Here is a 142,772-nt window from a genome sequence, read left to right as displayed (position 1 = left end):
CCGCATGGGGTCCCTGTGCCACCCGCGAGAGTGGCAGTGCTCAGTCCACGAGAAATTGGGGAAGCTGCGCTTGGAAAAGTGTATCCTGTATTATATTTTTATCTGTAAGTTATCAAACACCAGAGACAGCAAATCTGTGATAGCCTTCAACCGCTCTTGCCAAACTCAACCCATCAATCAAATGCTGAACAACAGATAGGACAAGAACGCTTGCCGTGTGGCGTTCTGCAGCTGTCCAACTGCCAGAAAATGACACATGGGAGCTTTTTATAACTCTAGAGCCCTAGAAAGTTGTATTTGAAAAAAAAAAAAGAGGGAAAAAAGCCTTAATTCTTCCTCCTCAGGCTGCTTGAGGCAAAGGCCCAGCTGCCCCCACTGTGTAGGCTCTGCCTCAAGGGCTGGAAGAGGGGGCTGATGGGAAGTAAAGAGGTAGGCTGCTGAGGGGACTGACAGGGTCCTCCAGAGCCACAAGAAAGTAAAAACAAAAAGGGCAAGGAGGGGCCAGAGACACTTGGTGACGGCTGGGTGACCCAGGTTCCCTTCAGGACTAAAGGACTTGCCCCCAGCTGTGAGGCGTGCTGGCCACTGACCAGAGAGCCCTCCGCTGTTGCCATTGGGAGGCAAGGCTGAGAAGAACTTTAGCTGAGAAGAACCTCCTGCCGAGGCCATTTCCCATGACTGGCCTACACCAGAGTCTAACGACCAGTCGGTCGGTCCACTTGTCCGCTTGAGGCAATTCTGAATGGCCGGCCTCGCTCAGGGCTCCCGTGGGTCAGCTGAGGCCTTCCCTGAATCACAGCCCAGCTTCTCCCTCTGTGCAGTCCTGCAGCATTCCTGTCCCTTCCACCACGCTCTCCTCAGGAGTGCTCCCTGATAAACTCCCTGATAAAGGCCCTGGGAAACCCCGCCTGTGACATAGCCTTTGTGGGGGGGAGTGGGAACGTGGGGCCAGCAGTGAGGTGTCATATGCTTTCCTCCGTATGCTTTTCTTGTATTGCTTGTGTGTATGTGTGTTTCTACCATGTGCTTATGTTATCTATTTAAAACTTAATTTAAATTTTTTGAGACGTAAATGTAATCTATCAGTCTTTTAAGGAGTCCCTGGGTGGCACAAACGGCTATGCGCTCGGCCGCTGACCAGAAGGTTGGTGGTTCAAACCCTCCCCCCGGGGGTGCCTCGGAAGAAGGTCCTGGTGACCTGCTTCTGGAAGCCCCAGCCATGGAAACCCTATGGGGCACAACCCCACTCTAGACACATGGGGTCGCCATGGATCAGAATCGACTCAGCAGCAACTGGCTTGGGTTTTCGTTTTTAATCAGTCCATAATGAATAGAACACTATCGTCAAAAACGTAACAAAATAAAACTAGTAAGGACAAATGCTGTGCAAGGGAAAAAGGGTTATGGCCCGACCATGGGCGGCAGGGCCAAATCTTCACGATGGAATCTAGGTCTGCAGCCTGTGATCCCAGGAAAAGGGGCTTGGCAGACACAACGGCAATGAAGTGGACATTTTGCTGTAAAATGTAAATGGGACATGATGAAACCTGATTAAAAATAAAAATGGGAGGGAGGAAGATGCCCTTTAATAGTTCTGTAGAAAATTGACCAAGGGTTTATTTAAGCTCAGTGGTGTTTGCTTTGGAAAGTCTGTCCTTGATGAAAATTCAACAGTGTTGGTATAATTCAGATTAAAATGAGTGTTTATACTGTAAATGTCCTCAAGGCCCAAACTTTCTGTACCATTACAATAAGCTGGCCTTTCCTACATAATGTAGGAGGGAGGTTAGCTGAGGACATCAGCATAGAAATTCCAGAAGAGAAACAAGACGGGAAGTCTTCTGGAGGAAACGGAAGTGAAGACATGAGCAGGGCCTTGAGGTGGAGAAAGGGGAGAGGGGACCTCAGAGGAAAGATCGAGGGCCCCAGAGAAGGTCTGGGAGAGGGATTGGTAGTTCCATGAGCCACGTGTGAGGAGAACTGATGGCTTGGCTTAGAGAGAAGAGAAAATGGGGCAGGGGAGAAAGGGTGGGGATCCTGGCCAGGACTAACAATTGGAACCCCTGTCTGAAATACCTTCAAGGAGTGGGTTTTTTTTCCTAACTGAGATAAAACTCGCATACTATAAAATTCACCCTTTAAAAGTGTACAGTGCAATGGTTTTAAATATATTCACGGGCTGTGCAAATCGCTATTATCTAAGTCCAAAACATTTTCATCACCCCAAAAAGAAACCCCGTACCTATTAGCAGTCACTCCTCGTTTTTCCCCTTCCCCCAGGCCTTGGCAACCACTAATCTACTTTTTGTCTCTATGGATTTGCCTCTTCTATTCTGGAGATTTCATATAAATGGAATCATGTAATATGTGGTCCTTTTCGACTGGCTTCTTTCACTCAGCATAGTGTTTCCAAGGTTCATCCATGTCGTAGCATGTATCAGTACTTTATTTCTCTTTATGGCCAAATAATATTCCCTGTAGGGTCACTGGAAAACCTGGTGGCATAGTGGTTAAGTGCTACGGCTGCTAACCAAAGGGTCGGCTGTTCAAATCTGCCAGGCGCTCCTTGGAAACTCTGTGGGGCAGTTCTACTCTGTCCTATAGGGTCGCTATGAGTCGGAATAGACTCGACAGCACTGGGTTTGATTTTTTTTAATAGGATCACTATGAGTGGAATCGACTCAATGGCAATGAGTTTGTTTTTTTTTTTTGGCATGGATATAAAACTCTGTTGTGATCGAGTTGATTCCAACTCGTGGAGACCCCATGTGTTAGAATAGAATTGGTCCATAGGGCTTTCTTCCTTTCTTTCTTTTTTGGTGAAAATATACAAAAAAAAAAAAAGCCATACACCCATTCAACAGTTTTTACATGTACCGTTCACTGACAATGGTTGCGTACGTCACATTGTATCACCATTCTCCGTGTCTCTGTCCATATTGTTTCACCACCATTAACTTAGCCTCTCTGGCCCTTAAAGTTCTCATCTGTGTTTTACAGTTGTTAGGTGCCGTCGAGTCGGTTCCAACTTATAGCCACCCTAGGTACAACAGAACGAAACACCACCTGGTCCTGCACCATCCTTGCAATAGTTGCTACGTTTGAGCCCATTGTTGCAGCCACTGGGTCAAACCATCTTGTCGAGTCTTCCCCTTTTTCACAACCTTCTACTGTTGTCCATTTAATCTCATATAGATAGTTCTTTAAAAGAGCAATATGCTCAAGGCAAACGTTATTAAATGAGCTAAATTGTTGTCTAGTTTAAAGATGACTTTATGGGATAACTTTGATTCAAGCCTTAAAATTTGTTTCCAGGCAATAGATTCAGGGATCCCTCCAGTCTCAATGGATCCAGTAAGTCTGGTTTCCAATACGAATTTGAAGTTACGTTCTGTATTTTTTCCTCCTTTTAATCAGGATCCATCTATTGAATCCTTGATCGAAACGTTTAGTAATGGCAGCTGGGCACCATCCATTTCTTCTGGTCTCTGGGCAAAGGAGTTAGTCATTCATCCATATGGTTTTCTTGGCTGTAATCTTTACAGAAGCAGGTTTTTAGGCCTTACTTTTGCAGCCCGGAGGGCTGGGTTCAAACTGCCAACCTCTAAGTTCATAGCAGAGTGCAAACCATTCGTGCTATCGAGGACCATGTATGGATATACCACATTTTTTAATCATTTCACCAATTGATGAACATTTGGGTTGTTTCCATTTTTTGTTATCATAAGTAATGCTGCTACGAATATTCATGTGTAAGTTTTTTTGTAGACTGACTGGAGTCCCTACCCTCTCCCCTAACCCGTTTTCTCTTCTCTCTGGATATATCTGTAGATGCAGAATTGCTTGGTCATATACCAAAAAAAAAAAAAAACCCCAAACCCATTGCCACTGAGTCAGTTCCAGCTACTAGTAACCCTATAGGACAGAGCAGAACTGCCCCATAGGGTTTCTGAGGAGCAGCTGATGGATTCAAACTGCCATCTTTTGGTTAACAGCTGAACTCTGAACCACTGTGCCACCAAGGCTCCACTGGGTCATAGGGTAATCCTGTATTTAACTTTTTGAGGAACTACCAAGCTGTTTTCTACAGCAGCTGCACCATTTTACATTCCCACCACAATGTATGGGGGTTCCTATCTCTCCACATCCATCTTTTTTCATTATGGCCAACCCAGTGGGTGTGAGGAGCCCCTGGGTGGCACGAACGATGAACACACTTGGCTGCTAACCAAAAGGTTGGAAGTTCACGTTCACCCAGAGGTGCCTCGGAAGAAAGTCTTGGCAATCTACTTCCAAATATCAGCCATTGCAAACCCCATGGGGCGCAGCTCCACTCTGACACACGTAAGGTCACCATGAGCTAGAGTCGACTTGAGGGCAACTGGTCACTGGTTCTGTCTTTGTGGAAAGTTTCGTGTTGGCAGATCCACAATTCTCACATCTTGTTAATGCTAGTCCCCTTGCAGCAATTTACTTCCCCCCCAAAAAAATCAGCCATTGAAAACCCCCTGGAGCACCGCTCTACTCCAACACACATGGGGTCACCATGAGTTAAAATCGACTCGACCGCGGCTGGTAGCGGCGTGAAGCGGCATCTCACTGCGCTTTGACTCACCTTTCCCTAACGACTAACGACGTTAAGCATCTCTGTGTGCACTTATTGGCCATAGGGAGTTGGATTTTATCCTGGAGGCAATAGGAGGACTTCAAACATGTTGAGGCAAAGGAGTGATCAAACCCAATCATTTTTTAGGAAGTCCCTCTTTCAATTTCAGGGGCAATTTTTCAGGTGAGCTGAGACGAAAGCCGGGATGAAGCAGAGAGAGTGACAACCGTGAGGACATCCAGGCTCTGCGAGATGAGTGCAGCAGGATCACTACGATCTGGAGGGTGGTTACCAAGGAGCTGAGAACGCCTGTTTGATTGAGTTCCATGGTGTCTGTGACTGTTCTCTGAATTCCTCCCTTAGCCCCTGTCTGAGTTATCTAGAGTGGCTCTAACAGAAATACCACACGTGGGTGGCTTTAACAAACGGAAATTTCCTTTCTCACTGTTTAGGAGCCAGAGGTTCTGAATTCAGGGCACTGGCCCTAGGGGAAGGCTGTCTCTCTGTGTTGGCTCTAGGGGAAGGTCCTTGCCGCTTTCCAGCTTCTGTTTCTTGGTTCCTTGGAGCTGTCATGTGGCTTGGTGTCTATCTTCCCTCATCTCTGCTTGCTTGCCTGGTTGTTTGCTCAACCTGCTCTTTTATATCTCAAAAGGGATTGACTTTAGACACACCCTACGGTAATACTGCCTCATTAATATAACAAAGAAAACCCATCCCCAAATGGGATTATAACCACAGGTATACCTGTTGCCATCTAGTCGATTCCAACTCATAGCGAGCCTATAGGGCAGAGTAGAACTGACCCAAAGGGTTTCCAAGGCTATAATCTTTACAAAAGCAGACTGTCACATCATTCTTCCTCAGAGCGGCTGGTGGCTTGGAACCACCAACCTTTCGGTTAGCAGCCGGGTGCTTAACCACTGCACCACCAGAGCTCCTGGGGTTCGGATTTACAACACATTATTAGGGGACTGAATTCAATCTGTAACAGCCTCCAGTCTCCTTCATTCACGTAACAAAAATGTATTGTGTGTCTTGCTATGAGCCCAGCATGTTCTAAGAACTTGGGATGTACCCATGAATCAGTGACAAAGATCCCTGCGCTGTGGAGTTTGTATTTCAGTGGGGGAGGGAGAGTTACCTGTATTGCCAAATACCTAGATAGCGATCGCTGAGGAGCAGGACTGGTCTGAGCACCCTCAGATCTTGCCTCATTTGACCTCACAATGCCCTGACTCTATAAAACCTGTGATGCTTACAGCGATGCCCCTTAGGGAGAGATGTTGGCGCAGAGGCAAGAAGCTGTGGACATGCGCTAACCCCAGGCCCTACGGGCTGTTTCACCCTTGAAGCATTTGTTTCACAGGTATTTAAGACAAAGCTGGGTCTTTGGTGGACCTCGGTGTCAGCTCGAGGGCTTTTCTCCACTCTCCTCAGCAATTCAGCTCCAGCCCACCCTTCCACACTCACCACCACCACCAAAGCCCTGAATGTCCCAGGCCCATCCTCCTTATGTCTTCATAATAATAATAACAAACACTTATATGGCACTTACCAAGTACTAGGCACTCTAAGAGCTTTACGATATTTATCCATTTAACCCTCACAACACATCCATGAGGTAAATACAATTATTATTCCGTTGTACAGATGGGGAAACAGCTCAAAAAACGTGTAACTGGCAGAGCTGGGACTAAGGAATACTCCTGACCCAAACCAGCAGTCTCTCAGAGAGGAGTTTTCCTTCCATTTGCAGAGATGTTTTCGCAGCTCTTGTAGATAGCTGGTCTACCTTGAACCCAGCTCTGGCTCCAACATTGGCCAGAGCTTCAGACTGACGTATTGGAAGACAACTGAATCAGGGGTTGTGGGGTTAAGAATGACTTTACCCAAAGAATTTGGTCTTTGTCCCTGGTTTCTGGGAGGTAAGCTCTCAAGCCTTGGAATTTCCTAAATAATTGCATAAGTGAGTCTTTGCTTTCATGGCGGGCTTCGAACAACACCTGATAGCTTATGTTAGCAAGCTGAGTCATAACGGGGGCTGGTTGTGCCAGAAGGACTCACCGGGTAATGTCAGCCCAACCTCCAGGGAGATGAGGGGGCTAGAGACTGAATCCAATTATATCGCTAATGATTCAATCAATCGTGCCTATGACTGACACTGAAGCTCAGGTGAGCTTCCCTGGTTGAGAATACTTTGATGTGGTGGGAGGTGACACATTCTGGCTCCATAGGGAGAAGACACAGAAGCTCTGCATTTGGGACTCTCCCAGACCCCGCCTGGTGTGTCTCTTCTTTTGTATCCTTTTTGCTACCATAATACTGTAAGAGTAAATATGATGCTTTCCTCGGTTCCGAGAGTGGTTCTAGCAAACTAGCAAACCCGAAGGGGTAGTGGGAACCCCTGAATTTGGAGCCAGTTGGCCAGAAGTGCTGGTGGCCTGGGAATCCCTGAAATTGGGGCCAGTATCTGAAGTGAGGGCAGTTTTCTGGAGGACCAGGCCCTCGATTTGTGAAGTCTGACCTAACTCCCGGTAGTGAGGGTCAGAAGAACTGAATTGCAACAGAGAAGTAATCAGATTTTGGTCCTAGCTCCATTGCTAACAGGTTGTGTGCCTTTGGGCAGGAACCTACCATTTCCTGGATTCCAGTGCCTCATTTGGTAAGAAGGGAGCTGTGTGAGGTGGCCACTCAGGCTCCTTCTAGCTCTAGGAGGTGACAAGCTGTGACAAGGATCTGGGAGGCAGGTGGTAGGGGGCTCACTGCGTTTCTGGATGAGCTGGGACCTGACTCTTTGGGGGTGGGGTGAGCAGAGACCTTGGCATACCCAGTCGCATATTCCAGTCCCCAGACAAGCAGAGAGATGACAATATCAGGTAGAATTATGGAAAATGACTATTTTTGTAGGTCAAAAATGGTCGAATATGCCCAAGAGAATTGAAAGCAGAGACTCAAATGGATACTTGCCCACCAGTGTTCATCACAGTCTTATTCACAATAGCCAAAAAGTGGAAACAACCCAAGTATCTATCAACAGATGAATGGATAAACCGGATGTGACATAGAACCACTTGGTACAGTATTATTCAGCCGTAAAAAAAAAATGAAATCCTGATACATGCTATGACATACATGAACCTTGGAAACATGCTGAGTGAAATAAGACAGACACAAAAGGACAACTACCATACGATTCCACTTACAGGAAGTATCTAGAATAGGCAAATGCAGAGACAGAGTGTACATTAGTGATTACCAGGAGCTGGGGGGCGGTGGGGGGAGAGAATGGAGTGTTACTGCTTAAACAAACAAAGAAACAAACAAAAAACCCAGAAGTTATAAAGGTTACATTTGACCACACTAAAAAAAAAATTTGGTAGGGGAAAAATTGTCGAACATCATCAATTTCGTAGGATTCCCCCAAGGCTAACAGCAGCTGCCACAGCTCGTGGCTTTGCGGGCACCAAGCACAGAGCTAAGCATCCTAGACACAGAAGCTCACTTCTGCCCACACAAGCCCACGAGGCAGGCTTTAGAAAGCCTCTCTGGCACGTGGGGAAGCTGAGAAGTGGGTCAGGAAGGGGCCCGATGAGTTCCTCAGGAGCACACAGAAGACAGGAAGTGGATGTGGTACGCCTTGAACCTGATCTGCAGGATTCCAGAACCCACACTCCTAACCAGTGGGATGCCTTGCCACGAGACCTCGAGCTGGGACTTAGTCTGAACGGCTTCCTCCCGACAGGCACGAGGCGGAGGTCCTTGCCTGTCTCTCTCCCTCTCCTGAAAGGAACACGACCTTGTGAACACCTCACAAACCCACAGATCTCGGCGCCAGCACCCACTTGTGACTTTGAGGAGATGCTTTGGCAGTTTGCACATCTGTAGCGAGCTCCTTCTATGTGCCAGGATGCAGACAAACAGAGATGTCCTGGTCTCTGCCTTCCAGGAACCCGTAATAATAAAAGCGAGAACAGCGGTTTTAAAAATTTGCCAATAATTCTGGGGATTGAGAAAGAGACTCACTTTGCAGCTTTCCCCAGAGGACTAGCCTTTGTTCTGGGGCTCAGTTTTGGGTGGGACCTTTGCCTGTTGACTACCATGTTGGATTAATGCCCTGTCTCCAAAGAACCAGCAGCACCAACAAAGGAACCCTGGGGGGCAACAAGCTCAAAACATGGTCAGCCTCTTTCCCCAAGAAAAACTCATTTCCAGTGGGTTCAATAACTCAGCTTGGGCCCAGTGCTTTGTTGGGATGCCCATCCCAGACTGGGAGAAGCTCTCTCAAATCCCACACTGATTCAAGACTTCCTGTTGGAAGTTCAAGCCAGCAGTAACTTGGGGACAGAGTTATGCTTTCTTCCCGAGCTGGCTGATCTGAACCTTCTCCACACCTTTCCCATCCAGCATGTCCTCTCAGCATCCCAAGAACCTATAGGAGTTGAAGTGCCAGGAGCTGGCATGCTCTTTAAAATTGCCATTGTCTGAGGCATTCCCAAATATCACACCACCACTTCAAAGTTACCTCATACAGAAGGACTCTTGTTTATGTCAACAAAGAAACATGTGGGTCAAATTAGAGATAAGCTGTACCTTGAGGAGAGTGTTCCAAGTTGGATCCTGGAGGCTGGATGTGAAGTAGGGTGTGTTAGCAGAGGCGGCAGGTTCTAGAACTGCATGGCACCTGCATTTCCTGGCTTTGCCTCAAATTTGAGTGCCTCCTCTCTTGGGTCCATGCCTATATATGCCTAAAGGAGTCCTCGACATCTGCCTCCCACTCATCTGACCAACCACACTCTGGGAAGAGTGTCAGTGCTTGGGCCCAACCCTGGTGCAATTAGGGTGCTGTTCCTCATTAGTCGGGAAGAAGCCGGTCCAGCTCCCTACAGTCATGTATGAATCAAGGGATGAGCCAAGGGGCAGCCTGAGTCAAGTCTGCCTCTTAGGAATGAATGCAGTGAGCAAAAATGTGAGCACCACAGGGAACTGACTTTCCAGGGCCTGTAGGAGCCTGAAAAGTACAGGGTAGGGAAGAGTCAGGAGCTCTGCCATGTGCTATCTGGATGAGCAAGACAATTTTATTGACTTCTTAGGACCTCAGTTTCCTCCTCTAAAAAATGTAGGTAAAAATATCACAATGACTTGAAGCTGCATGAAAGCAGAGACCTTGTATGTCTGGTCTGTTCTTATAGCCCACTGTCTAGATAGTTTTAGACACATAATTGGCATTGTGCCAATACTCATTGAGTGAACAAAAGAATGCTACTTTTCCTCGCAGGGTTAGTGTGACAATAAAATGAGACAACCCATCTAAATCTCTTAGCCCAGCACCTGGCACATGGTAGGGACTCATTAGATGTTAAAAAGCAGTTGCCACCAAATTGATTCCAACTCATGGGGACCCAATGTGTGTTAGAGTAGAAGTGTGCTGTTTAGGATTTTTGGTGGATGATTTTTCAGTAATTGATGGCCAGGCCTTTCTTCCAAGGTGCCTCTGGGTGGACTCAAACCTCCAATCTTTCTGTTAGTTGTCGAGTACATTAACGTTTGCACCACTCCAGGACTCCCATTAGATGTTAGCACCTAGCAAAGAGAACTTTTCATCTGTATCCATCATAACAAGGTCTAACGTTCCAGGCCATGAGCTTGTTCTAAGAGGACAAGTCATTTGCTGGCAACCAGCCACAGAATATAAACTGTCTCACCCCAGGCCACTGCCAGATAGTGTAGGCAAGGCTGCGGGAGCTGGAAAAATCAAAAGGCAGTCAATTTCAGTTCAAAGTACGCTTCCTGTCTTAGTCTAGAACTAGGGTGTGGGAGGCCCTCCTCCTTTGCTTCTTTCCCTCCGCTGGACAAAGTCCTTTCATGCTGTCTTTGATCAGCTGCTCGGCTCTGGATGTTCCTGCGCTCAGAGCCAGCTGCATACACCCTGGGGGAGGCCAGCTTTCCCTGGAGCCCTGCAGGTACAGGACCCCTGCATTGCCTTTTTGGAATCGTCTCACTCCTGGTCAGCCTGCCCTCCACTGAGCAAGCCCAGTTCTGAGAGAGACCATGAGGCCAGCCTGACCTTGAGGTTTGTCTTTGAAATCTCCACCCAAGGAGGGCCCCAGGAAAGCCAGTGCTGACTCACCCTCCACAGGAAGTCAGGTCACCTTTGAAGTAGACTCCTGATTATTTGCCTAGGACTACTATAAAAATGGAAACCCTGGTGGCATAGAGGTTAAGAGCTACGGCTGCTAACGGAAAGGTCAGCAGTTCAAATCTACCATATGCTCTTTGGAAACCCTGTGGGGCAGTTCTACTCTGTCCTCTAGGGCTGCTATGGGTTGGAATCTACTCCACAGCAACGGACCATAACAAAGTACCACAAACTTCATGGCTTATCACAACCGAAATTTCTTCTCTCGCAGTTCTGGAGGCTTTCATTGTTGTGAGGTGCCGTCGAGTTTTTCTGACTCACAGCGACCCTCTGCACAACAGAACTAAACACTGCCCGGTCCTGCGCCATCATTAAAATCGTTATTATGCTTGAGCTCATTGTTGCAGCCACTGTGTCAATCCACCTCGTTGAGGGCCTTCTTCTTCTCCGCTGACCCTGTACTCTGCCAAGCATGATGTCCTTCTCCAGGGACCGATCCCTCCTGACAACATGCCCAAAGTACGTAACATGCAGTCTCACCATCCTTGCTTCTAAGGAGCATTCTGGTTGTACTTTTCTAAGACAGATTTGTTCGTTCTTTCGGCAGTCCATGGTATATTCAATATTCTTCACCAACACCACAATTCAAAGGCGTCAATTCTTCAGTCTTCCTTATTCACTGACCAGCTTTCCCATGCATATGATGTGATTGAAAATACCATGGCTTGGGTCAGGCGCACCTTAGTCTTCAAGGTGACATCTTTGTTCTTCAACACTTTAAAAAGGTCCTTTGCAGCAGATTTACCCAATGCAATGCGTCTTTTGATTTCTTGACTGATGCTTCCATGGCTGTTGATTGTGGATCCAAGTAAAATGAAATCCTTGACAACTTCAATTATTTCTCCGTTTATCATGATGTTGCTCGTTGGTCCAGTTGTGAGGATTTTTGTTTTCTTTATGTTGAGGTACAATCCATACTGAAGGCTGTGGTCTTTGATCTTCATCAGTAAGTGCTTCAAGTCCTCTTCACTTTCAGCAAGCAAGGTTGTGTCATCTGCATAACGCAGGTTGTTAATGAGTCTTCCTCCAATCCTGATGCCCTGTTCGTTCTTTATACAGTCCAGCTTCTCGGGTTATTTGCTCAGCATACAGATTGAATAGGTGTGGTAAAAGAATACAACCCTGACACACGCCTTTCCTGACTTTAAACCAGTCAGTATCCCCTTGTTCTGTCCGAACAGCTGCCTCTTGATTTATATACAGGTTCCTTATGAGCGCAATTAAGTGTTCTGGAATTCTCATTCTTTACAGTGTTATCCATAATTTGTTATGATCCACACAGTCGAATGCCTTTGCATAGTCAATAAAACACAGGTAAACATCCCTCTGCTATTCTCTGCTTTCAGCCAGGATCCATCTCACATCAGCAATGATATCCCTGGTTCCATGCCCTCTTCTGAAACCGGCCTCAATTTGTGGCAGTTCCCTGTTGATACACTGCTGCAGCCGTTTTTGAATAATCATCAGCAAAATTTTGCTTGCGTGTGATATTAATGATATTGTTCTGTAATTTTCACATTCGGTTGGATCACCTTTCTTGGGAATAGGCATAAATATGGATCTGTTCCAGTCAGTTGGCCAGGAAGCTGTCTCCCATATTTCTTGGCATAGACAAGTGAGCACCTCCAGCACTGCATCTGTTTGTTGAAACATCTCAATTGATATTCCATCAATTCCTGGAGCCTTGTTTCTCACCAATGCCTTTAGAGCAGCTTGGACTTCTTCCTTCACTACCATCGGTCCCTAATCATATGTCACCTCTTGAAATGGTTGAACATTGACTAATTCTTTTTGGTATAATGTCTCTGTGTATTCCTTCCGTCTTATTTGATGCTTCCTGCGTAGCTTAATATTTTCCCCATAGAATCCTTCCCTATTGCAACTCGAGGCTTGATTTTTTTTCTTCAGTTCTTTCAGCTTGAGGAAGGCTGAGCGTGTTCTTCCCTTTTGGTTTTCCATTTCCAGCTCTTTTCACGTGTCATTATAATACTTTACTTTGTATTCTGGAGACACCCTTCGAAATCTTCAGTTCTTTTACTTCATCAATTCTTCCTTTTGCTTTAGCTGCTCGACTTTCGAGAGCAAGTTTCAGAACCTCCCCTGACATCCATCTGACATCTGTCAGAGCAAGGCCAGGGGCCGGCTGTGGAACAGACCATCAATTGCTCATATGCAAGTTCAAGCTGAAACTGAAGAAAATCAGAGCAAGTACACGAGAGCCAAAATATGACCTTGAATATATCCCACCCAAATTTAGAGACCATCTGAAGAATAGATTTGACGCATTGAACACTAGTGACCAAAGACCAGACGAGTTGTAGAATGTCATCAAGGACATCATACATGAAGAAAGCAAGAGGTTCTGGAGGCTAGATGACTGAAATCAGTCTGTCAGTAGGGCCATGCTCCTTCTGAAGGCTCTAGGGAATCCTTCCTTGCCTCTCCTAGCTTCTGGTGGCTCCTTGGTGTTCCTTGGCTTATAACTGCACCACTCCAGTCTTTGCCTCCATCTTCACATGGCCGTCTTCCCTCTGTGTGTCTCCCTATGTACTCTGCTTTCCTTATAAAGACACCAGTTGTATTGGATAAGGGCCCACCCTCCTCCGATGACTTCGTCTTAACTAATTGTATCTGCAAAGACCTTTTTTCCAAGTAAGGTCATGTTCTGAAGTTCCAAGTGGGTATGAATTTTTGGATGACACTATTCATTCCACTACAGTGTCTTTACATCATGGTTTTTCTGTCACTTAGTTGATAAAGCCACAGAGGAAGCATTTTAAATGTGTATTAAGTGTAGGGGACCAGTTAAAGAAATTGCGACATGTATGTAAAATGGAATATTGGGAAGCTAATTAATTCAAATCATGTTTTAAAGACCAGATAGTGGCATGTCAAATTGCTGGGATGGTGTGAAGTATAAAAAGTAGGCTACAAGATAGCATGCTGTTGTTGTTAGGTACTGTCGAGTCAGTTCTGACTCATAGAGGCCCATGTACAACAAAACAAAACACTGTCCGGTCCTGCACCATCCTCACAATCGTTGTTATGCTTGAGCCCATTGTTGCAGCCACTGCATCAATCCATCCGGTTGAGGGTGTTCCTCTTTTTCTCTGACCCTCTACTTTACCAAACATGACATCCTTCTCCAGAGACCAGTCCCTCCTGATAATATGTCTAAAGTATGTGAGACATAGTCTCGCCAATCCTGTTTTCAAGGAGCACTCTGGCTGTACTTCCTCCAAGACAAATTTGTTCATTCTTTTGGCAGTCCATAGTATATTGAATATTCTTCTCCAACACTACAATTCAAAGGCATCAATTCTTCTTCAGTCTTCCTTATTCATTGTCCAGCTTTTGCATGTGCATGAGGAGATTAAAAACACCATGCTTGGGTCAGGCACACCTTAGTTTTCAAGGTGATAGCTTTGCTTTTTAACACTTTAAAGAGGTTTTTTTGTAGCAGATTTACCCAGTGCAACGCATCTTTTGATTTCTCGACTGCTGCTTCCACGGTTGTTGATTGTGGATCCAAGTAAAATGAAATCCTTGACAACTTCAGTCTTTTCTCCGTTTATCATAATATTGCTTATTGGTCCAGTTGTGAGGATTTTTGTTTTCTTTATGTTGAGGTGTAAGCCATAATGAAGACTGTAGCCTTTGATTTTCATCAGTAAGTGCTTCAAATCCTCTTTACTTTCCGCAAGTAAGGTTGTGTCATCTGCATAACACAGGTTGTTAATGAGTCTTCCTCCGATTCTGATGCCCCATTTTTCTTCACAGAGTGCAGCTTCTCTGATTATCTGTTTGGCATACAGATTGAATAAGTATGGTGAAAGGATACAATGCCGATGTGCACATTTCCTGACTGTAAACCACACAGTATCCCTTCATTCTGACCCTCTACTTTACCAAGGTAGGATCCCACTTCTGTAAATCTGTGTATTATATACTCAGAACACTATATTAAAAAATAAAAATACACCAAAATATGGGTTGCTACCCTTGCAAAACTTAGCATAGTGCCTTGCCTAAAATAAACATTTAGTAAATATTTACTGAATGTAGAATGAATACATAAATATTATCTATAATTAATTTTAAGTAGTTTGATTACAAATAATGTTCATTTACCTCCTCATACTCTTCCGATCATATATTAATTTTATTATTACTAGAAAGGCATTATTTTTAGAATAATGGTAAACAAAAACCTGTTGCCATCAAGTGGATTCTGACTCATAGAGACCCTGTAGGACAGCATAGAACTGCCCCATAGAGTTTCCAAGGGGTGGCTGGTGGATTCACACTGCCCACTTTTTGGTTAGCAGCTGTAGCTCTTAACCACTGTGCCACCAGGGCTCCAATGCAAAGTGGTAAGTCATATAACAAAAGATTAAAAAGTGGGGTAAGGGTGCCTTTTAACTCTATCCTAGCTGGATCACCAATTGTGGAAATATGAGCCTATGGGGAGTTCGACAGGGCTTATGGGAGTTCTTGCTTAGGGGCACTGAGCTTCTGTCTGCAGTGGTGAAAACCTCTTGGAAATGGATAGTGGTGACGGTGGCACAACACAGTGAAAGTAATTAATTTCACTTAACTGTACACTTCAAAATGGCTCATGTGGTAAAAATGTTCTGTTATACACATTTTACAACAATAAATTTTTTAAAAAGGAAGAGAAAGAAAGAAAGGGCCTAAAGAGCTCATATAAATGGGCTTGATTCAGCAGGCAAATTTAACTTATACTTGACACCAAAGAATCAACTGAGCAATTGTTCACATTCATTGACCACATTCTGTGTAGCCAACACATGCTAACTTGGGGAGGAGAAGAAAGATCACGGATCAAGTCCCAGAGCTCCAAGTGCTTATTATTTACGTAGGAAAAAAGACTAGGAGCAGCGGAACAGAGCACACAAGGAACAGAGGCCAGTGAAGAGAGAGGCCAAGTTGTATGGGGCGGACTGTAATGGTGACAGTGGTGAAGAATAAGGGGAAGCGCTGAGAACAGGTGTAGTCAGGAAAACTTCCTGGAGGAAAGCGTAGGACATGTGTGGACCAGGAAGAAAGTAAAATGTACAGAGCAGAGGTAGAACATTTCGGCAGAGCACAGAACCTGGTGCCTCTGGGGGCTTAGTCAGAGTCTGAGGAAGTGAAGGAAGAAGCATGGAGATGAACCTCCACGGTAACTGGACAGTGCCTGGCTTGCTGAGATCATCATTGCTTTAAATGTGATCTCTTTTCTCTCTGCTGGCTTTTATGATTTTTCTGTGATGTTCTGCAGTTCACTATGGGTTGTCTAAGTGTGAATTCATTTTTATGTACCTTGTCTAGGCTTCAGCATGCTTTTTCAAACTTAGAACTCATGTCTTTCTTCAATTCTGAAAAATTCGCAGTCGTTATTTCTTTGAATACCATGTCATCTCTCCCTCTTCTGCATTTTCTATTATCTTCTTCAGAACAGCTTAGTAAATGTACCTGGAGGTTTTTTTAAATTCATTCTCCAGATGTTGTTTAACTTCTCTTTCATATTTTCCATCTCTTAACTTCCTGGTGCTTCATTTTGAGAGATTTCTTCAGGTATATCTTCCACATCACTAAATCTAAAGTTGTGTTTAGTTAATACTTTTTAAATGACTGTATAAAGGTCAGCAGTTCAAATCTGCCAGGTGTTCCTTGGAAACTCTATGGGGCAGTTTTACTCTGTCCTATTTTTTTTTTTTATAGGGTCGCTATGAGTCGGAATTGACTCGACGGCAATGGCATATATATATATATATATATATATATATATATATATATATATATATATTATTTCTAGGATTTCTACTTAGTTCTTCTTGGAATCTGCTTTAAAAAAAATTAATTTCCTATTCTCGTTTTATAGATTTTACTCCTTTAACTCTTTATACATCTTAAACACAATTATTTTTTAAAGCCTCTTTTGTGTGATTCTGTTATTTCCATCATGTGTCAACCTGTGGGTTGCATTTCTTCATATTGGACTTTCTTCAATGTTCTATAATTTTTGTGTGTAAACTCATCTTCAGTGAGAATTAATCCTTTGGTGTGGTGAGGAGGGGGATGTTCCCACTGGTGCCCCAGATTTTGAAGACTCCCTCATAGCTGCCTTTACCTAAATCTTAAAGTTTTGCAGATTCTCAATTCATGTTTAAGTTTCTTTATCAGTGTCCATCTTGGGATTTCTACACCACATGAGTAGTGAAATGTTGGATCCCACGTGTGGATTCAGCTTGATTTCTATTTTCGTGTAAGTGACTTTTTCTATCCAAGGTCTGGAATATTTTTTCGGTTTTGAGCCATATGCCCTCTTCAAGTTTCCTGCTGTGCTCAGAACCAGAGGATTTATTCTTGTTGTTAATTTAAAACAAACAAACATCCTAAGGCATATACGTAACAGTCCTTAAGGTACTCAGCTCACCAGGGTAGATATAGAATTACCTATCCATTTCCCGACACCTGAAAAGTTACCCTTCTTGCTTTTAAGATCAACTATATATTTACATTACAAAAAAAGATATATATCCAGCATCTCTGTTCAGGAAAATTCATGGGTCAACGTTTGGTGACCTTGGGCAAGTTACTTCATCCTTGTAAGACTGAAGTGATTAAACAAGTTAATTCTATGAAAGTCCTTGGAATAGGGCCTGGTCCAGAGGTGGTCAACAGATATTATGGTAATTATTCCTCCTTCTGCTCAGTTCTCCTTGAACAGGCCTGGTCCATCACCGTTATATATAGCACATGTACTTTCTAATAATCACAACAATTTAAAAAACTTCAAACATTTAAATTCTTCTCCTCTCTCCACTTTTAGCAGCAAACTCAATATGGGAAGTTATTAGATAATCTTAAAAGAAATCGTCTTGTAATGAATTAAACTCATTACACTTGAATAGTCAATTCCTGCCAATGCACACTTATAATAATCACTTTAAAATAATTGCTTTGTGATTACTAAGTCCACTAATGATCTGTCAACAGTTATCTTCAAGAATAGTGTTGCCAAGTGGAAACCTCAGGCTCTGCTCAGCATGACCTGATACAGCCAATAAACAAGAGGTTGAAGTAGGAGAGAAGAATGGCACCTTCATTTCTTTGTGCAAGGTAAGGAACAATCAGGGTTGCTGCCTCCAAGACTGCCCACTGGCAGTTTGGGGAGGTGGGCTATTACAGACGGCAGACAAGGAAATGCAAACTCATCGTGAGTATTGAGGATTGACCTTCATGCAGGGGCTCAGAGCTTGGGGATGACTAGGCATTTTCTTTATACAAGGGTTTGATTCTTGGGTATAAAGGAAGAGGTGGATTTTCCTTCATGAGCATGTAAAGGCTCCAGCCAGAGGTGGGATGCTTATACGTATTTTTCACTTAATGAGCTGACAGGTCACTTGAAGTGTTACAACGGCATAGAAAACCTGCTAAAACCGGTTGAGGCCCACTATGGCTGTTCTATGGTTATCTTGTCAAGGACAGTTTCCGAAGAATATGCAGCCTATTCTGCTCATTGTAGGAGAATAAACCAGAGCAAATGTCTCTTAGAAGAGCGGGGCTCTGAGCCCGCCTGCCTCAAGAGTATCACAGAAGCTCCTGGTCAAGGATGCCCCAGGTTTTGAAAGGAATTTTTCAGTATTGTTCTAGAACATTCCTCTAGCAGAACAGGAGACAGTTATTAAAAAAGAGTGAAGGACTCAAGGTGTGCTGAACTTGGAAATCACTGAGACAATAGATGCAGAACAGTATGTACACACTGTGATCCTGACTGTACAGGGCTGTGAGAAACAAAGAAAGAGAGAAGTTGATTACGCATGGATAGAACACTTCTGGAAGGGTACACATGAAACTGCTAACGGGTTATGTAAAATGTTTTGAGCAAAAAAGTGACAAGTTCAGGTCTGTGTCAGCAGATTCACATGGCAGATTGAGTGGGCTGGGATGGGGAAAGTGGGAGCAATTGGGAGAGACTGAAGCCAGGAGAAAAACTCTGGTGGTGTAGTGGTTAAGAGTTCAGCTGCTAAGCAAAAGGTCGGCAGTTCGAATCAATCCACCAGGTGCTCCTTGGAAACCCTGAGGGGCAGTTCTACTCTATCTTAGAGGGTCATTATGAGTCAGAATCAATTCAGTAGCAAGAAGTTTGGGTTTTTTTTTTTTGTTTTTTTTTTTGGTAAGCATCTCCTGGCTTCATGGGCTATCAGAGCCTGTTCCTGTTCTGCCTTACTGCCTCAGGCCACCAGTCATCCACTATCAGCCTGTGTCATTGCCTGCAGAGCTCAGAGGTGGCCGCTGTCTGTGTGTGTGCACGGCAGGCGGGGGGTGGGGGGGGGGCAGGTGTCTCCACGAAGCTCTTGGTCCTGCTTCCCTGGGAGCTAAGAAGAGACAGGAAAATTACAAATGATAAAAGGGAGAAGGGAGCCAAGAATTCAGATATAACTCTACACAATCGCACACAGAGTTTGCAGGGAGTGCTTAAAATAGGTTTTTTAAATGAGTGAGACCATGGATGGGGAGTGAACAGGAGGATAAGGAGGCTCAGAAAGGTGGTCTATGAGTATCAGCTGAAGGGAAAAGCTGACGCTCTTGAGAACAGATCTTCAGCACCCCGTTCCGCGCCCCCCACCCCCACCCCACTACAAGTTACGTGGAGGCTGTACTGGAGCCTTTGGGGGTGGGAGACAGTGAGGGGCAGAGGACTCATTAAAAGGAACATAACTATATTTATGCTGGTATCCTCCGAGCCTTAATGTTTGTTGTTGTTAGGTGCCATCAAGTCGATTCCAACTCATAGCGACCCTATGCACAACAGAATGAAACACTGCCCGGTCCTGTGCCATCCTCATAATCATTGTTATGCTCGAGCCCATTGTTGCAGCCACTGTGTCAATCCATCTCATTGAGGGTCTTCCTCTTTTTCACCGACCCTCTACTTTACCAAGCATGATATCCTTGGTAATGGTCTCTCCTGATAACATGTCCAAAGTATATGAGGGGAAGTCTCACCATCCTTGCTTCTAAGGAACATTCTGGCTGTACTTCCTTCAAGACAGATTTGTTCATTCTTTCGGCAGTCCACGGTATATTCAATATTCTTTGGCAACACCATAATTCAAAGCCACCAATTCTTCGGTCTTCTTTATTCATTGTCCAGCTTTCTCATGCATATGAGGCAATTGAAAACACCATGAATTCGGTCAGGCACATCTTAGTTCTTAAAGTGACACCTTTGCTTAACACTTTAAAGAGGACTTTTGCAGCAGATTTGCCCAATGCAACAACACATCATTTGATTTCCTGACTGCTACTTCCCATGGGCATTGGTTGTGGATCCAAGTAGAATGGAATCCTTGACAACTTCAGTCTTTTCTCCATTTATCATGATGTTGTTTATTGGTCCACTCATGAGGATTTTTGTTTTCTTCATGTTGAGGTGTCATCCCTACAGAAGGCTGTGGTCTTTGATCTTCATCAGTAAGTGCTTCACGTCCTCTTCCCTTTCAGGAAGCAAAGTTGTGTCATCTATATAATGAAGGTTATTGACGAGTCTTCCTCCAATCTGATGCCCTGTTCTTCTTCATATAAAAAATAGTCCCTCTTATATCCTGCTCAAATACTGAACACATAAAGGGATGGACGAATGGATGAAGAGAAAGGGAGGAAAAGAGGGAGAGAGGGAGGAAGAGATGGACAGATGAGAGACTGCTTCTGTCTGGCTTTCAGAAGCAAAACTGAAACCAATGTTTTATGGCAATCAGATAGCTGAGGTGGACAGTTTTCAAAGACGGTCTCTGTGGTGTGATGGATTGTTCTTGTGTGGGATTTCTGGGCCATGGCCTTATAACTCCCACACAAGTAATTGGGAGGAACTGGGCAAATAAGGTAATTGTGGCCTACCAAGGGGATTGGTCAGTTTTGCTATCCCACGGGGCTTGAAATAAGCCATCCCAGAGATGATAAAGAGAGGATCCTACTACTACCAGGAAGAATAGTGAGTATTTTGGACCCAGGATCCCTGCGCTGAGGAACTCCTGGAACCAGAAGACAGAGAGTGAGCTGTAACACTGAAGATGGTAAGAAGTGGTAACAGAGAAATGGTGGCAGGAGAGACTGGCAGGAAAGACTGCCAGGAGACAGCCCAGTGGACTTCCAGGCCCGCAAATTGTGAAAGCTGAGTGCCTTTGGGCCAAGGCTTACTGGTAGAGTGGAGTGCCTCTGGGCACTTGTTGTTGTTGTTGTTAGTTGATGCCAAGTCGGTTCTGACTCATAGTGACCCTAGAATGAAGCACTGCCTGGTCCTGCACCATCCTCACAATCATTGTTATGCTTGAGCCCATTGTTGCAGCCACTGTGTCAATCCATCTTGTTCAGGGTCTTCCTATTTTTCTCTAACCCTCCACTTTACCAAGCATACTGTCGTTCTCTTGGTACTAATCCCTGCTGATAAAAAGCATATCCAAAATATGTGAGACGTAATCTTGCCATCCTTCTTCCAAGGAGCACTCTGGCTGTAATTTCCCCAAGACAGATTTGTTCATTCTTTTGGCAGTCCATAGTATATTCGATATTCTTTGCCAACACTGTAATTTGAAGGCATTAATTCTTCTTTGCTTCCTTATTCATTGTCCAGCTTTCGCATGCATATGAGGCAATTGAAAACACCATGGCTTGACTTAGGTGCACGTTAGTCTTCAGGGTGACATCTTTGCTTTTTGACACTTTAAAGAGGTCTTTTGCAGCAGATTTGCCTAATGCAATGAGTCGTTTGATTTCCTTTTTTTTTTTTTTGCTTTTCGACTTTTTTTTTTTATGTTTATACTGTAGATACATTTCTTTTTATTATTGTACTTTAGGTGAAGGTTTGCAGAACAGACTAGCTTCTCATTAAACAATTAGCACACGTATTGTTTTGTGACATTGGTTACCAACCCCATGACACACCAACACTCTCCCTTTTCTACCTTGGGTTCCCTATTACCAGCTTTCCTATCCCTTCCTGCCTTCTAATCCTTGCCCCTGGACTGGGGTGGCCCTTTAGTCTTGTTTTGTTTTATGGGCCTGTCTAATCTTTGGCTAAAGGGTGCATCTTAGGAGTGACTTCATTACTGAGTTAAAACGGTGTCCGGCAGCCATCCTTTCGGAGTTTCTCCAGTCCCTGTCAGGCCAGTAAGCCTCGTCTTTTTTTGTGAGTTAGAATTTTGTTCTACATTTTTCTCCAGCTTTGTCCAGGGCGCTCTGTTGTGATCCCTGACTCAGCAGTCAGTGATGGTAGCCGGGCACCTTCTAGTTGTACTGGGCTCAGTCTGGTGGAGGCTGTTCACTGGATTTCTTGACTGCTGCTTCCACGGATGTCGATTGCACATGTAAGTAAATGAAACCCTTGACAACTTCAGTCTTGTCTCTGTTTATCATGATGCTGCTTATTGGTCCAGTTGTGAAGATTTTTGTTTTCTTTATGTTGAGGTGTAATTCATACTGGAGGCCATAGTCTTTGATCTTCATCAGTAAGTGCTTCAAGCTCTCTTCACTTTCAGCAAGCAAGATTGTATCATCTGCATAACGCAGGTTGTTAATGAGTCTTCCTCCAAACCTGATGCCCTGTTCTTCTTCATATAGTCCAGCTTCTCAGGTTAATTGCTCAGCATACAGATTGAATTAGTACAGTAAAAGGATACAACCCTGACGCACACCTTTCCTGACTTTAAACCAATCAGTATCCCCTTGTTCTGTCCGAACAACCTCCTCTTGATCTATGTAAAGGTTCCTTATGAGCACAATTAAGTGTTCTGGAATTCCCATTCTTCCCAATGTTATCCATAGTTTGTTATGATCCACACAATCGAATGCCTTTGCATAATCAATAAAACACAGGTAAACATCCTTCTGGTATTTTCTGCTTTCAGCCAGGATCCATCTGACATCAGCAAAGATATCCCTGGTTCCACATCCTCTTCTGAATCTGGCTTGAATTTCTGGCATTCAGTTGGATCACCATTCTTTGTAACAGGCATAAATATGGATCTCTTCCAGTCAGTTAGCCGGGTAGCTGTCTTCCAAATTTCTTGGCATAGATGAGAGAGCACCTCCAGGGCTGCTTCAGTTTGTTGAAACACCTCAACTGGTATTCCATCAACTCCTGGAGCCTTGTTTTTCCCCAGTGCCTTCAGAGCAGCTTGGACTTCTTCCTTCAGTACCATCAGTTCCTGATCATGTGCCACCTCCTGAAATGGTTGAATGTTGACCAATTCTTTTTGGTATAGTGACCGTGTATTCTTCCATCTTGTTTTGATGCTTCCTGCGTTGTTCAATACTTTCCTCATAGAATCCTTCAATATTACAATTTGAAGCTTGAATTTTTTCTTCGGTTCTTTCAGCTTGAGAAATGCTGAGTGTGTTCTTCCCTTTTGGTCATTAAAAAGACACAGAAAAAAAATAAAGAAAAAACCAAACTGGATGTCAGAAGAGACTCTGAAACTTGCTCTTGAACATTGAGTAGCTAAGTAAACAGAAGAAATAATGAAATAAGAGAGCTGAACAGAAGAGTTCAAAGGGCAGCTCAAGAAGATAAAGTAAAGTATTATAATGACATGTGCAAAGACCTGGAGTCAGAAAACCAAAAGGGCATTTATTGGCAGGGGCTAAAAGAGCTTAGTAACACTTGCCTGAGCAGGACGGAGACCTACAGCCAGTGAGAGGTGCGCCAGGGTCACAGCTGAAAAGAGGCTGTCCCGATGGAAGAATTATAATTTGAGTGTTCCTGAGCTTCAATTGTAATCGTTACTTCCCTGGTAAACCCCATAGGTGTTAGTGTCGTCTGAGTTCTGGGTGGCCATCGCAATGAATTATGGAACCCAGTGGAGAAGTAGAGTGCCATGGGAGGGACGGGTGGCATCAGAATTAGTAAAGATGGCTGAAAGAGGAGGCACGTCTGACACCTGCCTCACGGGAATCAGCCTTGGGTTGTTGATCTTGATTCTCCTTCCCCCTTGTGGAGTTAGAGGAGGTCAGACACCACTTCCACACCATTTTTAGGGTCCTCGGTAATTCCACCTCCTGCTGTTCCTGCCCTTGTGGAATCCCTCCCTTTTCGTGTGGGAGGAGTCTAGTGACTTCCATCTAACGAGTAGAATCCAGGAAAAGTGATGAGATGTTACTTCTGTGATTCAATTACAAAAGACTCTGACTCCCATCTTCCTAGGCTCCCTCTATTGCACGCTTTAATGAAGCAAGGTGCCAAGTTGGAGAGGCCCATACAGCAAAGAACTGAGGGTGGCCTCTGGCCAAAAGCCAGGGAGAAACTGAAGACTTTAGTCCAATTCTACAGAAGGAACTGGATCCTGCCAACAACCACTTGGGCTTGGAAGTGGATCTTTCCCCAGTAGAGCCTTGACATGACCCTGCCACCATCTTGGTTGCAGTCTGGGTGAGACCTGAAGCAGAGGACCAGCTAAGCTGTGCCCGGATTCCTGATCCTAAGAAACCATGACATAACAAGTGTGTGGTGTTTTAAACTGCTAAATTTCGGGTTTATGGGTTACCCCATAAAATTTTTTTTTTTTTATGGGTTACCCAGCAATAGATAATTAATACAATGGCTGATTTTAAAAAAGAAGGAAATTCTGGCTACTAAACTTGGCACATAATGGCAGTGGCTAAGAGCCTGGGTTTTGGTACTAATTGGACTGGTTTGAACTTTGGACCCCCAACTTACTAGCTGTGAGGTTTGGGGCAAGATGATCAGTGCCTCCATTTCTAAACCTTTAAAGTGGGTGTGATAATTCTCTCCTTATAGTGATAATCCAAGGATTACATAAGGTGAGTATACAAAATAATTAGCCTGGCAACACGTAATAAACACTCAACAAAAAAATTCTAAAAAACTGCCTACCATAGAGTTGATTCCGACTCATGGAGCTGCGCCATGAGGTTTTCTTAGCTGCAAGCAGATCACCAGGCCTTTCTCCTGTAGTGCCACTGGGCGAATTCAAACTGCTTGGCTGCTAACTGAAAGACTGGAGGTGTGAGTCCACCCAGAGGTTCCTTGGAAGAAAGGCCTGGCAACCTACTTCCAGAAAGTGAATACCTTACAGAGCACAGCTTTACTCTGGCACACATGGGGTCTCCATGATTCGGTATTAATGGTAACTGTTTTTTTTTTTTTTTTTGGTTTAAGCAATGCCTAAGGTCAGCCTGAGGTGTGAGCAGGAGGGAAAGAGAGAGACTCTTAGAGGAAAACAGAGAGGGAGGTGGGAAGGGAGGAGAGAAAAATGTGACAACGGAGGGTAGAACATTGCCCCAGTGGTTTCTCTGCACTACGATAAACGTTTTTCCAAAAAGGGGAAAAATGTTGGTGGGTTATGAATTGAATTGTGTCTCCTAAATAAGGTATGTTGAAGCCCTAACCCCTAGTACCTGTGAATGTGACCGTGTTCTGAAACCGAGTCTTAACCACTGTGCTACTGGGAACTTAGCGGCCCTCAAGGCCCTGCTCAAATCTCAGGTTTCAGTGCTGTAGGGTAGGGTGGGGCTGGTCTGGCCCAGCCTCTGCAGTGGGTGGGGCTAGGTGGCATGAAGAGGCCCCTGTTATTGGGACAGCCAGGGTTACCTTGGCCCAGGGTCCAGCCCCTGCCGCTCCTGGCCTTCACCCCAGGTGGCACCTTGCCTCCTGGGTGGCGGCTGGCTCAGGTGTGTGGCCACTGCCCAGGCTGGTAAACACCCAGCCAGGCACTGATTGTCCCCGGCAGCCGTGGTGCCAGCTCAGGCCCAAACGGGTCTGAAGGTCAGAAAGCTTCCCAGGAGCCTTTTCTGGCAGAGGACGAGGAGTCCAGCTGTGAGCCTTCTGGGAAGGAAAGGAGGTGTGTGCATTTAGCCACTCTGAGGCCCCTGGACAGACCGTGCTCTGGAGGGGACAAGCCGTCCCCTGCCCAACCCCTACGAGCTCCTCGCTGGCAGGTGAGCAAATTGAGTTGTTTGTTTGTTTCGAAAATGAAGTGGGATAATCAATGGAAGTAGGAAAGACCATAGGCATAGGCGCCCAGTTGCAGTTGTATGAGGGAAAGCGGACCCAGGCATCTACTGATTGAGAAACAGCCCTGAGAGGGAACACAGCCTGAGCTTTCTCTCGGGATCGCGTCTCATCTTGCCTGCACCACACCCCTCAGGGCTCGGGATCGCGTCTCATCTTGCCTGCACCACACCCCTCAGGGCTCATCTCACGCTCTGTGAAGTGTTGTTCTTGTTAGCTGCTGTCTAGTGGATTCTGACCTCTGGGAAGCAAATTGCCAAGCCTGTCTTCTGAAGCGCCTCTGGGTGGGTTTGCGCCACGCAGGGACTTCTCTCTGTGATATAGGGGTCAAAGTTCCTCCCAGGTCCCTCTCCCAGGAAGGCTATGGGATCAGGTAAGATAACAAACAGGACTGGCTGCATAATTTGTGGGGTATAGTGCAAAATTGAAAACGCAGGGCTCCTTGTTAAAAAATTATTCAGACTTTCAAGAAGGTGACCACAGTGCTTTAAAACCAAGTGCAGGGCTCTGCTGAGCACGGAGACCTGAATGTCTGCATGGGTCCCACACCCATGCGGTGGGCCCTGATAATAAGTATGTGTGTAAACTGTGAAGTGCTAAACAAACTGTGATTGCTATGTGCCCATGGTTCAAAGAACAACTGGGGAACAGAAGTCACCTGTGAATGTGACCAGCCCCAGTCCCCTTGCCCCCTCCCTGTTCAGGGCCCATTTCAAAAGAACAGAAGAATTTTGTGCCTCAAATATCTTGGGACATAGATTTCTTGGATGTAGTGGTGGTGAGCTTTTATTTTCTATCTTGATTTAAACGTTAGGATGTTCACACAGTTGCCGGCTAACGAGAACAGGACTTGGAGTTCTGTACACATGATAGCTCTGACGTTTTCTGAAGATCACCAACTATGTTAGGGTCCTAGGGCTGCGGTAACCAAGGAGCACAAACCACATGGCTTACAAGAACTGAAATGTATTGTCGCACAGGTCTGGAGGCTCAGAGCCCAGATCAGGGCTGGTTGTGCGTTGAGTCACCTTCTGAGGTCTCTCAGGGAGAATCTGTTTCATGCCTCTGTCCTCACTCTGGTGACTGCCGGCGATCCTTGCTGTTCCCCGCCTTGTAGGTCACTCCAGTTTCTTCTTCTGTCATCACCAAACCCGAGTAGAACCGCCCCGTAGGGCTTCCAAGGCTGTAAGTCTTTACAGAAGCAGACTGCCACATCTTTCTCCCGCGGAGCGGCTGGTGGGTTTGAACCGCCAGCCTTTCAGTTACCAGCCGAGCGCTTAACCACTGGCCCTCTTCCCCCTGTGTGTCTCTTCTCTTTTGATAAGGACACCACTCACATCGGATGAGGGCCCACCCTATTCCAGTGTGACCTCTTGGTAACTGAGAATATCTTCAAAGACTCAGTTTCCAAACTCAGTCGCATTCACAGGCCCTAGGGGTTAGGGCTTCAGCATATCTTATTTGGGACACGGAATTCAATTCCTATCACCAACATGCTTTTTCGCCCTTTTGGAAGAATGTTTGTTGCAGTGCAGAGAAACCACCGGGGCAATGTTCAACCTTCCCTTGTCCCGTTTCTTTGTCCTCCCTTTCCGCCTCCCTCTCTATTTCCCATTAGGAGTCTCTCTCTCTCTCTTTCCCTCCTGCTCACACCTCAGGCTGACCTCAGGCATTGATTAAGCCAAAAAAAAAAAAAGAAGAACAGTTACCATTAACCCTGACTCGTGGTTACCCTACGTGTGTCAGAGTAGAGCTGAGCTCTGTAGGGTATTCAGTGGCTCACTTTCCAGAAGTAGATTGCCAGGCCTTTCTTCCAAGGAACCTCTGGATGGACTCAGACCTCCAATTTTTCAGTTAGCAGCTGAGACCGTTAACTGTTTGCCCTACCCGGGAACTCCAAAAACTGAAACCCATTGACGTCGAGTCAATTATGACTCATAGCCAGCTGGGAACTCCAGGCTTTGCTTTGTTGTTGCTGGGTGCCATGGAGTCAATTCCAACTCATAGCAACCCCACCTGACAGAGTAGAAGTGTCCCATAGGGTTTTCTAGGCCGAAATCATTATGGGAGCAGATTGCCAGGTCCTTTCCCCCTGCAGAGTGGCTGGGTGGGTTCGAACTACCAACTTTTTGGTTAGCTGCCGAGCTCTTAAACATTGAGCCACTAGCACTCCTTTATACATTCTTAACCTTGTGAGGAAAGCCAGTGTCTCATCGGGGGTCTTAAACTTTCTGTTCCACAAAAGCAAGCAATGGCCCACCTCCTTGGATATGCTCCCCCCTCCCTGCACCAGCCCAAATTGCCTTGAAAACCCCTGGGGGGAGCCTTGAACCTCTTGAAAGCCAGTAGGTAACTCCAACTGGCCCCAGCTTTCTGCCCCATGGCCAGGGATGGAAGGAGACAGTTGCTTTCAAGACATTCATTTTGCCCGTGGGAGACAGCTCTTGCCTCAGGAAGGGTGGCCTGGACCCTCCACCAATGGATAAACCAGCCCAGACCAGGCAGGGCCTGCCAGAGGCTCGGAGGAGGCCAAATCTAACCGCCCAGGCCTGCTGGCTCCACAGAGGGACACAGGGCCCCTGTTTACCTCAAAAAGCCCGGAGCCTCCCAGCTCAAAATCAGACATTCCATCTGCCCAATGGATGTCCTTTCTAAGCTCCTGGAGGAGGCTGCCTCCCCAAGGAAGGGGTCATTTCTGATGCCCTGAGGTCACCCCACTGCCAGTGCCACCTCAGAAAGACAAACATTCCCTTACTTACTGCCTTGAAGCAGGGTTAGGGCAGCGCAGAGGAACAGATGAGCCAGGGGGCCCTCAGGTTGGTGAAGGAGATAAGAGTGTTGTGCCCTGGGCCCCTGAGGCTATGCCAGGGCCCTCTCCCTGTGAGCAGGAGCCCAGGAAACCTCCCCTCACACCAATACGAGGTCGTGTTTGGGCCGTGGTGCTGAAGGGCACTTCAGCTGAGCCAGGCATGGGTGACACCTCAGAGCCTGGGCCGGCTCGGCTCACAGCCTCCCTGGGCGTCCTCCAGAGGCTGCAGGGCAGAGTGGCCTGGGCCTCAGAGGAATTCTTTCTTTCTCTTCACCTTGGGTTCCTCTTTCCTCACTGTTGGGCAGTGAAACCAAGGGTGGGGATTTGCCTCTGGGCCGAGGGAACCCCCAAAGGGGCCTGTGAGCTCCACTTGGGTCTCTTGGGTTGACAGCAGTCCTAGAGGGCCTGGCTGCTGAGAGGCCACGCTGCTGTTTAGACTGAGCACTAAGGAGGGAGTCTTTGCTTGGAGCCTCCCTCTGCCAGCTTCTTTTGGGGAAATAGTTCAGGCAGCTGATGCAGGAGTTGGGTGTCTGGGATCCTGGGTCTCAGTCTTTCTACCTCAACTTGCCTTCCCTTTGGAGTGAAGAAGGAAAGCCACATGTTCCAGTCGGGGGGGTGGTGGTCAGGGAGGCCTTCATGGAGGAGGTGGCCCTTGAGCTGCAAGTATGTTAAAAATCTCACACCATTACCTAATTATCTTACAAGAGAAGACGAGCTGGTGTGTATGGTTTTACGTGTTATAAAAATCAGGCTCTGTCAATTTGAAAATCACGTAGGGCCTTCCTAGCGCCCTCGTGTTACAAGTTCCTTCCACAGCACGGTTTCACAGTCAGCACATTCCTGTGAAGGGCCTGCAGGGCTTTAGAACCCTGGTGGCATGGGGGAGGGACTGGGGAAGCAGAGGCACGCACCCGGGGAAGCAGAGGCACGCACCCAGGGAAGCGGGAGGCAGCTCAAGGGATGCAGATAGGACTAGTTTGCTGAGCCAGGGGGAGGGTGGAGGGGTGTAGCCCCCACCCATGATGGCTGAACCCCAAAAGCTCACAGAGATTAGGGTGGGGTATGTATGGCCAACTGGTCTCATGGGAAACTCACCCCTCATCTCCACACCCAGCTCCAGCTGACTCTGCCTCAGTCACCTTCTCTTTTGGCTGAAGGTTACTGCCTAGCGCGGCTGTCCCCAGAGCTAGGAGCTCTGACCATCAATTATCTCAGCCTTTGATGAACTTAAAACTGGGAGCGCTAATTTGTTTTTATTCAGCAAGTATGTCTCCTACCATGGGGTCAGTGGTGGTTTAATGGTAGAGTTCTCACCTTCCAAGCGGGAGATCCGGGTTTGATTCCTGGCCCATGCGGGTCACGTGCAGTCACCACCCATCTGTCAGTGCAGGCTTGCACGTTGCTATGGTGCTGAACAGGTTTCAGTGGAGCTTCTAGACTAAGATTAGGAGGAAAGACCTGGAGATCCACTTCCAAAAATCTGCCTGTGAAAACCCTGTGGATCACAACGGTTCAATCCGAAACAAATCACAGGGATGGTGCAGGCCTGGGAAGTGTTTCACTCTGTTGTGCACCGGGTCACCATGAGTCAGGGGTGACTCAATGGCAGCTAAAACAATGACATGTTTCCTACCAGAGACAAACCCTTCAGCCCAAGCAGCATGGGTAGTGTCCTTACAAGGGCTGGGAGAAGCGTGGGAACCCCTGGTGCTGGGACCAGAGGGAATGAGGAAGGAAACCAGCTGGGTCAGGACCTTGATCCTCACCCAGCTCCTGTCCTGGAGTGGCAAGGGTCAGGGGCTGACCCGGGGAGCATCGCTCAACCCTACACGCTCAGTAATACAACCTGCGTGGATCAGGGCTTGTTCAGTGTGTGTGTCAGGGAAATCCTTGAAGGCTGAATTCTTGGGGAACACTTTATTCAGCCAGCCCCCAAGTATTTACTGAACGTGGTGACAAAATGGGCAAAAACCCCATCCCTCTCCCAAGCAACCCACCTTTCATTTCAGGCCCCTCAACAGCCCCCACACCCTTTAACCAAACCTAACTAGTTGCCGTGGGGTCAATTCTGACTCATGGTTGGTCTTATGTGTCAACTTGGCTAGGCTATTTAAAAAAAAAAAAAAAAAGTTGGCATCAAATCAATTCTGACTCATGGCGATCCCATGTGTGTCAGAGTAGAACTGTGCTCCAAGGGGTGATCAGTGGCTGATTTTTCAGAAGTAGATTGCCAGGCCTTTCTTCTGAGGCACCTCCGGATGGACTCCAGTCTTTTGACTAGCAAGTGAGCATGTTAATTATTGCACCACCCAGAGGCTTCCCCAAACCCTTTACTGCTGTCCAGGTAAGTAGATGAAGAAAACCCAATTTTCTACCCACAGCTAATGTCGGGGTTTCTGAGCCAAACGAATTCCTATTAAATCTCACCAATGGAATAAAAATCTTCCCAATGTTTTAATTTCATAAAACCCTGACACACAGGCTGGCTTTTTCAGGATGTAGATGTAAATCCACTCATGTAAGTGCTTCCATCCATAAAGGCATGTTTTGCACTCATCTGAGCAATAAGGGAATTCCTCTGTGGATTCTTGCATGCTGGCAGAAAGTCTTCTTTTCTGTGTCCAACAGCTTTTTAGGAAGTTAGCTTTAAACTTTAAAACGATTGTAAAGCTCTTTGTTTCTGGAGTAAGGAAGGCAGCTGCCCATGGACAGTTTCTTTTGCCTCCTGAGACAGCAGCACAGCAGCCTGGAACTTGCTTTCTACAGCGCTCTGTCCCTCCTTGGACCCAGTTCTGAGTCAAGGTCAAAGTCACTTGTGATCGGTTTACTTGGTGATATGGACTGAACTGTGTCCCCTCAAAATATGTGCTGTGAATCCTAACCTCTATACCTGTGGTTATAATCCCATTTGGGAAGGAGTAGCATTTGTTATGTTACGTTAATGAGGCAGGATTAGTACAAAGTGTATCTTGAGTCATTCTTTTTTGAGATATACTCAAACCCCAAAACCTGTTGCCCTCCAGTTGATTCCTACTCAAAGCAACCCTATAGGACAGACTAGAAACACCCCATAGGGTTTCCAAGGAGCAGCTGGTGGATTCGAACTGCCAACCTTTTGGTTAGTAGCCACGTTCTTAACCACTTTGTCACCAGCGCTCCTTCTGAGATATAAAAGAGATTAAATGGAAGCTAGCAAGCAGAGACGGGGGAAGAAAGATGCCATGTCATGTGAAGATTGCAAGAGACAAGGACCTTCCTCCAGAGCCAACAGACAGAAAGCCTTCCCCTAGAGCCAGCGCCCTGAATTTGGACTTCTAGCCTCCTAAACTGTGAGAAAATAAATTTCAGTTTGTTAAAGCCACCCACTTGTGGCATCTCTGTTACAGCAGCACTAGACAACTAAGACACTTGTCTTCCAAGTCAAGGGTGAGAAATCGAGAGTTTATAGTTTGGGGGTCAAAAAGAAGCCATCTCGACTTTCAATCTAAGATAAATAGACCCACTTAGGCAATGTTTGGAAAAACATTAGTATAGCTGATTTGTGTGATTTTTGGAGAAATATCACAGAAATATCCAAAACAAAGCAGCATGGATGGATGTCTAACATCTTTTGACGGGAGCAGTGTGGGGTCCCCCCAGGTTAGGAGTCCCACTTGCCTGTCCCCTTACATTAGCGGCCTTTACAGGGGACGTGTTTGTGAAGCTTTTCTCCATGACCCAGAGTCACTCAGTGGCACAAATGGTTAAGATGCTCAACTGATAACCCAAAGGTTGGAGGTTCAAGTCTACCCAGACGTGCCTCAAAAGAAAGGCCTGGCAATCTGCTTCCAGAAAAATCAGTCATTGAGTTTCCCCCTTCAGCCGAAGATTGGACAGGCCCATAAAACAAAACGAGACTAAAGGGGCACACCAGCCCTGGGGCAAGGACTAAAAGGAGGGGACAGGAAAGCCGGTAATAGGGAACCTAAGGTCGAGAAGGGAGCGTGTTGACATGTTGTGGGGTTGTTAAGCAGTGTCATGAAACAATATGTGTACTGTTTAATGAGAAACTAGTTGGTGCTGTAAACCTCCATCTAAAGGACAGTAGACTAAATACATAAAATCTGCCATTGAGACCCCTACAGAAGCACAGTTCTACTCTGACACACGTGGGGGGCACTAGGAGTTGGAAGGGACTTGATGGCAAATGTTTTTTTCCCTCCACGACTCATGGAGTCTCATGACACCCCAAGCAGGGCCCAGACGCTGGGCTGTCCTGGCAGGCACAGCCGTGCAGACCAAGGCGGCCCTCCTGTAATCCCATTGCCCCTAGCTGGGTGTTTGTCTACCTTGATCCCTCTCTGGGTTCTCTATATCCTTTTAAGGCTGTTGTCTCAGAAAAGGATGTTTGTCTGAAATCAGAATTTTTTTTTTAACTAACCTTGGTGAGAAACAGTTTAGAAATCATACTCTTAACCGCACTGCCAGAGCCAGGCTAGTTCAAATCCCAGCTCCACCTCTTACTTGCTGGCTGTGACACCTTAGCCATTGGAGTCCATTAGCCTCTCTGAGCCTCCACTTCCTCCTCCGTAAAAATGGGGGGAAAGAGGACAAGGACAGTAATGATCACATCAGGCCGCCCGAGGGTTCTGTGAGATGGTGCTGACAAAGTACTTGACATGGTGTTTTTGTTCTTATTATCCTAAAATGCTTTGTGAAAGAAAATGGACCCATTTTTCCCAAGTATGTTAGCTTTCATACAAAGAGAATTTATTGGTTCATATATTTAGAAAACGGAGCACTCAGCCCTGAATGTGTACACCAAAAACCAAAACCAAACCTATTGCCACTGAGTCGACACCAACTCATAGCGGCCCTATAGAACAGAGTAGAACTGTCCCATGGAGTTTCCAGTCCTGTAATCTTTACGGAAGCAGACTGCCACGTCTTTCTCTCAAGGAGCGCTTAACCACTGCACCACCAGGGATTCTTTGAATGTGTACACGACAGCCCTCAGCTACAGAGAGAAATGGCTCCCTTTGAGGAGTTCACCTAGCCTGCCCCAGCTGCTCCGAGCTCGCCTCACTTTGAGAGCCCTCGTCTTTCGATGAAATCACTGCCACCTGGCTGTTGTCAGCCCAGAAGTCTCTCCACCCGCAAAGACTTCTTAGGCGTCAGCGCATTTGATTACTTCCCTCCAGCGGGTAACGTTTCTGGGTAAGTTGACACATTTTTCTGGCGTAACCCTGATGCTCCAATTTTTTTAAAGAAACTAGTCTGGTAAATGCTGGCTTGGGAAGAACTTTCAGTGTCGCGGGGAACTGATGGTGGGTGAGACACAGAGTGCGGACCCCGTCAGTCAGGAGAGTGAATTAGTCTCCCGTTGCTACTGTAACAAATTGCCACCAATTTAGTGGCTTAAAGCAACACGAATGTATCGTCTCACAGTTCTGGAGGACCAAAACCAAAACGAATCCCTTGGCAGCGAGTCAATTCCGACCCACAGCCACCCTTTAGGATGGAGCAGAACTGCCCCATAGGATTTCCAAGGAGTGGCTGGTGTGTTCAAACTGCCAACCTTTTGGTTAGCAGCCAAGCACTTAACCACTGTGCACCTAGGGCTCCTTCTGGAGGACAGAAGTCCAAAACTCAGTTTCCCCTGGTGTGGGCAGGGCTGCGTTCCTTCTGGAGGCCCTGAGGGAGAATCTGGGTCCTTGCCTCTTTCGGCTTCCTGAGGCCGCCCACATTGAGGTCAGCCATGGATGGGGGGGGAGGGCAGTCAGCGACCCCAGAAAAGGCATGAAATGGCCACCGCAGAAAGCGAGGGGACACTGGCTGGAGACACAGAGCTGGCGCACTGGACTGACTGCAACAGGGGCCGAGAATGGGCTGTAGCACCTCTGTCCTCACTCAGGCAAGGAGACAGAGAACGGTCGCCAACATTCCTTCAATCCTGCCCCCAGTTGACAGAAAAGGAAGCCGGGGGGCGGGGAGGGCACACGGCAGTCACCAATTTGGAACAACAAACCTGGGCTGGGGGCACGACCTCAGACATTCAGTGAGCGTGATTTGAGTGTCTACCATGTGCACCACATACTGTGGCATCAGAAATGGGTGAAATGGCTGCTGATTCCCCGTTTGGGCTTGGGGGTGGGGTCTCCTGTGTGGTCTACCAAGGCACTCACGAGGGTGGTGCTCACGAGGTGGTAGTGTGACCGCCTGGTGCACTGGTCCTTCCCTGCTAGGCCGAGCCTCTTCATCTCTGTGCCCCAGGGCCTGGTGAGGTGCAGGTAGGTGGTGCTCAGGAAGGATTGGCTGGATAAAAAGAGTCGATTGGCAGGTAGAGGGCCCCCAGGACTTCATGGGGCTGGGCAGGGCATGTGGTCTATGCAGGGCTGGGGTGTTCAGGAGTCCTCTGGGTGAGGAACCGCAGGTGATGGGAGCTACAAGCGGGGCGGAGCAGGGACTGGTGGTGGGGCTGTCACCGAGGGCCGATCTAAGCTGAAAGCCTTCACTAACCAAGGCAGAAGGCTTGGGAAAAGAGAAGCCAGGAGGGAGAGAGCCTGGATTCTGGCAAGGCTCAGAGCCTAGCAGGAGAGGGGCTGTCGGGGAGACCTAGGGCTGTGTTGGCCTGAGAGCAAAGGCCGTGAGCCTGGAGGTGGAGCTTCCCTACCTGGGCAGCCACCAGGGGGGTCCTGGAGGGTCTGCTGGACATGGGAGGCCCATGCACGCCCACCAGAGCAGTTTGTACTCGTCAGCTATGCCCTGCCAAAGGCTGGAAAAGTTTCAGTTCTTTATAATCAAAGCACTTGGATTTGTGAACACAGGTCATTAAATGTCACATAACAGGATAGCAGGAACCTTAGAGAACAGGCATTCGTAATCCTTTGGGGGTTGGGCGGACGCTGTGGACCCTCCCCCTCCAAACTAAAACCAAACTATTGCCCTCAATTCTGACTCATGGCAACCCCCTGTGTTACAGAGTAGAACTGTTCCATAGGGTTTTCTTGGTGGTAATCTTTTTTTTTTTTAATCTTTAGGGAAACAGTTCGCCAGGCCTTTCTTCCACCCTCCCACAGACACATGCAAACACACACTCTGGCGCACAATTCCAGGAGATGTTTAGACTTCCTGAGGTTCCGTTTAAGAAGGGCTGATGGGAGAAGTGGCTCTTGCCTTCTAGGGAGCATCAGGGTCCCCTAGAGGGCTGGGAAAACAGCTGGCCTCCCCCCCTCCAAGGCTCTGCTTGGGTAGATCTGGGGCTGGGGCCTGAGAATCTGAATTCCACAGAAGCTCCTAGATGCTGCTGGTTTGCAGACCACCCTCTGAGAAACGTGGACCCACAAAAAGGGAGGAAACCCTTAGTTCAGGTCAGAAATTAGCTGTGTGGGCTCTGGGCCATCCAGGGGAATTCAATTCTGTGCTTCCCAGATGTCAGTCATTCACTTTGCACATTTACGACTTTTAACCTCTCCACATACCACCTGCACAGTTAATCTTTTCTACAGATTGGCCTTAAATTCTCTACTTTATCTACTTTCATCCTGAGCATTAATACCTGTGAAATCACCAGTTTCATGAACTAATTCCTTTTTCTAAAGCACATAAAATACGTAACTATCTTTTTTTAAATTTTGACTAAGGTCCTTCTAAGAATCAGCTCGTCACCACCAGCTCCAGTCCCATGGAGCTTGAAGGCGAACAGGGCGCTGACTATCCTCTGAGAGAGTTTCAAAAAAACACAGCTCCTCAGCTTCCCCACCATTACTCTTTGCTTTTTAAAAATACCTTCCTCTTGAATAACTCACTCACCCAAGCTAAAATAGACATCCTGGTCCTTCTGCTCCCGTTACCTCCATGGCCCTATTGCCTTCCAGCTCCCTCCGGCATTCCATTCTCCTTGGCAGTTCCCCATGGGAGTGCCTCTTAAAGTTCTAAAAAACAAAGTTATCGCTTTGATGACTAAGGTGCACCTTACCCAAGCCACGGTCTTTTCAATCACCTCATATGTATGCGAAGTCTGGATAATGAAAAAGAAAGAAGAGGAATTGATGCGTTCAAACTGCGGTATTGAATACACCACGGACTGCCAGAGGAATGAACAAATCAGTCTTAAAAGAAATGCAAACAGAATGCTCCTTAGAAGAGAGGATGGCAAGACTTTGGCACGCTTACTTTGGACACGTCACCAGGAAAGGCCAATGGCTAGAAAAGGATATCACGCTAGAGGGTCAGAGAAAATGAGGGAAACCCTGGATGACGTAGATTGGCACGATAGGCTCAACAATGGACTCAAACATACCAACAATCATGAAGATGGCGCAGGACCAGGCAACGTTCTCATAGATCGTTCTGCTGTGAGTCAGGGCCGACTCAAACGCAAACGCAACTGACAAGAACAGCTCGCCTTTCTGCTCCCCATCGAGGCCCAGACACATTCAGCTGGGGCTCGATCCTGCTGCACCCATGCCCCCATCTCCTCAACAAAACTTCAGGCACCAGGCTTGCCTCCCTCCTACCTAACGGCCTGTGAGGAGACTCACAGGATAATGTCAGGAGGCCTGCAACGGCCAGCTGAATGTTGCCTAGCATTGCACAGAGGAGAGAAGGTTCCAGAAGGGAAAGAGAGACCAGACGAGGAGCACGTTCATGTTTGGAATGATGAAGGATGTTAGGAAATTCTCTTCTGCTCCCCCGAGACCCCCGTGTGAGGGGCCACGTCTGTCTCATGACAGCGCTGGACACAGAGCTGTGGTCAGTGTGCAAGTGGCACGGCCGACCAGTTCAACCTCATGTCCTAACTCAGCTTATGGAAACTCAGAAACACCACGGTCATGGAAGCCCAGCTTAGGGGTCGTTGGGAAGTGATGCACAGAGAACCCCTGCAAGCTAGGCTAAGGAAAAAGCGTCTTTAAGAGACTATTAGAAAAATACACAGAACTGAAGGGCAGGACATAAAGCCGACCTGGAGGACTGGGGGCCACATCTTTGTCTCTTCTGTCTCGCCTCCTCCCTGTCCTCTCATTCTTCTGCTTTGTCCTCTCTGCCCACACCAGCTGTCCCTACTGCTGCCTCTCCAGCCCCCATGGCCCCCCGGCCCAGAGCCCCTCACTTCCCAGCCCATCCCCATCCAATCTCTCGTCTGTGGGAGAGAGAATCTGATTGGCTCAGCCCAGCCTCTGGTTGGTCCCTCCTGGGTCAAAGGTCCACTCTGCTCTGGTCAGCTGTGGCCAGCAGGCTGGCAGCTGTGACACTCAGGGTCCTCCGCCCTCCAGGAGTAAGTGTAGAGAGAACTTTCTAAGGAGGGGTTCAGGAACAGGAGGAGGATGGCTACCCCGTGGTCCAAATCCTAGTTCCCTAGCGCCATTTTTCAACATCTGGTTGGGACCAAGACTTCCCACCAGGGATGCAAGGACCCCCTTCGTCCCTTCACCAGTACGGGTCTTTTCATTTTCAGCAGTCTTTTCTACAGTCCCTTGAATAAGACAAACAAACGAAAAGCCGAACCAATTGCCATGAAGTCAGTTTCGACTCGCAGCAATCCCGCGTGTGCAGAGTGGAACTGCCCAATCGGGTTTTCAAGGCTGTGACCTTTCAGAGGCAGATCTCCAGGCCTTGCTTCTGAGGGGCTTCTGGGTGGGTTTGAACCGACAACCTTTTGTCTAGTAGCTAAGCGCTTACCCCAGGAACTCCTTCCTCTTGAATACAGGTTGATGCAATTCCTACACGCAAATGGCCCCACTGCTAAAACTCAACAAAGACCCAGTGTTGGGCATGCAGCTTCCTGCGTATAAAAATCCGTTAGTTTATGGAAATGACACTCCCCAGTTCTGTGTAGCGTCTGTTTCACATTGGCTGGGAGTTCTGAAATCCTGGCCCGTCTCCCTCTGGCTGGGACCAGCAGACTTTGGCCCGTGGGTGGGCGGGGGGAGCTTGCCAAAGGCGGAGGCTGCTGAGGCCGGGGCCTCAGCTGCCACCCTATACCACCACAGCAGGGAGACCTGAAAGAGGGTCAGACTCCCTGTAATTAGGTAAAAGTTCTCTTAGTAACGAGGGAGACGCGGCAGCAGCAAGCTTCCACTTCACTCTAAGAAAATAGGTTGAGCCCTCTCCGCCCCCATGAAGCTGTGACTGATGTGCCCAGAGGGGGTGTGACTCTCAGCACCCACCACCAGCCAGTCCCTGGAGACAAGGCATAGATTTCGCTCACTGGGACAGAGCTGAGGCAGAGGCTCTGACAGACCCTGGAAATCATTCTTTCAAACTCTATACCTGATTTTTCCATGGAGCATTATATAGTTTTATGGAAACCCTGGTGGTGTAGCGGTTAAGTGCTACAGCTGCTAGCCAAAAGGTCGGCAGTTCAAATCCACCAGGTGCTCTTTGGAAACTCTATGGGGCAGTTCTACCGTGTCCTACAGGGTCGCTATGAGTCGGAATCGTCTCGGCGGCATTGGGTTTGGTTTGGTACTATATACTTTTATAATCTTTGATTCTTTATGCCCAGAGCATTATATACTGTTACAATCTTTGATTCTTTATACGCCAAATGTAAGGACAATTTAAACAAGTGAATTAGTGGTAAAGAGTCAAAGAGCAGCCAGGGAGTAACATTAAACCATAATCTTGTTTAGCCCTTCAACCATTGCTGCACGGTTGAAAGAAGGTTCCAGAAAGGTAAGAGAGGCCAGAGGAGAGGTATGTTTGTATTTGGGATGAGAGGGATGCTTTCCCAAGGTCTGGAGCGAGGGGCCATGTCTGTCCCATGAGCCATGGCCTAGCGCAGTGTTGGACACAGAGCTGGCTCCATGCCCCAGTAGATGGAGCCCACCGAGGTCACAACTGACCAGTTCAACCTCATGCCGACCTCATTCCATGAGTGAGGTGTGTATCATTATTCTTCAGATGGAAAGCTGAGATTCGAGGGGGATGTCACTTGGTGATGACCTGAGTGTCTGCGCCCCTGCTACAGAGAGTCAAAAGTTGGGCATTCTTTTGTTCTTGGCCAAAAGGTTTTATGAACACAATCTAAACGTGGCCTCAACAGACACAAAGTGCTGATTGAAGCCAATCAACTGCCTAATGAAAACCAGAGAGAAGAGCTGTTGATCAACAGGTCTAAAACTAAGGTTGCCATTTTTGACAACCCTGTTTCCGGGGTTATAGATGCCATTTCCAGAGAATGGCCTGCCCAATTCAACTACCTTGGTGGGCAGTTCACAAGAAGTTTATCTTGGAGGGGACACCGGGAAGTGAGTAATGTTTCCTAAAGCAAGACATTCTATGGATGTTTTACTGTGGAGCTGCGGGGTGGGTTGGAAGCCAAAAGAATCTAGTCTCACCTACAAGGAATTTTCCAGACTACAGAGTTCAGGGCCTTGTCACACAGAATGGAACTTTGTGGTTCCGTCACCTATAATCTACCCATGGGCTAGAGTGGACTCAACACAGTTGTCTTTTCTTTATGAGGGATCAACTTGGCCCTATGGAGGGATACTGTCATGGGTTGAATTGTGTCCCAAAAAATATGTGTCAACTTGGGCAGGCCATGATTCCCAGTATTGTGTGATTGTCCTCCATTTTGTGATTGATGTCATTTTCCTGTGTGTCGTAAATCCTAATCTCTGTCTGTGGTTAACGAGGCAAGATTAGGTTATGTTAGAGAGGATTAGGGTGGGATGCAACACCCTTACTCAGGTCACAGCCTTGATCCTACCTAAGGGGAGTGTCCCTGGGGTGTGGCCTGCATCACCATTTATCTTACAAGAGATGAAAGGAGAGTGAAGGGAGCAGAGAGATGGGGACCTCATACAGCCCAAAAAGAAGCGCCAGGAGAGGAGCGAGTCCTTTGGACCTGGGGTCCCTGAGCTGAGAAGCTCCTAGACCAGGGAAGATTGATGACAAGGACCTTCCCCCAGATGTGACAGAGAGAGAAAGCCTTTTCCAGGAGCCAGCACCCTGAATTCAGAATTCTAGCCTCCTAGACTGTGAAGGAAGAACTCTCTGTTTGTCAAAGCCATCCACTTGTGGTATTTCTGTTATCGCAGTACTAGATAATGAAGACAGATACTATCCCCTCTCATTTTTCTTAAAAATCCAGCCCTTCTCAACCCCGTTGTTACTCAGAGTCAGCAGTTAACCGGCAATCCAGATGTACCACCTCGAAAAACTCAGCCTCCAAATAACCCCCACCAAGCATTAATCTAACTCTCCACTGAGGGGAAGAGGGGCATCCACCCTTCCTTCCAAAAACCTCCCCTGGATCAGGCAGAAGACATGGGCTGTGTCACTCTTTTGCTTGGTTGTGCTTTTGTGGAATGCCATCAGCCTTTGTTGAGGGAACCACAGAGAAAGGGTCTGAAGAAAACTGTTTCTAAGTGTGTGCAAATCTTGTAGTTCCCGGAGAAAGATCTCTCTACCAAAAGGAAAGAACTGGGGTCCCTGGGTACCTGGTTCAGCATCCTGGGACACTCTCTGTTATGGATTGTATTGTGTCCCCCTCAAAAGTTATGCTGAAGTCGTAACCCCTCTACCTGTAAATATGACTCTGTTTAGAAATAGGGGGTTTGTTTTGTTATGTTAATGAGGCCATACCAGAGTGGGGTGAATCCTAAACCTAACCCCTTCTGAGTGATGTCTTATAAAAAGAGCAGGATACACACACACACACACACACGCACTGGGAAGAGACCAAGTGAGAAGCTACCTACAAGCCAAGGAACTCCTGGGGCTACTGGCAAGGAAGGACCCTCCCCCCAGAGCCAATGCCCTGATTTGGACTTCTAGCCTCCAAAACTGTGAGACAGTAAATCCCTGTTCTTCAAAGCACCCACTTGTGGTATTTTTGTTACAGCAGCACTAGAAGATGAAGACACTCTCTAAAATGTACTCTGCTGAGACCCACTTCAGCCTTACTGAGTCCACATATCTGGGCATGGGGCCCAGAAATTCATATATTCAACAAGCTCTTAGAACTTTGAGGATCACTGCACTGCAGCCCCTTGGTGGGAATCCACCCTGGTTTAGGACCAGCGTGGCAATTTATCCCAGGGGGTGAGCGCTCAGCCTTTCCCACTGAGTGTGATGTCAGCTGTGGATTTTTAGTAGATGCCCTTTATCAGGTTGAGGAAGTCCTCTTCTATTCCTAGCCTGCTGAGTGTTTTTATCATGAAAGGGTGTTGAATCTTCTCAGGTGCTTTTTCAGTGTCTGTTGAGATAGTTGTGTGGTTGGTGCCCTTTATCCTATTGATCTGGGGCATTCCATTCATTGATTTTGAGGTGTTAAATGAAGTGTGCAGCCCTGGGACATTGTGTGCCGTCGAGCTGATTCCGACTCACAGCAACCCTGTATGACAGAGTAGAACTGCCCCATAGGGCTTCCTAGGCTGTGATCTTCATGGGAGCAAATCACCAGGTCTTTTCTCCTGTGGGGCCACTGGTGGGTTTGAACCACTGACCTTTTGGTTAACAGCTGAACACTTAACCATTACACCACCAGGGCTCCTTTGGGTGAATGTAATGAGACATAAAACAAATACGGTATCAGGAGGAAAGATGAAACCATCACAATTTATAGGAGATATAAGCCCAAAAGAACCGATTGAAACTATCGAGCTTACAGAATTCAGCTCAGGGCCAGAATAGGGTATGTTCACTATACATCAACCATGACATGTCAGAAAGTAGAGAGATTGCGGTCATAGCAGTAACAAAATCAGAACGTATAGGACAACCTTATCAATAAATAGATATGACACACAAAAAAGAAAAACTTGAGAGATGAAACAAGGCCCAAACCTCAACAAACAGGTTAGTAACCCTGAGAGGAGGACTCCCGGTGCTAAGGCGAAGGCCTCAGGTTTCCTGTCTGTTTGCGGCCTCGCTGTACTCTTGATCATGATGCATTTTCCTTCCAGCCTTCCTGTTTAAAGTTTTTACTGGGGATTGGTATTTGATTTTGCCAACGACCTAGTAATGTGCTATATGGTATTAAGGCTTCCTAGTGATTGTGAAATTGCCTCAGTTTTATTTAAATCACTCAGAGAACATTTTAATGAGGTAATTAAAACACCTATTTGACAGCATGTTCTTGTTTCTGTCTACCGCTTATTGAAAAGTCTCCATTTGGGGAGGTATAAACATAAAACAGCTTTTTCTCCCCCCACAGATTCTCCTAGTTTTCCTCTGTCCAGATTCCCCTTCCACTGGCTAGCAGGGCCCCCAGGGGCTTCTTGGCCAGATTCCATTACCGCCCTGTCTCCTTTGGCTTTTAGAACCGTTGCACTTCGTCTTTTTGTCCTATTCGTTTTCTCTCAAAAGATTTATCTATTTAACTTTTGAATAGGAGCCCTGGTGGCGCAGTGGTTAAGAGCTCAGCTGCTAACTAAAAGGTTGCCGGTTTGAATCCACCAGTTGCTCCTTGGAAACCCTATGGGACAGTTCTACTCTGTCCCATAGGGTTGCTATGAGTTGGCGGGGAGGGTCATATAACTCACAGCAACAACGCATGGTAGAACAAGGGCGGCTCCCAAGTCCGGAGCCTGGGTTCAAAGAAGAAGGATTTTCCCTCTGTCTTCTCCACGTTTTCCACCCACCCCACCTCGTGTCCTTGTAAAAGGCAGACATGTCCTCAAGGAGGGGCACACATACACCTGCCTGTACCTTTCCTGTCCTCCCTCCCTTCACCTGCCCTGCCCTTCCCCCATCATGGCTTCCATTGGCCTCAGACCCAGAGAAGACACTCCCCAGACCTGGCCAAAGCACGAGGCAGTGCTGGGCAGAGCTCGCACAGGTGACTCCCCATCACACACCTGCTAAGGATGCTGTGGTCCTGTTCCTCCAGTACTCCCTGGAGGCTGCTCTGCAGACAGCCGACATCCCATGGAAGCCTCTTAGAAATGCAGACTCTCGGGCCCCACTCCAGACCTCCTGAGCCAGGATCTGCATTTAACAAGAACCCAAGTGATTCTAGCACACTGAAGTCCGAGAAGCGCTGGCATGGGAGACAGCTCCCTCACCCTGTTCCCCCCACCCAGCAGCTGGCTTGGGTTGACACAGCTTGGGCCTGCAGCCAGCTCCCACCCTGCCCTCCTTGCCATCTTCTCCCCACATGTCCTGACCTCCCCCTCAGCCAATGACTCATGCGGAGAAGCTCCCTGGTCCTCAGCCCAGTGCCCGGAGGTCTACCAGCCACTCCTGGCTCATGTACCGAAGCCACATAGCCATGCCGAAGGAGCAGGACTAGGCCCTTGCTCCTGACTCTGACTCAGCTAGCCTGCCGTCTGCAAATATTCACAACAGCAGCTTTTGGCCACGTCATGCAGGTCTCAGGCCCCCCTCCAAATGAGTGAATCGTCACCACACCAGTCACGGGCTGTGTGACTTCAGGCAAGTTACTGGAGCTTTCGTAGCCAAAGCTTCCTCGAGGATAAAACGGGGACGGTTATCGTGTCTAACCCACCAAGAGGTCGTGAGGCTAAGGGCATCCATCTATCCGCCCACTGCTGTGAACAACATGTGCTTACGGAGTACCTGTGGGCGCCTGGCACTTTCTTGGCAGCAGCTAACAAAACAGAGCAGGGCTGCCCTCAAGGACCTTACTAAGGAGGGAATGTGGACAGACATGGAAATAGGAAGTATAGACAATGCCAGGAAGTGCTCGGTGAATATTTGCTGAGTGGATGAATGAATGAACACTGTGCAAATATGCCTCCACCATAAGTCACATTGCCTCCTCTGTGCACTCCCAGGTAGAAATTCTGAAGCCACACCTAGAACAGAAAGACACGGGCTGGACGTTCCCAGGGATCTGAGGAACCAGTAGAAGACTGGGGCTGGAGAGGGAGCTGCTGGGCTTTCCAGCAGGTAATGAGTAGAGAAGAACTGAAGCTGTTATAAAAATATCTCTGACTTAGGCAATAATTGAGGCAGAATCAGAGTTGTTTTTCAGATAGTTCCACAAATCTTCGTGTGTGTGTGTGTGTGTGCGTGTGTGTGTGTGGTCTTGTTCTTGTTAAGTGACTTCAAGTTGATTCCAATTCACAGGGACCCCATGGGGCAGAGCAGAACTGCCCCATAGGGTTTTCTTGGCTGTAACCTTTATGGGAGCAGAGGGAAGGGGTCTTTCTCCCGCAGAGCTGCTGGGTGGGTTCAAACCACCGGCCTTAATCAAGTGCTTAACTGTGGCATCACCAGGGCTCCTTTTGTGCATGGTCTTAAAGATGGTAAGATTTTGAAACACATTTTCTCAGGGTCCCAGACCTTCCTCATTTAAAAAAAAACACTAGGAGTAGCTGGAGGGCAGTCCCATGGATCACGACCACGCACACCCCACTGAGGGCTCCCTGAGCCTCCCTTGGACCACAGATTTTGAGAGCTAGAAGGAATTGTAAGAACACCCCCTCGGGCTTCATGGACAGGAAGCTGAGGTCCTGACCTGACCAATGTTAAGCTGGTGATGAAAGGCATCAGGACATGGAGATTCGGACCCAGGCCCCCTGACTCCCAGCCCAGCGCCCTTTGCGATGCATCGTACAGGCCCCCACGGGTTACAGCATGCACAGTAAAAGCCGGTGGTCAGCGCTGATACATCCAACAACGCGGCTAAACCCCAGCTGCATCGTGCTAAGTGAAAGGGAAAGAGGGCAGGGATAACCCAGTGGTAGAACTTCCACCTTCCGTGCGGGAGCACAGGGTTCAACGCCCGGCCAACGCACCTCATGTGCGGCCACCACCCATCCATCAGAGGAGGCTTGTGTGGTGCTATGATGCCGAACAGGTTTCAGTGGTGCTTCTACACAAAGACAGACTAGGAAGAAAGGCCTGGCAATCTACTTCTGAAAATTCCACCAATGAAAACTCTACGGATCAAAGGATCCAGTCCACAGCTGGTCATGGGGATGGCATGGGACCGGGCAGCATTTTGTTCTGTTGTGCATGGGCTCACCGTGAGTTGGCAGCTAGCACCAACAAAGTGAGAGGAACTAGACTGCAAAGGCTGTCCACTACACGGCTACATTCACAGGCCAGCCAGGGAAAGGCAAAGCAGAGGGAGTGAATACAGGGGCTGGGGCAAGGGAGGCGCTGACTCCGGCAGGGCACAAGGGAGCTTTTTGGGGCGATGAAACTGTTTTGTGTCTTGACCGTGGTGGTGATTACATGGGCTCTATTGTCAACACTCATAAAACAGTACACTTCAAAGGGTAAATCTTATTGTACATAAATTATATCTCAATTTTTAATGTAGCTTTAAATAACGATGATAATGATAATAATAATAACCTTGAATGCAAAAAAAAAAAAAAAGTCCGTGTTCAGGACCATGGTGTGGAGGTCTTTGAGATCCACCATCGTCAGGGTAGCAAGCATGCCCTACCGGTAACGGTCAATCTGGCTGCAAGCAAGGATTTCCGAATGCAAACTTTCCTCCTGGTGGTTCAATGTCCCCAAAGCCAGTGTGTTGTCACCCCCAACCTGGCTTCGGTACGATGTCACTGACTGGCAGTGGCATCGATCTGCCCAGTCCTTCTGGCTTACAACCAGCCAGTGGGACAGCTGGCTCCCTCATCCCCTCCTCCCACCATGAGTCACTGGCTCCTCCTGCCTTCCTCTTGCATCTGCCGCTCTCCTTGCCCTAGCCACCACCCTGGTCTAGGTGCTGGCCCGTCACCCCTGTGAAACACCTGCACTCAGAATGGTCTCTGGCCTTCTGGCCCTGGCACCCCCTGGCCAACCTGCCCAGAGCACCACTTGGAACCTGCCACCTCCACGTTCACAGTCTTCAAGGGTGTCCTGCCACCAATAGGACACGGAGAAAGACTGGCTCCAACACACTGCTAATTCCTACATCATCCCTCCCCCTCCCAGGGACCCTTGCCCACTGGCTGTTCCCAAATCCCACTCCAAGCTGAGAACAGCCTCAGTACAAGAGAAAGAAGGGAGAAGATATCAGGGTAGGTGGGAGCCACCGAATACTAAAATCTCAGTGGCCTCTCCAGCCTCTGTCTAAATGCCTGAGTGACAGGGAATTCCCTACCCTGTCTTTGGATGCTCTTAAATCCTAAACCTCTGCCTTATACTGAGCTCAATCCATCTACCTGTGGTCTTCCACCCACTCCTACCCTTGTCTCAAGAGAACAGATGTCTTGCCCTGCTGGCTCTCCTCTTCCAGCCTTCCATTACTTCCCCAAGGAACTGGGTTCCCACCAGAGTCCCCAGGACGGGGGATGGTTCGCTCATTTGGCCAGGATAGGAACCTCGCTCGCTCTCTCTCCTTCGATTGCATGGTCTAAGAACAATTCTGCTCATGCTGTAGCCACATCTCCTTGATGGCTCAGGTTGAAGTTACTGTGAGTGAGAGCCACCCTGTCCTGCACTCAGGCCATGGGTCCCTTGCCACATTTATAGGAGCATCGCCCTCACAGGGACCCCTAGAGAGGTGTCACATTCATTATCCAGCACCTTCATGTGACCCTTGGGTACCATGCTTTCTGCTCTGGCCATCTGAAATGGTACCATTACTCACCAAGGAGTATTATCAAGCTGATGGGACCACACTGATCCCAGAGTGAACACTCCAGCTTTTATGGATCAGGAGACGGAAGTCAGGACGAGGCAGGGTGTGCCAGGATCACGCAGCTGACCGTGGCCATGAAGGAGCTCTCTAGGCCCCCACCAGCTGCCCCAAGGCAGCCCCTTTCCTGAGCACGCCTTGCCCCTAAATACCTAATGCTTCGTTTCTTCTTGGCTGATCATGTATGGACAAGATTGTTAATAGAATATTCCCAAGCATGCAGGCAGGTAGAAAGGAAGTGATATTCCAAGGCAAACCTTCTGAATCCATGTCATAGAAAGCTGGGTCTAGGAATCAGACGGGTCTAGTCCCCAAATGCCCCCCTACCCAGAAAGCCTTAATTCTTCCTTTGGATGAGCAAGGACATTCTCTGCCTGTTATCCTCTTGACTGTTCTAATTGACCAACTGCCCTGAGGTCGATGGTGTGGGGCTGGACTGGGGTGGGGACAGAAGAAGGGGGTGGGGACCTCACCCATAGGGAACTCCAAAAATAGGGGCTTGGGGTATTGGGCAGCATGTCTGGCTGTAAGAAGAGGGGTGCAGTGGGAAGGGGCTGTCCTCCAGCTTAGCCCCCCATTCTCCCTATTTTATAAAAGGACGCAGACAAATGAGGTGGTTTGTAAGCTTTCCTGAGTCTCTGACCCCTTTAAGAACATGTCAGAAGCTTCAATTCTGTCACCCGGAAAAGTATGTATGCACATATACACACTGCTTTTGTGTACAGTTTATGTACCCCTGCGGCCTCCCCAGAATCCAAAGACCTCCCATCTTGAACCCTCAGATAGGCGGGAACCACCAGGAGCTCCTAGTTTGTCTGCTCTGTCTAGCATGCCATCCTCCCAGCTGATGACACCCACCAAGGATCTGTGCAGTCCCTCACCCCCCTGAGAGCCCCCACCATGAAAGAGATCCATGTTGGGAGGGAATTGGGGTTTCCCTGAGCAATCCTAGCTTATTCCTATTGTACCTCCTTTCCCTATGGAAAGTTTTCTGGTTCAAATGATATGTTATCTCATCACCCTAGAGAGAGGTAACCGTTCCATTCCCCCACCCACTGGGGTAGCTATGGGGCCAGGGGCTGTCTTAGTTTCCTGTGTTGCGGGCTACACATAGTGAGCGGCTTTAAAGGACAGAAGTTTTTCATCTCACGGTTCTGGAGAGCAGAAGTCCAGATCAGGGCATCGGCCATGTTGATTCCTTCTGGGAGCCCTAAGGGAGAGCCTATCCATGCAGCTTTCTCCTAGCTTTGATGGCTCCCAGCAGTCCTTGGCATTCCTTGCCTTGTCTCCATGTCTGTCCCTATTGGCCATTGACTGCCAGTTGTTCTTTCTTTGTCTATCTGTATCTGTTCTCCTCTTTTATAAGACACCCTTCAGATGGGATTAGGACCCACCTTACTCCAGTAGGAAACCCTGATGGTGTAGTGGTTAAGAGCTATGGCTGCTAACCAAAAGGTCGGCAGTTTGAATCCACTTGGAAACTCTCCTGGGGTACTTCTACTCTGTTCTGTAGGGTCGCTGTGAGTAGGAATTGTTGACGGCAGTGGGTTTCTTGTTTTTACTCCAGTATGACCTCATGTTACCCTAACTGGTAACATCTTGAAGACCGTATTTCCAAACAAGGTCACATTCACAGCTACTGGAGGTTAGGATTTCAAGATATCCTTTTTGAGGGGTGTGGGGTTACACAAAGGAGCCCGGGGAGCACAATTGTTAAGCACTTGGCTGCTAACCAAAAGGTCGGTGGTTCAAACCTACCAGTGAACCCATGGGAGAAAAGCCTAGCAATCTGCTCCTGTAAAGATTATAGCCCAGGAAACCCTATGCGGGCAGTTCTACTCTGTCATAGAGGGTCGCTATGACTCGAAATTGGCTCAACAGCACACAACAATAGGGGGACACAAGTCAACCCATAATGGGGACGTCGTTACCTCTACTGCTGCCATACAACATCCCATTGGAGAGACCACTAATCCAGCAGCCAGGCTTGGCCATCAGTTGACGGCAAGAAGTTTGTCCTTGCCAAGTTCAAGTTTTCCCATTTCTAAATTTCTGTTGTGGGACCTTTCGTTTGCTGGCAGCCCCTTTCCACTCTTCCCACGGCTCTTCCTCCAAGTGTTTGTACATCTACACTTCCCTTGTACTGGTTTCCTGGAGTACCCCTCACTATTTTTGCTGCTCTTTTTCTCTTGAATTATTCACAAAATGTTTACTTGAAAGCTACTTCTCTGAGCCACATTAAGCATTCTCCCCCCAAAACGCCTCCTACAAATATAATAAACAAACCTCAATTATAAAAATGACACATGAATGTGTTCAAATTGCAGTGGTTAAACAGTAATTTTCATTGACAAAGACGTGATTGCCAGAACCTGTAGATTCTTCCAGATTTCATCAAGTCAGAATGAGAGTTATCGTGAAGGGAGTACTTAGTCCAATGGCTCTAACCGAAAATTCTATTCCTTCTCTTCTAAGGCCCTCAAAGCCCGGCGAAGCTTGGGGAGGTTACCGACCTCCAGTCATTCTGTTGAGAAACAGTTGGACTGATTGCCATGGAGACCAAGGCATCTGAAGATCCAGAAAAGCCCTGGAAGAAATCAGTGCGCCATTCATGGGAAAATGATGAGCCAGTCAAGGAGAGACCTGAGCTACCCTGGGAAGAGGAGACACACCATGCTGACCAGGAGACCCCAGAACCCCACCGCCAAATCCCAATTCAGAGAAACTCCATCTTCAACCACGCCATCAGACACAGAAGCAAAACCAAGACCCGAGATAACTCCGAAAAGAACACTGGCCACCACCAGGCAGGTCAGTACCAGGGACAGCAGTCACGGCTGTGCCTTTAGGTCCTTTGGAGCCATCAGGGCTGAATATATCACACCAGCTACAGTTGAGTGGACTCCAGCTCATGTGTGTCAGAGTAAAACTGTGCACCATAGGGTTTTCAATGGCTGCCTTTTTGGAAGTAGATTGCCAAGCCTTTCTTCCAAGGCACCTCTAAGTGGACTCGAACCACGAACCTTTGGGTTAGCAGTCAAGCGTGTTAACCTTTTACACCACTCAGGGACTCCGTCAGGGCTAAAGGGTCCTAATTAAATGAAAGGAGAATAATAGGTGTTGAAGATTACCAAAAACCAAAACCCGTTGCCATCGAGTTGATTCCGACTCATAGTGACCCTACAGGACTGAGTGGAACTGCCCCATAGGGTTTCCAAAGAGCAGCTGGTGGATTCAAACTGCTGACCTTTTGGTTGGCAGCTGAGCTCTTAACCACTGCGCCACCAGGGCTCCTGAAAATTACCAAGGGCAGATCTAAAAAGGTAGAAATTTTTGAAGCCTTTTTCTAAGGAATTCAAATTCCCCCAAAACGATGACGTGGATGCTTCAGGAGAAAGCTCCATGTGGTCTCTCCTCCTCCAGCAGGATAGCTCAGGCTTACTCACATGGCAGCAGCCTTCTAAGGCAGCACGAGCCGAAGCTGCCAGGCCTCTTGAGGGCTCCTCTCAGAACTTGCACAATGTCACTTCTACCACATTTTATTGGTCAAAGCAGCTCACAGGGCCAGTACAGATGAACGGGGATGGGGACATTGACTCCACTACTTGATGCAAGTGGCTGCAAAGAATTTGTGGTTGTTCATTGTCAATCACAAATGCTAATAATTTTTTTTTCAAGTATTTTTTTTTATGGTGCTAAGCAAGAGAAACACAATGAAATACTGTAGTCATGGAAGCTGGGTGAATGGTACATTCTATTACTCACTTAACCTTTGTGTATATTTGAAATTTTTCATAAATTAAAAGTTGAACACACACACTTACACACACAAAAAGTTGTAGTACTTGACCTTGAGGAATTCACAATATTGCAGTCATGTACTACTACTGCATTAAGGAGCCCTAGTGACACAATGGTTGAGCACTCAGCTGCTAACCAAAAGGTTGGTTCAAATGCACCCAATTGCACCGTGGAAGAAAGACCTGGCGATATGCTCCTGTCTTTAAAGACTACAGCCTAGAAAATTCTATGGAGCAGTTCTACTCTGTCACATGGGGTCACTATGAGTCAGAATCGACTCCACAGCACCTAACATCAACAACACTATTGCTGCAAGCCACATGTCGAGGTTCACAACAGCAACAAAGACAAAGAGCTAGATCCTTCTGGTGGGGTTAGGGAAAACCTCCCCCAAAGGTGATGTTTTAGTTGAGTCTTAAAGGAAGGTAAAGACATGACCAGAGAGAAAACAGGAGCTAACTTGGCCGATCATTTCTAGGTACTCAGTGACATTTCATGGGTGTCCTTTGTTGTCGTTGTTGTTGTTAGGTGCCGTCGAGTCTATTCGGACTCATAGCAACCCTAGGTACAACAGAACGAGATGTCGCCCAGTCCTGCATCATCCTCACAGTTGTCACTATGTTTGAGCCCATTGTTGTAGCCACTGTGTCAATCCATTTCACTGAGGGCCTTTCTCTTTATTACTGACCCTCTACCAAGCATGATGTCCTTCTCCAGGGACTGGTCCCTTCTGATAACACATCCAAAGTACATGAGACGAAGTCTCGCCATCCTCACTTCTAAGGAACACGCTGGCTGTACTTCCTCCAAGACAGATTCGCTCGTTCTTCTGGTACTCCATGATATATTCAATATGGGTGTCCATACCATACCCATTTTACAGATTTTTTTTTAAAAAACTGAGGCCCACATATATTGCATCCCTTACCCCAGTTCACACAGCTGGTGAGTGATGCAACTTAGACTGGAGTTCAGAACCATTTAGTCCCAACGCCTGTGCAGATGGAGAAGAGATTAGGCCAGCACTGTCCGAAAGAAACACAACGCAGGCCACATACGTCACCTAAAATTTCCCAGGGGACACGTTAAAAACGTAAAAAGAGATGGGTAAAATGGATTTTCATAATGGATTTTATTTAGCCCAATACATTCAAAATGTAATCATTTCATCACACAATTAATAACATAAAATTATTAATGAGATATTCTACATTCTCTTTTTTTTTGTACTGTCTTTGAGATCTGTTGACTATTTTGTACTTACAGCCCATCTCAGTCTGAACTCTAAGCTTCCATCGGCAACCCTCGGTCTATATTTAAAAAAAAAAAAAAAATTTTTTTTTTTTTTTAGATTGCATAAAATATACGATCAGAAAAGTAGATTTACGTACCCAAATCGCTCCAAAGAGACTTAAAAGCTTTCCAATAACTGGATTGAGTGTCACTTTTTAAATTTAAATTAACCGAAGTTAAATAAAATGAAAAATTCCATTCCTCGGCCCCACCAGCCACGTTTCAAGTGCTCAACAGCTGCAGGAGGCTTCCATAACGGACAGCACGATATTCCCCAAAAACCAAACTCACGGCCGTCCAGTTGGTTCCGACTCACAGCAATCCCGCAGGACAGCGTAGAACTGCCCCCATAGGGTCTCCTAGGCTAATATCTTTCTGAAAGCAGACTACCACGTGCTTCTCCTGTGGAGCAGCTGGTAGGTTTGAACCGCCGACCTTTCAGCCAAGGCTTAACTACTGTGTCCCCAGGTCTCCTTAGCTCAGGGTTAGAGCGTTGTAAACTGAGGGAAAAGCAGGTGCAGCTGCCTGGGGTGGAGTGAGGGTTTGTGCTTTCTGGGCAATGAAAAGGTGGGCGTGGAGCTGTGTCAGGGATGAGGCTGTGGAGGCAATCAGCTGATAGGAAAGAGCTTATGGCCTCCCAGCGGAGCCGAGAATGCTTGATATCAGGGTAGACTAGAAGGGGGGTCACCTCACTTCCTGCCGACCCCAACAATGCCATTTATGTCCAGACCATAAATATTTCATCAGACTTACAACTTTAATTTTTTAACAGACTTCATTTTCTAGAGCAGTTTCAGGTTTACAGAAAATTGTGCAGAAAGTAGAAGTTCCCATACTCCCCTGCACATGGCACCTCCCATGGTTCACATCTTACATTGGGGTGGTAATTTGTTACAATGTTACAATCACTAATGAGGACTCCCTGGGTGGTGCAAACAGTTAACACGCTCAGCTGCTAACCAAAATGTTGGAGGTACAAATGCACCCATACTCATTTTACAGATTAAAAAAAAAAAAAAGACAACTGAGGTGCCTCGGAAGAAAGGCCTGGCCATCTACATCTGAAAAATCAGCCATTGAAAATCCCATGGAGCACACAGCTCTACTCTGACACACATGGGTTTGCCAGGAGTCAGAGGCGACTTGACGGCAACCTGTGTTTATTATCAATTAAAGTCCATAGTTTACATTAAAGATCATTCTTTGTGTCTTCCAGGACTAATGGGCTTTGACAACACATAATGTCACGTACCCACCATTACAGTATCACACAGAACAGCTTCACAGCCCTAAAAATGCCCTGTGGTCCACCTGTTCATCCTTCCTCCCTTCCGCTTGCCCCTGTCAACCGCTTACAATGCTATTTTAAAAGTGACTCCCTTGTTTCGCCTCCCTGGAGTGAACGCCCCAAGACTGCCCAACGGGTATTCATTCAAAGTCCAAGGAGAAAACGCTCGGCTCAGCTCTGCCTTGCTGTGTGCAAGAGAGGACGGGAGACGCAGACAACACGGGCCGCCTGGTCAGCAGGCTTCCTGGCTCAGCCCCTAGCAACAAAGAAAGCTCATGCCCTGGCCTCTGGATTTGTGTTTGGGGTCTGGGAGAAGGTGGAAGGCATTCCCATGTCATCTAATAGGGATCTGGAAATAAGGCAAAAAATTACGGGGTGCCCTCTCAAAGTTACACTGGAGATTGACCACCATCCCCACCTACCGGACCTGAGGTTCTAGGGGAGGGGAACCTTGACTTATTCACTATTAATAGGACCTGGACATCGTAAAGTTAGATGTTAAAGGACAGATAAGTTGCAAACAATTTGTCCAGCAGAAAAGATAGCGTCGGTGGGTAGGGTTTTCCTGCCCTCTAGGACATTACCCAGGTTTGTTTCTAAATTTGTCATCTTATTTCCAACATGCTCTGTTTCCCTCAGTGGTGCATGGATGGGAGCCCTGGTGGCACAGTGGTTAAGCGTTTGGCTGCTAACCAAAAGGTTGACAGTTCAAACCCACCAGCCGCACCTTGGAAGTCTTACGGGGCGGTTCTACTCCATCCTGTAGGGTCACTATGAGTCCGAATTGACTTGATAGCAATGGGTTTGGTTTTTTGTTTTGTTTTCATGTGTGTGTGTATGTGTATGTACACCAACGTGTACAAGTATGTGAAATTTCTCGTATCACAATTATGATTTCCATAGAAAATACCACCCCAAGTCACCAAATACAGCACAACCCCCCCCCCACAAAAAAAAAAAAAAACTAGTTACTGTCTAGTTGACTCGGACTCATGGTGACCTCACGTGCGTCAGAGTAGAACTGTGCGCCATAGAGTTTTCAGTGGCTGCTTTTTCCGAAGTAGGTCATCAGGTTTTTCTTCTGAGGTGCCTCTGGGTGGACTTGACCCACCAACCTTTAAATTAGCAGCCAAGCTCCTTAACCATTTGCACCACCCACGGACTCCAAATATAGCACAAAAAAAACGTTGCCATCAAGTTAATTCAGACTCATTCGACAGAGTAGAGCTGCCCCATGGGGTTTCCAAGAAGTGCCTGGTGGATTTTAACTGCCGACCTTTTTGGTTAGCAGTCAGGCTCTTAACTAGTGCACCACCAGGGCTCCTAAATATAGCACAAAACAAAACAAAAACAAACCCATTGCCCTTGAGTCGTTTCCAACTCATAGCGACCCTATAGGACAGAGTTGAACTGCCCCATAGGGTTTCCAAGGAGCGCCTGGTGGATTTGAGCTGCTGGCCTTTTTGGTTAGCAGCCGAGCTCTTAACCACTACGCCACCCAAAACCAAACCCAGTGCTGTCAAGTCGATTCCGACTCATAGTGACCCTATAGGATAGAGTACAACTGCCCCATAGAGCTTCCAAGCAGCACCTGGCAGATTCGAACTGCCAACCTTTTTGGTTAGCAGCCGTAGCACTTAACCACTATGCCACCAGGGTTTCCACTACGCCACCAGGGTTTCCAAATAGAGCACAAGGTGTGGCAAATTCTCCTTCGGGGACATGAGATAAGGGACATCCTCCTCAGTTCCCCCCTTTCCTTCCCAGGGCCACATCTATTACTGTCCCAGTCATAGACACTTGCCTGCAAAGGGGGAGATACAAATTTTCTAACTCACTGCATTTCTTCAACGTCACAGGTTCACTAGAAAATGGAAAATCTGCAAACGAGCCCCTGGCCTTGAAAGTCCCCCAGAGCAGAACGCCGCCCTGGAGGATACCAACGCAGACAGACCCGGCAGCCCAGAAAACGAGGTAAGAGACAGCAAATCAGGAGGGAGGGCCAGCTCCTGAAGAGACTAACAGGGGCCTGTGCTGCAAGTCCTGACGGGCCCACAAGGCTGTTTTGAGTTTTATTAAAAAAAACAAAAAAACTTAACTTTTAGTTGTTCGTATTAAAAAACAAGCAAAAAAACTCCACGATTTCTTTTTAAAAACGTAACATGTGTTCTAAAAAAATAAAGTCTGTTTAAACTTTAAATATAAGCAAATAACCGCTTCTTACTTTTCTGCTAGAAAAAAATGGAAATTTTAGACTTTACATGTAAGTGAGAAAAAGAAGAAATCCCTGTGACGCCACACCTGGAGATGAAATAATATATTGTCGTCATCAGTGGATTTCAAATCTACTTTTTCTATATGTTTTATGCATGTTTTCTTTTCATAAAATGGGATCTTACTGTATGTCCTGTCTTGAACCTACTTAACGTTGTTGTTGTTGTTGTCAAGTGCCATCGAGTTGATTCCGACTCATGGTGACCCCATGTGTTCAGAGCAGAACTGCCCGAGAGGGTTTCCTAGGCTGTAATCTTTACGGGATCCGAGCACCAGATTTTTTCTCCCACGGTTGGAACTGCTGACCTTTCAGTTAGCAGCCAAGCCCTTAACCACTGCACCACCAGGGCTCCTTAGTTGCTTAATAGTATTTCACGAGCACCTCTAGAGTAGAACTGCCACACAGGATTTTCAAGGAGTGGCTGGTGGATTCGAACTGCCAACCTTTTGGTTAGTAGCCATAGCTCTTAACCACTGTACCACCAGGGCTCCAAAATTTATCAATTTTTTTCTTTTATTTTTTGTGCTTTTTCATCCTATCTAAGAAATGTTTGCCTACTTCAAGGCCAGGAAAACACTCCCTATTTCCTTCTAAGAGCTTTATAGTCTCAGCTTTTGCGTTTAGGCCTACAACTTCTGTGGATAGCCAGTTGTTCAAATACCGTTACACTAAAAGTCTTCTGTTCCAGGGCTGCCAATCCTCCGTGGAACCCAGACTTCCTGGAGCCATTGAGGCTGATGAAGCCCTGAAACTATTGCCCTCAGCTGATCTTAAAAGTTAAACCTTAAACCAACTATCCCCTGATCTTAATAATAAGGTACACCTGCTTTCGGCATCGTGCTCTTTTAAAGAATTATCTATGTGACATGAGATCGAATGGACAGCGGCAACTCAAAAGGTTGAGTGGGAAGCTTAGAGGGCAGTGAGTTTAAGAGAAGGGTGGTGGAATAATGTGGAAAAAGATAGTGAGAATGGTAGTACAATGTGGAGAATGTAACCAATGTCACTGAATTATACATGCAGAAATTGTTGAAATGGTGTATCTTTGGCTGGGTATACTTTCACCAAAATAAAAAATAAATTTTTTTTAAAGGGCTTCTGTTCCCCACTGAATTACACGGGTGTTTTTGCTGAAAGCCACTGACTACAGCTATGTGGGTCTATTTCTGGACTTTCTCTTCTGTTTCATTGGTCTGTTTAATCTCTCCTGTGTCGATACCATATCGTCTGAAACGTAGCTTTATGGTGAGTCTCAAAATCTGGTAGTGTAAGCCCTCCTACCTTGTTCTTTTTTCAGATTGTCTTGGCTATTTTAAGCGCTTTGCATTTCCACACGCATTTTAGAATCTGCTTGTCAATTTCTACAAGGAAGGGTCTGCTAGGATTTCAACTGAGTTTGCAGTGTCACTATAGGTAAGCTCGGGGGTCACTGACATCTTAAAATAAACATACTCAATCTATGAGTATGTTATAAAAAAAAAAAGCTCTCCATTTATTTGGGAAATCTTTAAATATGTTCAGCAAGGTTTTGTAGTTTTTAGCAGAGCGATCTCACACATATGTTCATTAAGCGTATTCCCAAGTATTTCATAAGGGCGCTGCTATTTTGTATGGTGGAGCTTTATAATTTCAAGTTCCGATTGTTCCTGGCTAGTAGTACAGTATATAGAAACCACTCATTTCTGCATGTTGACCTGGTGTCCTGTGACCTTGGTAACTTCACTTATTAATTATCATAGATTGTTTATAGATCCCTTCAGAATTTCTAGGCACACTATCTGGGAACAAAGCAGTTTTATTTCTTCCTTTCTAATCTTCACACCTTCTGTTTTCTTTTCTGGCCTTATTGCATTGGCTAGGACTTCCATTACGATGTCGAGTAGAAGTGATAAGAGTGGGTTTCCTTGTCTTATTCCCTGGTCAAGGCTGCTTTGGTTGCAAAGATCAGAAGCCTATTCAAATTTGTCCAAGTAAAAGGGGGGTGGGGAGAGAGGTATTGTACGGCTGCTGGAATCCTAAAGGATCCAGGTATGAGAGACGAAGCCCAGCTTCACAGGAACGGAAAGCCCACCTCTCCTTTCTCACAGTCGTGGGCCCACTTCTCTTTGTTTCTGTCTGCGGACTGCTCTGTTCTCCTGACTTTCTCCTCGGACAACTTCTCATGACCCAAAATGGTATCCACAGCCTCCATGACCTTCCACCTTGACCCTCCATAGCTAATGGTGACTTCCTTTTGTGTAAATCGACAGGCCTTTCTTCCAAGGAGCCTCTGGGTGGACTCCAGCCTCCAGCTTTTCAGTTAGCACTCAAGTGCATTCACTGTTTGCATCACTCAGGGCCTCCTCTTTGAAGGTGTTGTTGTTAGGTGCTGTCCAGTCGGCTCCGTCTCATAGCGACCCTGTGGACAACAGAACAGAACACTGCCCGGTCCTGCGCCATCCTCGTGATTGCTGTTATGCTTGAGCCCATTGTTGCAGTCACTGGGTCAATCCATCTCATTGAGGGTCTTCCTCTTTTTTCCTGACCCTTTTCTCTACCAAGCATGACATCCTTCTTCAAAGATTGATCCCTCCTGATAACATGTCCAAAGTATATGAGATATGGTCTCATCATCTTTGCTTCTAAGGAGCATTCTGGTTGTGCTTCTTCCAAGACAGATTTGTTCATTCCTTTGGCAGTCCGTGATATATCCAGTATTCTTCTCCAACACCATAATTCAAAGGCATCAATTCTTCTTCTGTCTTCCTTATTCATTGTCCACCTTTCACATGAACGTGAGGCTGTTGAAAACACTATGCTTGGGTCAGGTGCACCTCAGTCTTTAAAGTGACACCTTTGCTTTTTAACTTTTTAATATCTTTGAAGATATTATCTGTTAAGTCATATCAGGTAGGGTGGGTTCTAGTTCTAACCCCTTCTGAAGCCTCTCAAAGCCCTCAGAAGGAACCGATACTGCTGAGGCCTTGATTGGACTTTCAGCCTCCAAGACTGAGAAATAAATTCCTGTTCTTCAAAGCACCCAGTTTGTGGTGTTTGGTTATGGCTTCCCTAGGAGACTCAGACCCTGGATGAAGTCTCCCTGTAGCCAGGGCAGGAAGGAGGGTCTCTGAGGGGTTGCCTCCTGCTGCCTTGTAGAGAGAACCCATGTTCCACCTCCCCCAGTAAGACAGGAGACCAAGCACCCTCAGCAATAAAAATGCAGACGAAGCATCAGAAAGTAATGTCCTCTTTGGGGTCCCTCCACTTGGACCCTAGCTGAGGCCTGGCACTGCCCACCCAGTCCTGTGAGCCGTCACCGAAGGACAGTCGAAGGCTCTCGGGCCACTTGGACATGGAGACTGAAGAAAGGTTTGAATTTCTATTTCTGAAATTTTTCTATTTTTACACTGTCTCAGAACAAATATAACTGACTTCTGCTTCACACCTTCTGCAGCTAATTTCATAGACTTTTGACAGTGATACCATATTTTCAGCAGTTAGAAGCTTTTCTTCTCCTTTGGGAATTGAAAGGGCATATTCCCCTGCCTTCCCACAATACCTTGTTGGCACGGGCTGGGGGCAGGTGGCCATTTCAGGTGTGGTACCTGAAACGGCTGTAGCCTTCAGCTCTGCCTCTCCTGGCCCAAGTCAGACCCGCTGGTCAGACCTCAGAGGCCCAGGGCACCGCGAGGAATTCAGATCTTATGGACAGAGGGCCTCTTGTACCTTTTGACTCCTATGACCTTTAAGATAATAATAAAGATAAAAGGCTTTAGTGGGCTGACTTGGAAACATGGCTCGTACCTTTACCTACTCAACAATTATGTCTTTAGTGTTCTAAACTGTTGACATCTTGTCCCCTGCCAAATTGTTCATTTAAGTTTATTTTGCCTTATTTTGGTTATTCTAGCCAATTTTATCTTTTTTCCTTTTCTATTTTAAGCTTTCATGCTTTGCCCTTTTATTTCCTCACTATTTTCCTTGTATTTTAATCACCTTTTAAAGGTTTTCCTACTGTTTTAGCTTTGTAATTATTACCTCTGTTAAAAACCAGAGCTTTTGGCTTTGTTGAAATGTTAAATCTTTTATTTGTCTTTATTTTGCTTTTATCTTAAAAAGTTGTTGAGTCCATTCCAACTCATAGCCATCCCATGTGTGTCAAGGTAGAACTGTGCTCCGTATGGTTTTCAATGGCTGATTTTTTTGGAAGTAGGTCACGAGGCCTTTCTTCTGAGACACCTCTGGGTGAACTTGAACCTCCAATCTTTCGGTTCATCTAGGGACTCCGGTTTTTATCTTACTATTTAAATTTCCAAGCTTCAAAACCTGCCCTGACCTCAGGAGGCCCAGGTCCACCCCCAGGCAAGAGAGCAGAGAGGTTCAGAGATGCCAGAAGTCATGCAGTTTCGGGTGAATGAATCCCTTATTCTCCCCGGGACTCAGTTACATCAGACTCAAAGGAGGAAAGCTGTGAGTAGGCCAGCAGAGAACGCACGCAAGCGCGGGCAGGTCCCACCACGCAAGCTCTGTAGGTGCAGCTGTGCTCAGGGGAGTGGCCGTGTCCTCAGTGCTGAGCCGGGGAACCAGTGAGTCAGCAACTTACTATCCAAGGGCGGGGGCGGAGGGGGGGAGTTATTTTTACTGTACTTATAACTTTTGAGATTTCTTTCAAAATGTGAAAAAAAAAAACTTTCTTTAAAAAGTGTCTTGCAGGGGAATAGACTGTGGGGGCTGGGTCCAGACTCCCTCGCTTGACCCTTCCTCCACTATCTACTAGCCGTGGCCTTAGGCAAGTCACTTAAAGTTCCTGCTCCTCAGTTTACTCATCTTCAATTGGGGACAATAACACTACCCAACTCGTAGAAGCATTAGGATGGAAAAAATAAGTTAGTATCTGTGAGCACTGAGACTAAGGACCGGTACTGTGACTGTGGAGCCCTGGTGGTACAGTGGTTAAGAGCTCTGGCTGCTAACTAAAAGGTCGGCAATTCAAATCCACCAGCTGCTCCTTGGAAACCCTATGGGCCAGTTCTAGCCTGTCCTATAGGTCGCTGAGTCGGGATCAACCCAGCCAGACCCAACAACAGCAGCAACACTGTTACTATATCTTGATGTGCTGAAAGCATTCCCACCCCAGGGCCTCTGCACTGGCTTCTCCCGATCCCACTGCTGTTGCTTGGATAGCTTCTATCAGGGCTTCAAACCAGTCTGCCCCTGTTCGAACCCCTGCTGAGAGTTTGCATTTCTAACAAGTTCCCAGGAAGTTATACGTAAGAGTCACCTGGGGATCCTGTTAAAATGTAGATTCTGGTTCAGTATATCCGGGGTGGAAATGCAAATTCTGAGCAGGGGACTTAGAAATGCAAATTCTCAGCAGAAGTTCGAACCTGAGAGAACTGGTTGGAAGTCCTGGTTTCTATTCATACTTCAGATCTCACTTAGCTTCTTCCAGGTAATCTTCCCTAACCCACCACCCCTCCCTTATGTCTCTCAGGAAGCCCCAGGATTCATTAGAAACCTCTCTTGAGCTCCCATGGCACCCCGTTATATCCCCATGATATAGACTGATTTATAATACCCAGGTGACTTACCTGTCTCTTCTATTAGACAATAACCGACTTGAGGATTAGACTAGTGTCGAGCCTAATAAAGCTGATGAATGAATGAATGCATGAATGAATGACCTGTATGCATGCCCCCTCTGCCATATAGTATAGAACAGCAAGTACCCATCTTTAAGAGTTTGATTCCAGGGCTCAACTCTAAGATGGCGCCATTCACACTGTAGTCTATGTAAAAGTCCCCTGGAGTTGGACAGTGCACAGCCTGAACTGCTGGACAGAGCAGCCCTGACCGCAAATGAACACTTGCCTCCATAGACATCCGTTCTGTTATCTACATAGCGACAGGAAGAATGCATAGTTTTTGTGGTTATCTGTTCTAAAACACAAATCATTACTTTTGGCAGATGCTTTCTTTTTTTTGTTGCCTGCAAACTTGAAAAATCGATTCATGTATGCAATCATACATTTAGCAAATATTTATTGAATACCACCATGATTGCAAGTTCTGGCTTCTATCAGAAAACGTCTTATTTGGGGATTTAAGGGGACACTTAGCCACCACTTCCGCTGGCACCTCCCTGGGAAGCCCCAGTGCCCAGAACCAATGTTCCCCGAGCCCAGTGATGAGAATTAGTTGTGACCCCTGATGGATTCTTGCTTGGAAATGTTTTCAGGCCCCAATATCCTCAGCCAGGCTCCAAGGAGGGAATCCGGGGCCTTGCCGGCATGTCCTGGAGCAAACCCATACCTACTTTTCTAAGGAAGGTCCTGGATCTAGGTAGATGACCTCTGGAACCCACTAAACACCCACCACATGGGGCGAAAGGAGGGTGCTGAGAATTTTTCCTTGAAGGACACATATCGGATGTTCGCTGGCTTTATTTTTACCCCGTACCAACAGCCATCTCCAACTCCGACTCATGGCGGCCCTATGTGTGTCAGACCAAGAACTGTGTTCCACAGGGTTTGCAATGGCTGCTTTGTCAGAAGTAGATCCAAGGAGCCTCTGGGTGGACTTGAACCACCACCCTTTTGGTTAGCAGCCGAGTGGGTTACCCATTTGTACCACTCAGGGACTGCTTTATTATTTTCTTAAAAATTTTATGTATTTATTATTTGTTTATTTTATCACCAGGCAGAGCGCCTACCTCCCCTTCCTTGCCTGGGCTGTGAGCCCCACCCTGACTCTCACACAGGCCTGGGCGAGGGTGCTTTGAAGGCCTGGCAGTCCATCCATTTTCCATAATCCGCGGTTCATCCCTGGGTTGCACCCTCCCCAGACTGTGTGCTCGCACCATGTCGCCACCACATACCTTCCCTTCCCCACCCCACTCCAGCAGCAAAGCCCCTGACAAGCTGCCTTTGATGTCGGCCCCTGGCTTACATGAAGAGACGCTACAAAAAAAAAAAAAAAACTCAAAATTCCCTGTTACCTCGTCACCAGCAATGCTATTGAGCATGTTATCCTTCACACAGACTGAGAATGCTTGGGAGAAAAGACTTGTTTCTCTCATGAGCAAGGAACTGCAATTCCATTGCATGTGAGGAGGGGGAGAAAGGAGGGAGCGATGTGGCTCTCAGCTCCCGGGGTCCCCAACTGCAGCTGGGCATGAGAGGAAGTGTCAAACTCCCAGCTTCCTCTTCCGCCCGACATGGGTAATCGCAGCTGTTGGCCTCCTGAATCCTGACATTGCCAGTCAGACAACTGTAAAACCTCCAAATTACGACCTTGACTCTGCAGTGTTGGATAATATCATGGTTTATATGGTTTATTTTGGCCAGGTTTAATTACTGCGCCGGGATCCAGGTCTTCCCAGGTTGCAACAACACGTGTCTGCAGAGAGAAAGCTGTCACGCCTCACACTGGGGAGAGATAAGAACCCGTGTGTGAGCAAGAGGAACGTGATGGCTGGAGTTGGGCTCAAAGTCAAATGACAGGTGACAGGTGGTTCATTCTACAAAGAAGTCCCTGGATAGTACGAACGGTGAATGTGCTTGGCTGCTAACTGAACATTTGGAGGTTCAGGTCCACTCAGAGGTATCTCAGAAGGAAGGCCTAGAGGTCTGCTTTCAAAAACTCAGCCATCGAAAACACTACTGGGCATAGCTCTACTGTGACAGGCACGGGGACACCATGAGTTGAAGCTGACTTGATGGCAATTGGTACTGTCATTCTACAGAAACAGTCTGTTTTATCTAAAATGGCCACAGGAAGTGCCTGGGACAATGCAAACATGGAAGGCCTTGTGCAGTTGGTCGGAGGGCAGCTCGTGGCTCCACCAGGGAGGGCTAAAGGGACAGCAGCTTTGGTGAAAAGGTTCCAATGTCTTTGGTCACTTTGGAGTATGCTTGGGCAGGCACTACATTCAGCAAATGGAGCAGTGGCATTGATTGTCTTCATAAGTTTTCTGCCAAAAAGCGGAAGGAGTGTGTGGTAAGAATCCTCCCAGACGGCCCCCAATGACCCCACCACTTGGTATCACTCCCACGTATAACCCTCTCCTGTTGAGCATGGGCTGGGCCTAGTGACCACATAGTGGATGTAATGGTGGGTGAATCAAAGGCATAGTTCTCTCCCTCTCTTGGATTACTTTCTCTGGGGAGCCGGCCGCCTTGTTGTGAGGACACTCAAGCAACCCAAAGAGAGGCCCACGTGGCAAGGAACTGAGGCCTCCTGCCCACAACCATGTAAATGAGCTTAGAAGTAGAACTTCCATCCCTGGCCAGTAGCTTGAGCTTCTGGCTCATGAGATTCCCTGGGCCAGAACCATCAGCCGCCTGACCTCTGGAAGTATGTACAAGAATAAATGCTACTGTAAACTGCCAAGTCTTGGGGTCATTTGTTATACAGCAAGAGATAACTAATACAGAATGGGAGGGAGACCCTTGGTGAGATGGAGTGACACTATAGCTGCAACGATGGGCTCGAAAAATGCCAGAGATTTTGAGGATGATACAGGACTAGGCAATGTTTATTTCTGTTGTACATAAGGTCACCATGAATCAGAGTTGATTCAACAAAAGTTATTTCTCTCTCTCTACATAATCAGGAGCTCTGGTGACAAGGTAGTGAAGAGCTCGGCTTCCAGCCAAAAGGTCAGCAGTTTGAATCCACCAGCCATTCCTTGGAAACCCTGTGAGGCAGCTCTCCTCTGTCCTTAGGGTCACAATGAGTCAGAATTGACTCAACAGCAACGGATTTGGGTTGTTTTTTTTGGGGGGGGGTTGACATAATCACAACACCATTATCACACCTAAGAAGATTAACAATCATTCCATAATATATCTAATATTCAGGCTACATTCAAATTTCCCCAATTGTTCTCAAAATGCCTTGCATAGCTGGAGTTTGTGAATCAAGATCTAATCAATTTTCCAGTACTACATTTATTTGTTTGCTGTCTTTAATCCATTACCATCAAGTTCATTCTGACTCATAACAACCCTACAAGATGGAGTAGAATTGCCCGATAGGGTTTCCAAAGCTGTAATCTTTAGGGAAGCAGACTGCCACATCTTTTTCCCGTGGAGAGGCTGGTAGGTTAGAACCTCTGACCTCTTAGTTAGCAGCTGAGCACTTAACCACTGTGCCACCATGGAGATGCCTGTAATCTAAAACAGCCTACCCATTTTTTCTTTCATGGCTGACTGAAAATCCTGGCTTCTTATCTTATAGAATGTCCCCCATTGTAGACTGACTATCTGACGGCTTCTTCCTATAGAGTTTTAACTTATTCCTTCACTCCCTGTATTTTCTTTAAACTAGAAGTTAGATCTAGATGCTTGAGTAGGTTCCGGTGAAACATTTTTAGCAAGAGTGCATCCAGGTGATGTTGTGTGTGCTTCAAATTGCATCTCATCAGGAGACATTTCTTGCCAGCTTGGCTCACTATTCCCAATGCCAAACTTGATCACTTGGTTAATTTGAAGGTTGACAGATGCCGCCGAAGTAAAAACAAATTTTTTCCTTTTGTTAACTAAGCTATCTGTAGAGTGATAGTTTGAGACCATTTTAATATCTTCTTTCCTATAAGCCTTTCACCCAACAGCTTTTGACATCCAGTAACGATCCTTGATTGAATCTAATATTAAGTGGGGAATTTTTAAAATGGGAGATATTCTACTATTCCTTCTATTTATATTAGTTGATTTTCTTTTGTGAAGACCTCTATCCTTTGTTTTTGATTGGACATATTTTGCTTTGAGTATCACTGGACTCATTAGGAGTCTCTGGGTGGAGCAAACAGTTAAGCACTCAACTACTAACAGAAAGGCTGGCTGTTCAAACCCCCACAGTGGCACCTCAGAAGAAGGTCTGGGTATCCACTTCTGAAAAGTTACAACCTTGAAAATCCTATGGAGCGCAGTTTGGCTCCGAAACACGTGAGTCACCAGGAGTTGGAACTGACTCGACAGCAGTTGGTTTATGGGCTCTTGCTTTGGTTTCTTTTCTTTTAGTTGTATGTGTTTTAATCCATTACTATCACTACTACTCTTTTTGATACTCAAATTGTTCCAAATTCAGCAAGTGGGAGCCGTTTCCCGCTGGCTATGTCCCTTTGATATATCCCCTTCAGTCTTTGATTACTTCCTTGTTTTCTGACACAGCAAGATGTTTCCAGGCTCGACTGATGCTTTCTATATACCAGGTCTGGAATCAGCTATTTCTCCAAGGAACCCTCGTTCCTTTTAGTGGAGAATGGTACTTAGAAACCAAGATGTAGGTGCTCTGTGTGCTCATTACTATTGGCAGGTCATTTCTTTTAGGACTTTTCAGTGAATGAGCTAGACAATATGTTGATGTTTGTGTACGTGTGTGTCTACATAAACCAAAAAAATCCGTTGCCATCGAGTCAATTTCGATTCGTAGTGACCATATAGGACCAAGTAGAACTGCCCCATAGGGTTTTTAAGAAGCAGCTGGTGGATCCGAACTACCAACCTTTTGATTAGCAGTCAAGCTCTTAACCGCTGCACCACCAGGCACGTTCTTCCTCATTTTCCCCATTCCATATTTTGATCTCCCTTTTCCAACAGTGAGGACCCTGATTCTCAACATCAGTATATTGTAGGCTATTGCTCCATTCTACAAATACAAACAAAAGAATTTTAAAATCACTATACCTGTACCATAATCACAACAAATCTATCAAGTAGTTTAAGGGTTTTTTGCCTTTTTTTTTTTTTTAGTTCTAGAATAAATCTCAGTAAGGGTATAAAGACAGGGTACTATGTTCAAAAGTTACTTGACTTAACCTACTTTTCTATGTGGCTATGCTATCAACTTGATAACCACTTAGGTTCTTTTGTTTCTGTTTATTTTCAATTCTAAAAAATATTTTCCATACTTTTAGATTTTCTTTTGTTATTTGGATATATATAACACACCTACACGGTTTATAAGTCAAAACTATATAGAAAGGTACACTCAGAAAAATCTCACCCTTCACCTAACTCTGGAAGTAACCATCTTCATTAACTTCTCTTTTTTCCTCTCTGCATTTCTTTTTTGGGGAAAAAAAAGTGTTCGTATAACTGTATAACGTATCACGAAGGTAACATACCTTCATACCTTGCTTTGTTTTCACTGCACATTGGAAATCATATCAGTTCAGAGAAACCTCATTCTCATTTCTACAGCCGCACAATACTCCACTATGCATTGTCTGGCTATGTTAAAAAAGAAAAGCAAACCCGTTGCCCTAGAGTCGAATTCCAACTCATCTCAACTCAATAGGACAGAGAAGAACTGCCCTCGTAGGGTTTCCAAGGTTGTAAATCCTTACAAAGCAGATTGCCCCATCTTTCTCCCGCAAAGTGGCCAGCGGGTTCGAACCACCACCATTTCCGTTAGCAGCTGAGCACTTTAACCACTGTGCCACCAGGGCTCCTGTATGGTTATACCATAGTTTTTTCAAGCAGTCTCCTTTGGATGGGCATTTAGGTCATTTCCAATAATTTTCTTTTAAAGATAGAGTAACCTGTGCATATCTCGTTCCATATTGGAGGGTTTGCCTTCAGGGTGAATTCCTAGAAGCAGATTGCCAGGTCAAACGATAAATGCATACGTAGCTCCATTATTTTATTGTCAACTCCCTTCCACATGAGGTCGGAGGATTCGGCTCTCCCATCGGCACTGTCTGAGAGTGTCTCTTCCCCCTGAAGGTTTTAAGTTCTGTGATAACAATGCATTTGGATCCAGAAACTTGTAGAGCACTCTGTCTTTAAGACAAAAGGGCAATCTGGAGCCACAGCAGGTGGGGCCCTAAAGCTGAAGGCCAGTGGCTTAAGGAGGGGACATAACATATTCCAAGGTGTGCTCAACGGGAAGGCGTTTTTCCATTCTGTCCTGTGATTTCTCTGACTCACGCCTGCTGAGAAGGCTTGCCTCTCTCCTGGTAAGAATCCATCACTTCTTAGTGAAAACACTCAGCTGATGACAGATTAGAGTCTCTTTCTTTTTTAAGAGCACAGTGCAAATTTCAAATGGAAGTGTGCATTTCTGGTGAGCTAAAGACTCCCCTCTAAGACCCCCGCAAAAGACCCCTGACTGTTAGGAAGGGAGGGGAGACCTAAAGAGGACCATCTTTCTACCCTGAGCCTAGACAGAGAAACAGGGCCCAGAGATCCCGCTGACTCTGTGACAGATAAAAAGCCACTCTGAGGGCTTAGCGACATGTTAGAAAGAGCAATAACTTAACATGCAATCTTCACTGCATGGGGGAAAAAAAAAAAAAAAAAGAGCCGTGGGTTTAAAATTAGGAAATGAAGCATCAACCATCAACTGGTCGGCTCGGGGGAGGGGGAGAAACAGAAGGGAAATGTCCCCTCCTTTCTGGTAAACAGGTTTTTCCAGGAAATGATGGCACTTGAGCTTTACAGTGCACTCATTTTTCAGGGAGTTGCATTTAGTGGGTGAAAAGAAAAGAGCTTATAAGATGTTTCTATGGCTGTAATGTGAGGGTGGTTCAGTGGTAAAACTCTCGCCTTCCATGCAGGAGGCCGGGGTTCGATTCCTGGCCACCGTACCTCATGCACAGCCAACCACTCACCTGGCAGTGGAGACTTGGCGCAGTGGTTAAAGCAATCGACAGCTAACCAAAAGGTCAGCACTTCGAAACCACCAGCCGTTCTGTAGGAGAAAGATGTGGCAGTCTGCTTCAGTTGAGATTTACAGCCTTGGAAACCTTATGGGGTTGCTATGAGTCGGAATCCACTGGATGACAGTGGGGGGTAGGATGCTGAACAGGTTTCAATAGAGCTTGCACACTAAGGTGGCCTGGGAAGAAAGCCCTGATGATCTGCTTCCAAAAATCAATCACTGGGGGGCGGGGGGGCGGCGGGGGAACAGCCTGTGCGTCAGAAGGAGCCCTGGTGGCACAGTGGTTAAAAAGCTCAGATGCTAATCAGAAGGAGTTCAAATCCATCAGCCACTCCTTGGAAACTCTATGAGGCAGTTCTATAGCTTGATTTGGTTTATGGTTATATGTCACAAAGGTGAGACCTGCAACCAATCATGAGGACGGTGCAGGACCAACTCCCGGCAGCTAACAGCAACAATTTTCAGAGAGACTGTAGTGTTGCTATGAGTCAGAATCAACTTGACAGCACACAATAATAACAAGCAAGACGAACGATACCAAAAGAATGTCAATTTTCCAACTCTGCCTCCATTCAGCAAATATGTCCTGAGCCTCAAAGATATACAGAGCATTCCACCAAGCACATGGAAGGGGATGAAATCAATCAGACTCAGTGATCTCTCCAGTCCAGCAAGAGAGATCTTTGAGTCTCAAAAAAGGGATTGGAGCCTTCAGAGAAGCCCAGGTGAGGCGCTACAGGAGAACCTTGTAGTGAGTGAAGGTAGCCAGCAGCGGCATGGGGGGCTGCGTGGAGGGGGCGGCATCTGAGTGAGTGCAGGTCAAGGAGACCTGCCTTTGACGACTCCTTGGGTGGTGCCATGGCTTCAGTGGAGGGGAGGAAGCATCTTGGTTGGAAGTCGTGCATTGGATTTGTGGTAGAAGAAGAGGAATTTCTGGAAAGGAGGCTATTTTTATAACCAGGCAGATTAGACTATCAGGTAAGTGCTTTCATTTTAGTGAGGTCAGGAATTAATTTACTGTCAACTCTGAATGTGCGATACTTCAGAAACTGAAGAGCTTTTTCAAAGCTAGATTTAAATCATAAGTTGAGGTTCCCCCCCACCGCCAGTAAATCTGGAGACTGCAAAACAGCCCCCCCCCTTTTTCAAGTTGCATCAGCCTCCCCTACGGTTACATGAGCACTTTAAACTCTTGCTCTAAATCTATGCAGGAGAAAGGAATTGACGTTGTTTCTTAAAGTAACTTTTTTCTTTATTACGTAAGTGACACATTTAATGTAGAAAAAAATTTTAAACACATGAGTAAAAATGGGAAAATCCCCTTGGAATCCAACCAGCCAGATATAAGTACTGCAAGACGTTTTTAGTGATCACTCTTCCAGTCTTTTTCAAAGCATTAACGTGTGCTTAAAATTCCACAGAGCAATCTACTTATAAACAAAGTAAGATCATGCTGCCATACAGCTTGGGTATCTGCCTTTTTACTTGATGTATTACAGACGTCTTTCCAGATTATTAAAGATTCTTATCAATCATGCTTAATAGTACTTAATATTCCATTTGGGGCCCTGGCGGTGCAGTAGTTAAGAGCTCTGCTGCTAACCAAAAGGCCAGCAGTTCCAATCCACCAGCCGCTCCTTGGAAACCCTATGGGGCAGTTCTACTCTGTCCTATAGGGTCGCTCTGAGTCAGAATCAACTCGACAGCAATGGGTTTGGTTTTCTTTGGTTTAGTGTTCCATTTATGTATAGATTCCATCCATGTGTTGTAATTTAAATAGTCAGTCTTCTACTATTGGGCAAATGTTTTACTATTGTAAATAGCACTATAATAAATATCCTTGTGGCTAATTTTTGCATACGGTTTTCATATCTAGTTAGGATATATTCCTAGAAGCAGAGCTCTTCACCAGAGAGTAAGAGCATTTGCAGACTTGTGACATGAGTTGCCAGGTTGCCCCCTGGAAAGGTTGTGTCAGTTCACACTCCCACCTCCAGTGTCAAACGATGGCTTCTGGAGCCTTGGCTGATGCCCACTGCTCATTTTGAAAACTCCTGTCTTGCTGTGTTTCCAGTGTCTTTGAAATATCTTGCTTTCTCTTTATCATGTTGCTGATGTTATTGTTGGGTATGTGTCGAGTAGAATCCAACTCACAGTGACCCCACGTAACAGAATACAACTGCCCCATCGGGTTTTCTAGGCTGCGATCTTTACAGGAGCAGATTGCCAGGTCTTTCTCCCACGGAGCCACTGGGGGGGTTCAAACCACCAAGCACTTAACCGCTGTGCCACCAGGAATCCTGTCTGTTTATGATAGGATTCATTTTGTGTGTGTGTGAATTTATATGCTGCTGTCATCAGTTATAAGACTCTTGGAAATAGAAAGGTCGGTGGTAGTCAAGAGCTTTGAATTCCCAGGGAGAAAGGCATTTTGTCAACCTCACAAAAGGGCAGACGAAGTCCCGGGATGAAGCTCTTTGTTCTGTACACCTCGTTCGTGTCTCTAACAGCTCTCATAAAGTGGTCTGCCTCTACCAAAACACATATTGGCCTTTTTATGAGACTCTAAATCCTCCAATGATGAGTCCTGGTGACTGAACCAAAAACATTCTTCCTACTGGATGTTAAGGATGAGGTGGTGTGTTTGGATCAGAAATAAGAAGTTGTCATATTACCTAACTTCTTGTTATGGAAAAGCTTTCTCTAACATCTCGTTATTTGCAGTTTTCAAGGAACAATGCATGAGTTATTTCTAATAATCAATTTTGTTAACTACATGCTATTCCTTCGAGTCCTGCTTTTTTTTTTTTTTTTTATGAAAGGACACCTTTCTCTTCCTCATTTTACATCTTAAGCAGTTTTGCTACATTCAGTTAATGGTTAAGGTACTACATTCTCCATAACAAGTGAATGTATTTTAGCGATAAGCGTAGACTTCCTATCTTACTTATCTAGTGCTGCTATAACAGAAATACCACAAGTGGATGGCTTTAACAAAGAGAAATTTATTCTCTCACAGCTTGGGAGGCTAGAAGTACCAGCTCCAGGGGAAGGCTTTCTCTCTCTGTGAAGTCTGGGGGAAGATCTTTATCATCAATCTTCCCCTGGTATAACAGCTTCTCAGCATGGGGACCCCGGGTCCAAAGGACATGCTATTCTCCTGGCTCTTGTATCTTGGTGATATGAGGTCCCGCGTCTCTCTGCTCTCTTCTCTCTTCTCTCAAAAGAGATTGACTTAAGATGAAACTCAATCTTGTAGATTGAGTCCTGCCTTATTAACATAACTGCGGTTAATCCCGCCTCATTAATATCATAGAGGTAGGATTTACAACACAAAGGAAGATCACATCAGATCACAAAATGGTGGACAACCACATAACACTTGGAATCATGGTATAGCTAAGTTGACACACATTTTGGGGGGACAGCATTCAACCCATAACACTTCCTAAATAATAATAATAAACCAAAGGAAACCCACTACTGTCAAGTCAATTCTGACTCATACCGACCCCATTGAGTTTCCAAGGCTGTAAATCTCTGTGGAAGCAGAGTGCCACATCTTCCTCCCTCGGAGCTGCTGGTGGTTTCAAACTGCTGACTTTTAGGTTAGCAGTGGATTGCACCGCCAGGGCTCCTTAAATTATAATAATAATAATAATGTAATAACAGTATCCCTTTCTGTATGTACAATGTGCTATAGTTTACAAAGTGCTCTAATAGGACTTAATTATTTTAACTATATAGTTTGTAAGGTGGGTTAAATGAATAAATCTAGAAAGGAAGTAGGCAGCTATTCCTTTACAGTTTGAGTTCAAAAAGTATATAAACCCACATGACCACAACCTAAAACTGTCATTTATAATTATCTTCCACGCACCTAGGCAGCTCCTAATCTTATTTACTCCAATTTTCATCATCAACATATCTTGGAAATGACAGTATTTATTCCTTAACCAGTTGCCGTCGAGTCGATTCTGTCTCATGGCAACCCCATGTGTGTCAAAGCAGAACTGTGTTCCGTAGGGTTTTCAGTGGCTGACTTTTTTGGAAGTAGATCACCAGACTTGAACCTCTAAACTTTCAGTTAGCAGCCAAGCATGTTGACAGTTTGCGCCACCCAGGGACTCCTATTTATTTCTAGGTTCCCCTTGTTTCAGCATGCTCCTATTGTCAAGGGCCTGTGACAACATCCACAGCCAAAATCCCCAGACCCTAGGTGTCCGCAGTCTCCTTGGTTAGGAACATTCCAGAGGAACCCACATCCCAGGCCCTCCCTCATTTTCACAGTTTCAGATAATCACACAAGTACCATGGTTTCTTAGCCATGAGTTATTTTGAGAGCCTGTTTTGGGAAATACATTCCCATCAAGGCCATACAATTGTCTGCTTCTCATAATTGAAATAATGGCCATGATTTGTCTCAGGCTTTCAAAGACGCTACCAAGGACACTTTACTTTTCAGAAGTAGCTCACCAGGAAGCAGCAGTCAAGAAACCAAATAAAGTACTGCATCGAGAAAGTCTGCTGCAAAAGACCTTTTTAAAATCTTAAAAAACAAAGACATCACTAAGCTGCACCCTGACCCAAGCCATGGTCCTTTCAGTGGTCTCATATGCATGCAAAAGCCAGACAATGAAAAAGGAAGACCAAAGAAAAATCAACGGGTTTGAGTGATGGTGTTGGCAAAGCATATTGAATACGCCATGGACTGCCAGAAGAATGAACCAATCTGTCTTGAAGGAAGTACAACCAGAATGCTCCTTAGACGTGAGGACAGTGAGACTTCGCCTCACTTACTTTGGGCACATCATCAGGAGCAGCCTGGAGAAGGACATCATGCTTGATAAGATAGAGAGAGAAGGTCAGCAAAAAAGATGAAGCCCCTCAACAAGATGGATTGACACAGCGGCTACAACAGTGAGCTCAGACATAGCAACAATTGTGAGGATGGTGCAGACCAGTCAATGTTTCGTTCTGTTGTACACAGGGTCACTATGAGCCAGAGCTGGCTTGATGGCACCTAACAACACCACCAAGGACACATGAGCCATCGGAATGCTTTGGAAACTCCAACCTCTCCCTAGCCAAGGAACGTCATCCAGGCTGCCTCTCACACCTGGAAATGGAACAAAATTCTTGGCCACTGATTTCTGATTCAGAAAATGTATCCACATAGCAATATCAAATCTTCAGCAATTAAGACCTCAACACCTGGTTTCCGTAATCACTGAAACCTGTCCAACTCTAGGACATCTCCCGAAACCACACAAAGGCTGATATGCATCTCCTCGTCTCTCTGGCCTTCCTCCTACTTAACCCAAAGTACAAGAGCTGCCCACCATAGCAACCACGTCAAAAGAAAACAAAAACAAAATACTTCTCAGTCACCAAAACACTGAATGCAGTGTTAATGGTTGCTTTGACTCACTAGAATAGGCATTGGCATCACTAGGGTTGGTGTCGCCCAGTGAGGTAACTCATGGTGTCACACCCTCCCCCTCCCCCTCCCCCTCCCCCTGTGGACAAGTGACCTGGCCCGTCCCCCAAAGCTCCTCCCCTCTCCCATTGGCCAAGGCTGAGAGCTTCATCTCTGCCCAATGGCAGGCACCACTGCCCAGCCACCCACACCCTGACTGGTAAGGGGGAGGGGGTGTCGAGTTACTCCACTGGGTGACCAAACCAACCAAAACCAAACCCACTGCCATCGAGTCGATTCTGACTCATAGCTACCCTATAGGACAGAGTAGAACTGTCCCGTAGAGGTTCCAAGGAGCACCTGGCGGATTTGAACTGCCAACCTCTTGGTTAGCAGCCATAGCACTTAACCACTACGCCACCAGGATTTCCACTGGCTGACCAATGACATCAAATCTAGTGATGCCACTGCCTTGGTGGCTGCCTCCCCCAGTGGCACTGGCCCACTCACCACCGCCACCGCAGACCCTCAGGTCATTTTGGTGTCACCCCCCTGACAGCATCAGGGGGTGCAGTCTGCACCTCCAGTGCCCCACTAGTGACACCGCTACAAGCAGGTCACTGCCACTTCCCTTCCCCCCCAATACCCCCAGCTTGAAACGACAACCTCAGAAGCCATGACCTGCCATGTTCCTAAGGAGCTTAGTGGAAGAGACAGCTTCACTGACCAAAGAAACGCAAGATGTAACATGGCGCATGCTAACGCTACACTCAAAGGCTGTAGGAGATACTAGCAGTTGCCATTGACTCCAGCTCCTGGTGACCCCATGGACAGCATGTTAACCACAGTGGGCAATGACTTAGACCACCAGTTGCCATCAAGTCGACTCTGACTCATGGTGACCCCATGTGTGTCCGAGTAGAAGTCTGCTCCACTGGGTTTTTAAAGGCTGCTTTTTCAGAAGTGGATCACCAAGCCTTCCTTCCAAGGTACCTCTGGGTGGACTCAAACCTCCAACCTTTGGGTTAGCAGCCAAGCACATTAACCTTTTGTACCACCCAGGGTCTTGGGCAGTGAATTACCAACAAGATACTGAGGAGTCACTGAAGATAGCAATGTGTGGGCTCAGATATGTTTGGGGGAAATTAGCATGGCAGCTATTTTTAGGGAGGACTGGAGGAAAGCATAAAAGATCAGGGAAAGCCAGGCTGTTGGAGGCCAGGGATCACTGTACTCAGAGTCAGGTTAGGGCTAAACTGATTTTTGCCTTCGATTTATTTCCATAACATGTCCCAATCCCACATTTACAAATGACCCTCCCGATCAAAAGTAAGGGCAAAACCCCACCTAGGGTCGCTATGAGTCGGAATCGACTCGACAGCGCTGGGTTTGGGTGGGTTTACCTCCCCAGTAAACTACTTCCAACCACGCAACAGAGCGATTTATTTTTGGAAAGTCTCCTCAAGGAGACATATTTTCATCCGAGAATGGGTTTATGGGTTCCTGGGAGCTGCAGTGAGAGAGAAAGGTGGTCTTCCTGAGTGGAGTCTTGTCCTCGTCCTGACTTGCTCCCTGGATTTTGGGGTCCACTTAATCTTTGAGGCTGTTGCCTTTCGTGGGTTGTCTGCCGGTGCTTCGTACGTGAATTAAATTAGCCGAGTTCCAAAGCAAGTGAAAAAGTCATTTGAGAGCAACAAAAATAAAATACTATTTATGAATTTAAAAAGATACAGTTAATTAAAAGCTGCCAAGCACCTTCCCTAGAAGTTCCCAAGTTCCCAATATACATTTGAGGAATGTCTTCTCGCTACAAAAAAAAAAAAAAAAAAAAAAAAGATCCAAGTCGATTTTCCTACTAGATTTAAGAAAACAAATGTGTTTTCACATTGGGTAGTCTGGTGAAATATGATGCAGCTCCCCAAATGTTTAGAGGAACTGAATGGCAATTTGCAGTTCTTTTTACAGGGTTGCTCTGAGTCAGAATCGACTCTACGGCGATGAGTTTTGTTGTTGTTTGTTGTTTTGCCACATGGTGCAGCCTTGGTTTACTATTCTATATTCCCAAATCTGCCAGTAGCCAGCCGTGTGGAGGTGTCATTTACCCCTCTGGTCCTGCTGCTTCTGTAAAATAAGAGTGTTGGATGAGACCACTTTTAAGCTTCCTTCCGCATCCAACAGTTCTCCACTGGGGGTAGAGACAGGTTTTATAACCAGAAACAAGGACCGCTGAAGGCTGAGGTTGCTACAGAAATAAGAACCTACTTGGCTTCCAGTATTTACCTTTTATAACCCAAATGAAGAAAAAAAAAATCTCTAGATAAAATACCTAAAATAACACACATTTCCTTTTTCAAACATACCATGACTGCATCCACAGCTATTTAGAAAAGCACCTACTATGTGCCAGTCAGGTAAAACATTTGAAAGATTTATCAGTACTTTATTTTGTGAATGATCTTGAGCAAAATGCCAGCTAGGCTGAGATTTTAATAATAGCCTGTCTAATAAGCACTCAATATGATATAAAATAGAACCTGGAGAAGTCAGTTTAAGGTTATATGCCTTTAGAACTCAGTAACTTTCTGAATTGGCTTTATAATTAGGGGGCTATTTTTAGCCTGTTTTTCAATCGGAAGATTTTTTGGACTCCTCTTAATATATGTAATTTCACTTTGAATTTTTCTGGTTAAAAAAATGAATTTTTCTCGTCAAGATTGCAGCAAAGTATGAAAGTAGCAGCCGCAGTTCAGTGTGCCCTCAGGTTCAAGGGATGGCTTGTCATCCTTGATGGCTTGCGTGTTGCTGTGACGCTGGACGTTATGCCGCCAGTGTTTCAAACACCAGCAGGGTCACCCATGGTGGACAGGTTTCGGTGGAGCTTCCAGACTAGGACAGAAAGGCCTGGTGACCTACTTTGGCAAATTTGCTAATGAAAACCGTATGGATCACAGGAGAATATTGTCCAATATATGCTGGAAGATGAGCCTCCTAGACTGGAAGGCACGACACAGTGGTCTCAACAATGGGCTCGAACACCAACCATCATGAAGATGGCGCAGGACCAGCAACATTTTGTTCTGTTGTACATAGGCTCACCATGAGTCAGCAACTAACAACAACTAAACAATGCAAAACTGTAGCCCCTACCGACTGCCCGTTAAGGGGTCTTCCTGGATCCTGATGCTAATATGAGTGAGACACCCAGGGCCTCACCCTTGAGGAGCCCACGGCTTAGTGAAGCACACCCCTATTAGCAGAGAATTTCAGGGCTGGATGGTTATAAAGGGGAAAGAGCCTGCTGGGGATGGACCCAGGGAGGCTGGAAGGGAGAGGATTTCACGAGGGGGAACAGAGCCTAAGCGGAAGGAACAGTACTTACAAAAGCTAGGAGCCAGAAAAAGCGTGTGGGAAGGGCAGCACTCTGAGGAAGGTGGCTCATGAAGAGTCTGTTATGAGAAGTCTGAGTTTCACCCTTGGAAGGTGCCCTTTCCTGATTTTAAACCATGCAGTATCCCCTTGTTCTGTTCCAAAGACTGCCTCATGATCTGTGTATAGGCTCCTCATGAGCACAATTAAGTGTTCCAGAATTCTCTTTCTTTGCAAAGTTATCCATAATTTGATATGATCCACACAGTCTAATGTCTTTGCATAGTCAATAAAACACAGGTAAACATCTATCTGGTATTCTCTGCTTTCAGCCAAGATCCATCTGACATCACAATGATAGCCCTCAACAAAATTTTACTTGTGTGTGATATTAATGACATTGTTCAATAATTTCTGCATTCTGTTGGATCACCTTTCTTTGGAATGGGCACAAATATGTATCTCTTCCAGTCGGTTGGCCAAATTTCTTGACATAGGCAACTGAGCACCTCCAGTGCTGCATCCATTCGTTGAAACAGTTAGTTCTGTCAACTCCTGGAAGCTTGTTTTTCTTCATTCCCTTCACTGCAGCTTGGATGTCTTCCTTCAGCACCATAGGTTCTTGATCATATGCTACCTCCTGAAATGGATGAATGTCCACCAATTCTTTTTGGTATAGTGACTCTGTGTATTCTTTCCATCTTCTTTTGATGCTTTCTGTGTCTTTCAATATTTTCCTCATAGAGTCCTTCAATATTGCAACTTGAGGCTTCAATTTTTTCTTCAGTTCTTTCAGCTTAAGAAATGGTGAGTGTGTTTTCCCCTTTTGGTTTTCTAACTCCAGGTCTTTGCACATTTCATTACAATACTTTACTTTGTCTTCTCCAGCCTCCCTTTGAAATCATCTGTTCAGCCCTTTTACTTCATTTCTTCCTTTTGCTTTAGCAGCTTTACATTCAAGAGCAAGTTTCAGAGTCTCTTCTGGCATTCATTTTGGTCTTTTCTTTCTTTCCTGTGTTTTTTATGACCTTTTGCTTTCTTCCTGTATAATGTCCTCGATGTCATTCCACAACTAACCTGGTCTTCAGTCATTAGTGTTTAATGCATCAAATCTATTCTTGAGACGGTCTTTGAATTCAGGTGGGATATACTCAAGGTCGTATTTTGACTCTCATGGACTTGCTCTAATTTTCTTCAGCTTCAACTTGAACTTGCATATGCGCAATTGATGGTCTGTTCCACAGTCAGCTCCTGCCTTTGTTCTCACTGATGATACTGAGCTTCCCCATCGTCTCTTTCCACAGATGTTATCAATTTGAATCCTGTGTTTTTCCATCTGGCAAGGTCCACATGTATAGTCGCTGTTTATGTTGTTGAAGAGAGGTATTTGCAAGGAAGAAGTCATTATTGGTCTTGCAAAATTGTATCTTGTTGTCTCTAGCATCATTTCTCCATAAAGAATACAGCCTTGGAAACCCTATGGGGCAGCTCTACTCTGTCCTATGGGTTACTAAGAGTCAGAATTGACTCAAGAGCAAGGGGTTTGATGGGACAGGTGAGGAAATGTCGGCTGAGGTTGTTAAACAGGGGAGAGACATAATCAGACTCACAGGTTAGAAGATTTTCTGAGCAGAGAGAAGGATAGGGTGCAGAGGGAAGCAACTTGTCACAGTTTAGATGCCAGACCACCAAGGAGGAAGGACTGCTATGAGGGGCTTGTGAAATCCAGGGGGCTTGGTGGGCCATTGACTCAGGGGCTGACCAAGGTACAAAGAAAGTGGAGGATGGCCCTCAAGTTCTACCTGGCCTCTTTGTTGAATCTGGTACCAGGATGGTGGTGGTGGGAGGATGGCGAGTTCACTGTTGGACACACCTTGTTTCAGGTGCTTAGGGAACATTCAGGTGGAGATGGGCAGTGAGCAGGTGAAAAGGTAGCACTCAAGAGAAGGCTATCCAGAAATACATAGTTCCAGGTGGAATAAATCATGGAAGAGGAAGTGTTTGGCTGGAGAAGACCAGATGGTTGTCACTCATTCTGAAGCCTTAAAGGCAAGAGAAGTTAGACACGTCCATTCTGACCACAATGGGGGACCTAAGGCTAAGAGGCAGCTTTGAGAACTAGATTTCAGCTCACCCGTTCCAAGAGTCAGTGCTGGAGGAAGATGTAATGGGTGTGGCCACGGGGGGACGGGGTGTAGCTCCTGATGGTAATCTATGACAAAAAGCCCTTTCTTCCTATTGCTGCGGGGAGCCCTGGTGGCTCCGTGGTTAAAGTGCTTCATGGGAGAAAAGACCTGGCGATCTGCTCCTGTGAAGATTTCAGCCTAGGAAATCCTATGAGGCAGCTCTGCTCTGTCCTATAGGGTCACTATGAGTTGGAATAGACCCCACGGCAACAGATTTTCCTATTGCTGCTTCCTTCTTTCCTCCTCTCCCCTTCCCTTATCACAACAGCCTTGCTCCAGATGGCCAGCTATTGAATCGATTGTTGTTGTCATATGCCTGGAGTGGACTCCGGCTCATGGTGAGCCCATGTGTGCACAGCCGAACTGTGCTCCATAGGGTTCTTTTTTTTTTTTTTAATAATTTTTATTGTGCTTTAAGTGAAAGTTTACAAATCAAGTCAGTCTGTCCCATGTAAGCTTATACACTCCTTACTACATACTCCCATTTACTCTCCCCCTAAAGAGTCGGCCTGCTCCCTTCTTCCAGTCTCTCCTTTCGTGACCCTTTTGCCAGTTTCTAACCCTCTCTACCCTGCCATCTCCCCTCCAGACAGGAGATGCCAATACAGTCTCAAGTGTCCACCCGATACAAGTAGCTCACTCTTCACCAGCATCTCTCTCCAGCCCATTGTCCAGTCCCTTTCATGTCTGATGAGTAGTCTTCGGGAATGGTTCCTGTCCTGGGCCAACAGAAGGTTTGGGGACCATGACCGCCGGGATTCTTCTTGTCTCAGTCAGACCATTAAGTCTGGTCTTTTTATGAGAATTTGGGGTCTGCATCCCACTGTTCTCCTGCTCCCTCAGGAGTTCTCTGTTGTGTTCCCTGTCAGGGCAGTCTTCAGTTGTGGCCGGACACCATCTAGTTCTTCTGGTCTCAGGGTGATGTAAGTCTCTAGTTCATGTGGCCCTTTCTGTCTTGGGCTCATAGTTATCGTGTGACCTTGGTGTTCTTCATTCTCCTTTGATCCAGATGGGTTGAGACCAATTGATGCATCTTAGATGGCCGCTTGTTAGCATTTAAGACCTCCATAGGGTTTTTAAGGCTGTGACTGTGAAGCAGATCTCCAGGCCTGTCTTCAGGGGTGCCTCTGGGTGGGTTCCAACTCCCAACCATTGGTGCCCACCCAGGGACTCCTATTAGATCGATTAAAGACAAGCCACTAAGAGTAACTGAAGCGTTCCCAGCAGGAGCATTTGCACTAAAACACAGGGCAAGTGTCCACTTAAACAAATGCCCCACAGGTGGAAGGTGCAGGGGAAGATGTTTCCACTTGGCTCTGTACTCCACCCCCACCCCCACCCCAGGTATCTTCAGGATGGTAAACCTAAGGAATTAGCCCTGGCCTGAGACACAGGTCCTTGTCACGGGACCTCACTGGCCTCTGGGAAAGGACCCTGACCTGCTGGTTGTCTGTTGGAAATCCCTCAAGACCTGCAGGTCACGCCTAGACAGGGTTCACTGTCACTGAGGCAGGACCTCGCTGCGCAGCAGGTGCCCTCCTTGACCCCCTCACCACTGCACTGCAGTCCAGTCTCCATTTTTGCTTGCTTTCTGTATCTGGAAGGAGCCCTGGTGCTGCTGCGGTTTGAGTGCTAGGCTGCTAACCAAAAGGTCAGTGGTCCCAACCCACCAGCTGCTGGGCAGGAGGAAGAGGTGGCAGTTTGCTTCTGTGAAGATTTCAGCCTTGGAAACCCTGTGGGGCAGTCGGACTGAGTCCATGGCGGTGGGATTGGTTCTGTAACCAGAGGTGATTGCACTAGATAACACGAAGGTGCAGATTCTGGAAGTCGATGTGACCGGGCAGGGAAACTGGGGGAGGTTTGGGGCCACTTTCTCCTTCTCCACCCCCAAATCCATCCCGGGCCGGTCGGAGCCTCGGGCCTCTGACTCCCCTGCTTGTCCTGCAGCCAGACCTGCATGAGAGAGGCTTCCGCGCCGGCCCCCTCCCCACCGAGCGGGTCACGCGTGTGCGGGCAGAGGGCCTCTAAGGTCCCAGTCTCTGCCACGGACTTCCTCAGACAGGGGCAGCTCCGGCGGGGATGCGTTCCGCCGAGGCCGGACCCGGGGCGGCAAAGGCCAGGCGTGGGCAAGGCGGAGGTTTGAGGGCGCACCGAGGAGAAGGTCGCGCCGCCCGCACGGTCCAAGTTGCTCTTAGGGATCACCGCGTGACCTTGCGGAGCTGGGGCGGCCCAGCTGGACCGCGGCGAGGAGCTGGGAAGGCGAGGCTGGGCCAGCGGCCCCCACCTCCTTAGCCAGGCGGGCCAGGCCGGCGGGCTCGCGCTGCCGAGGTCCGGCCGAGTCTGCGCCCGCGGCCCCGGGTCGCGCCGGCCCTCTGCGCCCCCGCCCGCCGGCCTCGCCCCCGCGCGCGCCCGCCCGCCTCCCCGTTGCCTTGGCAACCCCGGAGCCTCCAGCGCGCGCCCGCCCGCCAGCCCGCCCGCGGGAGCGCTCAGCGGCGGCGGCGGCGGCAGCAGCTCCGGCTCCAGCCGCGCGCTGCGACCCCGCTCGGTGCCCGCTCGTCGCCCGGCACCGCCGGCCCCGGCCGGCCCCATGGAGCTGCTGGCCGCCGCCTTCAGCGCCGCCTGCGCGGTGGACCACGACAGCTCCACCTCGGAGAGCGATGCGCGCGACTCGGCGGCGGGACACCTGCCCGGCAGGTGAGGACAAGGAGCCCCGGACTCCGCGCGCCACCCCGGCCCCGGGCGCCCATCGCGGGCCACCCCCCGGGCTGCCGTCCCCTCGGCTACCCCCGTCCGGTCACCCCGCGCCCATCCGGGGGTCCCCCGACGGCCAGCCCCGGCCCCCGCGCACCCTCGGCCCGTCTCCCCGGTGGCTCCGCTCTGGCCGCGTGGCCCCGGGACGCGGAACGGAGGCTCGGCGCGCAGCCCCCCGCGTGCTGCCGGCGAGGGGGCGGGGAGCGCGGGGTGGTCCTGGGTGCGGGCCGTCGGCGTCGGGGCGCGCCAACTTTCCGCCGCTGCCCGCGGGCTCGGAAAACATGAAGGTCCGGGCGGGCCGCCGCGGCATGAATCACCGGCCCGCCCTGGTGGGTGACAAGAAGGACCTGTGGGCCCGCCCGGCCCTGGGGCCCGCTGGCCGCGATGCCAGCACCGCCCGCAGCAGGCCGACGTGTGTCGTTGCTTCCAAATAACCGGGCCCTCCCTGCCCCCCGCCCCCCCAGCGAGTCGTCCTCCACCCCGGGCAATGGGACCACGCCCGAGGAGTGCCCGGCGCTGGCCGACAGCCCCACCACGCTCACCGAGGCCCTGCAGAGGATCCACCCCATCCCGGCCGACTCCTGGAGGAACCTCATCGAGCAAATAGGTGGGTGTCCCCGGCAGCGGGGCTGCGTTCGGGAACGCCAGCCGGGGCCTGGTGGACTCGGGGTCCCCTGCTCATGGGATGCTGCTGCACTGCGTGTGCGTGAATGTGTCTGACGCAGGTAGGAAGGTTTTTGACATATTTGGTTCGAAATGGTTCCAGAGGCAAAACTGCCACGTTAATTAATGTTGCTGAACAATTGGGCTTTAGCAAGTGGATATCCATCCTGCTCTCTCCAGAGGGGTCTGTTGCCCAGGTCTGCTCTGGGGGAGGACACCTTTTCCCCCTGCCCCTTCTGCCATCCTGGGCCATGCCCGAGGCGGGGAGGAGCCTGGTGGGCTAGCGGTTGCAGAGTTGGAGCTGAGAGTGGAGTGTGGAGGTGAGGGGGTCTCGGGTGATGGTGTGATTCTGGGGAGAGGTGGCCGCGGGGGACTTTGTACAGGAGAGGGAAGGTAAAACCGAGAGAAGCCGGAGCCCCAGACGTCCCTGGGTTTGGAAGTTTAGCCTGGTGTCACCTACCCCTCCAGAAAAGTGGCCAGAGATGTGGGCACAAAGGACCCAGAAGGCACAACCAGTGTATCCAGCACCCACAAAGCCACAGCCTCAGCTGCCACTGCAGAGAGTGGCGTGAGGCAGTACCCAGAGAACCCCAGCACTAGTGACATCAAACTAGCTCTCATCTTCGTCACCAGCGGCACCGGGGCGTGAATAATGTGGATTCCATTTTCCTGAAAATGGTCCCAACTGCTTAGAAAACCTTTTCATTCTTCCATGCTCTCAGAGCCGCAGTCTCTTCATTAAGTAACAATTCTAGGTCTGGAAATTTCCCCCTTAAACCAAACAAAGCAAACAGATAACCAAATAATATAATTCTTGTCCTCCAGTCCCAGACCCTGGGAAGGATGTGAAGTGTCTCCAGGTGTGGACTGCAGCTTCCGTTGCCACAGGAGACCCCACGCCTTGGGAGTCTTCAGGGCCTGCCCACTCTTCCCTAGCAGCGGGGTTTTTTTTTTTTTTTTTCCTTAAAATAAACACAGAGAGGATCCCAGACTCCTGCAAAGCTGAGAGGGTGGAGTGAGCGCTGAGCCCTGCTAGGGGGCTGCCTCCAGGAATTGCGTTCCGGCTGGCAGACCACTGCGTCAGGCTGGAGGTGCTGGCGCTGGCGCTGGCGCTGGTGCTGGTGGGTCTTCGCTTTGATTGCTGGGGAGACAGAGAGGGGCTGATCTGAAACTGATGCCAACCATTAAGAAATTGCCATGTGCAACAAAGACTCCTGAAACTCCTTCCTCTCAACTCTCTACCTCATTGTCCTTTGTAGTGGGAAGGCAACCTCTGCCTTGGTAGACCTCACTGTCCTTCGTAGCGGGAAGGCAACCTCTGCCTTGGTAGACCTCACTGTCCTTCGTAGCGGGAAGGCAACCTCTGCCTTGGTAGACCTCACTGTCCCTCGTAGCGGGAAGGCAACCTCTGCCTTGGTAGACCTCACTGTCCTTCGTAGCGGGAAGGCAACCTCTGCCTTGGTAGACCTCACTGTCCTTCGTAGCGGGAAGGCAACCTCTGCCTTGGTAGACCTCACTGTCCTTCGTAGCGGGAAGGCAACCTCTGCCTTGGTAGACCTCACTGTCCTTCGTAGTGGGAAGGCAACCTCCACCTTGGCAGACTCCAGAAGCCCCAGTCGCCTCTCTTGAAACATCCTCGTTTGGCTGAGCTCAGTGTCATGACTTAGAAGGACATTTGGGGTGGGGGACAGAAGAGGCCCACACCCCCTTTCATGGAGCCTGCTTTCCTCTCACTCTCTGTCAGGGGCGTGTTGGGACTTTGTGCCTGGAAATCATTGGACCTGTTGAGCTAGGTGCTTTGATGGTGTGAGCTCGAAACTGGGAGTCGGGGCTCGAGGGCCTGCTCTTCATGGGCTCCAGTTTTCTCATCTGTCAAACAGTAGGGGCTCTGGCATCCTGAGTCTTTCCCCTGCTCCCCCTGCCAGTGTCTCCGGGGATAATGGTGAATTTCTCAGGGGCAGGACTGAATGACAGCACCTGTTACCATGCCATGTCCATGACTTGATACTTAATGTGAGATCTATGCTAAGCAGACACCTAGAACCTGGTAGCCGCTTTCAGCTCTGCAAGTGAGGCGAGCGCTTTGCCAGGTGTGAGGAAAGGACTGCAGGTTCCTACAGATACGGTGTTATTAAGGGCGGAGGAAAATGCAATGAGCAGGCAGGCATTTTGTAGACCACTTTTTTGGATTTTGCAGGTACGGTATGCAATTATCGTAACTGGATAGGGCCCTCGGGAGACCATGGCCACCACCAGTGCCGTCGAGTCAATTGCAACTCGTGGCGACCCCATGCGTGTCAGAGTAGGACTGTACTCCATGGGGTTTCCAATGGCTGACTTTTTGGAACAGATCACCAGATCTTTCTTCCATGGCTCCTTTAGGTGGATTTGCACCCCTCGCCCCATGACTCCTCAGGAGACCATACCTATTGCCCTGATAGTCGATCCTGACTCAGAGCAACCCTATAAGACAGAATAGAACTTCTCTGTAGGGTTTCCAAGGCTATAAATCTCTACAGAAGCAGACTGCCACACCTTTCTCCCACTGAGCAGCTGGTGGGCTCAAACCACCGACCTTTTGGTTAGCAGCCAAGCACTTCACTGTACCACCCTGAGAACAGAGATCTGTCTTACTGGTTTTGTTTGTGTGTTGTTGTTGTCATTGTCTCTAGCACCTAACACAATGCTTGGGACCTAGAAGGTGCTCACTAAATACCTAATGAATGAATTCTCTGTCCTTTAGGAAGTTTCTATTTGAAAGATCCAAGGAATTAGTCTCTTTGGAAAGTGAGATTTGGAATGACTCCAGAGGGTTTGGCAAGAAGAGCTAGGGGCTTATCCTTCTTCTGCAGGGCAGTTTGGCCAACCTGGTATAGATCATTTTAATTAGGAGAGACGGGAGTTAAGTCTTCCAATTCCACATGGATGCAATTCCACCGGGTGCAAGGCTCACGCTGGCCCCTGTACCAGGTAAACTTGATTTCCATATAAAGTCATGCTTACTGAGTGTACAAAGTACGAGATAACGGTACACCGAGTACAGAAATTTAATCAGATAGCATACAGCTCCTCAGATAGAGCTACCCTGTTTTTTATTTCTGAATTTTAATACAAATAAAAATATACTGACTATGAAAAATGGTACTCGGTGTGTCATATAACTCTTTGTCATCACAGTAACTACAAGAAAATAGATGCTTAAATTCATATTCTAAATACCTCAGAAGAAAGTATGAAGTTTTAAGAAAATTCTAAAATTACTTGTATTGGGAGTTTTTGGCTGCAAGTAACAGAACATTCAACAAAAAGTGACTCTAAATAGTAGAAACATTGTATTTCAGTTAATGAGTCCAGGGGTAGGGGGTTCCAAAGTTGGTTTATTCAGGCGAACAATGACCCAGCTGTTTTCCCTCCCCCGTTCTCAGCATTTGGGCTTCATGTCACAAGATGGCTGCCACAACTCCAGGCATCACGTCTTCAAGCATCCATGAGTTAAAGCTGAAAGGGCCGTTTATCTTCATGTGTCTGCTGGGGAGGGACTCTTGTTGAGAAGCCCTTGGAAGATGTCCCCTTACTCTCCTTGGCCAGGTTGTGTCACATGCCATGTCTACACACCTACTACCGGCAGGGGGACAGGACCTATGGAAGGTTTTGATCAGTCAGCGTTTACTCACTTCCCTGAGCACAGGATGGGTCAACACCCAAACAAACCCCTCTCCTGCCAACTGGGAAGAAGGAGTTTGAGGAGACAGGAGGTAGGCAGCCAACGGTGTCTGCCGCAATATGATTTCAGAAATTTTTAACCCGGTGACTCTCACAGTGCTGATACCTGTATCTCTTTGCAGCACATGCACCACAGTGAGACGTTCCACACAGTGTCGACCTATGGTTTGCTGACTGTAGCATATGTCTTAAGACATCTTTTTCAATCTTCAAAAAATACACCAAACTAGACACTTTTGTGAACCTTGGAAATTGCTTTTCTAAGAGGTCTTCAATTCAGCAAATATTTGAGTACCTACTACGTGGGAGGCACTCTGCTAAGCATCGAAAGTAAATCCAAGTCAATTCGTGGAAATCTGGTTTCTTTAAACCTCCGTAAACACAGCATCAGCCACAGAGCAGAACAACTAGCGTTTATAGTTACATCGTTATGTGTAGGCAGTTAGCATCCAAAATTATAGCAGGTTATGTGGTAACATTAGACCTCTGCCTTCGTAGATCTTTTTCCTGGGATGCATTCAGCAGAGACTTCGATTTTCTTTTTAATTCCTTTGTCAAATTAACTCCTTGTATTCTGCTGGGTAGTAACATCGTAAAAATATAGCGCCTTAATTTCTGGAAGTAAATGATATATTTACCTTAGCATAAAGGCTTTATAATTTAGAGTTATGAAGTGCCGGAAGCCAAGTAATTTAATCCAGAGTTGATTTATTAGGCTTCTGCTTATGACTATAATTTATCCAGCCCCACGCAGAATTTCCAAGTCTTTTTCTTTCTTTCTACTTTTTAGATATTTTAACAATTAGGTAAAGAAGGAAAAATAGGTGACGGTTTTTACTGCATTCTAAGACCAAGAGCTGTACACGTAGTATGTTTAAGTGATTAGAAACGTCCTAGGGGAGTCAGCGTCTTCCTTTTATAAGTAAACATATCAAAGGACCCTGAGCCCCTCTCGGGCTCCAGGTCAGTGAGTCCCACTGCCCGCTGGACTTGCCTCTGGTGTCCCTCAGAACACCTCAATTTCAACATGTTCAAAACTGAGCCTGTCCCTCCGCTCCACCCCACCCCCTTGCCGGGCCCTCCTCTTGTGCTCCCGCGTCCTTGAGTGGCGCCACCAGACCCTGTTAACAGACCAGTCACTGGGCATTATTTATGACTTGTCGTTAGCTGCCTTCGAGATGGCCCCCGGCTCATGGTGACCCCGTGCACAATGGAACAAAGTGCTGCCTGATCCTGTGCTGTCCCCATGGTTGTTTGCGAATCAGACTGTTGTGATCCATAGGGTTTTCACTGGCTGATTTTCAGAAGTAGATCTCCAGGCCTTTCTTCCTAGTCCGTCTTAGTCTGGAAGCTCTGCTGAAGCCTGTTCGGTATCATAGCAACACACAGGCTTCCACTGACGGACAGGTGGCAGCAACACATGAGGTGCATTGGCTGGGATTGAACTCGGGTCTCCCGCATGGAAGGCCAGGATTCTTACCCCTGAACCACCACTGCCCTCTATGTGTTATGGATTGAATTATGTCCCCCCAAAATGTGTGTTGTAAAACCTAACCTCTATGCTTGTGGTGGTGATCCCATTTGGGAATGGTTTGTCTTTGTTGTGTTAATGTTATGTTATGTTAACCCTAAAGGACTAGTATAGTGTGTATCTTGAGTCAATCTCTTCTGAGACATAAAAGAAAAAACGAAAGCCAGCAAGAGAGATAGAGTAAGATAGGTGCCAAGACACATGGAGATCTCCAAGGAACCAGGAAGCAGAAGCTGAAGAGACAAGGCCCTTCCTCCAGAGCCAACAGAGAGAAAGCCTTCCCTTTGCCAATGCCCCGAATTCAGACTTCTAGTCTCCCAAGCTGTGAGAGAATAAATTTCTGTTTGTTAAAGCCAACCACTCGTGGTACTTCTGTTATAAAAAAAACACTAAATGACTAAGACAGAATTTGGTACCAAAAGAGCAGGGTGCTGTTCTAACAGACACCTAAAATGTGAAATTGATTTTGGAATTGGGTAATGGGTGGAGGCTGGAAGAGTTTTAAGGTGCCTAATAGTAAAGGAAGGAAGAAGGAAGAAGTACAACCAGAACGCTCCCCAGAAGCAAGGATGGTGAGACTACGTCTCACATACTTTGGACATGTTATCAGGAGGGATTAGTCCCGGGAGGAGGACATCACGCTCAGTGTCTTAGTTATCTAGTGCTGCTGTAACAGAAATACCACAAGTGGATGGCTTTAACAAAGAGCAATTTATTTCCTCACAGTAAAGTAGGCTAAAAGTCCAAAATCAGGGCATCAGCTCCAGGGGAAGGCTTTCTCTCTCTGACAACCTGTTCATCAATCTTCCCCCAGACTAGGAGCTTCTCCGCACAGAGAACCTTGGTCCAAAGGGCACACTCTGCTCCCAGCACTGCTTTCTAGGTGATAGGAAGTCCCCGTCTCTCTGCTCACCTCTCTCTTCATATCTCGAAATATTGCCTCAAGACACAATCCAATCTTGTAGATTGAGTCCTGTCTCACTAACATAACTGCCACCCATCCTCCCTCATTAACATCATAGAGGCAGGATTTACAACATACAGGAAAATCATACAATACTGAGAGTTATGGCCCAGCCAAATTGATCCAGACCAGCACACTATTTTTGGGGACATAATTCAATTCATGACCCTTGGTAAAGTAGAGGGTCAGCAAAAAAGAAGACCCTGGGTGAGGTGGATTGACACAGTGGCTGCAACAACGGGCTCAAGCATAACAATGATTGTGAGGATGGCACAGGACCAGGCAGTGTGTCGTTCTGTTGTACACAGGATCACTATGAGTCGGAACTGACTTGACAGCACCTAACAACAACAGCAGCAATAGTAAAGGAGCCCTGGTGGCACAGTGGTTAAGTGCTACAGCTGCTAACCAAAAGGTCAGCAGTTCAAATCCACCAGCTGCTCCTTGGAAACCCTGTGAGGCAGTTCTACTCTGTCCTATAGGGTCGCTATGAGTCAGAATCAACTAGACGACAATGGGTTTGGTTTGGTTAATAGTAAAAGCTTAGATTGCCTTGAAGAGTCTGTTGGTAGAATTATGGATATCAAAGGCAATTCTGTTGAGGGCTTAGAAGGAAGTGAGGAGAGCTACAGAGAAAGTCCGTATCATCTTAGCGAATACATATGACCTCAGCAACACAATGTTCCTAGAACTGTGGATGTTAAACGTGCTTCTGGTGAGAGTTTAAAAGGAAATGATGAACACATGATTGGACAGTGGAGGAAGGGTAGTGCTTTTTATGCAGTGGCAAAGAACTTGTCTGAATTATGTTAGAATGTTTGGTGGAAAGTAGAACTTGTAAGTGATGAACTTGGATATCAGGCTGATGAGATTTCTAAGCAAGATCTTAAAGGGGCCATGTGGTTTCTCCTTGCTGCATATAGTAAAATGGGAGAGGAAAGAGATGGACTTAAAAATGAACTGTGAAAAATGAAAACAGAACTTAAAGATTTGGGAAATTCTATTGTACAAACTAAGGACACATGCCCTAAAATGCTCACCAAGGATGTGGCTACACAATCTTGTTGAAGAGATTAAGCCTGTGACTCATGGATCTATCCAGCTACCACAGCAGAAAATCTATCAGCTTAGACTAAAGGAGGCAGAGAAAGAACGAAAGGAAAGACTGCTGTCTGCCTCTTGGAATTCTATAGGCTGGAAACAGGCCAAAGGAGCTACATATCTTCCCTTCGAAGAAAAGAAAAGAACCATCCCTGGATCAGCTCAGAGATCAGCAGAACTGTTGAAAGGAGCATGGGAAGCTGGCTCTTCTTGGTTTCAAAGGGTGGGACCAGAGTCTTCTGGATCTCAAAGGGTGGGACCACAGCCTCCTAGGTTTCAAACTCCATTTCAACACAGTTCCAGAGTGTGGGGCTATCTTTAAGGTATACCAGGGGAATGGGGCCACCACCCAAAGCTGAGGGTGGGCTGCCATGCCCAAGGGGCAGAAGAATGGGTCCTGCCAGGGCCAAGGGGATAGGGAAGTCACTGAGGTGGACTAGGAAAATGGTGCACCTAAAGCCAAAGGAGCAGAGTTGTCATCCCAGAGGGACTGGAAGGTGGAGCTGAAGCCCAGGACCGAGGAACCTCCACCCAGAATCCAGAAGGCATGGCCAACACCCAGTCTGGAGGGCAGGACATTGCTGGGATGGTCTCAGAGAAGAGAGGATTATTTTCAAGGCTTGAGAGCTAATGTAATTTGTTCTGCTGGGTTTGGGACTTCCTTGGTGCCCATTATCCCTTCTTTCCCTCCAATTTCTCCCATTCAGTAATGGAAATGTCTACCTTGTGCCTGTTCTACATTGTACTGTGGAAACAGATAACTTGTAGTCTAGATTTCAGAGATTCACAGACGAAGAGGAATTTTGCCCCTGGATGGAATACACCTAAAGTCTCACCCATATTTGATTTAGATGACTCAGAAGATGAGATTTTGGACTTGAAGTTGCTTTAAGACTTTTAGAGTGATATGATGGCGTGAATGTGTTTTGCGTGTGGCAAGGAAGGAAACAAATTGGTGTTGGGGGAAAGGGTGGAGTGTTATGGATTGAATTACATTCCCCAAAAATAAGTGTTGTGAAACCTAACCTCTATGCCTGTGGTTATAATCCCATTTGGGAATGGGGCTTCTTTGTTATGTTAATGAGGCAGGATTAGTGTAGAGTGTATCTTGAGTCAATCTCTTTTGATATATAAAAGAGAAAAAATGCAATCTAGCAAGAGAGATCAAGTAAGATAGATGCCAAGACACATGGAGATCTCCAAGGAGCCAGTAAGCAGAATCTGAAGAGACAAGGACCTTCCTAATACAGGGACAATGCTTTCCCCTAAAACCATTGCTCTGAATTCAGTTTTCTAACCTCCTAAACTGTATGAGGGAGCCCTAGTGGTGCAGTGGTTAAGAGCTGGGCTGCTAATCAGAAGATCAGCAGTTCAAATCCACCAGCTGCTCCTCAGAAACCCTATGGAACAGTCCTACTCCGTGCTATAGGGTCATTATGTGTCAAAATTGACTTGACGGCAACAGGTTGGTTGGTTTGTTAAACTGTACAAAAACAAATCTCTGTTAAAGCCATCTAGCTGTGGTATTTCTGTTACAGCAGCACTAGCTAACTAAGACACCATGACTTAGCTCCTGCCTTTCTCCAGGGCCCCTCTTCTGCCTCAGGACTGTCCCATGAATTGGGGGCACTTCACTCCATCTCATCCACTATCACTCTCCTGGGAACTGCTGTAGCCACTTTCCGGGGTGTGCTTCTGCCCCTCACCTCACCATACCTGTCCCCACTTTGCAGTCCGTGGTTCTCCTCAATGTAAACCCAAGCAGCTTACTTGAGGTGTCCTGGAGCCCCCCTCCTGCTGGGATCGACTCCCGCCTCCATGGCTCAGCAGAGGAGACTCTTTGGGGTCTTTCCTCTTCCGCCTAGGCTTGGCACCAACTGACCCCCATCCCCGCATCTTTGCCCAGAGCGCTCCCCTCTCCCTGGGCCTGGAGCCCCTTGCTCTTTGCACTGAAGTGTCTCGGTGTGCTCCACATTAACAGCCCAGCCCTCGTGTGGGAAGACACCATCGCTTTCCCCACAGCCATGAGTCCAAAATGAGCTTTTCCTTGGGGAGGCACTAGATGTGTGCTGGTTCGCCTGTACCCCAACCGCCTTAGAGACTTGGGGTCTGTTTATCCCAAGTAAAACTGGTAGGGCAAGGACGCTGGGAACTGTGAAAGTAAACTAAGGAATTTTTCCCCTTTGAATCATAAGGTTGATGAACTTGGTATGAAAAAATTGGCTTTTCCTTCAAAATGGGATTTTACAAGTATTCCCATTCTGTGACTGAATAGGCTTGAGTTTTAGTATGAAAGCATTTAAGGCCGTGCAAAACATCCTGTTGGGATTTTGAGACATAACTGGGACTTTTCCGTCAACTTGTACGCCTCAGTTATTAACACATCAAGTTCTAGATTGTGTTGCTTGCCAAGTAAGCATGTGGCGGGATTGTATACATTTGTGTGACTTGATTTTGAATGCTTTGGGGGATTTCTTTATTCTTTGTGGGCAAAAGCCTACCTGTGCTGCTCTTAGCCAAGAGGTGAAGACCGTGGTGGTCTGGCTTCTGGGCAGGAGAGCTTTGCTAGGACAGCTGTGGGCCCAGCTTTCTTTGTATATTCCGAGGTAGAGCATTTGCCCTTAATGAGAATACGAAAATCTTGACTTAGTGATTCAGAATGATCTTCATCTAAAATCATTTTCTTCTCTTTATTACAACTCCATGTGATTTCAGGGCTCCTGTATCAGGAATACCGAGATAAATCAACTTTGCAAGAAATCGAAACCAGGAGGCAGCAGGATGCAGAACTACATGACAGGTCCCCGGCCAGTGTGGAGGCTCCTGGGGAAGAAGAGGAAGAGGAGGAGGAAGAGGAGGAGGAGCCGGCCAGCCCACCTGAGAGGAAGGCTCTGCCTCAGATCTGCCTGCTCAGTAACCCGCACTCAAGGTTTAACCTCTGGCAGGACCTCCCAGAAATCCGGAGCAGCGGGGTGCTGGAGATCCTGCAGCCGGAGGAGGTCAAGCTGCAGGAGGTATGGTCTGTGAGGGGTGGGGCATCTGTCAGAGTGGTGGGCTGTTGCCTCACTGAACCTGAGGTGAGGCTTCCTCTGTAGGGTGAGGTTTGCTGAGTTATGGGGTGCTCACCAGCTCTAGCACAGGGGTGTCTTTTGCATGGAGAACATCCTGGAAATTTTACTTTATTCCATAAAAACCCCAAATGCACTGCTGTTGGGTCGATTCCAACTCATAGCGACCCTCTAGGACAGAGTAGAAATGTCCCATAGGGTTTCCAAGGATGTAATCTTTACAGAAGCAGACTGCCACATCTTTCTCCTGCAGACCAGCTGGTGGGCTCAAACTATGACCCTTCAGTTAGCAGTCAAGCACTTAACCACTCTGCCACCAGGGCTCCTTACATTATTCCATAGGTAACGAGGAGCACCCAGTTACCTGCTAGGGTAGCTGAACCCCAGTATTGAGTGTTGGCCACATTGCTGTTTCATTAGACTGGATTTTTAAACCCTTTGTAATTACTGTTGGATATTTCCGTTGCTGACATAAACTTTGATGGCCCAGGTGATGCTGAGCTCCCTGTCACTGTGAACTCATTCCCATCATCTGTGGTTTACAAAAGTCTGCCGTACCTCTTTCGCTCCTGGTCTTATCCCACCCTTGAGCTTTGAATGCATGGAGTCTCTGAAAGAAATCCCCCTGCCTGCCTCTCCCCCTTCTGGAAATGGTGGGGAAATCTAGGGCTTGTCCTCTCTCTTGCCCCTTCATTTGACAGCCCAGGGAGACATTGACAGACCTTCAGCTAAGATGGTGCCAGGTCATGGAGTTGTCTGATGGGTTGTTATTTGCTGGCAGGGGATGATAATCAACTTAAAAAATAACAGTAACAGAAGAAAGTCAAGTAACAATGTGAGAAACAATGTAAGTGTTTCTTTTAGTTGAACGAAGATAATTTCGGTGTAGAGAGATTTTGTGGTACACAGAGAAACAGGAACGTCAGTGGTAAGGAGAGAGAACGTTCAAGAGAATACGTGATATGCAAGAGTGTGTTGATTGTGAAATTTTAAAAGCGGGTGCAGAGAAAAAAATGAAGAGATGTGTTTTTTTAAGCACTCATTCAGTCCAAATATCATCATCACTGTCCACTGTCACCTCACCGTCTCACCCTCATCCCTATTGGCAGCAGCGCTCCCCCCCAACACACACACTCTCTCCTTCAAATGCATGCCTCTCCTTGTTCCTACTTACAGTTGTGACTCCAAAAGTCCTGCCTGCCCTGACCCCCCCCTTACCCCTGCACTAAGGAGCCCTTGTGGCACAGTGGTTAAATGCTCGCTTGCTAACCGAAAGGTCACTAGTTCGAACCCACCAGCCGCTCTGCAGGAGAAATACGTGGCAATCTGTTTCCGTAAAGATTACAGCCTTGGAAACTCTGTGGGGCAATTCTACTCTGTTCTGTAGGGCCACTATGAGTTGGAATCAACTCGACAGCAGTGGGCTTGGTTTGGTTTTGGTTTTGGTACTTCTGTACTAGATTCTGTAGAAACATTTGCTCTTATTTATTTAAGTGGCAAAACAGTCAACGCTGCGCACAGTTAATGACCAAAACAGAGTGGTTCCTGATCAGGGTCATTTAATTCAGACACGAGTTTTACCATGAATTTGCTGCTGCTTTTGTTGTTGTTAGTTGTGGTCGAATTGGCTCCGACTCATAGTAACCCCATGTACAACAGAACGAAATGTTGCCCAGTCCTGCACGTCCCGTGATGGTTGGCATATTTGAGTTCCATGTAACATCAAGAGTTTTTTAATGAAACTTCTGATGTAAATAATGTCTAGCCTTCAGTACCTTCTCCCAGCTTCACACTACAATACTCATGAGAAGATGTAAAAAAGCCACTCACATTCCCACCAGAAGTGAAGATGCACAGTCCAGGGTATCTCCACTGAGGCAGATGGAGCTGGACTGAGAAAAGCTCACCAGGCTTTGCCCACTGAAAGCAACTATGTGGAAGGTGTCAGAAGCCATGGGGAAATCCCTCTGCAATTGGCCACCCCACTTACCTAGGGGTGCCACCAGTCACAGACAGGACCATCATTTCCTACCTTTGACTTTCATATAAAGTCAGAATCACCAACATGGGACCTGTTTTTTTTAAGTCCTGGAAGTAAGGAAAAGAAGCCAGTATCTTGGAAGACACAGAAGAAAAGTGTACCAGGGAGGACAGTATGCTGTAGGATCCAGAGAAAAGTTTCAGAAAGCTGTTTGTCATTTCATTTCTGAGAATAAACTATCAGCAAGGAGCCCTGGCAGCACAACAGTTGAGCACTTAGTTGCTAATTGGAAGGTTGGCAGTTTGAACCCACCCAGAGGCTCCATGGGAGAAAGACCTGACAATCTGCTCCCATAAAGATTACAGCCAAGAAAACCCTATGGGACATTTCTACTGTGTCACAGGGAGTCTCTGTGAGTCAGAAATCAACTCAAAGGCACATAATAACAACCAACTACGAACAGGAGCAAAAAAGCTGTAAGGACACAACAGCATGAGATGAAAAGAAAATCGAATAGAGGGTAAATGGGGGTATAGGAGACATGGAAGTGTTGCAGAGAAAGAGTATAGAAGGAGGATGAAGGAACAGATCCAACTTACAAATAATTGGTGCTGCTTTTAAGAATAGACTTGAAGTAAAGCAACAGAGACAGAAGAGGAAAACAACCCTGGGCTGAAGAAAAGCTTTTGTGTACATATTGAAAGGGCTGGCAAAACAGAAACCATCCAAAATACCAGATTAATTCAAGCAAAGACCAGTAAGTGGGGAAGGAAAGAAGGGGTAGATACTGGTTTTTGCATTGATAATTAGAGAAGTAAAGGCTTTAAATACTTTGGAAAACTTAGAGATAAACCCTAGTAGAACTTAAAACATGCTATAAACTCTCTAAAATATGAACAAAGCTAAAAACAGAGAAAGAAGGGCCCATGTGCTAAAAGGTAGAAAAGCAAGCAGTAAGAAAGCACAAAAAACAAATAGCATAAAGTAAGATGGCAGAGTTAATAGCAAACATTTCTGTTATAACATTAAGTGTAAATTGCTTAAATTTCTCTATTAAAAGACAGAAACTCTCCAATTGATTAGGAAACCAAACCCACTATATATATTAGGCAGACTAGAATTCAGAGCAAGAAAAATTATCACAGGAAACAAAAAGTTATTTTGTACTGTTACAAGTATCCTTTATGTTGCTAAAGGTATCACTTTAGTTTTAAACGTTATGAAACAGGTAACTCATGAATACATTCTCATTGTGAAAAAAGCAAATGCCGCAAATGTGTCCAGCCCTTTTCTCGGAGCCTGCATCCTCCAGTTTGTACACTCCTTTATCTCGCTTGGTGAAAGCACAGCAATCGATGCACCAACTGACTTAGAGTTCAGACACTTATGAAAACTGTAAGTGCGGAATCCTTATAGATTTTTAGGATCTTCCTCCCAGTACTTGACACTTCTTTCAGCTTCACTTTATCCAACAGCGTTTTGGTTTTGGTTTTCAGCAACTTGTCTTTACGAGACTCTTCAGAGCATTCAGGTTTGTTTTCATAAAAACAACGCCCTGTGCACTGAGAATTAGTTGGTTTTTATAATTAAATTATATAATTACCTAACAAGTACAACTGCCATGAATACGTTTAGGGACAAACACGAATGCAGGCATACAGCTCAACAGGTAGGAACAGGAGTGTGCAGGGAAGCCATCTGCCCGGGGTGCCCAGCGCACCTGCACAGGTGTTACAGGGAAGCAGAAAGCTCTGTGGAATTCTGCAAGTCGGTTACGTGGAGGTTGGCTAGGAGAGCATCTGTGTGCATCATCTTTGTGCTCAGGTGAGAACCCAGCTATCGGATAGATGTCTACAGGTGGAGCTAGCTGCTGGTCACAAGTGAAAAACCAAAAACCACACACGCTGCCATCAAGTCAATTCCAACTCATGGTGACCCTATCGGACAGAGTGGAACTGCCCCATAGGATTTTCTAGGCTGTAATTTATAGGGGATCAGATCTTTGTGTCACCAGGGCTCCTTGTTTTCCGCATAGCAAACCTATTGCGGTCGAGTCTATTCTGACTCATAGCGACACTACAGGGCAGAGTAGAACTGCCCCATAGGGTTTCCAAAGAGCAGCTGGTGGATTCGAACCGCCAACCTTTTGGTTAGTGGGTGAAGCTTTTAACCACTATGCCACCAGGGCTCATAAGTGAAGTGGGTGTTAAATGGTGAAGGGGATTGCCAATTGACCATTTGAAAAGGCAATGCAAGTTTTACGCTACTGCCAGCAGCGTAGAGAGGCTGCTCTTAGGCGCCCTACTTAGCTCTACTGGAAGACTTAATTTTTGCTCCGATCTGTCCGATGAAAAATGGTACCTTGCTTTTAACTTGCCTGTCCTTGATGATTCATGAAGTTGAGCATCTTTTCGTGTGATTATTGACTCTTTCCATTTCTTTGTCAATGAATTGCTTTTTCTTATCCTTTGCCTTCGTTTCTACTGGGTTTTTGTAGCATCCCTTTATACATCTGAATATTAATACTTTTTTTAAAAAAACGTGTGTTTCAGATGTGTTTTCCCATAATACAGGAGCCCTGGTGCCACGATAGTTAAGAGCTCAGCTGCTAACCAAGAGGTCGCAGTTCGAATCCACCAGCTGCTCCTTGGCAGCCCCATGGGGCAGTTCTACTCTGTCTTGTGCAGTCGCTGTGAGTTGCATCAGCTCGACGGCAACGTGTTTGGGTTTGACTTGATTCCTGTAGAATAGAATTAAAAAAAAAAAAGTTGCCGTGGAATTGATTCCAATTCATGCGACCGAATGTGCGTCAGAATAGAGCTGTGCTCCACAGCATTTTCTTTGACTGATTTTTTTTGGAAGTAGATCACCAGGCCTTTCTTCTGAGTGCCACTAGATAGACTCAAATCTCCCATTTTCAGTTAGCAACCAAGCTTGTTAGCTGTTTGCACCACCAGGGACTCCCGTTTATTCCCTAGGAGTTACGCTGCAGCCGTAAGCCAAGGAACTCCTGGGGCCACCAGACTCTAGGCGAGACAAGACAGGATCTTCCGCTAGAGCCTGCAAAGAGAGCGTGGCCCTGCCGTTCCCTGAATTCAGACGTCTAGCTCCAGAACTGTGAGACAATAAATTGTTGGTTCTTGGAAGCCACCAGGGGTCCCTGTGAGGAGCAAACGGTTTGTGCTTGACTGCTAACCTCAAGGTCGACAGTTGGAACCCATCCAACAGTGCCACAGAACAAAAGGCCTGGTGATCCCCTTCCAGTAAGATTACAGAGGAGAAAACCCTATGGAGCAGTTCTACGCTGTAACACATGGGCTCACCATGAGTCAGAATTGACTCGACAACAACAACAGTAGCCTAAAGGTTGGTGGTTCAAACCACCCAGCACGGCTGTGGAAGAAAGGCTTGGCAATCTGCTTCCGTGAAGATTGTTGTTGTGAGGTGCCATCAAGTCAGTCCTGACGCACAGCAACCCCGTGTACAACAGAACGACACTGCCAGGTCCTGCACCATCCTCACAATCCTTGTTATGCTTGAGCCCATTTTTGCAGCCACTGTGTCAGTCCATCTCATTCAGGGTCTTCCTGTTTTTTGCTGGCCCTCTGCTTTACCAAGCATGATGTCCTTCTCCAGGGACTGGTCCCTCCTGATAACATGTCCAAAGTATGTGAGACCAAGTCCCACCTTCCATGCTTCCAAGGAACACTCTGGCTGTACTTCCTCCAAGACAGACATGTATGTTCATGTTATATTCCATATTCTTTGCCAGCACCATAATTGAAAGGCATCAGTTCTTCAGTCTTCCTTATTCCTTATCCAGCTTTCGCATGCACGTGAGGTGATTGAAAATACGTACCATGGCTTGGGTCAGGCACACTTTAGTCCTCAAGGTGAAATTTTTGCGTTTTAGCACTTTAAAGAGGTCTTTTGCAGCAGATTTGTCCAATGCAATGTGTTGTTTCATTACTTGAACGCTGCTTCCATGGGTGTTAATTGTGGATCCAAGTAAAATAAAATCCTTGACAACTTCAATCTTTCTCTGTTTATCATGGTGGTGTTTATCAGTCTGGTTGTGAGGATTTTTTGTTTTCTTTATGTTGAAGTGTAATCCATACTGAAGGCTGTGGTCTTTGATCTTCATCAGTAAGGGCTTCAAGTCCTCTTCACTTTCAGCAAGCAAGGTTGTGTCATCTGCGTAACGTAGGTTGTCAATGAATTTGATGCCTCATTTTTCATATAGTCCAGCTTCTCAGATTATTTGCTCAGCATACAGATTGAATAAGTATGGTGAAAGGATACAACCCTGACCCACACCTTTCTTGACTTTAAACCATGCAGTATCCCCTTGTTCTGTTGAAATGATTGCCTCTTGATCCATGTATAGGTTCCTCATGAGCACAATGAAGTGTTCTGGAATTGCCATTCTTTGCAATGTTATCCATAATTTGTTATGATTCACACAGTCGAATGCCTTTGCCTAGTCAATGAAACACAGGTAAACATCCTTCTGGTATTCTCTGCTTTCAACCAAGATCCAGCTGGTATCAGCAATGATATCTCTTCTCTCACATCCTCTCCGGAGGCCAGTTTGAATTTCTGGCAGTTTCCTGTTGATGTACTGCTGCAGCCACTTTTGAGTGATCTTCAGCAAAATTTTACCTGCATGTGATATTAATGATATTGTTTGATAATTTCCACATCCTGTTGGATCACCTGTCTTTGGAATGGGCACAAATATGGATCTCTTCCGGTCCGTCAGCCAGGTAGCTGTCTTCCAAATTTCTTGGCATAGACAAGTGAGCGCTTCCAGCGTTACCTCCATTTGTTTAAACATCTCGTTTGGTATTCTGCCAATTCCCGCAACCTTGTTTTTCACCAAAGGCTTCAGCTTGAACCTCTTCCTTCACTACAGTCCATTCTTGATCATATGCCACCTCCTGAAATGGTTGAACATCAACCAGTTCTTTTTGGTACAGTGACTGTGTGGATTCCTTCCACCTTCTTTCACGCTTCCTGAATCGTTCAGTATTTTGCCCATAACCAAAAGAAAAAAAAAAAACCACCAAGCCCTATGCCATCGAGTCGATTCCAACTCTTTTTGCCCATAGAATATTCAAAATTGCAACTTAGGCTTGAGTTTTTTCTTCAGTTCTTTTAGTTTGAGAAATGCTGGGCGTGTTCTGCCCTTTTGGCTCTCTACTCCAGGTCTTTGCACTGTCATTATAACACTTTACTTTGTCTTCTCGAGCTGCCCTTTGAAATCTTCTGTTCAGTTCTTTTGCTTCATCATTTCCTATGTTCACTTTAGCTACTCTGTTCAGGAGCAAGTTTCAGAGTCTCTTCTGACATCCGTTTTGGTCTTTTCTTTTTTTACTGTCTTTTTCATCACCTTTTGCTTTCTTCATGTACGATGTCCTTGATGTCTTCCCACAACTTGTCTGGTATTTGGTCATTAGTGTATTCTTGAGATGGTCTGTAAATCCAGGTGGGATATACTCAAGGCCTTACCTTGGCTCTCGTGGACTTGTTCTAATTTTCTTCAGCTTTGACTTGAACTTGCACATGAGCAATTGATGGTCTGTCCTGCAGTCGGCGCCTTCACTGAGCTCCTTCATAGTCTCTTTCCACAGACGTAATCGATCTGATTCCTGTGTACTCCATCTGGAGAGGTCCATGTATATAGTCACTGCTTATGGTTTTGAAAAAAGGTATTTCCAATGAATAGGTCATTGGTCTTGTAAAGTTCTATCATGTGATCTCTGGTGTCATTTTTATCATCAAGGCCATATTTTCCAACTACTGATCCTTCTTCTTTGTTTCCAACACTCATTCCAATCACCAATAATTATCAATGCATCTTGATTGCATGTTTGATCAATTTCAGATTGCAGAAGTTGGTAAAAAATCTTCAAATTCTTCATATTTGGCATTAGTGGTTGGTGTGTAAATTTGAATAATAGTCGTATTAACTGGTCTGCCTTGTAGGCATATGGGTATTCTATCACTGACAGTGCTGTACTTTAGGTTAGATCTTCAAATGTTCTTTTCAATAATGAATGTGACACCGTTCCTCTTCAATTTGTCATTTCCAGCGTGGTAGACCATATGATTGTTCGATTCATAACGGCCAATGCCAGTCCATTTCAGCCCACTAATGCTTAGGATATCTTTCTTCAAACATTTCACTTCATTTTGGATAATTTTCAGTTTTCCTAGATTCATATTTCTTACATGCCACATTCCTAATATTAATGGATATTTGCTGCTGTTTCTTCTCATTTTGAGTCATGCCACATCAGCAGATGAAGGTCCCAAAAGCTTGGTCCATCCACATCATTAAGGTCAACTCTACTTTGAGGAGGCAGGTCTTCCCCAGTCATCTTTTGAGTCCCTTCCAACCTGAGGGCTCATCTTCCGGCACTACATCAGACACTGTTCCACTGCTATTCATAAGGTTTTCACTGGCCAATTTTTTTTAGAAGTAGATCACCAGGTCCTTCTTTCTAGTCTGCCTTGTCTGGAAGTTCTGCTGAAACCTGTCCACCGTTGGTGACCCTGCTGGTGCTTGAAATACCAGTGACATAGCTTCCAGCATCACAGCAACACACAAGCTACCACAGTACAACGACTGACAGGCAAGTGGTGGTCTGTGAAGATTGCAGCCAAGAAAACCCTGGGGGAAGTTCTACTCTGCAGCACATGGGGTCACCATGAGTTGGAATCAACTAGATGGCAACAAGTGTTTTTTGATAAGCCACCCAGTTTGTGGTACTTTGTTATCTAGGAAACTAACGCTTTCAGTTGTTTTGCTTTTTAACAAAGTGGAACATTACATTTATAGCAGAGTGGCCATAGAAAATAAAGGCTCTTGTTTTCTTTATACACTTTTTGGACTTTCTAATGGATCAGATAAAGATATTTAAAAAGCACTCATGGTAGCTTTACTAATACATGATACAATGATGTTCGTTAATGCAGCACGTGAACACACGGACTGCAGCATCTTTTTTTTAATAATTATTTTATTTCTGTTGTTGAGAACAGACAGAGTAGAACATACACCAAGTGAACAATTTGTACATATACAATTCAGCGACATTGCTCATGTCCTTCAAATTGTGCGACCGTTCTCACCCTCCTTTTCCGAATTGTTCCACCACTGTTAACACAAACTCACTGCCCCAGGCTTGTCATCTGAGCTTTTTGGTTGCATTGCAGCATGTCTCACTCAGAGTCTTTATAGTCTGACTCTTCATACTTATTGTAAAGAGCTTAGTCTGAGCTTTCGTTTTGCCAATATTTGGTAATGGACACAAAACTGCCATCTTCAGGTTTTTTGTTCCTCACCAGTAACTTCTGCATCAGACATTTTTTTCAGTATATTTGTGAAAGCCAGACAGGAGACTTGTACTCCCAGCCCAATCTGTTGTCTGAATGTCTCTTTTTTTTTAGCCACACCAGCAGCAGATTGCCGTGAGCCTAGTGTTCACATGAGGAAAACACCCCAAAGGGATGGTCTTTTGGTAGGCTCAAGTTTTAATCCATCATTGAAGACACAAGACTTAAGAACAAAATAATATCTTTCCTGCCTCCCTTGGCTACCACATGGCTAAACCTTGAAGACCAGATTTTATACTGAGCGAAATAAGTCCAAAAGGACAAATATTGTGTAATCCCACTTATATAAAGTATCTAAACTAGGCAAAGGTAGAGAGACGAAAGTTTATTCGTGGTTACCAGGGGTGGGAGGAAGAGGAAAGAGGAAGTCGTTGCTTAGGGGCTCTGAGTTTCTGCTAATGGTGGTGGAATAATTTGGAAACAGAGAGTGGGGATGGCTGCCTGACATGATGAACGTCATCAATGTCACGGAATTGTACACGTAAAAAACGCTCAAATGGTAAAAGTTTTGTCGCAATAAAAAAAAAAAAAAATAGGTAGCTGAAACTGGAAAGCCGTGTCTTAGATGTACAGGATTTCCTTTTTTTTTTTTTTTTTAACTCATTCTGAAACTCTTGGTTCCTCGCCCTCCTCTTGGGAGTGATTTTAGAGTTATTGTCTGAGAACACGGCAGTATGAGAAAATAATTAGACAAAGATTCAAATTAAAAATTAGGAAGGAAGCAAGTGTGTGAAGGATTGGGTGTTCAAATGAGGGGGAAGGGTTGAAAATGGTGGAACACAGGATTGTCCTGGAAGGAGAATAGAAAGCAAGGAGGAGGGTGTATGATGTGGAGGGGTAGTGGGCAGTCCCCACCGGCCAAAAAAACATCAGACAAATGTCTGACCAGAAGTCGTGAGAAGAAAAAGAGACTGTGGATGGGACATCGCCCAGCACAGTCCTTGAACTGGTCACTCCTTTGGCTAACGTGGGTGTGTTTCTCTCATATGCCAGGACCCTCTCTAGCCCGTATACACATACCAGTTGCCGCTGAGCCAACTTCAACTCATGGTGACCCCCCCTCCCTGTGTCCCAGAGCAGAACTGGGCTCCATAGGACTTTCAATGGCTGCTTTTTTAGAAGTAGATTGCCAGGCCTTTCTTCCGAGGTGCCTCTGGGTAGCTTCAAACTGACAACCTTCGAGTTAGCAGCCCAGCTTGTTAACTGTTTGCACCACGCAGGGACTCCTTAATATGTATACCCCTGTAAAAAGATTAAATTGTCATTGGTATTTTATTCACCAACTTCATTGTGTCTCTTTTAAGAGAAATCTTATCAATTCAGGAAATTAGTGCTAAAATAGGAGGGGGTGGAGATTTTGCCTGTTGATGTAAGGTGGAAAGTCACCATCACCTAAAACCTCAGCCAGCCCCTGTCCTACTTGATTTGGAAGACAAGCTCCTGCAACTATTTTAACAAAGTCAGCACTTTTCCTTGTAAAAATGAACCTTCAGAATAAAGAATTTATGCACCTGATATAATGTTCAAGAAGAACAAAAAGGTTTAAAGTGAAAGGAAGTCTCCCTCCCACCCTTGTCCCTCCTTCGGCCACCCAGTTCCCTCTTTTGATACATTTTTGGGGTCAGAAGGGAGACACAAATGATAAACTACTATGTACCTCATTCTGCACCTTGTTTGGTTTTTTTTTTCGCTTATTTTGAAAACCTTTCCCTATCAGTACAAATAGAATACCCTTTGTCTTAGTTATCTAGTGCTGCTATAACAGAAATACCACAAGTAGATGCCTTTAACAAACAAATTGTTCTCTCACAACGGCTTGAGGGGAAGGCTTTTGCCCTCTGTCCGCTCTGGAGGAAGGTCCTTGTTTTCTTTCAACATCTGTGGGCCCAGCGTTCCTTGGAGATCTCCATGTGTCTTGGCATCAAACTTCCCCTGGGCCTAGGAGGTTCTCAGCGCAGGGACCCTGGGTCTAAAGAATGCACTTGGCTCCCAGCTCTTCTTTCTTGGTAGTAGTGAGGTCTCTCTCCTGTCTGCTTGCTTCTCTCTCCTTTTATCTCTTATAAGATAAAAGGTGTGACTCAAGCAAGGGTGTGACTTGAATCACATCCTCTTCTAAGGCTGTGACTCAAGATACACCCCACACTGATCCTGCCTCATTAACGTATAGAGGTTGGGATTTGCAACTCATCACAAAATGGAGGGTAATTACATCAGATCACAAAATGGAGAACAACTACACAGTACTGGGAATCATGGCCTAGCCAAGTTGACACATATTTTGGGGGGACGTGATTCAATCTGTGACACCCCTATTCTGTGGTTTGCAGCTTTATGGTGCTCCATTGAACAGATATCCTATAGTTCATTTGACCAGCCCCCTGTTGATGAACTTTTGAAGTTAGGAACGTTATGTATCAGGGATGCTCACTGCAGCATTGTTGATACTAATGAAAGATCGAAAATCTGGACAGTGGAACACTGCGGGAATTGCTAAATGGAGTTGTTGGGTCAAAGTTACTTTTTTTTTTGAGAAGATATAGCCAAATTGTCTTTACACTTCACCCAACCTTGAGGCTGCCTGTTCTCTCTCACCAGCATGGTGTGTTATCAAACGATTCTCTCCTTATGCGCGCTCGGTGAGAAGCCTAGTTCTTGTGGATTTAGTCTGCATTTGTCTTACTGTGAATGAGGCCACACATCTTTTCAAGCATGTGTCTTGTTAAATTTATACCTAATTTTAGGATGCACATTTTTTTGTAAATTAGCGCATTAATCAGGTCATCTTGAGAAAAATTACTGATGTTCTGGACACACGCTGTAATGCTTGGGACACAGGGTGACAAGTACTGAAGAGGGCTAGGCGTGGGGGACCCAGGCCTGGGCAGCAGGGGTCCTCAAACTCAGACGGGGTCTTATGAGAAGACAGGGTGTCGGGGACCAGGGGGCCTGGGAATCTGCATTTTAACACTCCCACCCCTCTGGTGCAGGTGATGGGGGACCACTCAGAGAAATGCTGATCTTGTTTTTCCTTTTTGCCTGGCAAACTCAGACTCATTCTTTGTCTCAGCCCCTCCCAAAGTGCCCTCCCCCACCACCTGCCCCTTCCTCCTCTTCCCTCACTGTCACCTCTAAGCTGGAATCGGCTATGTTCTCAGCAGCTGCAAGTCTGTGTCCCTCTGTGTCCCCAGCAACAGGCTCTTGGTGTGTGGTGTGGAGCCAGGGAGTCAGGGAGGGCTGGGCCTGCAGCACGGAGCACCCAGGATCTGACCCCCTGGGCTCCAATCCCCCAGGCTCTGAGCTGGTGACCCCTTGGGCAAGGGTAGTCTTGGAATCCCCAGCACCCAGTAAACATCTGGAGACTGGAACATCCCAGGGCTGTTTGGGCAATTCCCCGGGAAAGGAGATGGGACATTGCAGAGCCCAGCCCAGTGGAGCCAGGAAGGAAAGGTGAGGCCAAACACGCTCGGCAGTGCCCTTGGAGACGCCACCTGCCCCGAGTCGGAAGGGGCCTGGGTGGACGTTCCAAGTTGCTTGGCACCACTCACTGGCTCGACAGATCCCCTAGTGCCAAACCGCCACCCGTTTGATTGATGGGCTGGAGGCTTTTCCTGTGACAAGCTTACTAAGCCCCGCTGTGGAAGCACCAGGCGAAGCTACAAAGATAATGAAGAATCTGGAATGAGCAATAGTGGAGCCACTCGGCTTCTGCCTGAATAATAGGCTGGCCTGCCGCGGAGGCCACTGGGTAGGAGCCTCTGGTGTCCAGGGGAAGCTGTCTCTTAGCACAGTGGTCCCTGCGTGGAGCCCTGGAGTCTAGAGGGCAGGGGTTCAAGTCTTGACCCCCTCGTCTGCAGCGGAAGGGGCGCCTGACCACTCCGTGGGGCTGTCGTGAGGGTCAGTGTCCAGCGTGGGCCGCACATGTGGTCCGTGTCCAAGAGAGGCCAGCTGTTCTCACTCCTCCCCCCGCCCCCGTGCCTACACAGACAAGGTGGCAAGAGCATGGACATTTAGGATCGCCGTTTACCAGCGACCCAGTGCTGCGCCTGCCAGTGGTGTCTGGAGCAGGAACATGACGACGGAGAGAGAACTGTAGCTGAGTGTTTCCTGGATTCAGAGAGAGCTACCCCGATGTGTCCAGGGGGCCAGCAGGGTGTGGTGAACAGTTCTTGCAAAAATGACGGGGCTCCCTTTCATCCTTTGGGACCCAGGCCCAATGTCACCTCCTGGGAAAGGCCCTCCTGAGCCATATGTTAGGGAAGGCAGCCCAGGTGTCAGCTCCACAATGACAGCAGAACATTGCGTTCCACACCACACTTCCTGGTGGCTGATGAGACAGGGCTGGTCATGTGTTCCCAGGAGGAAACTAAGGTTCAGTGGGATTCATTCACTGCAGAGGTCTGGCCAGCTCCCCAGGCTGGGAGTCCTGTCCATCGTGGACACCAGGGTGTCACAGACCTGGCCAATTGCGAAACCACCTGGACCAGCTGCTCCAGAGAAACGTCCGGCCTTGGCTGGGTTTTCCCTTCACGCGGAATCCTGAGCGGAAACAGGTTCATTAGTGGCAGTGGTGGAAAAAACCAGAAGGGTGACATGGTTACGGGCAGCTATCAAACGGAAGAGTCAGGAGCTAAGAGTGCCATTCGGAGACCGAGCTGTGATTCATAAAATCCGGGTCAGTGTAAACGAGTGTTCCCTGAGGACAGCAGTCCTGGGTGTGAGTGCCGGCTCCGCCCGCATGGGGAGGAGGGGGGTGTCCTGGCACCAGGTGGCCAGCTGGCAGCCACAGCCAACGGCTGTCCCTGCTGAGCATTAGAAAGGGGGAGCTCTGTAGTAAGTACCCCACACACATGCTCACACACACGCATGCTCACGCATGTCCTCACACATGGTCGTACTCACACATGCTCACACGTGCTAACACTCGAATGCTACACACACGTACTCATTCGTGCTCATGCTCACTTGTTCACACACACATGCTAACACACAAGCGCTCACACTCACACCTTTCTGCTTACACACTCATGTGCACACCCAGACATGCTTATTCACGACACACATTCGCAGACTCACACACACACATGCACACACACATGCTCACACACGTGCTAACACTAAAACACATGCTCATATACCCATACACACTCACACACATGCTCACAGTCATTCACACTCACGTTTCTGCTCACAGACACTCATGTACACACACATGCTCAACATGCCCATGAATACTCATTCACATGACACACATGCTCACACGCATACATGCATCATGTGCTCATACACATGCTCACATACTTCCTTGCTCACAAACACCCATGCTTATTTACATGACACACATACACACATGCTCACACACCCATGTAACGCACTGACACGTACACTCACACATGCTTACATGCTCACACACATGGTCACACATATTCACACATGTGCTCACACTCACACACATGCTCACACACACACTCTCACACTCCTGCCCCCCCGTGTCTACCTTCTAGCATTTCTCACCCTCTGACTTGGGGATTTTGTTTGTCTCTGGTCTGTTTCTCACCCCGATTTAGGGGTTCACTTGTCTCTGGTCTGTTTCTCACCCCCTGATTTGGGGGTTCACTTGTCTCTGGTCTGTTTCTCACCCCCTGATTTGGGGATTTTACTTGTCTCTGGTGTGTTTCTCACCCCCTGATTTGGGGGTTCACTTGTCTCTGGTCTGTTTCTCACCCCCTGATTTAGGGGTTTTGCTTGTCTCTTGTCTGTTTCTCATCCCCTGATTTGGGGGTTCGCTTGTCTCTGGTCTGTTTCTCACCCCCTGATTTGGGGGTTCGCTTGTCTCTGGTCTACTTCTCACCCCCCGATTTAGGGGTTTTAGTTGTCTGTGGTCTGTTTCTCACCCTCTGACTTGGGAGTTTGCTTGTCTCTGGTCTGTCTCCCCTTCCGGAGAATGTGTGCTCTGTGACCGTGTTCACCCTGAACGCCCAGTGCCTGCCACTTAGCAGGTACTCAGGAAACCTTTGTGGAACGAAGGAACAAATGGGCCTGGACCTCTGCGTCAACCCTGCTGCCACGCAGAGGCCTGAATGACTTAGGGTGAAAATAATATTGATCAGGAAAGGACAGCAGCCATGTTGGCGTGGCAAATCACTTGACAGACGCCCACCCGGGAGAACTGAACCCAGAGATGACTAATCCCCTATAAATGGATCAGGAGGGGCGAGTGTGGTGGTAAATGGGCTCAGCTGTGTCCATTAGCTGTGATTCAGGTGGCGCCTGCACTTGCCAGCAGCCAGCAGGCTGCCCTGCCTCTGGCCCGCTGCCTCTGGCCCCTCGTCCTCTGGGAGAGCAGGACAGAGGTGCCGTCGGCTGACGGGTCTGGCGGTGCAGCAGAGCCGAGACACTTATGTATGTAGATAATCTGAGGTGTAGGTGACAGCTGGCACTCAGGGCTGTGCAGCTAACAGACAAACACGCTTCTTCTCTGTGAGGCGTATTTGATGGGATGGCTTTTCCCCCTCAGTATCTGAGACATTCATTCGTGTGGCCTTTTCAGTTACATTAGCCTGAAGATGTAATGGTGCCACGTTTTCTTAAGAAATTTAAATGCAGCAGCAGTAAAGTGATTTTATAATAGTGTCTGAACGGAAGCTTCTGGAAGCTTCTTGCCTATCGTGTTCTCCATTTTGCCCCACAGGGCTGAGGGAAACGTTAGCCGGTCAGTGCTGAGGGCTGCCTCCTGAAGTAGTGAGGTCTGTTGGGATGTTGTCTCTGAGGCTTCTTACTTCTAAGTAGACCAAGCATTTCCCACTGAAGGGGCGGCTATAGAGAAGCCCCGACAGGCGTTGCCGCCTCCTCTCTGACTCTCCCTGGTTTAAGTTGGGCGAGACATTTGCGCGGGTGGGCTCTCACTCTGACTGTGTCTGAGGGCCTGTGATTGGCGGTTTGCCCCTAGAGTGATGTCCCTGTGAATTTCCTGGTTGTTGCTGAGCGGGTTGGTTCTATAGGGAGTCCCCAGGTTAGGAGTGTGTTGCCTGTCTTAAAGTGTTTTGACGAGTTGGTGTTTACAAGTGAGTTTGGCCTTCAGGGCAGAGCTGTGCTTGGAAGCTCAGAGTGCGGCTGTCCCCCAGCAGGCCAAGCCAGGCCCAGTGAACCCCTGCCTTTCCCAGGGTCTAACCTGCGGGCCAGATGGGGAAGGGGCAGAGCCCAGACTTGGAGTGGGAGAAACCTAGGGTCTCGTCTTGCTCTTCTACGGTCCAGCTGTGTGATTGTGGGGGACATTACCTAACCTCTCTGAGCCTGTTTTCTTTTGATAAAATAAGAGCTTCCAGAGCCCTGGTGGCGCAGTGGTTAAGAGCTGTAGCGGCTGCTAACCAAAAGGTCAGTAGTTCAAATCCACCAGCTGCTCCTTAGAAACCTTATAGGGCATTTCTACTCTGTCCTATAGGGCCTGTTGTGAACATTAAATGAGACAATGTTGGAATCCTAGGGCCCTATGAGTTATAGGAAAAAATGCCAGCTCCTCCCGCCCTTCCTGGCCCCAGAGCCCTTGTTCTCATTGCCAGGAACCTGGTGCCCTGGTCCAGGAGTTCTGACCTGTGGAGGGGGGTCCAGGGAGTGAGGCGTGGGGTTGGGCAGAGCAAGGAGAAGGCGCCAGAGGCCCTGTGCACATCTCCTGTCCCCTCTGGGCAGCCACCTCCTGGGGACCTGAACCAGCCCTAGATCATGGGACCACGCAGGGCAGGCAAGGGGGGCAAAGATGTGGGGGTGTCCCAGGGCACCGCAGGGAGATGGTTGGGTCTTGTCAGCAAGGCAGGCAGGTGAGTCCACATCTGCCGTGGTGCTTTGCAGAATGATCCTTGAGAGCAGAACTCTGCGTCCTTCTGTTGGCTACACAGGTCCAGTGATCAAACCCAAGTTACGACTAAGAATAAAGCTGTCCCCAAAAGCTTATTAGAGTATGGATTTCTTTCTTTCTCAAAATGAAGATGCCTTTGTTCATTGTTGTTTGTTGTCGGTGGGTGCCGTCGAGTCGATTCCAACTCATAGGACCTCCAGTGACGGTGTAGAACTGCCCTATAGGGTTGCCTAAACTGTATTGATCATATTATAACATTCAGACAATAAAAGAAATAACATGCTCTTTTTTAAAGTTTTCAGACAATGCAAATGGGGTAAAAAGAACAGAGGAAAAGTCACGCCCTGGTCCCACCCCTTGGTGACTTCGGTGTTGAACTTGAAGACTGTTTTCCTCCAGACACTTTACAGGGCGTGAGAGAATGGGAGTCCTGCTCCCTGCTGGTTTGCACACCCATTTCCGCACCAGGAACTGGGCGACCTCACTCTGTAGGGCACTCTGGCTCTGTTGTTGAGTGACCATCATGCATTTAACCTCACCCCCTTTTTTTGGGCCCTTAGGACGCTTTCAGTTTTCATTGTAGTAAACACACTGCAATGGCTTTACTTTCCTTGTTCCTCAGAAATGAATGTGGCCTTTCACAAAGGGTGTCCACTGCTCCTTTTCATCTCTGGGGTCCTTTGCTCTCTGGGAGGCATCCACCAGTCCCGCTCCTAGCTGGTGTTGTTGTTGTTGTTGTTGTTGTTGTGTGCCGTCAAGTACATTCTGACTCACAGTGACCCCGTGTGACAGGGTAGAACTGCCCCATAGGGCTTTCTAGGCTGTAATCTTTATGGGAGCAGATCGCCAGGTCTTTTCTCCCCTTGAGCCACTGGGTGGATTCAAACCGCCAACTTTCTGGTTAGTAGCCAAGCACTTAACTGTTGTGGCACCAGGGTAGAGTTTCCGAATTCCACCCAGCCTGGCCAGCACAGTCTTATTTTACCTTGAGCCTCCTTGCCAGGCGCCTCTCCGCGTGGCTCTGTCGAGTGAGGATATTCTGCGTGGTCCTGCTGGGTCTCACCTCCCCCCTTGTGCCGCTTCCCACACAGGCCATGTTCGAGCTGGTCACCTCTGAAGCCTCCTACTATAAGAGCCTGAACCTGCTGGTGTCGCACTTCGTGGAGAACGAGCGGCTGAAGAAGGTCCTGCACCCGGCGGAGGCCCACCTCCTCTTCTCCAATGTCCTGGACGTCACAGCTGTCAGCGAGCGGTAGGGGCGCCGGCGCCCACCCCCAGGTCTGCGCCCGGCCTGGTGGGGCCCCCTCTCCCTCCCCTGTCCTGCTGCAGCCAGCGAGGGGTGCACAGTGTCTTTACATTGTAGATTTGGAATTTTCCACAATACGATATAAAAAAATGACCATATACCAGTTGTCATTAAATCGACTCCAGCTCACGGTACCCCATGCATGTCAGAGCAGAACTGCCATCTGTAGGGTTTTCAAAGGCTGGTTTTTCAGAAGTAGATCTTCAGAGGCACCTGTGGGTGAACTTGAACCTCCAACCTTTCAGTTAGCAGCCGAGCGCTTTAACCGTGGGCTCCACCCAGGGACTCCACACAAAGGAATTCATAAATCAGAAGACTGTCCCCCTCCCCCAGGAGGGCGGTCCATCATGTCCCCTGGACAAGGTGGAGGTTTCCTGTTAGTTGGCACCCATGTGCTCTGTTGTGTCCACGCGGAGCTGTGAGCTGGGTCACCCTTCCCAGCTGGGGCTGGAGCAGTGTTGAGTCAGGTATCATGACCTAAGTTGAGTCAGATGGCAGTTCTGCTCTGATACCTGACTTAGGCCTCATAACAGGGTCTCAGGGGTGTCCCTTTAAGCTGCCACGATCCTGCCATAGTAAAGCCCAGGACCCCTGCAGGCAGAGTACAAGCCGTCTTGCACTTCCCTCCCCTCCCAGATTCCGTTTGCCATAGATTGGGGAGGGGGCTGTTGGAGCCATGCTTATAGTTCAGCCTATGTGAAGTCATGTGGAGGAAGAACCAAACTAAACCAAACCCACTGCCTTCAAGTCGATTCCAACTCATAGAGACCCTATACAACAGAGTAGAACTGCCCCACAGAGTTTTCAAGGCTGAAATCTTTACAGAAGCAGACTTCGATATCTTTCCTCTGCAGAGCAGCTGGTGGGTTTGAACCGCTGAGCATTTGGTTTACAGCTGAACACTTAACCACTGTGCCACCAGAGCTCCTTGGAGAAAGAACAGACACCTTTTAATCTATGCTTATGTCTTGGTCATCTGTTGTTTTTGTTGTTAGGAGCCGTTGAGTCGGTTCCGACTCATAGCAACCCTATGCACAACAGAACGAAACACTGCCTGGTCCTGAGCCATCCCCACAATCGTTGTTATGCTTGAGCTCATTGTTGCAGCCACTGTGTCAATCCATCTCGTTGAGGGTCTCCCTGTTTTCCACCGACTGTGTACTCCACCAAGCATGATGTCCTTCTCCAGGGACTGATCCCTCCTGACAACATGTCCAAAGCATGTAAGATGCAGTCTCACCATCCTTGCCTCCAAGGAGCACTCCGGTTGTACCTCCTCTAAGATTTGTTCGTTCTTTTGGCAGTCCATGGTATATTCAATATTCTTCACCAACACCACAATTCAAAGGTGTCAGTTCTTCTTCAGTCTTCCTTATTTACTGTCCAGCTTTCACATGCATGTGATGCGACTGAAAATACCATGTCTTGGGTCAGGCACACCTTTAGTCTTCAAGGTGACATCTTTGCTCTTCAACATTTTAAAGAGGTTCTTTGCAGCAGATTTGCCCAATGCAATGCATCTTTTGATTTCTTGACTGCTGCTTCCATGGCTGTTGACTGTGGATCCAAGGAAAATGAAATCCCTGACAACTTCAATCTTTTCTCCATTTATCATGACATTGCTCATTGGCCCAGTTGTGAGGATTTTTGTTTTCTTTATGTTGAGGTGCAATCCATACTGAAGGCTCTGGTCTTTGATCTTCATTAGTAAGTGCTTCATGTCCTCTTCACTTTCAGCAAGAATTTAGACACCATCTGAAGAATAGATTTGATGCAATGAACACTAGTGACCGAAGACCAGATGAGTTGTGGAATGACATCAAGGACATCATACATGAAGAAAGCAAGAGGTCATTGAAAAGACAGGAAAAGAAGAAAAGACCGGAAAGAAAGAAAAGACCAAGATGGATGTCAGAGGAGACTCTGAAACTTGCTCTCGAACGTCAAGCAGCTAAAGCAAAAGGAAGAATTGATGAAGTAAAAGAACTGAACAGAAGATTTCGAAGGGTGTCTCGAGAAGACAAAGTATTATAATGACACGTACAAAGAGCTGGAGATGGAAAACCAAAAGGGAAGAACACGCTGGGCATTTCTCAAGCTGAAAGAACTGAAGAAAAAATTCAAGCCTCGAGTTGCAATAGTGAAGGATTCTATGGGGAAAATATTAAGCGACGCAGGAAGCATCAAAAGAAGGTGGAAGGAATACACAGAGTCATTATACCAAGAAGAATTAGTCGATAGTCAACCATTTCAAGAGATGGCATATGATCAGGAACCGATGGTACTGAAGGAAGAAGTCCAAGCTGCTCTGAAGGCACTGGCGAAAAACAAGGCTCCAGGAATTGATGGAATATCAATTGAGATGTTTCAACAAACAGATGCAGTGCTGGAGGTGCTCACTCGTCTATGCCAAGAAATATGGAAGACAGCTTCCTGGCCAACTGACTGGAAGAGATCCATATTTTTGCCTATTCCCAAGAAAGGTGATCCAACCGAATGTGGAAATTATAGAACAATATCATTAATATCACACGCAAGCAAAATTCTGCTGAAGATCATTCAAAAACGGCTGCAGCAGTATATCGACAGGGAACTGCCAGAAATTCAGGCGGGTTTCAGAAGAGGATGTGGAACCAGGGATATCATTGCTGATGTCAGATGGATCCTGGCTGAAAGCAGAGAATACCAGAAGGATGTTTACGTGTGTTTTCTTGACTATGCAAAGGCATTCGACTGTGTGGATCATAACAAATTATGGATAACATTGCGAAGAATGGGAATTCCAGAACGCTTAATTGTGCTCATGAGGAATCTTTGTGTAGATCAAGAGGCAGTTGTTTGGACAGAACAAGGGGATACTCATTGGTTTAAAGTCAGGAAAGGTGTGCGTCAGGGTTGTATCCTTTTACCATACCTATTCAATCTGTATGCTGAGCAAATAATCCGAGAAGCTGGACTATATGAAGAACGGGGCATCAGGATTCGAGGAAGACTCATTAAAAACCTGCGTTATGCAGATGACACAACCTTGCTTGATCTTCTAGTGCTGCTGTAACAGAAATACCACAAGGGGATGGCTTTAACAAAGAGAAATTTATTCTGTCACAGTCCGGTAGGTTAGAAGTCCAAATTCAGGGTGCTGGCTCCAGGGGAAGACTTTTTCTCTCTATCGGCTCTGGAGGAAGGCCCTTGTCATCAGTCTTCCCTTAGTCTGGGTGCCTCTCAGCAGAGGAACCTCGTGTCCAAAGGGCACACTCTGCTCCTGGCACTGCTTTCTTGGTGGTATGAGGTCCCCATGTCTCTATGCTCGCTTCTCTCTTTTATATCCAAAAGAGATTGGCTTAAGACACTACCTAATCTTGTAGAGCTCATTAATATAACTGCTGCTAATCCATTTTATTACATCAAAATGACAGGATTTACAACACATATGGAAATCACATCAGAAGATAAAATGGTAGACGATCATACAATCGTATAAGGGAGTCACGACCTAGCCAAGATGACAGATACTTTGGGGGGACAAAATTCAATCCGTGACAGCTTGCAAAGAAGAAACATACGCCAACAACACCAGGATAGAAGACCCAGCTACCACGTCTATTGGAGCTAAAACGTTGTTCCACCCCGAGTTTTCACATATGAGACCTGGCTATGGCATAGGGACAACCCCTCCCTGTATGGCAGGGGAGCGCTCAACACCACACACATCGTGCCCTGGGAGCTGCTCACACCCCATAGCACCAGAGTGGGTCCTGAGGCCCCTCAGCCTCTTCTCCTTCACCCTCCATAGTGGCAACGCTAAAGACAGACCCCTGCAGGGGCTGGGCCTCCTTTTATCTATGCAGTTATTTATTTACATCTCATTATGGAAAACTGCAAACACACCAAAGAAGAGAAACCGATGTGACAGGCAAGCTCGGCATCGCCACAGGCTTCAGCAGGGACCAGCAGCAACCTGCTTCAGCTCATCCCCTCCCTTCATCCCCAGCTTCCAATCTGAGTCGTCGTTTCATTTCCTCTATGAACACGTCAGTATGTATCTAAAAGATAAGGCCTCTCTTTTTTAATGCTCCTAAATCGACTCAATGGCACTGGGGTTTAATGCTGGTGGCACAGTGGCTAAGTGCTATGGCTGTTAACCAAAAGGTCAGCGGTTCGAATCCACCAGCCAGTCCTTGGAAACTCAGTGGGGCAGTTCTACTCTGTCCTATAGGGTCGCTATGAGTTGGAATCAACTCGATGGCAATGGGTTTTTTTGGTTTAATGTTATCAAAAGAGCCTTGTGGCGCAGTGGTTAAGCTCTCAGCTGCTAACTGAAAGGTCAGCAGTTCAAACCTACCAGCTGCTCTGTGAGAGGAAGATATGGAAGTCTGCTTCCATAAAGATTACAGCCTTGGAACCCTACAGGGCAGCCCTACTCTGCCGTGTTGGGTCACTATGGGTGGGAATCGACTAGATGGCAGTGGGTCTTATTTTTGTCTTAATGCTATTATCCAGGGATTCTCTGGGTGGCACAAATGCTTAAGTGCTGGACAACTACCAGAAAGGTTGGCAGTTCAAATCCACCCAGAGAAACCTCAGAAGTGAGGCCTGGTGATCTGTCTGCTTCCAAAAGGTCGCAGCCTTGAAAGCCCTATGGAGCAGTTCTACTCCGCACACGTGGGGTCGCCACGAGTCAGAATCAACTCGACGGCAGTTAACAGCAACGAGAAATGCTATTATCCACTGAAAACAATGAACAATAGTTCCTGCATGTGGCCAAACACCCCATCGGTGCTCAGTCCCTGATGGTTTCACATCGCGTCCCTTGGTTTGTCAGAGCCAGGCCCGTGTGCTGCACTAGCTGATGTTCCTGGTCTCTCCACGTGTAGGTCCTGCCCCCCAGGGACCCTCAACTCAAACTGCCCCCCACCCCCACAGGTTCCTCTTGGAGCTGGAGCATCGGATGGAGGAGAACATCGTTATCTCGGACGTGTGTGACATCGTGTACCGCTATGCGGCCAACCACTTCTCAGTCTACATCACCTACGTCAGCAACCAGACCTACCAGGAGAGGACGTACAAGCAGCTGCTGTGAGTGCGTCCTGGGGGGCAGTGGGGCCACTGCCCAGGGTTTAGAAGCAGACAGTGTGGGCAGTAGTACCAGCCCAAGCGTCTCTTGTACTTTGCCACCGGTCCTGGTAGGTACCGCTTGCAGGGAGGTCGGGGGTCATGGAGAAAGGTGAACCCAACTTGAGCCTGAGAAAGCCAGCCTGTCGCCCCAGCTCGACTGCAGTCAGAGCTGCTGTGCAGAGTTCTTCAAGGTTTAGAAAAGAGAGTTGGAGATCAAGGGGACAATCAAAGGCCCAGGAAACCAAAAGAGTGGGTTTGAACTAAAAGCAAGGGCAGGAATGGTGGGGAGGAGTCTTTGAGTGGTTATCCAGCAACTCCTTTGCCTTGATCCCTAATCTTCCCGCTTGCTGAATGTTCTCTGGGGTCCCAGCTGATGAGATGGTTTTTGGTCAAGTTGTCTTTTCTGAATTCTTCGCTTTTGTATGACGTGCTTAAACAACAGGATTTTAACTAGTAATATGTTCTTGGCTCCACTCAAAAGTGTCAAATGACTTCCTGAGTAGTAACAGCCTAAACATCGTACTTCACTGAGCTTTAACCAAGCTCTGTAGCTAATTGTGGAAGTTTTAAGCTTGCGTATTTGGGGGTTCTGGTGATCTACTTTTGTTTTATGGAAATAGGAGTTTGAGGGAATCAGAATGCTGTTTTTGAGACTGAGAGAATTCCATCCAGTCTAATTTGGTTCCCTACTCTGACCCCAACCACCCCAAGGGAAGTCAGAGCTCACAGGTTAAAGGGCACAGTCCTCCAGACTGCTGCGTCTGCCCAAGACCTCAGACACCAGCTGCAAGCTTGGGAGTTACCATGACAACCTCACCTCTGACCAGCTGGCTACAAATTTGGGGGGTTCCTACTATCCTCTTGAGATACCAGCCATAGCATGGGCATCCTCGGGCCCCTCACTTCTAACCTATTGGGTTCCACTCACAGAGCTCAGGGAAGCACTATACTAAGTATAAGAAAAGGCTATAAATGAAGATATGCACAGAGCCAGGCATGGGAGGTTCCCCATGTGGAGTTTCCATGTCCCAGAGGATGCATTACCCTCACCCATACCTCAGTGTCTTTCACCAACCAGGAAGCTCCTGGAGACTCAGTGTCCAGAGCTTTATACCGGGGTCTCATTACATAGGCACAGTTGATTGACTCATGGCTCCCATGGTTGAACTCAACCTCCAGGCCCCCTCCCCTGAGGTCCAGCTAGCCTGGCCAGCCCCCATCCAAGAGTCACCTCATTAGCATAACCTATAAGATAGGTATGATCTGGAGCCTCTTCATAAATAACAAAGACTCCAATTCCTGGAAAAATTTCAAAGGTCTAGAGATTGCCTAAAGGAGTCCTGGTGGTGTAGTGGTTAAGCCTTTAGCTGATAACCAAAAGGTCAGCAGTTCAAACCCACCAGACGCTCCTTGAGAGAAAGATGTGGCAATCCGCTTCCTTAAAGATTCCAGTCTTGGAAACCCTGTGGGGCAGTTCTGCTCTGTCCTATAGGGTTGCTATGAGTCAGAATCAATTTGACAGCAACGAGTTCGGTTTGATTTTGGTTTTTGAGATTACCTAGGGAGCCCTGGCGGCACGAGCAGTTTGTGATCAGCTGCTGATCTAAAGGTTGGTGGTTCAAACTCACCCATCAGTACCATAGAAGAAAGGCCTGGTGATCTGCTTCTGTAAAGAGTATAGCCACAAAAACCCTGTGGAGCACAGGTCTACTCTGTAACACAGGGGTCGCCATGAGTTGGAATCTATTCAGCAGCAACCCTTCGGGTTTTTCTGGTTTGGAGATTACTTCTCCTGGGCAAAGAGCAAATTCTTTGGGTCAAGGTGACTGTAAAGTCCACAAGAAGAGGCATTAAAAAGACAAGCGTACAGGAAAACAGGGACCATTGCAGCATTCAGCAATGCTCTCACACGTTGGGTCTCCTGCCAGGTGTGTGCAGATTGTCTGGACTTCAGTAAAAGGCAGAGGGACATGTCGCCTGATCTCAGGGCCCGAGGCTCAGCTCCAGCCATAGTCCTTCTCGCATGTATGTCAGTGCTGTGGACCCATTGCGAGCCCCTCACTGGGTGAACTGTCCATGCCTCTCAAAGTCGCCTAGGTTTTCCTGGCAATTGTTCCTGCCACCCGAGGGTCTACCTTGCCACAGTTTCCTGCTGTGTAAAATCGTATCATTGTGCATCTGATTCATAGACTTGGACACAGACGAATTCTTGCCCTCCCATGCACAACCTATTTTGCTAAGTCTTCTTGTGCCAGGCATGCAAAGCCCCTATAGTGATTTGACTTCTATACCAACAGTTTATTTTCCATGAAAAAAAATAAAAGAAAGAAACCGACGCATTTTCCGGGCCTGTAGGTTGTCTGGTCCCTACAAGGATGGTTGGGAGGCTGTCCACGGAAGGGAGGTGCGTCGGGGAAGGAGGTGCCTGCAATTCATGCCTCCCGTGAGCTGGGAGACCTACTCTGGTATGTCTGTCCCCAGCCAGGAGAAGGCAGCTTTTCGGGAGCTGATAGCACAGCTGGAGCTTGACCCCAAGTGCAAGGGGCTGCCCTTCTCCTCCTTCCTCATCCTGCCCTTCCAGAGGATCACCCGCCTCAAGCTGCTGGTGCAGGTACTGCCTCTGCCGCCGTCATGCCAACCCGGCTGGAATGCACTTTTCTGCTCTAGATTCTTTCCTGTGGTCATTCCAGGTCTCTGTTAGCCTCTGGAGTCCTGGGTGGGGCAGACGGTTAAGCACTTGGCTGCTAACCAAAAGGTTAGAGGTCCAAGTCCACTGAGAGACACCTCAGAAGAAACGCCTGGTGATGATCTACTTCCAAAAAATCAGCCACGGAAAACCCTGTGGAGTACAGTTCTACTCTGACACGCATGGGGTCACCATGAGTCAGAATTGACTTGATGGCATCCGGTTTGGTTTGGTTTTTTAATGAGCCTTCTAGGAAGTCTATTTATCCAACAAGTAATAAATTCTGACTGTGTGTCAAACATGTTCTGGGCAGTGGGGACTCAGAGCCACATTCTGGCCACACACAGCTGTGATGACAATGGAATAATAGGGGCTGGCGGGCTGACCACTGCCAGGTGGCTGAGGGTTGGCTGATAGGAAGGTGGACAAGAGGTGACCAGCCGTGTGGTGAGGAGGGGTGGGGAGGCGTCCAAGAGGACTCCCAGGACCTGGCTTGGCTGCTGGGCACAGGTGGGCACATACGTGACACAGGTGTCAACAGGGTTACAGTCTGGAAGCCCCTGGGGTTGTGCAGCCGAGGGACACACAACAGGCAGGAGGGTCTGGGCCTGAGAGTCATCCAGGCGTCCAGCCGGCTGGGAATGGCCCTTGGTGGTGCTCAGTGGGCGAAGCCTTCAGTGCGGCGGCTGCCCACATCAGCAGGGGTGGGGGGAGAGGGGTGTACCCAGACCTCACTATCTGACATAAAGTGTGGAAACCATACAAAGTTTGGAAAAGCCTTGCAAAAACTGCAATTTTTAGGTGACAGCAATTTTGAGCAATTTTTTTTTTTTTTTGAAGTGAATAAAAGACATTTTCGTCAATAAGACTGAAGTTACGAAGCCTCGGGCTCTTTGTGACTGGTCTTCACTTGGTGACACCCAGAGTAGAGGGCAGAGAAGGCCCTGCCCGCCAGAAACCTTCCACATTCCTTGGGAAAGGGCTGGCCCTGGTTGCGAGTGGCCGGTCCCTCTCTGCCGGATGTCGCCCTCCCCCCAGCACGCGGTTGCCACTTTTGCTTGCATCTTCATGATGCTGGGAGGCCACGGGCTCTGGCTCAAGATAGCAGAGAAAGTGATGGTCCTTGTGGTTAGTCCTCACGGACGACACCAGCTCTCGGTCATCATTTCACAGCCTGGCGAGGCTTTGGGTCCAGATGCTTGGCCCTCGGCTTGAGGGTTCTCTTGCCTCCGGTCACCAGCGAACAGGGCTGTGTGTGTCCATCACAGCGACTTGAAGCTGTTTGGACTGGTGCAGCAGTGGGGCCTCGTTGTGGAGGGGGAAGGGGAGCTACAGAAACCAATGCAGCCTTTCCCTGTGCTCAGAACATTCTGAAGAGGGTGGAGGAGGGGTCCGAGCGTGAGTGCACCGCCCAGGACGCCCACAAGGAGCTGGAAATGGTGAGTCGTGCTTCCTCTTTCTGTGTCCCCAATAAACTGTCCTCCTCTAGACCCACCCGCCCCGTCCTCTTCCCCATGTGCTGATGTGTCCTTAGGAAATGCAAATTCATTTTAATAATTGCTTTTGCAATCCAGAAAAGTCACTGGGGCGCAAAAAGAAACATGCCAGACATGGCTTGAACAGGGCACTGGCTTCCGTCTCCAGCCTGTCTGTTAGTGCCCCCCGCTGGACGGCAGTGACCGTGTGGCACTCCTTCTTTGCTGCCATCCACAGTCCCCAGGTCTGCTGACGCTCTTGGAGCCCAGGGAAGCCTCACATTTGTCCCTGCCTGTTTCCCTGCGTCAGAAGTGGTCACGCCTTCCTCGGGCAAGGCGCATGGAGTAAGGCTGGCTCTGGCTCCTTGAGAAGGACACTCTCTCTGCCCTGTGCCCCTCTCCTGTCACACCTCCCCTCCCCCAACCCCTCCACCCAGAGGTGTGAGGGGCTCATGGCACCGCCCCTTCCTGACCACCTACCGACCACGGCTTGGGACCAGAGTGGAGCCATCACCACCGACTCCTGGTCTTCCCAGAGCCTGCAGCGGAGTGGGGTTGTGTGGGAGGAACGTGAACACACCCTGTCCCCCGGTGCTCGGTTAACTCAGGCCCTTCCTTCTTGTCTTTATGTGCTGTCTTGTGCGTTGGGCTCCTGTGTTTACTGGCCTCAGAGCCAGGCCTGGAAGCTGTGCCTGGGTGGCCCCATCTTGCTGGTGATACATAGCAAAGGGTATGGGTGTCGTGAGGTCCTTTCTGCTCCTTTATCCCCAGCAGCAGCTTAGTAAAAGGTCTGAGCCAAGTGGTGCCACGAGGGCTCTTTGACTTCACCTCAATGCAGTCGTCTCTCCACCTCAGGCCACCTCATGTCCCTGATCCAGACCCCTCGGGCCCCGATATCCTTCTCCTCCCCTTGATCATCAGGGAGAATGCCCCTATGTCCAGCCAGGTAAAGGCTGGACCTTGAGGGCCACCTGAGTGGCCGGTCAGGCTAGTCAGTGGCCTGTGGGCAGCCACAGCTTTCAGGGCCTCCGCCTGCCCCAGATGCAGGGCTTCCCTGTCATCTGGTGGGACGTGAGCTGACCCAGCCCTACCGGGCAGCCAGCCATACTGGGCCACAGAAGGCAAGACCAGAGACCACTGTGGCTGTGAGAGGCCCCGGGCCTCAAAGGTCCTTCTTTGTGGTCAGCCCAGGGCCAAGTGTGTGTTTTCTATTTTTAAGTTCTTTTCTGCTTTTATCCCCCCTTTTTTTCCCTTTTAGTGAAAAGTATACTCTGTTTCTCATAGCTTACTATTTAAAAAAAAAAAAAAGCGTTATTTTTTTTTCTAATTTATAAATGTGCTCAAAAAATTCCAGAAAATGCTGATAAGTTAAAAGAAGATAGTAAAGACACAAGCCCACTGCTGACATGGTATGCTCACTCTTCCAGAACTTTCTAAATAGACAGGACACATAGAACTGTGTTCTTGGCGGAAAGGGATTGTGGTTTAGAAGCCGGTTTCTCTCCATTTTAGTGCGTGTAACAGTTATTGCGTTTTTTCGTGGTTGCAGAGTGCTCAGTTATATGGGTACGTTATCATTACTTAACCAGTCCCAGCTGATGCACCTTTAGGTTGATGAAAGTTTTTCCCGTTTCTAAACAACACTGAAGTGAACATCCTCGTACATACATCTTTGGGCACTTTATTCCTCCCAAATACTTACTGAAGGAGGAATCCTGGTGGTCCAGTGGTCAATCACTTAACTGCTAAGCAAAAGGTCAGCAGTTCAAACCCACCAGCCACTCCGTGGGAGAAAGATATGGTAGTCTGCTTGCATAAAGATTACAGCCTTGGAAACCCTATGGGGCAGTTCTACTCTGTCCTGTAGGCTCTCTGTGAGTTGGAATAGACTCCACGGCAACAGGTTTGGTTTTTGGTTTTGTTTTTTTTAAATATGTACTATGGGCCTGCTGTGTGCCAGGCTCTCTCCTCCCCCCATGACCCAGTGCGCAGTGCAGAGGAAGTGATCAGACCTCTTGGCACCTGGGTTGCCTCCAGGAAGGCTAGGAGAACCTGTACTCCCGCCCACAGTGTGAGAAGGGCCTGTTCCCCGCACCCCGGCCAGCCTGGAGCCTGGTCAGCCTGTCTGACCTAAGAGAACCTTGCTTTAACTTGCATTTCCTGGATTACTGGAAGAGTTGGGGATCTTTTCATGTGTTTCCCAGGGCTTCCAACCAAGCCTTCTTGGGGTTGAACCCCTGCTGAGAATTTGCGTTTCTAACGAGCTCCCTGCTGAGAATTTGCATTTCCACCCCCAGATTCAGAAATCAGAAGCTGGTACATTTTTAACAAGCTTCACAACTGATTCTTAGGTATACCTTCCTTCACGAGAGCCTGCTGGAAGCCCTGGTTTTCTGGCGTTTGCCTCCTATGAAGGGCCAGGCACTAACCTGAGAGCCGGAACTAACAGTCTGCAGGCTTTCCCACTTGCCTTTGCTCCAGAAGGTGCTGGAGGACAGAGGCCCAGGCCAGTAGAGCCAGTCGGCCACAGAGGACACGGGTCCAGGCCAGCAGAGCCAGTCGGCCACAGCTGCCTGGCTCAGCGCGCCTGGGATGCTGGCCTGACGTACCCTCCTTCTCGATCCCAGGTAGTGAAGGCCTGCAACGAGGGCGTCAGGAAGATGAGCCGCACGGAGCAGATGGTCAGCATCCAGAGGAAGATGGAGTTTAAGATCAAGGTGGGCCTGAGCCTGCGGTTGGCTGGGCCTGGGTCACCGGCCGAGCTCAAAGCAGGGCCCCCTCCTTCAGGCCTTCCCAGGCCTCCACAGCCAAGGTGGCCCAGCCCCGCACTCCATCACACTAGCCTTGATTTCTTTTCTGAGCCGGGTGCACAATGCCTGCCTGGGCCCTCATCCTGCCCTGCCGTTTATGGCTGTGTGGCCTGAGCTGTTGGCTGGCATGGAGCATAAAGTATGGAGCAGTGACTCATCCAGGGGCTCTTAAATTGGGGGATTACAGGCCCCTCTGAAATCCTGACGGAAGTTACTGCCCTTCTCCCCTAAACTTTACATGAATCTTGAGGCATCAGCGAGCCCCGAGGTCCCCTATGGCCGGCCTCCAGTGACTTGGGTACTTCAGTCACAGGGCCATGGCAGTTCCCCAAGGCCCTGGCTGGTTTGGGAGCTGAGCCCCACTCTGGGTGCAGACATGGCCTTCCAGCCACCCTCCCCCACCCCCCACGAGCTGACCACCTGGTGCCAGGAATCCAGAAAGCAGCAGCCCTGCCCCCCCATGGCCCCCTGGGTTCTGGGCCCTGCATCTGCCCAGGACTGCCCCACAGTACCCGTGGGTTCTGGGCCCTGCATCTGCCCAGGACCGCCCCCCACCCCCATGACTGTCTGAGTTCTGGGCCCTGTGTTTGCACAGGACTGCCCCCCAGTACCTTTGGGTTCTGGGCCTGGCAGGCTCGCTGAGGGTGGCTCGGTGGGGCCTGCGGCTCTTGCTGACACCCAATCACCCCCCAGTCGGTGCCCATTATCTCGCACTCCCGCTGGCTGCTGAAGCAGGGCGAGCTGCAGCAGATGTCCGGCCCCAAGACCTCCCGTACCCTGCGGACCAAGAAGCTCTTCCGGGAGATTTACCTCTTCCTCTTCAACGACCTGCTGGTCATCTGCCGCCAAATTCCTGGGTGAGTCCGGCCAGGCGGCCTCACTAGTCTGTCCTGTGGCCAAGCGGAGCCTCAGGGGCCTGGGGGCCGGGATGCCGCTCAGATCAGCAGAAGCACAGCCGCTCATGGTGCCACCGCCTTCCCCCGCATGCCTCACTCCCGGGCAGCACTCGGCGACTAGCAGTTCCAAGGAAGGTCAGCTTAATGCGGCCCAGGAGGCAGAGAGCTCAGGCTCTGGGTCAGACTTCAAGTCTGCTGTATTGTTGCCTAGCTTTGGGCAAGTTCACTGAACTGTTCTGAGCCTCAGTCTCCCCTTCTGTAAACTGGGGGGCTTCACTTCTCAAATTGAGAGCCCCTCCCCAAGCCTGACCCACGGTGAGTGCTCGGCGGAGCACCGTGGCGCCATCAAGGCTGACCCTGCTAGTTGGCCGCTCCACGGGATGGGGCCTGTTCTGCAGGTGAAGGAGACAGGTGTTCAGGTCAGGGGCTTCTAGAAAGACATGAGCAGCAGGCTGGTCTTGTTGGCTGGCCGGGGGTCTCCTGAGACCCCCCGGACCTCCTTGGGACCGAGCACCTGCTCCACCACCTTGGTTCCAGAGACAAGTACCAAGTGTTCGACTCGGCCTCGCGGGGCCTGCTCCGTGTGGAGGAGCTGGAGGACCAAGGCCAGACGCTGGCCAACGTGTTCATCCTGCGGCTGCTGGAGAATGCTGACGACCGGGAGGCAACCTACATGCTGAAGGCGTCCTCCCAGTGAGTGCCGGGGACGCCCAGGCCCCACGTCACCTCTCCGTGAGAGCTTGCCTGCCCACGGGCTCCGGGCAGAATGAGGCTTCACACACACCTGTCCTGCCCACCGCCCCAGACCCCATGGGGTTCCGTCAGAGCTGCTCTTGCAGCGGGGCCTTGAGGGGTGGCTGCCCATCCCTGGGTGGGTGTGTGTGTATACGCGAGCATATGTGTGGGTACACGTGCATGCATTACAGATGTCTGGGTACACATGCGTGCATTACAGATGTGTGGGTACACATGCGTGCGTTACAGATGTGTGGGTACACATGCGTGCATTACAGATGCGCACCTGCGTGTGCTTCGTGATGCGTGTTTTGCATGTGCCTGTGAGCATGTGTGCAGTGTGTGTGTGCACACAGGTGTACATATGTGCAGTGCATGGGCCTCCTCCCACCCAGGGGCCTCTGCTGGGACCCTGGGCTCCAGTCCTTCTGGGAATGGGGTGATGTGAGCCTGTCTTGGCCCTGCCACGTCTGAGGAGCCATGGCCTCAGTGAGCTGGCCACGGCATCCTCTCTGTGGGTCAGCTGTGGGGACACATGGGGGAGTCGCCCTCCCTCCTGACTCTGAGGGAGCACTGCAGGGGGAGAATACGGGGGCCCTCAGCCTCTCTGATTGTTTCTGTGTCGTGTTAACCCTCGGGCACCCCGTTTCTGTGGCACCCTCTGAGCTTCCTCAGTGTTGCATGGAGCAGTGCTGGGATACACGGAAGGGGACTTGTGGCGGGTGCTGGGCAGCCCGTGCGTGTGGGGAGCCGTGGCCCTGCAGCTGGAGCATAGCCTCCTTCTGTTTGCAGGAGTGAGATGAAGCGCTGGATGACCTCCCTGGCCCCCAACAGGAGGACCAAGTTTGTCTCCTTCACCTCCCGGCTGCTGGGTAAGCCGCCCGCTGGGGAGGGGCCGCTGCACTCACCTGGCAGGTGGGGGCTTTGCCTGTTGGGGCTCTGCTAACAAGGAAGTGCTTCTGGGGCCAGTTGTCACCACACATGCCTCCAGGAAGCCCACTTTGGGTGACCTGCGTCTGTGTAGTCACCGGCAGCTCTGACCCTGGTGGGGAGCATGGTGGCCTGAGCCCTGGGAACACATGGATAGTTAATGAGATAAAGGGCACTGGTTCTTATGTGACAGGCCCCACGTGGAACTGAGAGACCTCCAGATAACCGGCCCAAGGGATTTGGGCCCAGAAAGCAAATCCCGGTGTCCTCCCAGGGTTGCCCCTTGTCTGAAAATCATGAATTATAAAAGGGCACAGACCCACCAGTGGGGACAGTGCTGACCCTAACCACCCTCACCTTTTCCTAATCATCCCACGCTGCCTCCCAGCCACATCCCAGGTACAGGAAGTCCAGCAAAGAGCCCCAGGAGGCGTCGCCACCCCTCAGCCAGTGTATTGTTTCCCCGGAGCCTCTATTTCCATAGCATTTTCCTTGGAACCAAATCCTCTTCTCCCTCAAATGAACACTTTTTGGGTTGCTGCGGGAGTTTGCGCTGCTATTTTGGACAGCCACAGCCACCCACCCCCTGGCAGCACTGCCCCTCTTAACTGCGGGTGGGCGGTGTCCCGGGTGTGTGGGTAAGGGCAGGGCATGGGTAAGGGCAGCATGACGAGGCCGTGTTCCCGCATCCCCCCACCCCGCGCCCCATCAGACTGCCCCCAGGTACAGTGTGTGCACCCGTATGTGGCCCAGCAGCCGGATGAGCTGACGCTGGAGCTCGCTGACATCCTGAACATCCTGGACAAGACTGAGGACGGTGAGGCCTGGGCATGGTCCACGTACCCCCAGGGGATTCTGCATTGGGCCCCCCAGCCACAGGGACGAGGGGGAAGTGGGCTCAGCCCCACGTGGAAGCACAGACTGGTTCCAGGGATTGCCTGAATCTGGTTGGCTGGTGGGCAAAGAGAGCCAGCTCTCTCTCAGCTCTGTCCCTCGGGCCACACAGCCTGAACACCCTCATTCTGGTTTCCTCAGGACTTTTCTCAGAACCAGGGCTGGGCTGGACCTCATAGGAGCTGTGAGGTCCCTCGTTCCCCTCAGCACTGGGCTCATCTGAGCAGCAACTCCGTATCACTTTCTTTCTGCAGAACTGGGGGAAGACGACCAGGAACAGTGCCCTTGCACCCTGATCGTGACCCTGACCTAAACCCTGTATTTGCAACAAGCTCCTCGTGAGCTTGTGGCCACCAAGCCCAGAGCCCTGAGCTGACCACCTGTCCCTAAAGAGGGGAGACTCAGGGAGGACCTGCCAATGGGAGGGTGACAGTGGGACTCCAGGCCACATAGCCCAGTGGTCATCTCCCACCCCCACTGGCCCCTTGGGTGCCTCTCGCTTTTTTGGGTGGCACTTGGGGCCTCCTGGCCCTATGTGTAGGCAGCCAAGGCTTTTTGGAAGGCTCCAGAGTGGGTTCCAAAGTCAATAGCTTTGGGAAACACCATGTGGCTGACTCCTCGCTGGCTCTCCCGTGCACTCATCATGCCTCCTGGGACAGTATTGGGGGTGGCGCGTCCCCCACTTTCTGCAGGACAAACCCAACTCGAGGTCTCAGCAGGGGTTCATGGAGCAGGTGCCTTTTGGGAAAGGCTGGCTGGGCTCTGTGGTCTGGGCCGCCTCTGTTCCCAGGACAGATGGGAACACTGGCCTGGTGCCACCTGCAGGAGGTCCTGAGCCCCCCACCCCTCCCCGCAGGGTGGATCTTCGGCGAGCGGCTACATGACCAGGAGAGAGGCTGGTTCCCCAGCTCCATGACCGAGGAGATCTTGAACCCCAAGATCCGGTCACAGAACCTCAAAGAATGTTTCCGTGTCCACAAGATGGAAGACCCTCAGCGCAGCCAGAATAAGGACCGCAGGAAGCTGGGCAGCCGGAATCGGCAGTGACCCTGGCCTGGTGACCGGCCCAGCGGGGGGTGGGCAGGTGGGAGCAGAGCTGGTGGGCACACCCGAGATGGTGGAGAGGTTCCAGGGGAGGGTGGGCTGCACCCCAGAGGCAGCGGGCCGTGACTTCAGTGCCTGTGAGGGAGTACGGTGAGTGCTCACACCTTGGCCCCTCGCTCACTACTGGAGACAGGGCACTGTGTCTCTCCTCCATGCACTGTAAAGGAGAACGTAAATTTTAAACAGTATTACACCACCTCTCTCCTGTCCGTTAGAGGGCCTGGAAAGGGACTGGCATGCTCTGGGGGCCCTCCCAGGAAGGTGGCACTGGCCGAGGGCAGGCAGAAGGTGAAGAATGTTGTGGTCCCCTGCGTGTGTCACCCTCTGCCTTGGGAGCCTGGCATGCAGATGGACTGCCTTTTCCTGGTGGACCTTGGTGAGCAGCCCTTGGCCTACAGTGCACAGGACTGAGAGACCAGTCACCTCTGTCTGCCCCTCCCCAAGCCTCAGCCAGCCTTGGGCTACTCAGTCAGCCCCTCACATCAGGCAGACCAGAGCTTGGCTGAGGGCTCATGCCACCTCCAGCTCCCTGACCGGCCAGATGTACTGTGTGTCTTCTGGCCCCTTTGGGAGCCCAGGCATTTTAAGAAATGAATTGGTCACTGCATCCTGTATTGGTTACGGTTATGAGAGAAGCAAATCTCAGTTTTGGCTGCATTAAAAGAAGCATCATGTATAAAATAAAGGAGGTGAAGGTCTGCTCTTTATTGTCCTGGCACACACAGGAATGAGGCGTTGGGTTCTGGGCAGGGAGAGGGGAGCACCTTTCAAGGCCAGTAAAAGAGGCGTGTCCTGAAGGATCAGCTTGAAGGGCTTCTAGTGGAAGGGGGACTGGCCAGGTCCGGGCCTCCAGATGGATGAATGGGTGGATGGACAGATGGATGGATGATGAGTGAATGGATGGATAGAGGATGAACAGATGACGGATGGATGGATGGATGGATGGATGGACGGATGGATGGATGGATGGGTCAATGGATGGACGGATGGATAATGTGTGGAAGGATGGATGGATGGATGGATGGATGGATGGATGGATGGATGGATGGATGGATGGATGGATGGGTGGATGGACGGATGGATGGACAGATGGATGGATATTGTGTGGATGGATGGATGGATGATGGATGGATGAATGGACAATGGGTGGATGGATGGATGGGTCAATGGATGGACAGATGGATGGATAATGTGTGGACGGATGGATGAAGGATGGACGGATGGATGGGTGGATGGACAGATGGATGGACAGATGGATGGATATTGTGTGGATGGATGGATGGATGAATGGACAATGGGTGGATGGATGGATGAATAGGTGATGGGTGGGGTGGGAGTAGATTTGGGCCTTGAGATGTGAAAGGACTCCAGAAACCAAAGAGGCTTGTGGAGGAGTCGGCAGCATCCTTCTGTAGTGGAAGTGAGAACATGGAGGCTGGAAGACCACTGAGGGACTAGGTGTCAGGTACGTGGTAGTACCACAAGCGGTGGGGCGGGAGCCATTGTCCTCAGGCCATTCTTCCCCCTGTTGGTGGCGGCCAAGTTACCCAGATGCTGGAAGCTCCCCCCAGCACAGAAGGCCCTCAGTGCCCTGGGTTTCTGTCCCCAAGGTTGAGGGACGGGTCTGGCTGCATCCTTCCCCACCTGGACCCAGGCTCTTTCTACCTGGCTATGCCTTCCTCCATGTAGGACAGGCCTGGGATTAAAAGCTGCAATTTCGACCATGGGACTTTGTACATCTCCCCACAGGCCATAGCAGTGGCCCTTAGATCCTCAGACCCTTTGACAATGGGATGAACCCCTGGAAGAACACACGCATTGCAACACTGGCTCAAAATGGGGGTGAGAGCCCCAGTCCCAAAAAACAGGCTGATGCTTTTGGGGCCTTTGTGCTGGACCCCCACTGAGAGTACCTGCACCTCTGAGTCCCCCAAAAGTGGGGAGAACACTTCTGAGCCTGAGCTACTCAGGGGCTGTTGGGATGGGGGTGGTCGTTGATGGTGGCCCTTGTCCCCAGCCTTTCATTCTGAAGCTGAGAAATGGCATATTGAGTTAGGCCGTGTGCTCTAATGAGGGCTTTGGCTACTGGAGGTTACGTAAAAGGAAATAACACCAACATTCTCATGAATGCCCTTGGGTTTATAACAGTCCCCTCTAAGCAGAAAACTTCAACCCATGATGTATTTTGGGGAGCTGGGAATGCCGACTTGGTGGGGCCTGTGCCCCATGTGTGTGAGACTGTGTCAGGGGCTACATGTGCTCATTGAAGGGGTATGGGTGGAGAAAATGGGTGTAGGAGAAGGTGCAGTCAGGAGTTCATGGAAACCAAAGAGGCCAAATGAGTCACTAGAGATGACGGGAAAGAGAGAAGGACTAGGCAGGGGGGAGGCAGGAAGGCAGGACACCCCCTCCTCCACCCACGCCCCCACTGACAGGGTCTTCCAGTGGCCCCAGATATGAAATCATCATCTATCTGGTTCAGGGTTTACACAGTCCCCTTCCGGCCTCAGGATTCTGACTCCTTCCCTGCTGTGCCCAGTGGCAGCCTACTGTTTTCAAACTCTTTTTTCCTAATTATAAATGTAGTGCTTCCTGGGAAGCATAGAAGATAGCATGACAACTGATCAAAAGGCCAGGGCCTATTCAGGGCCAAGGCGCCAGCTAGGGAGCGACAGCCCAACAGCCGGAGCAGGTGGTTCCTCGTTTCTCCCTCAACTCAGGATGCTTAAAGTGAGGTTAGGAGAGTCGATCTTGAAAAGGCATTTTGGTTTTTGTCCCCCTCCATGAGCCTTTCTGTGTGGAGCTGCCCCCTCCTCCCTGTTCAGGCAAAGCTCCTGTCCAATGTGGCTCCAGCCCAGGTTGGCCGGGGTGGGGGCCCGAGGGCCGGACCCTGGGCCTCCCTGGGGTAAATGGTTCCCCGCCGATGGGACTCTTGGCCCGCAAAATAATCGGCTTCTGGTTCGCAGCCCCCGCGGCTCCACCCTCCATCTCTCAGCCCGGCCTAGGGCTCCATCCCACCTCCCCTGCGAGGGAGGTCCTGCTTCTCTCTGTTGGTCACTCTCTGTGGCCCTGGACTGCCAGGGATGGGGTGGTTGCGGCAGGGCCCACTCTAGGGCCATAGCAGAGGCCGCGGAGACCCTCGTGTCCGAGAGCGCTGCCTGGACGCGCTCCTGCACACCCGCGGCGTCCGGCGCTCAGGCCTGCACACAGGACACATACGTGCACTCTCCTGCCCGCCTCTAGCCCCAGCACTTGCGGCATCCCCGCGCACCGTTAGGCTCTCAGATCGCAGCTGCACTCACACCCCGTTGCACACACGTTCGCACACGCGGGCGCACACGCGCAGACACAGGCGCAGGGAGGATGCAGCGCGAGGCAGGGCGCGGCCCCTTTATTGGCTTCAGGAGGCGGTAAACTTCCTCAGCGCGACGACCACTAGCGCCAGCACCACGCAGGTGGCCAGCAGGGCGGCGACGACGATGGCGGCGATGGCGCCGGGCCCCAGCGCACCTGGAGGACGAGGAACTGGTCACAGCTGCCCCGCCCAAGCAGCTCCGCCCCACCGCGTGCTGCCCCTCCCCGGCCCCTCCGCGCCCCCTCCCGGGCCCCGCGCCCCCTCCCGGGCTCCCCCGCCCCCTCCCGGGCCGCCCCGCGCCCCCTCCCGGGCCCTGAATACCGCTGCCCTGGTCCAGCCTCTCCCGCGCTGTGCTGTCCTCTGGCCCTGATGAGGCAGTGGCAGCCGGGGCTCCAGTGGCCTCGGGCTCCCTGGCGGGGCTCGTGCTCTCTGCGGGGTCTTCTCCCGAGGGCAGCTCGGCGGGCTCGTTCCACAGCGTTGGCGCTGGCTCCTGCGGGCCCTCGGCTGCAAGCGCAAGGACAGGCGGTGCAACGAGGACACCGCCCCCGCAGGTCACCAGCGGGGCGGGGGCGGCTCGGCTGGTGGGCCCTGGGGCTCCCCAGAAGGGCCCCATTTCACAGATGAGACAGCTGAGGCCAAGAGGCTGCCCCCAGCCTGTGCGATGACAGACGGGGGGGGGGGGGCGGTGGGGAGACACCGAAGGGACCAGCAGGCCCTGTCCCATAAAAGCCAGAGAACGAGGCTGGAAGCCGAGATGCAGGGCAGCAGAGGCAGAGGGGCGTGGCCTCATCCACATCCCGGGCCCCACACCAGGACTTGGGGCACTTCACCTCTCCCAGCAGAGCTCCATACCTGCGTCTGAACTGTGGGTAGTTGGGGTAGTTCACCTGCATGAGGTGACACCTGTGAGAACCCACCCACCCAGAGCCTCTCAGAGGCCAGGAAGTTGCGGCCCCTCCAGCAAACAGTCCCTGGTCGCCAGCCCCACAAGGCAGCTACACTGCAGGGTTGGAAGGAGATGTCCACTGGGGCCCAGGGACCATCCTCCCCAGCCATGGTCAGCCACAGGACAAGGGAACCAGGGACCACACACACCCGCACGTGTCACAGGCATCAAAGCCCCAGGGGCTCCTACCCTAAGAAACTGGGGAGCTCACAATACGGCCTTTGCCCCCAGACAAGCCGGGGTGGGCAGGGTGTCTGTGCTCAGTGAAGGGTGGCTCCAGGTGAGGGCTGGGAAGGCCCACTGGGGTGGGTCGGTTAGCACTTCAGTCCCTGGGCTCGCCTCCGCCCCCCAGCCATTCTTTGCCCATGGGATTGGGGGGTACCTGGGACCCCAGAGAGTAGGAAGGAGACATTGTCAGGTCCTGCAAGAACCACAGGCTGAGAGGCCTATATAACAACCCCAGCTCCCACCTCGGCCCAAGGACCATCCCATTCAATCCCCTGCCCCTCACCCCTACACCCCATCACAGAGCCTAGCCTGAGGAGCCCCACAGCTGCACCCCAAACCCTGGGCCCATCCTCCTTCCCAGAGAATCAGATGGAGCCTGTAGAAACCAGTGAAGTTCAAGCGGGATGGAAAGTGGACTCCAGGCCTCTCCATCTCAGCCCTAACCATGGGCACCACAGCTTCAGCAGGGTCAGAGCCCCTGTTTGTGACCAAGGGACCCTCAGCCCCAAGCAGGCCCCTAGCATGGACACACCATCTCGCTGACTCCAGCTACTCTGTGCTATAGGAAATGCCATTATCCCTGTTTTGGAGAGAAAACCATGGTTCTGGTCAAGAGAAGGAAGGCTGTGAAGGTGAGTGCTGGTGGTGGGGTCTGGAGCCCCTGACAACACTGTCACGGGCCATGCTTCCCTGGGAACTTGCAGGGTCAGTGTGGATCTGGCAGGCCTGTGGGTGCCTGGGCCACTTTCCTCCCTGCAGTCTCCCTCCCTGAGAGCAGGGGCCCAGAGACAAGCCAGACCCCTGCCCTCCTCTGAGGTCACCCCTCCTGAAGAGGGCATCCAGAGGAGACAGGGGCTTCTGGGTCTTTCCTGCCAACAGGGCCCACCCCGGGCAAATCTTGCAGGAACACCAACCAAACCCAAATTCAGGGACAGTCATAAAAGCACAGGACTCTTCAAAAATGTCAAGGTCATGAACGACAAAGCAAGGTCTAGGAATGATCTAGATTAGAGACTAAGGAGATACAACAACTAAGTGCAACCTGTGTTCCCCGGCGGGGAGAAACTGCTATGAAAGGCACTGTCGGATGGATGGGCCAACTTCGAATAAGGTTATGGATAGTGCTGCATCAGAACTAACTTCCTGAGTTTGTTAACTGTTATGGAAGAGAATGTCTTTCTGAGAGTACTTAGGGGCAAAGGGGCGTGATGTCTGCCTCTTACTCTCAAATAGCTCAGCATTTAGACAGATAATAGATACAGAGAGAAGGCAGATACATAGATGGTTGTTGTCCACCACGCATCCATCAGTTTGTCCTATTGTGGTGGCTTGCATGTTGCTGTGATGCTGGAAGCTATGCCACTGGTATTTCAAATAACAGTAGGGTCACCCATGGTGGACAGGTTCCAGCAACAGATGGTTGTTTTTGTTGTTGTTAGGTGCCATTGAGTCGGTTCTGACTCATAGCAACCCTACGTACAACAGAACAAAACACTGCCCGGTCCTGCACCATCCTCATGATGCTTGTTATGCTTGAGCCCATTTTTGCAGCCACTGTGTCAATCCATCTCATTGAGGGTCTTCCTCTGCTTCGCTGACCCTTTACCAAGAATGATGTCCTTCTCCAGGGACTGATCCCTACTGATAATATGTCCAAAGTACGTGAGATGAAGTCTCACCATCCTTGCTTCTAAGAAGCATTCTGGCTGTACTTCTCCCAAGACAGATTTCTTCTTTGGTCTTCCTTATTCATTGTCCAGCTTTCACATGCATATGAGGTGATTGAAAATATTGTGGCAGGGGTCAGGCACACCTTAGTCTTTAAAGTGACGTCTTTGCTTTTTAACACTTTAAAGAGGTCTTTTGCACCAGAATTGCCCAATGCAATAGGTTGTTTGATTTCTTAACCACTGCTTCCATGGGCATTGATTGTGGATCCAAGTAAAATGAAATCCTTGACAACTTCAATCTTTTCTCCGTTTATCATGATGTTGCTCATTGGTCCAGCTGTGAAATTTTTTTTCTTTATGTTGAGGTGTAATCCATACTGAAGGCTGTGGTCTTTGATTTTCAGTAAGATCTTCAAATGTTCTTCACTTTCAGCAAGCAAGGTTGTGTCATCTGCATAATGCAGGTGGTTTCATACATAGATAGTAGATGGTAGGTAATAGATGACAGGTGATGGATAGATGGATGGTAGATACATTGATACACAGATACATGGATCATCGATAGAGGATAGATACATAGATGATTAAAATAAATAAACCAAGCCATCAAGTCCATTTTGACTCACAGCTACCCTATAGGACAGAGTAGAACTGCCCCATAGGGTTTCCTAGGCTCTAATCCTCACAGGAGCAGACTGTCACATCTTTGTGGCTCTTGAGTTCAAACTGGCAACCTTTCAGTAAGCAGCCATGCACTTAAGCACTGTGCCACCAGGGCTCCTTACATAGATGATAGATGGTAAATAATAGATGATAGATAGTAAATAGCTACGTAAATACACAAATTATTGACAGATGATAGAGAGATAAGATACACAGATGTTAGATGATAGAAGATAAATGATACATGGATAGGTAGGTAGATAGGTAGTTAGACAGATCAACCCCCATTGCCTTCGAGTCGATTCCGACTCAACCACCCTTTAGGACAGAATAGATAGTGTCATGGGTTGAACTGTGTCCCCCAAAAATATCTGTCAACTTGGCTAGGTCATGATTCCCTTGCATGACTGTCTACCATTTTATCTTCCAGTGTGATTTCCCTGTGTTATAAATCCTATCACTATGATGTATTAGTGGCAGTTATACTGATGAGGTCTACGAGATTAGTGTCTTAAATCAATCTCTTTTGAGATACTAAAGAGAGAAGCAAACAGGGAGACAGGGGGACCTCATACCACCAAAAAAGCACTCCGCCCTTGGGCCCCCCTGGTCTGGGTGACATGTCTGCTCTGTGTGTCTGCTGCAGTGGCCATTACAGGAGACCCTCCAAGGCTGGTCCAGGACTCACCTGCGCCCAGGCAGCCAGGGCCCAGGCCCCACTCCCTGCAAACCTGGGGTGGGCCAGCACAGACACCAGCCAGATGGAGAGTTTTGAGCCTCATCTACAGTTCTCTGTACTCAGAAGGGAAATAAAACTTAGAGGCAGTAACCAGCCCCTCCCTAAAGTTATCCTTCTGGAAACCCGTGGACAGAAGCAATCACCGGTGTATTTGCCAGCAGGAGGTCCGTCTGAGGAAGGTGATGGCGGGACAGGAACACTGGGCAGAGGGACCTGAGCAAACAAAGACGTGGGGGATGAGGACGTGGGTGAGGAGGAGCAGCGGGTGTGCCACAGTGACGTGGACAGAAGTGAGGACGGAGACACTACGACCAGAGCACACAAGGCAGTCCCACCCCCCGGCTGTGCTGAGACCAGGCCCTGTGGCCCGAGGCAGCAGTGTCACCTCCGTGCGCTGACCACCAGGGACACCACCACGCCAGCCCCGCCACCCTGCCTTTCGTAAATAAGTGTGTTTAACGCTCGACCTGACCACAGGCCTCAAGGCCAGGAGCCCGGCTCACAGATGGCCTTTGTGCAGCGTGAAGGGCCCTTTCATCCCTGCCCTGGACTCCTGCCCGTCAACCTGGTTGGCCCCCAGCGCAGGAGCTGTGGCCACAGGCAACTGGCAGGGAGGACCCCGCAGGCCGGGCCTGGACCTTAGTCCTCAGGCAGCCCCATCCCTCCTGTCTGTCACAGGCCCCAGCCCACTGAGCTGAGGACAGGGGTCTGTGGGGCTTTGAATACACCAAGCCTGAGGTGGCCAAGACCAAGCACCAAGCACCCTCCCTGCCAGGACAGTAGGACAAACAGCCACCGCCAAGCAGCTTGTCCCGGAGCCTTGGGGTGGTGAGGCATGACTGGCGTCCTGCCCACCCAGGGTGTGCCTGCTCTCGGTAGGATACTTGGAGGGAGTCGTGAGGTGAGGCCAGGTGAGGTGCTGGTGAGGCCAAATATGAGGCGTCCCCAAAGCATTCCTGTGGCAGCACAGCCCACCCACCCATGCTGGGCCTCCAGTCTGATCCGGGGGCCTCTGGCGGCCTGGGCAGGGCAGAGCTGAGCGCCAGGGAGTGGAGGGAGCGGGGGGAGCGGGGAGAGCGGGGGCCCCCACACAGGGGCAACCCAGACTTAGCCGGGCAGGCAGCCGCAGTGCCTCTGCTTCCACCAGCTCAGCACCAGGTGGGTGAAGTGGTTCACCAACTGGGGGGCCACAGCCCCAAGGCCCAGCCATGAAGATGCCACCCTGCCCCCATACCTGGGGGGAGGGGCACCCAGCTGGCCCTTCTCCCAGCCTGCGTGAGGAGGGAGCTCTGCTCTGAGACCACCGAGCTCGGCGAAGGAGCGGAGATGTTGTATACCATTCCCGAACATTTACTGAGCACCCACTGTATGCCTGACCCATCCTGAAACCGACACCTGTTGGCATCTGTTTGGCCTCAGTCCCGTGAGGGAGGCAGAAGCGTCGTGGTATCGCCACGGCACAGAGAAGGCACCGAGAGGCCAGGAGGGCAGAGCAGGAGCCAGCCCAGGCCGCTGGCTGCTTTCTTTTCGAGCTGCTTCCTGGGGCTTGTAAGAGAAGCCGGCCAGCCCAAAGCTGCACCATGGCCTGTTCCTTCTAAGCCCTATGTGCCCGAGAGGCCAGGCCAAGGTCCCCAGACTCACACCCCAGCCACTATCCCCAGAGCTGCGCTCCTGGCCCCATCATTTTCCATCCTCGCAGGCACCCAGACACCCCCCATAACCGGTGCTGCTGGGTCTGCAGGTGGCAGGGCCTGAAGTGCCCTTCCTCAGTCAGGCTGCCCTCCACTGCCTCCCAGCAGAAGGTGCTGCTGTTTCCAGGAGCAGGGACCCTGGGGCTGTCCGCGCCTGATTCTCTGCAGCTCCAGCACAGCCACTGGTTGCCATGCCGGGTGGCCTCAGGGCCTGGGAGCCCACCACCTGAGCCTGTGGGTGTCCTCCCTCTCGCCGAACCCCAGAGCCGGCCATTTTAGCCTTAGCCTATAGTCCTCACAGTTTTGCTGAGAGGTCTCGGGCCCTGTGCTTTCTCTGGATTTTTCCATGAGGCGGGGACAGTAGCTGGTCTTCGCTTGCTAAAAACATTTCAGAGAATCAGCAGGGAAGGACTGAAGGGTTTGGGGAAAGTCATCAACAAAGGCTCTGTAGTCTTCCATCCAGCGCCTGGGGCCTCCGGCCCCTCCACCTCTTGCCCTGTGCCTGGTGCCCACTCCTGACCCCCAGACCTGGAAGCTTTCCATTTTTATGGTGCTGGAATAACCCCCATGTCACCCAGATGCTAAATGTCCTGGGCTCTGCTCCCCTACTTCAGAGGCTATCATCCCTGTCACTAACAATTCCCTGAGACCCCCGATGCAACCGCTGCCGACCTGTCTTCACAGGACCCTTTGCAGAATCGCCCCGATGGCCACCCATGTCCTGTGAGGGAGTAAAGCCCACGGTCCGGCCCCAAGGTGGCCGCTGGCCTTGGGTGGCTGGTGGCAGCAGAGCCGGGCCTACGCCCCTTACCTGTGAGCACCGCGGGGGCCAGGACCCCCGAGAGCAGCAGCAGCACCACGCGCAGGGGTAGAGAGGACGTCATCATGGCCAGAGCCAGCGCACTGGTGAGCGGGATGCACAGAGGACAGAGCTGGTTTAAACTCCGCGGCAGCGGGAAGGAGGCATCAAAGGGCTGGGACGGGCTTCCATCAATACCAACTCTGTCCTCCTGGGACACCGAGCCCGCCCCACATGGGCAAACGCACACACATACACACACAGAGCAAACCGTTACACAGCAGCCCCACCCTCAAGAGGGAGAGGAAATTGCTCCTCCTCCCTCTCACTCGCACACACACACACACTCACACACACACAGAGAACGCAACTAGACCGAGCACACACACCTCTCACACCCACTCCTGGGCTGCAGGAAGTGAAAGGGTCTCCAACTTTCCTGTGTGAAAGGGAACTTGGAAACGCAGCTCCTTTCCACTATCGTCTCGGTGGGCCTTGGGTGGGCCCAGGAACCCGCGTTCATTGCCTGTGGCCCAGGCTCTGCTCGCCCGGCGGGTCTCCATGCCACACCCAGAGTAAGTGCTCAGTGGAGCCTGTTAGAGATGCACTTTCAAGGCAATTTTAATCCAGATTTCCCAGCAGTTCCAGTCTCTCCCCTGAAGCCCGTGTCACTAAGAGTCCTGTGTCCCTCTGGTTGCTCTCTGCTCCCCCAGGTGTTCTCCTGTGACCTGAGGCTTCAGATACCTGTGCGCTCCCAACACCTATTCCCAGCCGGGCCTGGCCCCGAGCTGCAGCACCGCCGCCCACTGCCCCCCACCTGACAGTTCCATGGGTGGCTAACGGGCACCTCCAACTCAGCATGTCCAAACAGAACGGATCCATTGCCCCCAGCCCCCACCTCCCAGATGTCCTAGCCACACAATTTCCCTCACTCCCTACATCTGTCGACACCCCCCCCCCCCTTCAAACCTTCATGATTTCCCCGTTCTTAGGAAAAACGGCAAACTAAGGCAGGCCTCCATGACTTGGATCCTGCTCCCCAGCCCGGCCTGCAACATTCCGGCACACTGGCCTTGACTCGGTTCTGACAACACACCAACCTTGACCCTGCCTCAGGGCCTTTGCACTTGTTCCCTGCCCTGCCCAGAAAGTGGTCTCCCAGCTCATCACGTGGCTACCTGCTCATCATCATCCCGGCCACAGCTCTGATCTGATCAGCCAGCGCCCCACGCACCCACCACGTGACTTTCAGTTTCTTAACAGCACTTACGTTTACAAGAAATTATACTGTTTCTTTTTTGTTGTTAATTTCTGAGAAATAACGTATGTACTGTAAAGTGCACAAATCTTAAGTTTACAGATGGATGGACTTTTTTGGATGTATACACTTGGGGTAAGCATCACCTCAAATCAATACAGAACATTTCCAGCCCACAGGCAGGCCCCCTCGTGCCTCCTCCCAGTCAGTACCCCCAAAGCACAACTCTAACTTCTGTCACATAGTTTGCCTATTGTTGAACTTCAAATAAATGGACTCAATCGTATAATATGGAATCATATGACTTTTTTGTTCAAAATTATGAAGGCGAGATTGATTGATGTTGCATGAAGCAGTTCATTCTTTTCATTGCTGAATAAAGAGTTGTATGACTCTTTACCCATTCGCCTGTTGACAAATGCTTGGGTGGTTTCCAGATTTGGACCCTTTCAAGCACAGCTCCTGTGAATATTCTTGCAGGTCTTCTGGCAGACGTACGCACTCATTTTCCTTGCTGATACACCTGCAGACAGAGCTGCTGGGGCAGAAGGTTGTTGCTGTCACGGTGTGCCCTCGAGTCGATTCCCACTCATAGTGAACCTACAGGACAGAGCAGAACTGCCCCATAGGGTCTTCTAGGGTATAGTCTTTACAGGAGCAGATCGACAGATCTTTCTTCCCAGAGCCACTGGGGGCTTCGAACCTCCGACCTTCCAGCTAGCTTAACCACTGGGTCACCAGGGCTCCTGCAGGTTAGAGGGCAGCTATTACGTTCAGCTTCAGCAGATACTGCCGAGCAGCTTCCCAATTTATACTCTCATCAGCAGTATGAAGGTGGGAGGAGAGAAGTGACTGCTTCGGATTTTTTGACAGCAGCAGCTGGCTACAATAGCATCAGTGACAAAGGGTCAGGTGCCTGACTGCGGGGGCAGCCACAGAAGCCTGAAGTGCAGGCTCCTGAGGCCTCGGGCAGCCGAGCTCGACACCAGGAGCCTCAGAGGGCGGTGCTGTGGCTTCTGAGTAGTCTCTCTGCTCCTCCAGCCCAGGGCTGGAGTCAGCTTCCTAGTTAGTTACTGGTTTTTGAGTTATCTCATCATCCTTCTGCTGCTGCTGTAGTCCTTTCAACCTCCTCCTAACAAATTCCTCTACTAAATCTCTTGTTTGAAATACTTAGAGTGGTCACTATTTCCTCATCAGATCCTGACCAATACAATACTTGGTGCTGGAATGGTCCGAGGAAACAGTTCCTCAAAGATGTGTATCTGGGTTTGGTTTTTCACTGTTTGAACGTGAATGTGGGGAAGCCTTCATTGTTAGTGAAGAATGAGACACTGGTAATATAGGCCCTATATTAAAGCTTGCAGTTGTTTACACAAACGCCTATTAAAGACAAGGCTTAAAGAACCTTTATGGTAGTAATGGAGCCCTGGTGGTGCAGTGGTTAAGAGCACAGCTGCTAACCAAAAGATCAGCAGTTCGAACCCACCGGCTGTGCTGCAGGAGAAAGATGTGGCCGTCTGCCTGTAAAGACTGTGGCCTTAGAAACACTATAGGGCAGTTCTACCCTGTCCTTTAGGTTTGCTATGAGCCGGAGTCGACTCAATGGCAATGGGCTGAAGTTACTAAAGGAGTCCTTGGGTGGCATAAACGGTTTGCACTTGACCTAGAGGTTGGCAGTTGGAACCCATCCAGAGGCACTGCGGTATAAAGGTCTGGCAACCGGCTTCCATAAAGATTTCGGCCATGAAAACCCTTAGGGAGCAGCTCTACTAACACGTGGGGTCAACAAGAGTCAGAATCAACTTGATGGCAACGAGTTTGGTCTTATCTGTTAACAACGCACATTGACTATTTATGGGTGACATGGTATCTGAGATGTTTTAAAATATTCTAGGGGGAAAAGGTAGGTAAATAAAGGTGGCAAATGTCAGTAATTGTTGAAGTTGGGTGGTAACAGGTGGTTTGTTACACTGTTTGACTTGTATGTTTGAAAATTTTCATTAAAAAACTGAACTTGGAAAAAAGCTAATTCAAGGCCATTGTTGTTATTAGTTGCCACCCAGTTGATTCCAACTCATGAAGAACCCATGTGTGCAGAGTAGAATTGTGCTTAATAGGGTTTTCAAAGTTGTGACCTTTCAGAAGCAGGTCACCAGGCCTATCTTCCAAGGTGCCTCTGAGTGAGTCAATCCACCAACCTTTCGCTAATAGTTGAGCACTTAACCTTTTGCACCACCCTGGAATCCTACTCATAAATTCATGACTGTTAAGGATCAGACCTCTGAGGAATGAAGGTGACATGTTGCCAGAGGGCCAAAGGGACATGGACTGAGCGTTGTTGTTAGGTGCTGTCCAGCCGATTCCAACACACAGCGGCCCTACGTACAACATAATGAAACACTGCCCAGTCCTGCACCATCCTAACAATCCTTGTTATGCTCGAGCCTATTGTTACAGCCACTGTGTCAATTCATCTCATCAATGGTCTTCCTCATTGTCACTGACCCTCTACTTTACCCAGCATGATGTCTTTCTCCATCGACTGAGCCCTCCTGATAACATGTCCAAAGTATGCAAGGCGAAGTCTCATGATCCTAGCTTCTAAGGAGCATTCTGGTTGTACTTCTTCCAAGACAGATTTGTTCATTCTTTTGGCAGTCCCTGGTATATACGATATTCTTCAGCAACACCATAATTCAAAGCCTTCAATTCTTCTTTGGTCTTCCTTATTCATTATCCAGCTTTCGCATTCATTTGAGGAGACTGAAAACATCGTGGTTTGGGTCAGGCGCACCTTAGTCCTTAAAGAGACATCCTTGCTTTTTAAAACTTTAAAGTGGTCTTTTGCAGCAGATTTTCCCAATGCAATGCGTCTTTTGATTTCTTGACTGCTGCTTCCATGGCTGTTGATTGTGGATCCAAGTGAAATGAAATCCTTAACAAGTTCAATCTTTTCTCCATTTATCATG

General features: G+C 48.5%; 2 protein-coding genes across 3 annotated transcripts; one reads left to right on the top strand and one right to left on the bottom strand.

The window, feature by feature from the left end:
* Nucleotides 1-25,405: 25,405 nt before the first annotated feature.
* NGEF (neuronal guanine nucleotide exchange factor) lies at nucleotides 25,406-129,119 on the top strand. Of its 2 annotated transcripts, XM_049888464.1 has the most exons (15): nucleotides 25,406-25,766; nucleotides 49,674-50,009; nucleotides 55,440-55,554; nucleotides 82,687-82,829; nucleotides 92,920-93,218; nucleotides 111,595-111,755; nucleotides 116,733-116,885; nucleotides 119,406-119,535; nucleotides 120,975-121,049; nucleotides 123,713-123,802; nucleotides 124,589-124,752; nucleotides 125,329-125,484; nucleotides 126,319-126,398; nucleotides 127,169-127,273; nucleotides 128,207-129,119. In XM_049888464.1, the coding sequence occupies exons 2-15, from the start codon at nucleotides 49,751-49,753 to the stop codon at nucleotides 128,395-128,397; spliced, it is 2,121 nt and encodes a 706-aa protein (XP_049744421.1). In that variant the 5' UTR covers nucleotides 25,406-25,766; nucleotides 49,674-49,750; the 3' UTR covers nucleotides 128,398-129,119. The 2 variants fall into 2 exon arrangements, with proteins under 2 accessions (XP_049744421.1, XP_049744422.1); XM_049888465.1 differs by lacking the exons at nucleotides 25,406-25,766; nucleotides 49,674-50,009; nucleotides 55,440-55,554 and adding an exon at nucleotides 82,017-82,165.
* A 2,735-nt stretch (nucleotides 129,120-131,854) lies between these two features.
* SNORC (secondary ossification center associated regulator of chondrocyte maturation) lies at nucleotides 131,855-138,796 on the bottom strand. Its single transcript, XM_049888466.1, has 3 exons — nucleotides 138,558-138,796; nucleotides 132,131-132,313; nucleotides 131,855-131,964 (listed from the first exon to the last, which is right to left on the bottom strand). Exons 1-3 carry the CDS (start codon nucleotides 138,631-138,633, stop codon nucleotides 131,855-131,857), a joined length of 369 nt encoding a protein of 122 aa, XP_049744423.1. The 5' UTR covers nucleotides 138,634-138,796.
* Nucleotides 138,797-142,772: the final 3,976 nt, after the last annotated feature.

The sequence above is a fragment of the Elephas maximus genome, chromosome 6 (assembly GCF_024166365.1).
Source record: "Elephas maximus indicus isolate mEleMax1 chromosome 6, mEleMax1 primary haplotype, whole genome shotgun sequence".
Lineage (NCBI taxonomy): Eukaryota > Metazoa > Chordata > Mammalia > Proboscidea > Elephantidae > Elephas > Elephas maximus.
The sequence above is the reverse complement of the archived record's forward strand: the minus strand, read 5'-3'. Positions and strand labels throughout refer to the sequence as shown.

Excerpts from the sequence above, each read along its gene's own strand:
- NGEF (XM_049888464.1), top strand. The coding sequence starts at position 49,751 with ATGGAGACCAAGGCATCTGAAGATCCAGAAAAGCCCTGGAAGAAATCA. Across the intron at positions 121,050-123,712 it reads CCCACAAGGAGCTGGAAATG|GTAGTGAAGGCCTGCAACGA; the intron begins GTGAGTCGTGCT and ends TCTCGATCCCAG. Across the intron at positions 124,753-125,328 it reads ATCTGCCGCCAAATTCCTGG|AGACAAGTACCAAGTGTTCG; the intron begins GTGAGTCCGGCC and ends CCTTGGTTCCAG.
- SNORC (XM_049888466.1), bottom strand. The coding sequence starts at position 138,633 with ATGATGACGTCCTCTCTACCCCTGCGCGTGGTGCTGCTGCTGCTCTCG. Across the intron at positions 132,314-138,557 it reads GGCCCCCGCGGTGCTCACAG|CCGAGGGCCCGCAGGAGCCA; the intron begins GTAAGGGGCGTA and ends TTGCGCTTGCAG. Across the intron at positions 131,965-132,130 it reads GAGGCTGGACCAGGGCAGCG|GTGCGCTGGGGCCCGGCGCC; the intron begins GTATTCAGGGCC and ends CTCGTCCTCCAG.